The 144,179-nt window shown below is 44.9% G+C and overlaps 1 protein-coding gene across 2 annotated transcripts; it reads right to left on the bottom strand.

The window, feature by feature from the left end:
* Nucleotides 1–69,878: 69,878 nt before the first annotated feature.
* On the bottom strand, nucleotides 69,879–124,581 carry EDA2R (ectodysplasin A2 receptor). 2 transcript variants are annotated; one of them, XM_069747365.1, is made up of 10 exons: nucleotides 124,461–124,576; nucleotides 106,338–106,457; nucleotides 103,805–103,915; nucleotides 102,580–102,752; nucleotides 96,761–96,846; nucleotides 96,506–96,673; nucleotides 93,133–93,270; nucleotides 90,506–90,939; nucleotides 89,158–89,200; nucleotides 69,879–74,821 (listed from the first exon to the last, which is right to left on the bottom strand). In XM_069747365.1, exons 2-10 carry the CDS (start codon nucleotides 106,380–106,382, stop codon nucleotides 74,553–74,555), a joined length of 1,467 nt encoding a protein of 488 aa, XP_069603466.1. In that variant the 5' UTR covers nucleotides 106,383–106,457; nucleotides 124,461–124,576; the 3' UTR covers nucleotides 69,879–74,552. The 2 variants fall into 2 exon arrangements, with proteins under 2 accessions (XP_069603466.1, XP_069603465.1); XM_069747364.1 differs by having other exon boundaries at nucleotides 73,863–74,821; nucleotides 90,506–90,942; nucleotides 124,461–124,581.
* Nucleotides 124,582–144,179: the final 19,598 nt, after the last annotated feature.

Genomic DNA, 144,179 nt, shown 5'->3' with positions numbered 1-144,179 from the left:
CAGTCAAAATTTCTTCTGTCCGTTACCTTGATCTGCTCTTTGTCATCGTATTCTGTCATGGCATTTGTGGATTCAGGCGCTGCCCTGAATTTGATGGACTTGGAGTATGCTAAGCATTGTGGGTTTTTCTTGGAGCCCTTGCAGTGTCCTATTCCATTGAGAGGAATTGATGCTACGCCTTTGGCCAAGAATAAGCCTCAGTACTGAACCCAGCTGACCATGTGCATGGCTCCTGCACATCAGGAGGTTATTCGCTTTCTGGTGTTGCATAATCTGCATGATGTGGTCGTGTTGGGGTTGCCATGGCAACAAGTCCATAATCCAGTATTAGATTGGAAATCCATGTCGGTGTCCAGCTGGGGTTGTCAGGGGGTACATGGTGATGTTCCATTTCTGTCAATTTCGTCATCCACCCCTTCTGAGGTTCCAGAGTTCTTGTCTGATTACCGGGATGTATTTGATGAGCCCAAGTCCGATGCCCTACCTCCGCATAGGGATTATGATTGTGCTATCAATTTGATTCCTGGTAGTAAGTTCCCAAAAGGCCGATTGTTTAATTTATCTGTGCCTGAGCACGCCGCTATGCGCAGTTATGTGAAGAAGTCCCTGGAGAAGGGGCATATTCGCCCGTCATCGTCGCCATTAGGAGCAGGGTTCTTTTTTGTAGCCAAGAAGGATGGTTTGCTGAGACCTTGTATAGATTACCGCCTTCTAAATAAGATCACGGTTAAATTTCAGTACCCCTTGCCGTTGTTATCTGATTTGTTTGCTCGGATTAAGGAGGCTAGTTGGTTCACCAAGATAGATCTTCGTGCTGCGTATAATCTTGTGCGAATTAAGCGAGGCGATGAATGGAAAATTGCATTTAATACGCCCCAGGGTCATTTTGAGTATCTAGTAATGCCATTCGGACTTGCCAATGCTCCATCAGTGTTTCAGTCCTTTATGCATGACATCTTCCGAGAGTACCTGAATAAATTCCTGATTGTGTACTTGGATGACATTTTGATCTTCTCGGATGATTGGGAGTCTCATGTGAAGCAGGTCAGAACGGTTTTTCAGGTCCTGCGTGCTAATTCTTTGTTTGTGAAGGGATCAAAGTGTCTCTTTGGTGTGCAGAAGGTTTCATTTTTGGGGTTCATCTTTTCCCCTTCTACTATCGAGATGGATCCTGTTAAGGTCCAAACCATCCATGATTGGACTCAGCCGACATCTCTGAAAAGTCTGCAAATGTTCCTGGGCTTTGCTAATTTTTATCGTCGCTTCATCTGCAATTTTTCTAGTATTGCTAAACCATTGACCGATTTGACCAAGAAGGGTGCTGATGTGGTCAATTGGTCTTCTGCTGCTGTGGAAGCTTTTCAAGAGTTGAAGCGTCGTTTTTCTTCTGCCCCTGTGTTGTGTCAACCAGATGTTTCTCTTCCGTTCCAGGTCGAGGTTGATGCTTCTGAGATTGGAGCAGGGGCTGTTTTGTCGCAGAGAGGTTCTGATTGCTCAGTGATGAAACCATGCGCCTTCTTTTCCAGGAAGTTTTCGCCTGCTGAGTGAAATTATGATGTGGGCAACCGAGAGTTGCTGGCCATGAAGTGGGCATTCGAGGAGTGGCGTCATTGGTTTGAAGGAGCTAAGCATCGCGTGGTGGTCTTGACTGATTATAAGAACTTGACTTATCTCGAGTCCGCCAAGCGGTTGAATCCTAGACAAGCTCGTTGGTCGTTGTTTTTTGCCCGTTTTGACTTTGTGATTTCATACCTTCCGGGCTCTAAAAATGTGAAGGCGGATGCTCTTTCTAGGAGTTTTGTGCCCGACTCTCCGGGTGTATCTGAGCCGGCGGGTATCCTCAAAGAGGGAGTAATTGTGTCTGCCATCTCCCCTGATTTGCGGCGAGTGCTGCAAAAATTTCAGGCTAATAAACCTGATCGTTGTCCAGCGGAGAAACTGTTTGTCCCTGATAGGTGGACGAATAAAGTTATCTCTGAGGTTCATTGTTCGGTCTTGGCTGGTCATCCTGGAATCTTTGGTACCAGAGAGTTAGTGGCTAGATCCTTTTGGTGGCCATCTCTGTCACGGGATGTGCGTACTTTTGTGCAGTCCTGTGGGATTTGTGCTCGGGCTAAGCCCTGCTGTTCTCGTGCCAGTGGGTTGCTTTTGCCCTTGCCAGTCCCGAAGAGGCCTTGGACACATATCTCTATGGATTTTATTTCAGATCTTCCCATTTCTCAAAAGATGTCAGTCATTTGGGTGGTCTGTGATCGCTTTTCTAAGATGGTCCATTTGGTACCCTTGTCTAAATTGCCTTCCTCCTCTGATTTGGTGCCATTGTTCTTCCAGCATGTGGTTTGTTTACATGGCATTCCAGAGAATATCGTTTCTGACAGAGGTTCCCAGTTTGTTTCGAGGTTTTGGCGAGCTTTTTGTGGTAGGATGGGCATTGACTTGTCTTTTTCCTCGGCTTTCCATCCTCAGACTAATGGCCAGACCGAACGAACCAATCAGACCTTGGAAACATATCTGAGATGTTTTGTTTCTGCTGATCAGGATGATTGGGTGTCCTTTTTGCCTTTGGCTGAGTTCGCCCTTAATAATTGGGCTAGCTCGGCTACCTTGGTTTCGCCATTTTTCTGCAACTCTGGGTTCCATCCTCGTTTCTCGTCAAGACAGGTTGAGTCTTCGGACTGTCCTGGTGTGGATACTGTGGTGGACAGGTTGCAGCAGATTTGGACTCAGGTAGTGGACAATTTGACCTTGTCCCAGGAGAAGGCTCAACGTTTTGCTAATCGCAGACGCTGTGTGGGTCCCCGACTTCGTGTTGGGGATCTGGTTTGGTTATCTTCTCGTCATATTCCTATGAAGGTTTCCTCTCCTAAGTTTAAACCTCGTTTCATTGGTCCGTATAGGATTTCTGAGGTTCTTAATCCTGTGTCTTTTCGTCTGACCCTTCCAGATTCTTTTTCCATACATAACGTATTCCATAGGTCATTGTTGCGGAGATACGTGGCACCTATGGTTCCTTCTGTTGACCCTCCTGCCCCGGTTTTGGTGGAGGGGGAGTTGGAGTATATTGTGGAGAAGATTTTGGATTCTCGTGTTTCAAGACGGAAACTCCAGTATCTGGTTAAGTGGAAGGGTTATGCTCAGGAAGATAATTCCTGGGTCTTTGCCTCTGATGTCCATGCTCCCGATCTTGTTCGTGCCTTTCATGTGGCTCATCCTGGTCGGCCTGGGGGCTCTGGTGAGGGTTCGGTGACCCCTCCTCAAGGGGGGGGGTACTGTTGTGAATTCTGTGGCAGAGCTCCCTCCTGTGGTCACAAGTGGTACTTCGGCTGATTCTCTCTGTAAGCTTCCGTTGGTGGAGGGAAGTGGTACTGCGGCTTCTGAGTTTCCTCCCTCAGGTGATGTGGTGAGGTCGTTAGGTGCTGCTCTACTTAACTCCACCTAGTGCTTTGATCCTGGCTTCCTGTCAATGTTCCAGTATTGGACTTGTTTTCCTCCTGGATCATTCCTGTGGCCTGCTGCTCTGCATAGCTAAGTTTTCCTTTGCTATTTTGTTTGCTTTTCTTCTGTCCAGCTTTTCTATTTGTTTGCTGGAAGCTCTGGGACGCAGAGGGTGTACTGTTGTGAATTCTGTGGCACAGCTCCCTCCTGTGGTCACAAGTGGTACTTCGGCTGATTCTCTCTGTGAGCTTCTGTTGGTGGAGGGAAGTGGTACTGCGGCTTCTGAGTTTCCTCCTTCAGGTGATCTGGTGAGGTCGTTAGGTGCTTCTCTACTTAACTCCACCTAATGCTTTGATCCTGGCTTCCTGTCAATGTTCCAGTGTTGGACTTGCTTTTCCCTGGATCATTCCTGTGGCCTGCTGCTCTGCATAGCTAAGTTCTTCTTTGCTATTTGTTTGCTATTTTTTCTGTCCAGCTTGTCTAATTTGTTGCTGGAAGCTCTGGGACGCAAAGGGTGTACCTCCGTGCCGTTAGTTCGGTACGGAGGGTCTTTTTGCCCCCTTTGCGTGGTTTTCTTTAGGGTTTTGTGTAGACCGCAAAGTTACCTTTTCTATCCTCGATCTGTTAAGAAAGTCGGGCCTCACTTTGCTGAATCTATTTCATCTCTACGTTTGTCTTTTCATCTTAACTCACAGTCATTATATGTGGGGGGCTGCCTTTTCCTTTGGGGTATTTCTCTGAGGCAAGGTAGGCTTATTTTCTATCTTCAGGCTAGTTAGTTTCTCAGGCTGTGCCGAGTTGCATAGGCAGAGTTAGGCGCAATCCACGGCTGCCTCTACTGTTGTTTGGAGAGGATTAGGGATTGCGGTCTGCAGAGTTCCCACGTCTCAGAGCTCGTTCTATGATTTTGGGTTATTGTCAGATCACTGTATGTGCTCTGACCGCTATGTCCATTGTAGTACTGAATTGCCTTTCATAACAGTACAGGAAGCCAAAAGTACTAATGATTCTCAATAGAGGGAAAAAAGAAGTTCTGAGACCATTTTTTTTTCTTTGCACTGTGTTTTGCCTTTTTTTCCCCTAGACATTTGGGTGGTTCAGTACACAGGTGTAGCGATGGACATTAGAAGTCTGTCTTCATTTGTGGATCAGCTCTCGGCAAGAGTACAAAAGATTCAAGACACTATTGATCAGAAAGCTATGTTGGAACCAAGAATTCCTATTCTTGATTTGTTTTTTGGAGATAGAACTAAGTTTCTGAGTTTCAAAAATAATTGTAAATTATTTCTGGCCTTGAAACCTCGCTCCTCTGGTGATCCAGTTCAACAGGTTTTGATTGTTATTTCTTTTTTGCGCGGAGACCCTCAGGACTGGGCATTTTCTCTTGCGCCAGGAGATCCTGCATTGAGTAATATCGATGCGTTTTTCCTGGCGCTCGGATTGCTGTACGATGAACCTAATTCAGTGGATCAGGCAGAGAAAAATTTGCTGGCTCTTTGTCAGGGTCAGGATGAGATAGAGGTATATTGTCAGAAATTTAGAAAGTGGTCCGTGCTCACTCAATGGAATGAATCTGCGCTGGCAGCTATGTTCAGAAAGGGTCTCTCTGAAGCCCTTAAGGATGTCATGGTGGGATTTCCTATGCCTGCTGGTTTGAATGAGTCTATGTCTTTGGCCATTCAGATCGGTCGACGCTTGCGTGAGCGTAAATCTGTGCACCATTTGGCGGTATTACCTGAGCTTAAACCTGAGCCTATGCAGTGCGATAGGACTTTGACCAGAGTTAAACGGCAAGAACACAGACGTCTGAATGGGCTGTGTTTCTACTGTGGTGATTCCACTCATGCTATCTCTGATTGTCCTAAGCGCACTAAGCGGTTCGCTAGGTCTGCCACCATTGGTACGGTACAGTCAAAATTTCTTCTGTCCGTTACCTTGATCTGCTCTTTGTCATCGTATTCTGTCATGGCATTTGTGGATTCAGGCGCTGCCCTGAATTTGATGGACTTGGAGTATGCTAAGCGTTGTGGGTTTCTCTTAGAGCCCTTGCAGTGTCCTATTCCATTGAGAGGAATTGATGCCATGCCTTTGGCCAAGAACAAGGCAAACAGGATCATGGGGTGCATTAAAAGAGGTCTGGATACACATGATGAGAGTATTATACTGCCTCTGTACAAATCCCTAGTTAGACCGCACATGGAGTACTGTGTCCAGTTTTGGGCACCGATGCTCAGGAAGGATATAATGGAACTAGAGAGAGTACAAAGGATGGCAACAAAATTAATAAAGGGGATGGGAGAACTACAATACCCAGATAGATTAGCGAAATTAGGATTATTTAGTCTAGAAAAAAGACGACTGAGGGGCGATCTAATAACCATGTATAAGTATATAAGGGGACAATACAAATATCTCGCTGAGGATCTGTTTATACCAAGGAAGGTGACGGGCACAAGGGGGCATTCTTTGCGTCTGGAGGAGAGAAGGTTTTTCCACCAACATAGAAGAGGATTCTTTACTGTTAGGGCAGTGAGAATCTGGAATTGCTTGCCTGAGGAGGTGGTGATGGCGAACTCAGTCGAGGGGTTCAAGAGAGGCCTGGATGTCTTCCTGGAGCAGAACAATATTGTATCATACAATTAGGTTCTGTAGAAGGACGTAGATCTGGGGATTTATTATGATGGAATATAGGCTGAACTGGATGGACAAATGTCTTTTTTCGGCCTTACTAACTATGTTACTATGTTATTATGTTACTAATAAGCCTCAATACTGGACCCAGCTGACCATGTGCATGGCTCCTGCACATCAGGAGGTTATTCGCTTTCTGGTGTTGCATAATCTGCATGATGTGGTCGTGTTGGGGTTGCCATGGCTACAAGCCCATAATCCAGTATTAGATTGGAAATCCATGTCGGTGTCCAGCTGGGGTTGTCAGGGGGTACATGGTGATGTTCCATTTCTGTCAATTTCGTCATCCACCCCTTCTGAGGTTCCAGAGTTCTTGTCTGATTACCGGGATGTATTTGATGAGCCCAAGTCCGATGCCCTACCTCCGCATAGGGATTGTGATTGTGCTATCAATTTGATTCCTGGTAGTAAATTCCCAAAAGGTCGACTGTTTAATTTATCCGTGCCTGAGCACGCCGCTATGCGCAGTTATGTGAAGGAATCCCTGGAGAAGGGGCATATTCGCCCGTCATCGTCACCATTAGGAGCAGGGTTCTTTTTTGTAGCCAAGAAGGATGGTTCGCTGAGACCTTGTATAGATTACCGCCTTCTAAATAAGATCACGGTTAAATTTCAGTACCCCTTGCCATTGTTATCTGATTTGTTTGCTCGGATTAAGGGGGCTAGTTGGTTCACCAAGATAGATCTTCGTGCTGCGTATAATCTGGTGCGAATCAGGCGAGGAGATGAATGGAAAACTGCATTTAATACGCCCGAGGGTCATTTTGAGTATCTAGTGATGCCATTCGGACTTGCCAATGCTCCATCAGTGTTTCAGTCCTTTATGCATGACATCTTCCGAGAGTACCTGGATAAATTCCTGATTGTGTACTTGGATGACATTTTGATCTTCTCGGATGATTGGGAGTCTCATGTGAAGCAGGTCAGAACAGTTTTTCAGGTCCTGCGTGCTAATTCTTTGTTTGTGAAGGGATCAAAGTGTCTCTTTGGTGTGCAGAAGGTTTCATTTTTGGGGTTCATCTTTTCCCCTTCTACTATCGATATGGATCCTGTTAAGGTCCAAGCCATCCATGATTGGACTCAGCCGACATCTCTGAAAAGTCTGCAAAAGTTCCTGGGCTTTGCTAATTTTTATCGTCGCTTCATCTGCAATTTTTCTAGTATTGCCAAACCATTGACCGATTTGACCAAGAAGGGTGCTGATTTGGTCAATTGGTCTTCTGCTGCTGTGGAAGCTTTTCAAGACTTGAAGCGTCGTTTTTCTTCTGCCCCTGTGTTGTGTCAACCAGATGTTTCTCTTCTGTTCCAGGTCGAGGTTGATGCTTCTGAGATTGGAGCAGGGGCTGTTTTGTCGCAGAGAGGTTCTGATTGCTCAGTGATGAAACCATGCGCTTTTTTTTCCAGGAAGTTTTCGCCTGCTGAGCGAAATTATGATGTGGGCAACCGAGAGTTGCTGGCCATGAAGTGGGCATTCGAGGAGTGGCGTCATTGGCTTGAAGGAGCTAAGCATCGCGTGGTGGTATTGACTGATCATAAGAACTTGACTTATCTTGAGTCTGCTAAGCGGTTGAATCCTAGACAGGCTCGTTGGTCGCTGTTTTTTGCCCGTTTTGACTTTGTGATTTCGTACCTTCCGGGCTCTAAAAATGTGAAGGCGGATGCTCTGTCTAGGAGTTTTGTGCCCGACTCTCCGGGTTTGTCTGAGCCGGCGGGTATCCTCAAGGAAGGAGTAATTGTGTCTGCCATCTCCCCTGATTTACAGCGGGTGCTGCAAAAATTTCAGGCTAATAAACCTGATCGTTGTCCAGCGGAGAGACTGTTTGTCCCTGATAGGTGGACCAATAAAGTTATCTCTGAGGTTCATTGTTCGGTGTTGGCTGGTAATCCTGGAATCTTTGGTACCAGAGAGTTGGTGGCTAGATCCTTTTGGTGGCTGTCTCTGTCGCGGGATGTGCGTGTTTTTGTGCAGTCCTGTGGGATTTGTGCTCGGGCTATGCCATGCTGTTTTCGTGCCAGTGGGTTGCTTTTGCCCTTGCCGGTCCCGAAGAGGCCTTGGACACATATCTCTATGGATTTTATTTCTAATCTTCCCGTTTCTCAAAAGATGTCAGTCATTTGGGTGGTCTGTGATCGCTTTTCTAAGATGGTCCATCTGGTACCCTTGTCTACATTGCCTTCCTCCTCTGATTTGGTGCCATTGTTCTTCCAGCATGTGGTTCGTTTACATGGCATTCCAGAGAATATCGTTTCTGACAGAGGTTCCCAGTTTGTTTCAAGGTTTTGGCGAGCCTTTTTTGGTAGGATGGGCATTGACTTGTCTTTTTCCTCGGCTTTCCATCCTCAGACTAATTGCCAGACCGAACGAACCAATCAGACCTTGGAAACATATCTGAGATGCTTTGTTTCTGCCGATCAGGATGACTGGGTGTCCTTTTTGCCTTTGGCTGAGTTCGCCCTTAATAATAGGGCCAGCTCGGCTACCTTGGTTTCGCCATTTTTCTGCAATTCTGGGTTCCATCCTCGTTTCTCTTCAGGACAGGTTGAGTCTTCGGACTGTCCTGGTGTGGATACTGTGGTGGACAGGTTGCAGCAGATTTGGACTCATGTAGTGGACAATTTGACCTTGTCCCAGGAGAAGGCTCAACGTTTCGCTAATCGCAGACGCCGTGTGGGTCCCCGACTTCGTGTTGGGGATCTGGTTTGGTTATCTTCTCGTCATATTCCTATGAAGGTTTCCTCTTCTAAGTTTAAACCTCGTTTCATTGGTCCGTATAGGATTTCTGAGGTTCTTAATCCTGTGTCTTTTCGTCTGACCCTTCCAGATTCTTTTTCCATACATAACGTATTCCATAGGTCATTGTTGCGGAGATACGTGGCACCTATGGTTCCATCTGTTGATCCTCCTGCCCCGGTTTTGGTGGAGGGGGAATTGGAGTATATTGTGGAGAAGATTTTGGATTCTCGTGTTTCTAGACGGAAACTCCAGTATCTGGTTAAATGGAAGGGTTATGCTCAGGAAGATAATTCCTGGGTTTTTGCCTCTGATGTCCATGCTCCCAATCTTGTTCGTGCCTTTCATGTGGCTCATCCTGGTCGCCCTGGGGGCTCTGGTGAGGGTTCGGTGACCCCTCCTCAAGGGGGGGGGGTACTGTTGTGAATTCTGTGGCAGAGCTCCCTCCTGTGGTCACAAGTGGTACTTCGGCTGATTCTCTCTGTGAGCTTCTGTTGGTGGAGGGAAGTGGTACTGCGGCTTTTGAGTTTCCTCCCTCAGGTGATCTGGTGAGGTCGTTAGGTGCTTCTCTACTTAACTCCACCTAATGCTTTGATCCTGGCTTCCTGTCAATGTTCCAGTGTTGGACTTGCTTTTCCCTGGATCATTCCTGTGGCCTGCTGCTCTGCATAGCTAAGTTCTTCTTTGCTATTTGTTTGCTATTTTTTCTGTCCAGCTTGTCTAATTTGTTGCTGGAAGCTCTGGGACGCAAAGGGTGTACCTCCGTGCCGTTAGTTCGGTACGGAGGGTCTTTTTGCCCCCTTTGCATGGTTTTCTTTAGGGTTTTGTGTAGACCGCAAAGTTACCTTTTCTATCCTCGATCTGTTAAGAAAGTCGGGCCTCACTTTGCTGAATCTATTTCATCTCTACGTTTGTCTTTTCATCTTAACTCACAGTCATTATATGTGGGGGGCTGCCTTTTCCTTTGGGATATTTCTCTGAGGCAAGGTAGGCTTATTTTCTATCTTCAGGCTAGTTAGTTTCTCAGGCTGTGCCGAGTTGCATAGGCAGAGTTAGGCGCAATCCACGGCTGCCTCTAGTGTTGTTTGGAGAGGATTAGGGATTGCGGTCTGCAGAGTTCCCACGTCTCAGAGCTCGTTCTATGATTTTGGGTTATTGTCAGATCACTGTATGTGCTCTGACCGCTATGTCCATTGTAGTACTGAATTGCCTTTCATAACAGTGTACCTCCGTGCCGTTAGTTCGGTACGGAGGGTCTTTTTGCCCCCTTTGCGTGGTTTTTAGGGTTTTGTGTTGACCGCAAAGTTACCTTTCCTATCCTCGCTCTGTTCAGAAAGTCGGGCCTCACTTTGCTAAATCTATTTCATCTCTACGTTTGTCTTTTCATCTTACTCACAGTCATTATATGTGGGGGGCTGCCTTTTCCTTTGGGGTATTTCTCTGAGGCAAGGTAGGCTTATTTTCTATCTTCAGGCTAGCTAGTTTCTCAGGCTGTGCCGAGTTGCATAGGTAGCGTTAGGCGCAATCCACGGCTGCCTCTAGTGTTGTTGGATAGGATTAGGGATTGCGGTCAACAGAGTTCCAACGTCTCAGAGCTCGTTCTATGTTTTTGGATTATTGTCAGATCACTGTATGTGCTCTGACCTCTATGTTCACTGTGGTACTGAATTGCCTAATCATAACATATCACTAATCATGTGACTTGTTGCTCCTGAGTCAATTAACCAGCCTGACGATGACTTTTTATCAGTTACTTTAAATGTAACATTCCAGTGATCTGCATGTGGGTTAGAAATTGTGCTTTTTATTTTTTTTATTTTTTTATTTTTTTTTTTGGTGTAATTTCTGTTGTATTGCTTTCCATATAGTACAGTCTTTCTTTAATTGACCCTTACATCTGAAACATTCTCTTGTCTCTGTATTATGGGGCTTCTTGACTATTGTTTTAAGAGCATTTTCCCTATATATTTCAATGGAATCATTTGTTTGCTCTTTCCTTCTATGATATTCATCTATAAGTCTGGTCTTTACAAACTCTAGTGTAATGTCTGCTTCAGGTCTTGTCTTTAGTTCATTTATCAGAGCAGTGTATGAATCTGGAAAACTGCACAATAATATTGCTGCTATATGGCTTTCCTTAATGTCTTCACCGACTGATCTCAGCTGTGTTACCACCTCCATCATGGAGTTTATATGCTCCTGCATGTCTTTCTTTGCACTTAAAGGGAACCTGTCACCCCCCTCAGGCGTTAGTATCTAAAAGAGCCACCTTGTGCAGCACAAATGCTGCATTCTGACAAGGTGGCTCTTTTAGTTATGATGCCTGCAGACGCTGAAATAAACGTTTATAGAATGTGCCCCCTCATACCCTGAAATCGCCAGGGAGGCGGGACTTTCCTTCCTAATCAAATGCAGCACGGCCGTCACTCCTGGCCTGTGCGCGCCGGGCGATGCCTCCTCTTGCTGCATTATCGTTCCCAGCGCTGTAAGTACAAAGGGCAGCGCAACTGCGCATGCCCCCCCAAAAACTTAATGCGCAGGCATCGGGGGCGATAATGTTGCAAGAGGAGGCGGTGCCCGGCGTGCACAGGCCCGGAGTGACGGCTGTGCTGCATCTGATTAGGAAGGAAAGACCAGCATCCCTGGCGATTTCTGGGCATGAGGGGGCACATTTTATAAACGTTTATTTCAGTGTGTGCAGGCATCATAACTAAAATAGCCACCTTGTCAGAATGCAGCATTTGTGCTGCACAAGGTGGCTCTTTTAGTTACAAACGCCTGAGGGGGGTGACAGGTTCCCTTTAATCTCATCTTGTAACGATTTCTTAAAAGGAATAGCTTGTAATTTAATCTGGATCTTTCATGTAGCTTTCTCAATGCTTCCCAAATTCCCTTTGCTGTACTGTATTCTCATTCCTTATGTGGGTTAACTGATCATCCTCCACTAATAAGCTGGTAGTAGCTCTTGCTCATCTGTTTTTCTTATGCCATGTCTGCTTATTATCATTGGGTCTGTCTGTAGTGATTACCTCCCATAAATCATCTTTAGACAATAACATCTCCACTTTGAACTTCCATAACTGATAGTTCTCATTGTTCAGCTTAGCTACTGTGAGTCTCAGCTCTGAACTGCTGCTCATCTTTCACATATTTGTCTTACTTATTTGGAGAGAATTACTCTGAAGTATTCTTTTGCATTCACCAAGTCCTTTTTGTCTTCTATGCTGGGCCCATAACCTGTTGCATAGTTTGGTCGCAGAAGAAACTTGTGAGAGTAGATTATATGGGGTAATTCAACTTTTATCTTCACAGAACATGAGGTACATGCATCAGCTTCTTAATACAGCATAACAGGAAGTCTCAAAGGACCTATAACCAGCGAGAAAATGAAACCAATTCACAAGTTTATGCATTACATTCAACTAAGCATATAACAGTAACAACATCGCCATCTACTGTCAGAAAAGTGTAAACTCCTCCTGCACACAAATAAGTCTGTATCTGTTGCATATCTGCCAACAAAAATACATTGATGAATCAGACCCTATATCTTCCAGTGTATTGAAGTTAAGAAATTAAGACAAGCCTAGTAGGCACACAACAGAATTGAGGGCCTCCTACTAGAGCTAATAACATTCTGTGTGTACCACATGCAGCAACATCACATGTCTCCACCACACTTTCCAACTGACTGACTTTGATTTGACATGTTTACATTGTCTCGATTGGGACTGGAGTTGTCAGTGGTTGTTTGATTTATGGGATGCAGAATCTGGGGCAGAGCTTCTCTATGGTTTAGCTAACTAGCATTGCTTTTAACAACAAGTTTGACCAAATGATAGTCACATTGTACCCTTCTAACCCTTCCAGGGTCCAGATACTTGATTTTGAGAAGGCTGACTTTATTTTCCTCAAAGCAGTCCTCAATCCTGATATATTGTTAGAATCTTTTTATTTTGTGACTATCCACCATTTTCTTGTGGAGTTCTTGCTGCTGGTCTTTTTCCTCTGGTGTTGGGTTTGTCTTTGGTCAGGTGTTTGTATCACTCTTTATTAACCAGCACCTGCCTCCCAGTCCTTGCTGGACAACAGTGTTAATCTGCTTGAGCTCTAGCTTCGTGCTTTGCTTTGTGTTCTGTGTGTGTTATTTGTGCACTGCTGGTACCTCTGGTTCTGCTAGCCTTAGTTTGTTTTCTATTGGCTTCTGCAACCTTCTCTGTGATTTCTATTAGGAGGTGACCTGTTTTTGTACCCAGTCCTTAGTTCTTTTAGGGAACCCCTTCCCCTTATCTATAGGTCTTCGCTTGAGATTAACCTAGGATCGTCGGTGGGTCTATTCGCAAGGAATGGGTCGCCCACTCCATCATTGGGTTTCAGCCTAGTTATAGTGAGGGGCAGCTTGACAGGTGACCTTCTATTGAATACTAAGTACTCAATACAGTATATGAGGCACAACTCTCCTTCTAGGCAGGCCCATATTACAATAATATTGATGACCTACCATGGAGCCAAGAATGAGTTTAGCAAGTAGGCATTTTAAACTTTTCTGTGATTTTACAGCAATTCTGAGGCTGTTTAACATAATTTTAAATAAATTATGTTTAAATTACTTCACTAATTTTCAAAATCACTTCTTCCAGTGCCTTGTAAAATAACTGTGGAAATGTAATCTTCACTGAAGTAGGCTGGATGAGCGGCAAGACAAAGACAATCTCTCTGTTCCCAGTAGGAAATATCTATTTGATTATGATTATAAAATAACTCTAGGAAAATTGGACAGTATGGAAGTCATGACTAACTTGATTGCTGCAATTTTTCAAGAAAGATATTTTATAGATTTTGCTTCTGGCTAAAGCTCAGTGGATATTGGGAGTTCAGACATTAACGATTCTGAAAAAAATAAAAGTAATATGAGATGCTAAATGAATAGCTTCCACATGTCCTGGATTCAGCGGGACTGCTCCAATTTGAGGGGATTTGTTCCCCTGTCAATACAGGTCAGGTATTTGTCCTGACTTCCTGGGATTCTCTCTTTTATTTAATGTCTTCATCGCTCCATAGTTCCTCTTCCTAGGTGGTCGGGGTCGGCATCTTTGCAAGCATTTTACAATTAAACAGTTCTCTTCTCTTGTGTTCTGGTTTTCCCGAGAATCAAACCCACAGCCTCTCTCTTTGCAAGCAATAGTTAAAGCTAAGAGCCACTGCAAACATTACCAAGCATGGGAGGATTTTGTATACAACAGTGCAGGTAGTGAAGCTAGAGGCAGATGTTACTTGTACAGTCACACTGTGACAGTCTTAAGTAAGGAAGAAGGGCCTCAAATTGTCCCTGGAGCTGGGACCCTAACTATCCCTGTCCTGGAGGTACTTTTAAAGATAGAGAGGCCCGACTCTCAGACCCTATTATGTTCCTTAAGAACTCTAATCTGTCCCCTCCCCTACCTCATGAGGCATCGGACAGAAATGAAAGGTAAACCAGACACAAAGACAAAACACGAATAACAGAAAACCTCTATCATACAAAAGCACTAACCAACAATAAGGAGGAGGATAGGGACAGGGACAAATAAAGTAAATTGGGAAAAGGAACAGGAGATAAACACACACATACTACAGCAAACCACAGAACAACACAACTCCAATTACTTAGCTGTACACACAGCAAAGGATGGCGAATCTCCAATAGCAACAATGAACTCCTACTTAGCACAACTAGGGTTGAGCGAAACGGGTCGTTCATTTTCAAAAGTCGCCGACTTTTCGCAAAGTCGGGTTTCATGAAACCCGATCCGACCCCTGTGCGGGGTCGGCCATGCGGTACGCGACTTTCGAGCCAAAGTCGCGTTTCAATGACGCGAAAAGCGCCATTTCTCAGCCAATTAAGGTAAACGCAGAGTGTGGGCAGCGTGATGACATAGGTCCTGGTCCCCACCATCTTAGAGAAGGGCATTGCAGTGATTGGCTTGCTGTCTGCGGTGTCACAGGGGCTATAAAGGGGCGTTCCCGCCGACCGCCATGTTACTGCTGCTGATCTGAGCTTAGGGAGAGGTTGCTGCCGCTTCGTCAGAAGCAGGGATAGCGTTAGGCAGGGTCCATTAACCACCAAACCGCTTGTGCTGTAGCGATTTCCACTGCCCAACACCACCTTCAGTGTGCAGGGACAGTGGAAGCTACATTTTTTTTTTTTCCCCCTCAGCGCTGTAGCTCATTGGGCTGCCCTAGAAGGCTCCCTGATAGCTGCATTGCTGTGTGTACGCCGCTGTGCAAACCAACTGCTTTTTTCAAAGCACAAATCCTCTTGTTCCTTCCTTTCTGCTCAGCTATCTTTTTTGTTTGTCCACACTTTTTATTTAATTTGTGCATCAGTCCACTCCTTATTGCTGCCTGCCATACCTGGCTGAGATTACTGCAGGGAGATAGTAATTGAAGGACACTCCCTGTTTTTTTTTTTTTTTTTTTTGTGGGAGATTAAGATTGACATTTCTGCTAGAGTGCCATCCCTGTGTGTGCCATCTCTCACTCAGTGGGCCATAGAAAGCCTATTTATTTTTTTGCTTGATTTGGGTTATAAAATCTACCTGAAAAAATCACTACATCAATCAGTGGGAGAAAAATATTGGCCTCAGGGCTTGTGTGCCACTCTTGACTCCTGTGTGTGCCATCTCTCAGTCAGTGGGCCATAGAAAGCCTATTTATTTTTTTGCTTGATTTGGGTTCTAAAATCTACCTGAAAAGATCACTACATCAATCAGTGGGAGAAAAATATTGGCCTCAGGGCTTGTGTGCCACTCCTGACTCCTGTGTGCATCATCACTAACTCAGTGGGCCATAGAAAGCCCTTTTTTTTTTTTTTTGCTTTATTTGGGTTCTAAATTCAACCTGAAAAAATCACTACATCAATCAGTGGGAGATAAATATTGGCCTCTGGGCTTGTGTGCCACTCCTGACTCCTGTGTGCGTCATCTCTCACTCAGTGGGCCATAGAAAGCCTTTTTTTGTTTTATTTGTTTTCTAAATTCTCCCTGAAAAAATCATTTTATTTTATTTGGTTTCTAAATTCTTCCTGAAAAAATCATTTTATTCTATTATTTTTTTTTTCCTAAAGTCTCCCTGAAAAAAAAAAACAACAAATCAGTGGGAGATTAATATTGCCCTTTCTGCTTGTGTGCCAGTCTTGACTCCTGGGTGTGCCATCTCTCTCTCTCTCTCCAATTGTGGGCCATAGAAAGCCTATTATTTTTTTAGCTTGATTTGGGTTCCAAAATCTACCTGAAAAAATCACTACATCAATCAGTGGGAGATAAATATTGGCCTCTGGGCTTGTGTGCCACTCCTGACTCCTGTGTGCGTCATCTCTCACTCAGTGGGCCATAGAAAGCCTTTTTTTGTTTTATTTGTTTTCTAAATTCTCCCTGAAAAAATCATTTTATTTTATTTGGTTTCTAAATTCTTCCTGAAAAAATCATTTTATTCTATTATTTTTTTTTTCTAAAGTCTCCCTGAAAAAAAAAAAAAAAAAAAATCAGTGGGAGATTAATATTGCCCTTTCTGCTTGTGTGCCAGTCTTGACTCCTGGGTGTGCCATCTCTCTCTCTCTCTCCAATTGTGGGCCATAGAAAGCCTATTATTTTTTTAGCTTGATTTGGGTTCCAAAATCTACCTGAAAAAATCACTACATCAATCAGTGGGAGATAAATATTGGCCTCTGGGCTTGTGTGCCACTCCTGACTCCTGTGTGCGTCATCTCTCACTCAGTGGGCCATAGAAAGCCTTTTTTTGTTTTATTTGTTTTCTAAATTCTCCCTGAAAAAATCATTTTATTTTATTTGGTTTCTTAATTCTTCCTGAAAAAATCATTTTATTCTATTATTTTTTTTTCCTAAAGTCTCCCTGAAAAAAAAAACAAAAAACAAATCAGTGGGAGATTAATATTGCCCTTTCTGCTTGTGTGCCAGTCTTGACTCCTGGGTGTGCCATCTCTCTCTCTCCAATTGTGGGCCATAGAAAGCCTATTATTTTTTTAGCTTGATTTGGGTTCCAAAATCTACCTGAAAAAATCACTACATCAATCAGTGGGAGATAAATATTGGCCTCTGGGCTTGTGTGCCACTCCTGACTCCTGTGTGCGTCATCTCTCACTCAGTGGGCCATAGAAAGCCTTTTTTTGTTTTATTTGTTTTCTAAATTCTCCCTGAAAAAATCATTTTATTTTATTTGGTTTCTAAATTCTTCCTGAAAAAATCATTTTATTCTATTATTTTTTTTCCTAAAGTCTCCCTGAAAAAAAAAAAAAAAAAAAAATCAGTGGGAGATTAATATTGCCCTTTCTGCTTGTGTGCCAGTCTTGACTCCTGGGTGTGCCATCTCTCTCTCTCTCTCTCCAATTGTGGGCCATAGAAAGCCTATTATTTTTTTAGCTTGATTTGGGTTCCAAAATCTACCTGAAAAAATCACTACATCAATCAGTGGGAGATAAATATTGGCCTCTGGGCTTGTGTGCCACTCCTGACTCCTGTGTGCGTCATCTCTCACTCAGTGGGCCATAGAAAGCCTTTTTTTGTTTTATTTGTTTTCTAAATTCTCCCTGAAAAAAATCATTTTATTTTATTTGGTTTCTAAATTCTTCCTGAAAAAATCATTTTATTCTATTATTTTTTTTTCCTAAAGTCTCCCTGAAAAAAAAAAAAAAAATCAAATCAGTGGGAGATTAATATTTACATTTGTGCTTCAGTGACAGTCCTGCGTGTGTGGCATCTCTCTCATTTGTTGCCACCAACAACAGAGTGTGTAACATTGTGCCTGATTTTCGTTGTGGTCTCACTCACCTGTAAAGGGGTAGCTAAATCATACTGAAGTTATAGCTCACCGTGTAAGTTGTGTGACAGCAACAAATACCGTTAGTTTGTTTACGTTTTTAAAACAATGAGGAAGTCTGGTGGAAGAGGTCGTGGCCGGGGGCGTTCATTGTCAGCTGGTAATGAGGGTAGTGGTAGTGGTGGAGCATCAGCTGGTCGTGGGAAAAAAAATATTGCACCTAAGTCTGGAGCTGTGGAGCCAGGTTCGTCGTCTGGCTACACAAGGCCTCGAACGCTCCCTTTTCTGGGAGTAGGAAAACCGCTTTTAAAGCCGGAGCAGCAAGAGCAAGTTTTGGCTTATCTTGCTGACTCAGCCTCTAGCTCTTTTGCCTCCTCTCATGAAACTGGTAAATGTCAAAGCAGCGCGTCGTTAGTGGATGTTCACGGTCAGGGACAAGTCGCTTCCTTGTCCTCTTCAGCAAAAACAACAACAGAGAAGAATGCAGCAGGCGACACAACGGGTTACTCCATGGAGCTCTTTACACATACCGTCCCTGGCTTAGAAAGTGAAGCAGTTAACAGTCCATGCCCATTACAAGTTGAATCTGACATGGAGTGCACTGATGCACAGCCACAGCCAGACTACTATGCTGGTCCTTTGACTCAGACCACAACATTGCCCTCGCAGGGTAATGATCAAGAATCAGACCCTGATGAGACTATGTTGCCCCATCACGAACGCTATACCACCGACCGACACGGTGACACAGACGAAGTTGCACACGAGCTACAAGAAGAGGTAATAGATGACCCAGTTCTTGACCCCGATTGGCAGCCATTGGGGGAACAGGGTGCAGGCGGCAGCAGTTCTGAAGCGGAGGAGGAGGGGCCGCAGCAGGCATCAACATCGCAACAGGTTCCATCTGCCGGGCCCGTATCTTGCCCAAAACGCGTGGCAAAGCCAAAACCTGTTGGAGGACAGCGTGGCCATCCGGTTAAAGCTCAGTCTGCAATGCCTGAAAAGGTATCCGATGCTAGAAAGAGTGCAGTCTGGCATTTTTTTAAACAACATCCAATTGATCATCGCAAAGTCATCTGTCAAAAATGTTCAACTACCTTAAGCAGAGGACAGAATCTGAAAAGTCTCAATACAAGTTGCATGCATAGACATTTAACCACCATGCATTTGCAAGCCTGGACTAACTACCAAACGTCCCTTAAGGTTGTAGCACCCTCGGCCAATGAAGCTAGTCAGCAACGCAACATCCCTTCCGGCAGTGTAGGGCCACCATTTTCCGCACCACCTGCAGTATCTGTGCAGGTTTCTTTGCCAGGCCAAAGCAGTCAGGGTCAGGGAATCACCAGTTTCGTAGTAGGAAACACTGCATCTAGGGCACCGGCGGCAACAATACCATCTCCCACCGTCTCTCAGTCTGCCATGTCCACCGGCACCCCCGCTAGTTCCACGATCTCCAGCTCTCCAGTCCAGCTCACCCTACATGAGACTATGGTTAGAAAAAGGAAGTACTTAGCCTCGCATCCGCGTACACAGGGTTTGAACGCCCACATAGCTAGACTAATCTCGTTAGAGATGATGCCCTACCGGTTAGTTGAAAGCGAAGCTTTCAAAGCCCTGATGGACTACGCTGTATCACGCTACGAGCTACCCAGTCGACACTTTTTTTCCAGAAAAGCCATCCCAGCCCTCCACCAGCATGTTAAAGAGCGCATCGTCCATGCACTCAGGCAATCTGTGAGCACAAAGGTGCACCTGACAACAGATGCATGGACCAGTAGGCATGGCCAGGGACGTTACGTGTCCATCACGGCACACTGGGTGAATGTTGTGGATGCAGGGTCCACAGGGGACAGCAAGTTTGGGACAGTTCTGCCTAGCCCACGGTCGAGGAAACAGTTGGCTGTAGCCGTTCGCACCCCCTCCTCCTCCTCTTCGTCCTCCTGCAGAAGCGAGAGCTCGTCCACAGACCGCAGTCGCACAACCACTCCATCCGCAGCTGCCACTATTGCACACCAGGTCTCCCATTATGGGGCAGCTACTGGCAAACGTCAGCAGGCTGTATTGGCTATGAAGTGTTTGGGCGACAACAGACACACCGCGGAAGTTCTGTCCGAGTTCTTGCAGAAAGAAACGCAGTCGTGGCTGGGCACTGTAGATCTTGAGGCAGGCAAGGTAGTGAGTGATAACGGAAGGAATTTCATGGCTGCCATCTCCCTTTCCCAACTGAAACACATTCCTTGCCTGGCTCACACCTTAAACCTGGTGGTGCAGTGCTTCCTGAAAAGTTATCCGGGGTTATCCGACCTGCTCCTCAAAGTGCGTGGACTTTGCTCACATATCCGCCGTTCGCCCGTACACTCCAGCCGTATGCAGACCTATCAGCGTTCTTTGAACCTTCCCCAGCATCGCCTAATCATAGACGTTGCAACAAGGTGGAACTCAACACTGCACATGCTTCAGAGACTGTGCGAACAGAGGCGGGCTGTTATGTTTTTGTGGGAGGATACACATACACGGGCAGGCAGTAGGTTGGCAGACATGGAGTTGTCAGGTGTGCAGTGGTCGAAGATTCAAGACATGTGTCAAGTCCTTCAGTGTTTTGAGGAATGCACACGGCTGGTTAGTGCAGACAACACCATAATAAGCATGAGCATCCCCCTAATGCGTCTGCTGATGCAAAGTTTGACGCACATAAAGGATCAGGCGTCTGCAGCTGAGGAAGAGGAAAGCCTTGATGACAGTCAGCCATTGTCTGGCCAGGGCAGTGTACAGGACGAGTTAGCGGGCGAAGAGGAGGAGGAGGACGAGGAGGATGATGGGGATGATTATATTTTTAATGAGGAAGCTTTTCCGGGGCCACTGGAAATTGGTGGCGCGGCAAGGCCGGGTTCTGGTTTTTTGAGGGACACAAGTGACGTGGATTTGCCTGAAACTGCCCCTCAACCAAGCACAACCGCAGATTTGAGAACTGGAACTTTGGCCCACATGGCGGATTATGCCTTACGTATCCTCAAAAGGGACACACGCATAACTAAAATGATGAACGATGACGATTACTGGTTGGCCTGCCTCCTTGATCCTCGCTATAAAGGCAAATTGCAAAATATAATGCCACATGAGAACTTGGAACTAATATTAGCAACCAAACAATCAACTCTTGTTGACCGTTTGCTTCTGGCATTCCCTGCACACAGCGCCCGTGATCGTTTTCACACGAGCTGCAGGGGCCAGCAGACCAGAGGAGTTAGAGGGGCAGAAATCAGAAGTGGCGTTGGCCAGAGGGGTTTTCTGACCAGGTTGTGGAGTGATTTTGCTATGACCGCAGACAGGACAGGTACTGCAGCATCAATTCAAAGTGACAGGAGACAACATTCGTCCAGTATGGTTACAAACTATTTTTCATCCCTTATCGATGTTCTCCCTCAACCGTCATTCCCATTTGATTACTGGGCATCAAAATTAGACACCTGGCCAGAATTGGCAGAATATGCATTGCAGGAGCTTGCTTGCCCGGCAGCTAGTGTCCTATCAGAAAGAGTATTCAGTGCTGCAGGTTCAATACTAACAGAAAAAAGGACTCGTCTGGCTACCCAAAATGTAGATGATCTAACCTTCATTAAAATGAACCACAACTGGATTTCGAAATCTTTTGCCCCACGTTGCCCGGCTGACACCTAGCTTTCCTATGAAAAGGTCTTGCCTGTGGACTATTCTGAATGCCTTTTCCAATCTCGTAATTTTCTGCACCTGATTGTCCAGCATACGACATGTTTACACCTCACTAAATGGCCAAACTCCCCACACGGGGCCGTGGTATCGACACTTGGCGACAGCACCCGTGAGAGTGCTATTTGTCAGAAGAGGTGGGTGTGCCCGCTTTTGGTCGACGGCACTGCCACTGGGTCCCTCCTAGTACAATAAAGTGTCTCTGGCGGTGGTGGTGCGCACCCAACGTCAGACACACCGTTGTAATATGAGGGGCCCTGGGCCTGTACCGCCGGCCACAAGACAGTTCCCCCCCCCCAGCTCAAACAGTGCTCTACCACTTGCAAAATTATCTCACAGCTCCACCAATGTTTAGTCTATGCGCTGACATCCTTCAATGCCTGCCACTGACAATACCATTGTATTGACATTTTTGTTATGTTAGGCCTTCGAAGCCTGTCTGCGGTCACTCCTTCCACTATGCCTCCACTGACCACACCACTGCTGCCCGTGTACCCCTGGAACCAATTTAAAATTGCCTACAGCCAGCCCAATTTTTTTATTTTAGGCCTTCGATGCCTGTCTGCGGTCCATTCTTTCTACTACTACTACACTGACCAGGCCACTGCTGCCCGTGTACCCCTGGAACCAATTTAAAATTGCCTACAGCCATGTGTTATTATTTTAGGCCTTCGATGCCTGTCTGCGGTCACTCCTTCCACTAGGCCTCCACTGACCACACCACTGCTGCCCGTGTACCCCTGGAACCAATTTAAAATTGCCAACAGCAATGTGTTATTATGTTAGGCCTTCGATGCCTGTTTGCGGTCACTCCTTCCAATAGTTCTCCACTGACCAGACCAATGCTGGCCATGTACCCCTGGAACCCAGCTGAAAGTGCATGTAGCCTCCTTTTTTTCTTTGTTTTATATTTAGAAAGCCCAGATGAACTACGCTGTGCAACGGTTCAAGCTACCCAGTCGACATTTCTTTTGCGAGAAAAGCCATCCCAGACCTCCACCGGCATGAAAAAGTCTGCATTGTCATAGCACTCAGGCAATCAAACAGTAGAAAGGTGCACCTGACAAGAGACGCATGGACCAGTAGGCATGTCCACAAAAAGTTACGTGTCCATTACGGCGCACTGGGTTAATGTGTTGGATGCATGGTCCACAGGGGACAGCCTACAAAGTCTGTCTGCAGTCCCTAATTCCAATTTTCCTCCGCTGACCACACCACTGCTGCCCGTGTACCCCTGGAACCAATTTTACAGTGTCTACAGCCTAATTTTGTTATGTTAGGCCTACTACGCCTGTCTGCGGTCCCTCCTTCCAATACTCGTCCACTGACCACACCACTGCTGCCCGTGGACCCCTGGAACCTATTTTTAATTGCATAGAGCATCCTTTTTTTAATAGTAGGCGTACAAAGTCTGTCTGCGGTCCACTATTGAAATTGTCCTCCACTGCCCAGAGCACTGCTGCTTGTGTACCCCTGTAACTTTTTTAAGCTGCAGTGAGCCACATTTTTGGGTTAAGTCCTACTACCTGTGTCTGTCTGCGCCACTCAATTCAGCTGTGTTCCTTTGAAAAAAGCTGAGCGTCAATAGTCTTGTTTTCAGCCTCTAGGAATTTTAAAACTGCATTGGGGGTACAACTTTGGTAGGGCCTACTAACGGTGTCTGCCTCCCCAAGGTGTGCCCCAGGTTTCCTCGCCATTGCTTCGATCTTAATGCTCTCGTTTAGTAGTTGTTGGAAACTACACTGCATTAGGCCTACAAATTGGGTATGGGGTGTAGAGAGATGGTGTCTTCCACTCCAAGGTGTTCTCCAGGTTACCTTTCCTGAGCTCCGATCTTCCGGCTCTCGTTTAGTAGTTCTTGGAAACTACACTTCATTAGGCCTACAAATTGGGTATGGGGTGTAGAGAGATGGTGTGTTCCACTCCAAGGTGTTCTCCAGGTTGCCTTTCCTGAGCTTCGATCTTCCGGCTCTTGTTTAGTAGTTCTTGGAAACTTCACTGCATTAGGCCTACAAATAGGGTATGGGGTGTAGAGAGATGGTGTGTTCCACTCCAAGGTGTTCTCCAGGTTGCCTTTCCTGAGCTTCGATCTTCATGCTCTCGTTTAGTAGTTCTTGGAAACTACACTGCATTAGGCCTACAAATTGGGTATGGGGTGTAGAGAGATGGTGTGTTCCACTCCAAGGTGTTCTCCAGGTTGCCTTTCCTGAGCTTCGATCTTCCGGCTCTCGTTTAGTAGTTCTTGGAAACTACACTGCATTAGGCCTACAAATTGGGTATGGGGTGTAGAGAGATGGTGTGTTCCACTCCAAGGTGTTCTCCAGGTTGCCTTTCCTGAGCTTCGATCTTCCGGCTCTCGTTTAGTAGTTGTTGGAAACTACGCTGCATTAGGCCTACAAATTGGGTATCGGGTGTAGAGAGATGGTGTGTTCCACTCCAAGGTGTTCTCCAGGTTACCTTTCCTGAGCTCCGATCTTCCGGCTCTCGTTTAGTAGTTCTTGGAAACTACACTGCATTAGGCCTACAAATTGGGTATGGGGTGTAGAGAGATGGTGTGTTCCACTCCAAGGTGTTCTCCAGGTTGCCTTTCCTGAGCTTCGATCTTCCGGCTCTCGTTTAGTAGTTCTTGGAAACTACACTGCATTAGGCCTACAAATTGGGTATGGGGTGTAGAGAGATGGTGTGTTCCACTCCAAGGTGTTCTCCAGGTTGCCTTTCCTGAGCTTCGATCTTCATGCTCTCGTTTAGTAGTTGTTGGAAACTACACTGCATTAGGCCTACAAATTGGGTATGGGGTGTAGAGAGATGGTGTGTTCCACTCCAAGGTGTTCTCCAGGTTGCCTTTCCTGAGCTTCGATCTTCCGGCTCTCGTTTAGTAGTTCTTGGAAACTACACTGCATTAGGCCTACAAATTGGGTATGGGGTGTAGAGAGATGGTGTGTTCCACTCCAAGGTGTTCTCCAGGTTGCCTTTCCTGAGCTTCGATCTTCCGGCTCTCGTTTAGTAGTTCTTGGAAACTACACTGCATTAGGCCTACAAATTGGGTATGGGGTGTAGAGAGATGGTGTGTTCCACTCCAAGGTATTCTCCAGGTTGCCTTTCCTGAGCTTCGATCTTCCGGCTCTCGTTTAGTAGTTGTTGGAAACTACGCTGCATTAGGCCTACAAATTGGGTATGGGGTGTAGAGAGATGGTGTGTTCCACTCCAAGGTGTTACCCAGGTTTCCTCGCCAATGCTTCGATCTTCATGCTCTCGTTTAGTAGTTGTTGGAAACTACACTGCATTAGGCCTACAAATTGGGTATGGGGTGTAGAGAGATGGTGTGTTCCACTCCAAGGTGTTCTCCAGGTTGCCTTTCCTGAGCTTCGATCTTCCGGCTCTCGTTTAGTAGTTGTTGGAAACTACGCTGCATTAGGCCTACAAATTGGGTATGGGGTGTAGAGAGATGGTGTGTTACACTCCAAGGTGTTCTCCAGGTTGCCTTTCCTGAACTTCTATCTTCAGGCTCTCATTAAATTGTGGTTAAACGGAACAACTGCATTTGGCGTACTAGTTGGTTTGGGGCCTACTATCGGTGTCTGCCACTCCTTGCTGTTCTCCTGGTTTCCTGTCCTGAAATTCCATTTTCAGGCTCTCGTTAAGTAGTTGTTAATGTTAGACTGCATTTGGCCTACTAGTTGGGTTGGGGCCTACTATCGGTGTCTGCCACTCCTTGCTGTTCTCCTCCACTGAACAAAGCTGTGCCGCCTGTTTACTACGGTTGCCAATTTTGAACTGCATTTCGACTACTTACTGATTTGGGCCTACTCTCTGTGTCAGCCTCTCATTCCAGTTGTCCTCCACTGCAATGCCCCCTGGTTAGTCCTGTGTTACCAATTTTGAACTGCATTTAGCCAACTTTATTCTTTGGGCCTATATCTGTGTTTCCTCCTCATCCTGCCCATTGCCCAGCCAGTGATAGATGAGTCTGCTGGTACATTGACCCATAACGCAAAATTCCCCGTGCACACTACACAGCAAGATTGTGACCCTGCTGAAAGTCAGGTTCCTCTTCCCGCATACCATACCACCTTACACGGGGACAAAGAGGAAGGTGCAGATGAAAGTGCAGGTTCCTTCATCAGGTGGGGGGAGGAATACCAGTTGGCGACGTCACTGGCACAGGGCCTCTCATAGTACGCAAAAGTGTAACACGCCGCTGTACTTTGAGGGGCCCTGTGCCAGTGCCAATGCCAACGAGTGGGCCCCCCCTGCTTGCTCAGAATCACAGCACTTGCAAAGTTGAAATAGTTACCTCTCCCTGCTCCACTGCCGTGACGTGGTCCAGATTTACTGGGCCCACTAATTACTTGAACCAGCCCTACCCCCCACAACTTTAGCCAAATGACCCCCAATTTCAAATGCCTTCCAATTATTATAAGGTAAATTACGATTGACAAGCTTCTTTAACAAGAATGGATGTTTTTGCCATTAAAATGGGCAGTGTAGGTGTTTTCCTGGCCTCCACTCACTGCCGACTATGCTCCCCCATTGACTTGCATTGGGTTTCGTGTTTCGGGTGATACCCGACTTTTCGCGATAATCGGCCGATTCCCCTCGACTCGACTTCTAAGATAGTCAGGTTTCGCGAAACACGGCTCGACTCTAAAAAGGTCAAGGTCGCTCAACCCTAAGCACAACGCCTCCCAAGAGCAAGGAAGCAGAGATTTCACCGTCAGGACAGAGACGGTCTGGCCAGGTTTTATAGGTTGAGCTAACTATCGGAAGCAACTGAAATGGAGCTGCATGCTTCTCACAAGCATAGAAAGGGTTGTTAACCTCGTAAGCACCAACGGAAACCAAATTCATTTAATATGGGATCAAAATCAGGCTTGGAATCGCCCATAAGGGAACAGGGAAATCCCCCGGTGGACCCCTGTGCAGACACGGGCCCCCAATCCCGATATATGGGTAGTACATGGCAGAATTCACATGATTTACTCTGTACAGAAAAAAGCAGCATCTCATCATTCATTAACCAATTTGCCTAGTTTATTATTATTATATAGAGATATAGGTAAATTTGTGAACAAAGGTAGTGTAATATTTGTATGTAGGTGAAAAGTGGGCCACCAAAGTCATTGTTACTGGTGGCCCCTTGGCACCCCAGTCCGACACTGATAAAAATACACAGGCTAAATGGAAGATCTACAATTCCCAATATGCAGTGATCCTCTGTTAGGGCTGGCGGAACGCACCAAATATTATAAGTGTGGTAATAAAGTGCGTTCGCAGCCTGGGGACCACCGTGCAGAGAAGTAAACTGCTGCCCCAAGGACACTACATGGCGGTATAGTAAAGAACACACAAGGGTTCACATTACCCGGTATGTACTGAGACGGACTCTGATGCCTCTCAGAGCCGCAGTACCGTGGAATATGATTGCCGTACCCTGTTAAGCCTCACAGGGCAAATCAGAATGAGCGCTAGTGTACAGTCACAGGACTCAGCCCCAAGGACGCGGGGTTAGAGTCCCTCTAGACTCACTAAGCGCCAGTGGACCAATCAGAACCGCTTGAGGACCTGGGCATGTGACCTCCGACCACCAATGAGTGGTCGTCTCACGGGCATGCTCAGTAGGCAAAAAGCAGGACTTAGTCCCTGGAGCATCTGCTCGCTGCTGACTAATGCTGGTTACAATAGCTGGACCTGGAACAGCAGCAGTAACCAGTCACACAGCATCAGCCTGAGCCAGACGCTGGGACCGATGTCTCTGCTGAACAGGCTCCTCTCTGGCTGAGGAAGAATGGGAGACCACAGAGGGCATGGTTTGAGATTCCCCATGTGCAGTGGTGGGAACTTGACACCTAACATCTTCTACCCCCAGATTTCTCAGGTTGGTGTGACACACTCTTGACAAGTACATGGAAATAATCTGTACATAGCAGTGTCTTTCTATGTACCTGTATTCTAGAGGTGAAGAAAAAATTTTTTTTTGGGGTTCCTATAAAACTACAAAAAAAAAAAAAGAAAAACAATTACAACAAATTCATATTATTTATGGAGATCGCTAAATGGTGTAAAAAATGATGAATGTATTTTTTCTGTATTAAACCCATAAAAATGCAATACAAATTTAACACTGAGGTTGTGTTAACACGTAGTGTAAATGCTGTGTTTTTTCTACTTTTTTTTTCTGCACATTTTCTATATATGTCAGCACCACATGATGCAATAACAATCTTCTCTAATTATTACTTGTTTGTGAATTTTTTATGATTTTTTTCCCCTTTACGCATTTTTGGTGAATATATGAAGTAGTATTTCTAATGCTTTTTAATAATCCAAAAAAGCTTTGATTCTATGAAACTTATTAGGCACCAGTCTCATTTTAGCGGTGTATATACCATGCCATGTGCCACATTATATAGATGGTGCTCACATTAGATTTGTAAATAATGCATCCAAGAAAATTGAAGAAAAGTAGCTCTCACCAAGCATGCGATTCTTGAGTCAACGAGTTGAGCCTGTTGAAGCGCAGCTGTGCAAAACAGCCATCATTCTCTGTCCTTCCCCTGTACGCTCCCTGCTCTCTGCTCAGTCAGATCCTTATCCAATGTACTGGAAATAAAGGACTCTTGAATCACATACCCAGGGCCGCCATCAGGGCATTACAGCCGTTACTGCTGTATAGGGGCCCAGTCAGCAGCAGTACACAGAGGGGCCCACACATCCGGGGCCCCACTGTTGTGCTTCTACTGATCGGGCCCCATCATGCAGTAAAATACTGTGCACTGCGGCGCACATGTCGGTGCTGGGGCCCGGGAGCCTTCTAGTCGGCTGCGCAGCTCCTGCTCGGCTGTAGCTAGAATGTATGGGCTCCCTGCAGGTCCTGACTACAGCTCATACATTCTAGCCGTCTCAGTAGTGAATGTGCTAGAATGTAGGGGCTCCTGTCAGGTCCTCTCAGCAGCCTATACATTCTAGCTGCTGCTTCACTGCTGACAACACTAGACGCCCCGGGAACGACAAAGGTAAGTATAAAAAACATTTTTGTTTTTTTAAATAGGTGAGGTGGGGGGAGTGAGACTGCAGATGATGGAGTGTGTTTTAGGGAGTACTGCACATGAAATGATAGGGGGGTGATGGGGACTGCAAATGATGTGGGGGTGATGGGGACTGCAAATGATGTGGGGGTGATGGGGACTGCAAATGATGTGGGGGTGATGGGGACAGGAAATGATGTGGGGGTGATGGGGACTGCAAATGATGTGGGGGTGATGGGGACTGCAAATGATGATGTGGGGACTGCAAATGATGATGTGGGGGTGATGGGGACTGCAAATGATGATGTGGGGGTGATGGGGACTGCAAATGATGTCGGGGTGATGGGGACTGCAAATGATGATGTGGGGGTGATGGGGACTGCAAATGATGTGGGGGGACTGCAAATGATGATGTGGGGGTGATGGGGACTGCAAATGATGTGGGGGTGATGGGGACTGCAAATGATGATGTGGGGGTGATGGGGACTGCAAATGATGTGGGGGTGATGGGGACTGCAAATGATGTGGGGGTGATGGGGACTGCAAATGATGTGGGGGTGATGGGGACTGCAAATGATGATGTGGGGGTGATGAGGACTGCAAATGATGTGGGGGTGATGGGGACTGCAAATGATGTGGGGGTGATGGGGACTGCAAATGATGTGGGGGGACTGCAAATGATGATGTGGGGGTGATGGGGACTGCAAATGATGTGGGGGTGATGGGGACTGCAAATGATGTGGGGGTGATGGGGACTGCAAATGATGATGTGGGGGTGATGGGGACTGCAAATGATGTGGGGGTGATGAGGACTGCAAATGATGTGGGGGTGATGGGGACTGCAAATGATGTGGGGGTGATGGGGACTGCAAATGATGATGTGGGGGTGATGGGGACTGCAAATGATGTGGGGGTGATGGGGACTGCAAATGATGTGGGGGTGATGGGGACTGCAAATGATGATGTGGGGGTGATGGGGACTGCAAATGATGATGTGGGGGTGATGGGGACTGCAAATGATGTGGGGGGACTGCAAATGATGATGTGGGGTGATGGGGACTGCAAATGATGTGGGGGTGATGGGGACTGCAAATGATGTGGGGGTGATGGGGACTGCAAATGATGTGGGGGTGATGGAGACTGCAAATGATGATGTGGGGGTGATGGGGACTGCAAATGATGATGTGGGGGTGATGGGGACAGGAAATGATGTGGGAGTGATAGGGACTGCAGATGTTGAAGTGTGTTTGAGGGCGTTCTGCACATGATGAAATGATAGGGGGCTGCAAATGATGAAGTAAGGGGGACTGCAGATGAAGTGACGGGGGGGATAGGGGACTAAATGATGATAGGGGACTAAATGATGAAGTGGGGTGATGGGGACTGCACATGAAGTGAGTGTGAGGGACGTGGACAGCAATTGAATTGAAGGTGGAGGTGGGAAGAGCAAATGGTGTATTGAAGGTGGGGAGAGCAAATAATGAATTTTGAGGGTGGGGAAGAGCAATTGATAATGAATAGAGGGAGGGAGAGAGAGAAGACATGGCAATGAATTGAGGCAGAAGGGGCATGTAACTATAATGAATTGGGGTAAGGGTTAGAGCAGGAGGTAAATAGTGGGGGTCGTTGAGGATAAAGTGACTGGTAATAAATTGGGAGAAAGAATACAGGTGCTAATTAATTTATATATTAAATGGGGAAAGTGGCTATATACAGATAGTGGGGGCACAGTGGCGGATTATAATTTATATTTGGAATGGTGGGTTGCATAATAACCAATTATATATTAATGGTGGGTGAACGTCTGTAGACAGATGTGTAGTGTAGAAGAAAGGGAAAAAATGGGAAATGTGCTCTGGAAGCGGTGCTCTAGATAACTGTGTTATTTTATGCAGAGACGAGTCCTGGCAGAAAGAAGTGATGGCGGTCTGTGCTGGATTAAAAAGAAACGCAAAGATGAAGGACTTTAGCTAGAGACGTCACTGGTGAGTATGTTACCTGTACACTGACACCATACACTGTATACTGTATACAGAGCTCCTGTGTATAATGTCACTGGTGATCACTATATTATCTATACACTATACACTTTATACAGAGCTCCTTTGTATAATGTCACTAGTGATTGCTGTATTACATGTACACTGTACCCTATATACAGAGCTCCTGTGTATAATGTAACTGGTGATCCCTGTATTACCTGTACACTGACACTATATAAAGAGCTCCTGTGTATAATGGCATCGGTGACCACTGTATTACCTGTACACACACTGCATACTAAGTACAGATCTCCTGTGTATAATGACACTTAGGGTGATAGTATCTTTTTTAAATTAATGATTAGTATTGTACTATTCAGTCACAATGTGGTGGTAATATGTTTTCCGGCCATGGTGTAGCAGTATTTGTTCCTTGTATGTGCTATTATTTGTTCACTGTGTGGTGGTAATATGTGGTCTGTTCATGTTGTGTTGGTATTTGTTCCTTGTATTTAGTTGGTCACCATGTGATGGTAATATGTGGTCTGGACATGCTGCGGTGGTATTTGTCCCTTGTATGTGATATTGTTCAGTCACTGTGGTGGTAATATGTGGTCTGCACATGGTGTGGCGGTATTTGTTCCTTGTAGATAGTATTATAGGTCACTATGTGGTGATAATATGGTGTCTGGTCATGGTGTTGTGGTATTTGTCCCTTGTATGTGGTATTATTGGCCATTTGAAAAATTGAAAAATAAATAAAAATACACCTAAATTGTATTGCATATTTCAACAAATGTTTAATAGGTTAGAGTAGAGTAGGGCCCAGCCAAAAGAGTCTACCTTGTTGTTGTCTCAGATTAAAAAAACCTTTTGGCCAAAACAAAAGCTGCTGGCTATGTGTTTGATCTGGTGATGGGAACTGTTAATGTGTGATTTGTGAGAAGTGGAGTTTTGCCAAGAGACAGCGGTGGGGCTGTGGACAGTTCGAGGGGTGGAGGCGGGGCTGGGGTGGAGCCTGGGCGGAGTCTTAAGGGGGCCCTGAAAATGTTGCCAGTATGGGGCCCTGAAATTCCTAGTGGCAGCCCTGCACATACCTGGTGAGTGTTACTGTTCTTCAATCTTCTTGGATGCAATATTTGATTCTGCATTTAAAAATGCAACGTTTTTCTTTATAAATGTTTTTTCAGGCCCCACAGAGAAGCCTGGGGAGAAAAAATTTACTTAGGGCATAGTTTTCATGAAATCACTTTCACTTTGATTAAACAGTAAGGCCGTGTTCACATGTAGCATAAATGCTGCATTTTTTCTGCTGCTTTTTTGTACAGAAGTTCTGTGTTTATCTGTCCAAGCAAAGTGGATCAGATTTCTTGAAATCTGCACCCACTGTGGTTTATAAAGATGCTATTGAACTGTGTTCTTTTGGTGCTTTTTTCTCTAGAGGTTTCTATGTGGAGCCTAAAAAAACTTAATGTTAAAGGGAACCTGTCACCCCCCCTGGCGTTTTTAACTAAAAGAGCCACCTTGTGCAGCACTAATGCTGCATTTTGTGAAGGTGGCTCTTTTTTGGGGGGTCCCTTCCAACCCTGCAATCTTACTTTTTATAATTTGCCCGCCATACCTGTATTCTGTGTGGGGGGCATGTCTTTCCCCCCCAGAAACAAATGCCTCCCAGCCATCTTTCAGCCCCTCCGTGCGCCGGGCGCCGCCTCCACTTCCTTCATTAACGCCCCCGGCGTCTGCGCTGTAAGTTCCCATCATGTAATATGAGTCGAAGGGCAGCGCAAACAGCGCATGCCTGAAAAAGGAACTTACAGCGCAGGCGCCGGGGACATTAATGAAGGAAGTGGAGGCAGCGCACGGAGGGCCTGAGTGATGGCTGGGAGGCGTTTGTGTCCGGGGGGAAAAGACATGCCTCCCCGAACAGAATACAGGTATGGCGGGCAAATTATAAAAAGTAAGATTTCAGCGTTGGAAGGGACCCGCAAAAAAAGAGCCACCTTCACAGAATGCAGCATTAGTGCTGCATAAGATGGCTCTTTTAGTTAAAAACGCCAGGGGGGGGGGGGGGTGACAGGTTCCCTTTAAAAAAACTGCAGTTGCTTTAAGTGCAGAATCAAATCTATTCTGTACTATACAAAAAACCCTTAAAAACGCTGCTTCACATCTGCCCAAAAATCATGAAATATTGTGGAAAAGACATAAAAATTCAGTATAAAGGCAATAATCATATAATCAGTGGTGCGGACACCTGCAGAAACCAAAAATAGAAAAAACAGTATTTATGAACACAACCTTACAGACACCAAAAGGCAAGACCTCGTATTGTGAAACTCACATAAAATGAAAAAGATCTGGCTGCTGCTACTATGACTGAATAAACAAAAATTAAATCCATAGGTCAAAACAAGAGATGAGCATGACACACGGATGATGTCCAGCCAGCACAAGAGCTGTGCCAGCGATGCCGGAAGGTAGATTTGCAGGCCTCCCACCCAGCCGCCAAGTAGCACTGACCTGGATGCTTGATCGGAGTCCCATGAATTGATCCGTTCATCTTTAGTCTCAACTGTTCTGGATACAGTGGTACAATCCCGAATTTAGGTCTATGCCCCATAGCATCAGGCGTCTGCTGAATGTCCCTCACTGCCACTGTCCCCTCTAACATCTCCTCCTGCCAGGGGAGAAAGAAATGGTAAATGCGTTTAGCTAGGGAATATATATGGGAGCGGTCAAAGTTTGCTCTATGCACGCCGCATTATTTGTCCGTCATTCTGTTCTTCTGTTCTTCAAAAGTTGGGAGGTAGGTAAATGGAATCTGTCAATAGGATCAACCCTCCTAAGGCCCTTTTCACACATCATTTTTTTGCCATCAGTCGCCATCCGTCGAATTTTGAAAAAATTGATGCCACTGGATCCGTTTTTTCTCAGCGACGGATTGCAACAGATGGCCTCACGTTTCATCCATCGTTCTCCGGATCCATTGAAAATTGTTTGTCCAGCGGCCGGAGGCAACGCACAAAGTAGTGTTTTTCGTGTACGGTCGAAAAAACGGACAGCAACAGATCCGTTGCCATTCGTCATTTGCTAAAATGGAAGCCTATGGCGCTGAATCCATCAAATGACGCAATCTAGCGACGGATTCTGTTTTTTTAACTGAGCATGCTCCGATCCAATTAGCCAGATCCGCTAGTCGGATCCCACCAAAAAAACGGATCGGTCGCATCAGTTTACACAATCTGCGACGGATCCGTCGAGCTAACGGATTGTGACTGACGGCAAAAAAACGATGTGTGAAAGGGGCCTAAGCCACCTATATGGGCACGCAGGTCATAGGAAATGATACATTGATATCTGGGATCCGATGTCTGATTCCAGACTAATCAACATTTTTATTGTATGTAAATGAGATGTTCCAGGCTATGGGCCAGGCATGAATCTGCATATTACAATATTACATGTATCACAGTATGGGGCCAGGATGCAGGGCATTATTACAGAACGGGGGACATTATAGCAATATGGAACCAGGACTTTGTTACTGCATGGGGTGGCATTATTACAAGATGAGATCAGGATGAGCGCCATTTTTCCAGGATGGGAGACATTATTACAAGATGGATGACATTATTACAGAATGGGTGAGAGGTCGGAGGACATTATTATAGGATGGAGGCCATTATTACAGGATAAAGGCAAGGAAAGGGGTGATTTCCAACAGTCTTAAAGTATAAGTGGGACTTTTATTTATGCATTCATGAACAAAGGCATTGCATGCATAAATTTAGACATTTCTAAAATTGTAACCAAATTTTGGTGCCATTTTTATCTATTTCACCCTGTGAAAATGTCAAATCTGGGGTTAAAACAAAGTTTTTGCAGTACAAATGTAATTATTTCTTCTTCTCTGTCCAATGGTATAACATTCTGTGACACACCTGTGATGTCAATATACTCACTTTACCCCTAGATGAATTCATTGATAGGTGTAGTTTGCAAAGGGGGGTTACTGTCTTTCACTAGGGGGACTTGTCAGGGAGTCACAAAAACATTGAACTTTAGGAAGGCAAAGTTTAAACAGCTTAGAGATGCCCTTAATCTGGTAGACTGGGACAATATCCTCAGAAATGAGAATACAGATAATAAATGGGAAATGTTTAAGAACATCCTAAATAGGCAGTGTAAGCGGTTTATACCTTGTGGGAATAAAAGGACTAGAAATAGGAAAAACCCAATGTGGCTAAACAAAGAAGTAAGACAGGCAATTAACAGTAAAAAGAAAGCATTTGCACTACTAAAGCAGGATGGCACCATTGAAGCTCTAAAAAACTATAGGGAGAAAAATACTTTATCTAAAAAACTAATTAAAGCTGCCAAAAAGGAAACAGAGAAGCACATTGCTAAGGAGAGTAAAACTAATCCCAAACTGTTCTTCAACTATATCAATAGTAAAAGAATAAAAACTGAAAATGTAGGCCCCTTAAAAAATAGTGAGGAAAGAATGGTTGTAGATGACGAGGAAAAAGCTAACATATTAAACACCTTCTTCTCCACGGTATTCACGGTGGAAAATGAAATGCTAGGTGAAATCCCAAGAAACAATGAAAACCCTATATTAAGGGTCACCAATCTAACCCAAGAAGAGGTGCGAAACCGGCTAAATAAGATTAAAATAGATAAATCTCCGGGTCCGGATGGCATACACCCACGAGTACTAAGAGAACTAAGTAATGTAATAGATAAACCATTATTTCTTATTTTTAGTGACTCTATAGCGACAGGGTCTGTTCCGCAGGACTGGCGCATAGCAAATGTGGTGCCAATATTCAAAAAGGGCTCTAAAAGTGAACCTGGAAATTATAGGCCAGTAAGTCTAACCTCTATTGTTGGTAAAATATTTGAAGGGTTTCTGAGGGATGTTATTCTGGATTATCTCAATGAGAATAACTGTTTAACTCCATATCAGCATGGGTTTATGAGAAATCGCTCCTGTCAAACCAATCTAATCAGTTTTTATGAAGAGGTAAGCTATAGACTGGACCACGGTGAGTCATTGGACGTGGTATATCTCGATTTTTCCAAAGCGTTTGATACCGTGCCGCACAAGAGGTTGGTACACAAAATGAGAATGCTTGGTCTGGGGGAAAATGTGTGTAAATGGGTTAGTAACTGGCTTAGTGATAGAAAGCAGAGGGTGGTTATAAATAGTATAGTCTCTAACTGGGTCGCTGTGACGAGTGGGGTACCGCAGGGGTCAGTATTGGGACCTGTTCTCTTCAACATATTCATTAATGATCTGGTAGAAGGTTTACACAGTAAAATATCGATATTTGCAGATGATACAAAACTATGTAAAGCAGTTAATACAAGAGAAGATAGTATTCTGCTACAGATGGATCTGGATAAGTTGGAAACTTGGGCTGAAAGGTGGCAGATGAGGTTTAACAATGATAAATGTAAGGTTATACACATGGGAAGAGGGAATCAATATCACCATTACACACTGAACGGGAAACCACTGGGTAAATCTGACAGGGAGAAGGACTTGGGGATCCTAGTTAATGATAAACTTACCTGGAGCAGCCAGTGCCAGGCAGCAGCTGCCAAGGCAAACAGGATCATGGGGTGCATTAAAAGAGGTCTGGATACACATGATGAGAGCATTATACTGCCTCTGTACAAATCCCTAGTTAGACCGCACATGGAGTACTGTGTCCAGTTTTGGGCACCGGTGCTCAGGAAGGATATAATGGAACTAGAGAGAGTACAAAGGAGGGCAACAAAATTAATAAAGGGGATGGGAGAACTACAATACCCAGATAGATTAGCGAAATTAGGATTATTTAGTCTAGAAAAAAGACGACTGAGGGGCGATCTAATAACCATGTATAAGTATATAAGGGGACAATACAAATATCTCGCTGAGGATCTGTTTATACCAAGGAAGGTGACGGGCACAAGGGGGCATTCTTTGCGTCTGGAGGAGAGAAGGTTTTTCCACCAACATAGAAGAGGATTCTTTACTGTTAGGGCAGTGAGAATCTGGAATTGCTTGCCTGAGGAGGTGGTGATGGCGAACTCAGTCGAGGGGTTCAAGAGAGGCCTGGATGTCTTCCTGGAGCAGAACAATATTGTATCATACAATTATTAGGTTCTGTAGAAGGACGTAGATCTGGGTATTTATTATGATGGAATATATAGGCTGAACTGGATGGACAAATGTCTTTTTTCGGCCTTACTAACTATGTTACTATGTTACTATGTTACTTATGGGGGTCTGCTTTTCTGGCATGCAAAGGGGTCTGCCAATGTGACATGGCACTATCCAACTATTCCAGCAAAATTTGCACTCCAATATGGCACTCCTTCCCTTCTGAGCTTTGCATTGTGTCTCAAAAGCAGTTTTTGACCACATATGACATAATGGTGTCCTCAGGAGAAATTCCGGAACGAATTGTGCTGTTCCTTTTCTCCAATAATCATTTATGAAAATTACAAACTATGGGTCACAGCAACATTTGAGTGGTAAAAATGGTAATTTTCCATCTACTCAGCCCGATTTCATACAATTCATAAATGCTTGCTCACTACACCCTAGATGAATTCTTCGAGAGGTGTAGTTTCCAAATTGAGGTCACGTGTGGGGGTTTCGTCTGTTTTGGAATGTCAGAGACTCTTCAAATGTGACATTTATTTAGCAATCTATTCCAGCCAAAGTGGCATCTTTTCTATTCTACGTCATGCTGTGAACCCACATATGGGGTATCGGTGAACTCAAGTGAAATTGTACAACAAATTATATGATCCATTTTATTATGCTGCTCTTGTGAAAATACAAAATTGGCAGCTAAACCTACATTTTCTAGGTTCTAAAATTTTGTGAAGCAACTGTGGGTTCAAGGTGCTCAACACACCTCTAGATACAGGTGATTCTCCCAAAATTAGAATATCATCAAAAAGTTAATTTATTTCAGTTCTTCAATACAAAAAGTGAAACTCATATTATATAGAGTCATTACAGACAGAGTGATCTATTTCAAGTGTTTATTTCTGTTAATGTTGATGATTATGGCTTACAGCCAATGAAAACCCAAAAGTCATTATCTCAGTAAATTAGAATACTTTATAACACCAGCATGAAAAGTGATTTTAAAATGCAAAATGTTGGCCTACTGAAATATATGTTTAGTAAATGCACTCAATACTTGGTCGGGGCTTTGTTTGCATCAATTACTGCATCAATGTGGCTTGGCATGAAGGTGATCAAGAAAAGCAGCACAGGGACAAGTTATCCCCCAAAAAATCTCTCTAATTCCAAGTAGCTAATAGCACAGAGAAAACAACATTTAAAAGATAACTTTTATTTCAACTTATTAAAAACTACCCATTAAAAACTATGTTCAAGTGCACAATCCACAAGCGCTTGACTACACATGTCCAATCGGACCAGACACTATAGGAATCCCGGATACAAATATACCGGACCCTATCTAATATGATAATAACCAGTTCCAATTTTTGAACCACACTAGGATTGGATATCAAATCATATGCATAACTAGACTATGTAATAAAAATCTTTTTGTCATGTGCGACATTTGAGCTTCAAAAATCACAGTCTATATGTGGACTAGCTTATTTGGGCAATTTATACATATACCCACAATTATCACATGCAGAGTACGTAAACTGGAAAGATCTCACCCATCAACAACTCTGGTGACGATTAATGATTCTTCCCTTCCAGATAGCCGCTCTGCAAGCTGGGAGAGATGAGGTCCTCTGGCCCTGTTGTGCCCTGTATAGGCTATTGCGGCCCTGACCCCAAATTGCTCCTGCCCTTACAAGGGCAGTCCACAGCTGACCCTTTTGTCAGATAGCCCTAACCATCCCTGTATGTCCCGACGCGTTTCGTCAATATGTAGACTCTTCAGGGGACCTCACACTGCGTTAGGGTACATAGCTAGCTCAGAGAAAAAAATAACAACCGTTCCTCCTCTCTAGCTCACGGGCTCTAGTGGTCATTGAAGGTGATCAGCCTGTGGCACTGCTGAGGTGTTATGGAAGCCCAGGTTGCCTTGATATCAGCCTTCAGCTCATCTGCATTGTTGGGTCTGGTGTCTCATCTTCCTCTTGACAATACTCTATAGATTCTCTATGGGATAAGGTAAGGTGAGTTTGCTGCCAATCAAGCACAGTGATACTGTTGTTTTTAAACCAAGTATTGGTACTTTTGGCAGTGTGGACAGGTGCCTAGTCCTGCTGGAGAATGAAACTTCCATCTTCCAAAAAGCTTGTCGGCAGCGAGAAGCATGAAGTGCTCTAAAATATCCTGGTAGACGGCTGCGCTGACTTTGGTTTTGATAAAACACAGTGGACCTACACCAGCAGATGACATGGCTCCCCAAACCATCACTGATTGTGGGAACTTCACACTAGACCTCAAGCAGCTTGGATTGTGGCCTCTCCACTCTTCCACCAGTCACTGGGACCTTTATTTCCAAATGAAATGCAAAATTTACTTTCATCTGAAAACAACACCTTGGACCACTGAGCAACAGTCCAGTTCTTTTTCTCCTTGGCCCAGGTAACATGCTTCTGGCATTATCTATTTGTCATGAGTGGCTGACACAAGGAATGTGACACTTGTAGCCCATGTCCTGGATACGTCTGTGTGTGGTGGCTCTTGAAGCAATGACTCCGGCAGCAGTCCACTCCTTGTAAATCATTCCCAAATTTTTGAATGGACTTTTCTTAACTATCCTTTCAAGGCTGCGGTTATCCCGATTGCTTGTGCGCCGTTTTCTACCACACTTTTCCTTCCACTCAACTTTCCATTAATATGCTTGGATACCGCACTCTGTGAACAGCCAGCTTCATTAGCAATGACCTTTTGTGGCTTTCCCTCCTTGTGGAGTGTGTCAATGACTGCCTTCTGGACATCTGTCAAGTGAGCAGTCTTCCCCATAAATGTGAAGCCTACTGAGAGAGAGTAAGGGACCTTTTTAAACTATTAGGAAGCCTTGTAATGACTCTATATAATATGAGTTTCACTTTTTTTTTTTATTGAAGAACTGAAATAAATTAACTTTTTGATGATATTCTAATTTTGTGAAAAGCACCTGTAAATACCTTGAGGAGTATCGTTTCTAAAATGAGGTCACTTGTGTGGGGTTTCCACTGTTTAAGCACATTTGGGGCTTTGCAAACGCAACATGGTGTCCACTATCTATTGCAGACAATTTTGTGCTCCAAAAGTCAAATATTTTTTTTATATTTCAGCCTCAGACCATGGGAAACAATACCTTACAGAATAGTTTAAGAAATTTCAGCCTCAGAGCATGGGGAACAATATCCCTAGAGAGGATTTTAAGAAATTTCAGCCTCAGAGCATGGGGAACAATACAGTTACATACGCTGATTCAAATTTCACTCCAAGAGGCAAAGGGTGCCTAAAAGTTTGTGCTGTAAAAAGGTGGTAGTAAGGTAGGATGCTGCAAAATGTTGGTAAGATAAGGACAATTGCCTTGCAATCAAATGTAGATAAGGAAATATACTTAAAGGGGTTCTGTTGTGAGGGAGTGGATGATAGGGCACTGACTTTTTTAATAAAAGAAAAAAAATCTTGAACCAGAGGCAGAGGTCCCAGAGACTGAGGTCTAAGCGGAGGTGGGTGTTTTGATGTGAGTGTAAGGCTGGGTTCACATTAGCGTTTCTGTATGCAGCGTATGATCTGCATAGATCTGCATGCATCATGCGCACATATCTTTAACCTGGTGTACACAGGGACATGCTTTTGCATGCGGATGCGTACGCATGTGTCGTTTCGCGGTGTGCCGCGGTGTCCAGCGACCACAACATGTTGCATTTTTTGAGACATCAAATATTGCGCAATCATGCACATGCGGATGATTGCAGATGAGTGCATCAAAAAACGCATTGGTACGCAAGGACATGCGTACACATGCGTTCGATACACATGCATACTTCACACTAATCATGTCCAGGAAATGATGTCAGCACCTGCAAAATCCCTGATGTATAAAAGAGGGGCTGGTGCTGCCGTCTTCCTGGTGCTGCCGTCTTCCTGGTGCTGCCGTCTTCCTGGTGCTGCAGTCTTCCTGGTGCTGCTGCCATCCTGGTGCTGCTGCCGTCCTGGTGCTGCTGCTTTCCTGGTGCTGCCGTCTTCCTGGTGCTGCTGCCTTCCTGGTGCTGCTGCCATCTTGGTGTTGCTGCTGTCCTGGTTCTGCTGCTGTCCTGTTGCTGCTGCCATCCTGGTGCTGCCGCCTTCATGGAGCTGCTGCCATCCTGGTGCTGCTACCGTCCTGGTGCAGCTGCTGTCCTGGTGCTGCCATCTTCTTAGTGCTGCCGTCTTCTTGGTGCTGCTGTCCTGGTGCTGCCATCCTGGTGCTGCTGTCCTGGTGCTGCCTGACTGCTGTGCTGTTGGACTATTGCCTGAAATGTAAGAATTGGTTTCCATTGTTCTTTTTTTGGGGGGAGCTACATTGTGTTTGGCACATTTGACTTATTTACAGCTTAAACCATTTAATCTTGCCATGCCACACATCCAATATCTGAAACAAAGTAGGCAGCCAATTTATCCCTCATTTGGGCAACTTCCAGTGTAGTCCTCAGAGGGTGAGCATGGTAATCCTGCAATGTGGTATTAACAGGTTCCTCAAGTTTGAAGTGGGGTTGCTCTTTTGACAGGATGTAATTATACAGACAACGCATGCTTTCACAACCTCATCAATTGCCTCTTTTTTAAAATTGATTGGTGTTCCCAAAATGCGCCATTTAGCTGCCAGCAAACCAAAGGCACACTCCACAGTTCTTCGTGCCCTTGTCAGACTGTAGTTGAAAATCCTTTTGTGTGAATCAAGTCCCGACTCGAGTATGGTTTTTTGAGGTTGGCACACATTTGAAACGCCTCATCCCCAACAGCAACAAATGGCATTGGCGGCCCTTCAGTGTTCGAAAGAGGTTGTGGCGGTGGAAAATTAAAATTATTGCCATACAAACGTTGTCCCATGTCAGAGTTTTTGAAAGTTTGTGAGTCATTTCCTCTTCCAAATGAGCCAACATTAATGGCGACAAATCGACAGTCCACATCTGCAACTGCCATGAGAACAATGGAAAAGTATTTTTTTATAATTGAAGTACTCGGATCCACTGCCACCAGATTTCAGAATCCGAATGTGTTTGCCGTCCACATCCCCTACACAGTTTGGAAAATTACAAATTTCCTTGAATTTTTCTGCATTTTTCAGCCAGAGTTCAGTTCTGGGTTGGGGAGGAGTTCTGCATGCTGTAGTGCAGCGGTGACCTTGCTGTGCAGTGAGATGGCAGTGACCCAGGATAAGGTTCAAAATAAAGTCTTGTTAATTGTTCAGCGTACTTACAAACAGAAAGTAAACAAGTCCTCCGGTATGCAGCCGGGAAAAATGAAGACAGTCCACGACTAGTTGCCGTGAACGAACTACACCACTGTGTACGCTGGGATGTCAAGCTTTAGACTCTGCCTGGCCCTGTGTTGCTCCACGCAGAAAGAGTTCTGGACAAGTCTTCTGCTCGGTCTGCTTCCAAGACCAACACTGACACACCCCTCTCTATACTACAGGGCTTTTAATCAGTCACTGCTTCACCATTGTAATCACAGCCACACCTGCGACTGAAATACCCCCTCATGGCTTCACTATGCCTCTGTGCGCATTTTGGGGAGCACAAACAGCGCCCCCTAGCTGTAACAGGGGTCACGGCTTTACAACGCAGAACGTCATACAATGCACGGAAGTTGTCGCCAACAATCCCGGAAAGGGTGGACAGTCCAATTCGAAACTGAAAATGTAGAGATCTTAAGGTCTCTCCAGTAGCCAGGAATCTGTGGAAAAGAAAAAGGGAAAAAAATCAATACATGGCTTTTAGAACATGAATAGGTGTTTCTTTTTCAAAATTTCGTACATAAGCCACGCCCATTGGGAAATACCATACGCATTCGCATAAACAACACAAACGCATGCAAAAACGCATACAAATGCATGCACACGCAGCGTTTTTTTGCCGTCATGCGTAAGATCATGCTGATAAAAAACGCTGCGTAAACATGCGTTTGCATGCATTTTGGCATGCATTTGCCATGCAGATGATATGTTGCACACAGAAACGCTAATGTGAACGTAGCGTAAGAGGCAAAGTAGGAGGTAACAGACCCAGTTGTTTGTGTTTTTTTAATTTATTTTTAAGGGGCACTAATGAAAATAACCAAAATAAAATACAAAAACAAAGTATTATCTTAAATCAGGAGGCCAAGGTCCAAATGGAGGATGAGATAGACGTTGTCATGTTGGATTGGATTTTTTTTTTTTTTTCATGTTGGATTAACAGTCAAAGTAGGAGTTATCCATCACTGTTTTTTTATTTTTTATTTTTTAGATATTTTTTAATTTTTAAGGGAAACTAATGCAATTAACACATAAATTAAGTGCAAAAACAAAGTATTATTTTGAACCAGGAGACCAAGGTCCAAGTGGAGGATGAGTAGGAGGTGGACGTCGCAGAGGAGGAGGTAGGCATCACATTTTTTGTTGTTGAGGCAACCACAAATTTAAACAAGTGGTAAATAGTGTCTATCCATGGCTGGGTGCAGCTGGTATAGTTGTCTAATCAACCTAAGGTATGGACAAGTCCTTTATGATCCATGCCTAATTAATTTTAATGAATATGAGCTTGCCCACCTTAGCTGTTGATGGGCAGATGCACCTGTCTGTGATGACGCCCTAAACCATGCTAATCACATGATCTGACAGAACACTTACTGCAGGACAAGTGTTCAGATTGGCCTACCGCCTCAACACATTAACCTAACGATCCCTGTGTGGCCTATTATAAAAAAAAAACAAAAAACAATCAGGTTCCTCGTATCATGTTCTCATATACTTCATGCAGTTAATAGCCCTCTGTGTCTGTACTGCTACATACTTAGGCAGTTAACTGGTTCATGCAGCTTTACATGAACACCCGATCCTTACACTGTGGCTGGTCCGAATAACTAAAGCAATTGTTACCATCCACTTCTCGTGTCTGCCCTTTTCCTCATAGTTTGTAAGCTTGCGAGCAGGTCTCTCATTCCTCTTGGTATCTATTTTGAACTGTGACTTCTGTTATGCTGTAATGTCTATTGTCTGTACAAGTCCCCTCTATAATTTGTAAAGCGCTGCGGAATATGTTGGCGCTATATAAATAAAATTATTATTATTATTATTATTATTATTATTAGGGCAGGCCAGCACATCCAAGGCGTAAAGGGCAAACTCAGGCCATGTGTCCAATTTGGAGACCCAAACATTAAATGTGGCAGACCCATTAAGCCACCTCCTGCTAATATGGACCGTATCAGATGGTGGTGCCAGTTGTTGTGGCCTGTGGAGGAAGTGTTTCCATATTTCATCCATGTTAACCCTGTCTTCCGAGGTGCTGGCGGTTCCCTAGCTGAGTTGGTGACTTCCTCCTCCACTTCTGCCTTGTTCGTCCACTGAGCGCCCACTGTCAGGTGGGAATGCCATCAGTAGTTTCTAAACCAGTATGTGCTTGTATCCACACATTTCCCTGTCCAAGGACGGAAGTAAGGATGGAACCTTGTGCTTGTAGTGGGCATCCAGCAGGGCGGCAAACCAGCAATCAGAATTGGTAAAAATACTGGCAACTCGATGGTCGTTATGTAGTGTAGCATGGCTAAAGGGTGTGTAGTCGATGGGAGGTATGTGCCACATAAGTGCCTTGTTGCTGTAATGTAGCCCGGAATATTGCGTTGTTTTATATAACCATATGTTTGTGTTTCAGGACCTGTGGTGATGTCAGACCACATGGCTAATCATGTGATAGATTACTGGGTGTGGTTAGTCCTATATAAGACTGGCTAATCCTTTACACAGGAGATATGTGTGGAGGTGAAACCCACCTGAGTGTGTTCGGCTTCAGGACTGAGCCGGATGAACTGGACACTTGTTTTCCTTTGCCTGAACCAAAGGCTATTTTGCTTTCTGTTGTTTTGCCACATGGTTTATGGAGCAATAAACCCAGTGAACTTTAAAGGAACACGTCTCCTGAGTGTCAGCCGTCGCAGCTGAGTGAGTGAAATCGCTACAATTGGTGGAGACCTGCGAGCAGCGTTCCCAGCGGAGACGAGACGTGAGTTTATTTTTGAATGTCCTGGGTCAAGGCTGTTGCAAGCCAGCAAGCATTGCCGGAGAAAATGGAGGACCTGCTGAAACACTTGGTCCAGCAGGAGCAAAGGCAGCAAGAGACCAACAGGCTGTTGATGCAGCAGATACAACAGAGCCAGCAGCAGATACAACAGAGCCAGCAGGAGCAACGGCAGCAGATGCAGCAAAGCCAGCAGGAGCAACGGCAGCAGTTACAACAGAGCCAGCAGGAGCATCAGCAGCAGATGCAGCTTCTGGCAACCGCCATCCAGGGCAAGGCGAGCGCCCCAACCCCAGGTTTGGCTGATGACACCCACGTCCGGAAGACGGTAAGACGTGCATTGCAGAAAATGACTCCCGGGGATGATGTTGAGGCCTTCCTGACGGTGTTTGAGAGGGTCGCTGAGAGGGAAAAACTTCCGCCAGAGCAGTGGGCAGAGGTACTTGCGCCATACCTGACGGGAGAACCCCAGAAGGCGTACTATGATTTGACCTTGCAGGATGCCAAAGAGTATCACAAATTGAAAGCCGAGATTCTCGCACGTCTGGGGGTGACACTGACTGTCAGGGCACAGCGAGTTCACTCCTGGGGCTATCACCGGGACAAACCACCTCGTTCCCAAATGTTTGATCTGTTGCACCTGGTCCAGAAATGGCTGCAGCCAGAGACCTCTGCGCCTGCACAGATGGTAGAACGGGTGATGATGGATCGGTTTGTCCATTCCCTCCCGAGGCCTATACAGTCTTGGGTTGCCCAGGGTGATCCCCAGAATGCCGACGAGCTGATCGGACTGGTTGAGAGATACCAAGGGTTGGAAGGCTCCTTCGGGAGGCAGCCCATGCCGTACTGGGGGTCCCAGAGGGCAGCTGAGTCCCAAAAAGTGGTGGTGCGTCCAAGGTCACAAAGGGCGGGGGAGGTGGTGCCCAAGGTCCCCACGGGTGATGTTATTTGTTGGAGGTGCCACAAGCCAGGACATATAGCTGCCCGTTGTTCCCAAGCCACTGAGCAGATGGACTGCAGCATGGGACGCCGTTGTTCATACTATGCGTATCCAGTCTGTAGTGTGAACTCTCCATCCAACGAGGGACCTCAAGCGTGTCCCGTAAAGGTGAACGGTCGAGCAGTAACGGCACTGTTAGACTCGGGGAGCCTAGTGACCCTGGTGAGGGCCACTTTTCCTCTCCACCTGCTCCCAGGAAAGAAGGTCGGAGTGCGGTGCATACATGGTGATGCAAAGGACTACCCTATGGCCAGGGTGGACATTGAAACGGCATGTGGCACTGAATCCCACATAGTCGGCGTAGTTCAGGACTTGTTGCACCCTATAATTATTGGCCGGGATTTCTGTTTGTTTTGGGATTTGTGGGGAAAGGGTTCTGAGCTCCCTGGCAGGGAACCAGTGAACCCTGGAACGGTGTCGCCACACCCAGAGGCAGACAGCTTTCCTTTTTGTGTTCTGGTTGGGGATGAGGAGGAAGTATCCCCTACATCTGACATTCTGGAGTTAGAGGTTACCGGTGAAAATTTTGGGACTGCCCAACATAGGGACCCCACTCTGAGGGAAGCCTTTAATAATGTTACAGTTATTGACGGGGTGGTACAGGAGCCGGGGGCAGACAAAAGATTTCCCCATTTTCTGTTGAGGGGGGAATTGTTGTACCGGGTCACGAAAATAAGGGAGGAGTTGGTAGAGCAGTTGATAGTGCCGGGTCCGTATAGACGGAAAGTGTTGGACATGGCCCATTCACACATCTTGGGTGGACACCTAGGGGTGGAAAAAACGCAGGAACGGGTTGTGCAGAGGTTCTATTGGCCTGGGTGTCACCGGGAAATAGTGAACTATTGCAGGTCCTGCCCTACATGTCAGCTAACTGCTCCTACTCCTCATTTCCGGAACCCCCTTGTGCCACTGCCCATTATTGAGGTACCGTTCGAGAGAATTGCCATGGACTTGGTCGGTCCCTTAGTTAAATCAGCTCGGGGCCATCAGTATATATTAGTCATCCTGGACTATGCCACACGCTATCCTGAGGCAATTCCCTTGAGGAATTCTTCCTCAAAGAGCATAGCCCGCGAGTTGGTCCATGTCTTTTCCCGGACAGGTCTGCCAAAGGAGATCCTGACTGACCAGGGTACACCTTTCATGAGCAAGGTGATGAGGGAGTTATGCAAAGCCCTGAAGATCTCCCAGTTGAGGACCTCGGTGTACCATCCCCAGTCAGATGGTCTTGTTGAGAGGTTTAACAAGACTCTAAAGAGCATGCTGAGAAAAGCTATAGAGAAAGACGGTAGAGACTGGGATTGTCTCTTACCGTATCTGATGTTTTCCATTCGTGAAGTTCCACAGGCCTCCACAGGGTTCTCACCGTTTGAGCTTCTATATGGCCGACATCCACGAGGACTCCTGGATATAGCCAAGGAAACCTGGGAAGCCGAAGTCACGCCCCACAGAAGCGTCATTGAGCATGTGGCCCTGATGCAGCAGAGGATTGCAAAGGTGATGCCTATCGTGAAAGAACACCTTCTCCAAGCACAAGAAGCTCAAGCCAGGGTCTACAACCGGTCTGCAAGAGTGAGGCAGTTCAATTCGGGAGACCGAGTTCTGGTGTTAGTTCCAACGGTGGAAAGCAAGTTCTTGGCCAAATGGCAAGGGCCATATGAGGTTGTCGAGAAACTTGGTGAGGTAAATTATAAAATTCACCAACCAGGAAGACGGAAACCATTCCAAGTTTACCATGTCAACCTCATCAAGCCATGGCAAGATAGAGAGCCGACAGTTACTCCGTCATTGTTAAGCAACCCAGAAGGTGAGGTTGGAGCGGTTACTATAGCAGAGACGCTATCGAAAACCCAGAAGCAGCAGTGCCGGGAGTTACTCCAGAAAAACAGGGACCTGTTTTCAGAATTGCCAGGATACACGAAGGTCATAGAGCACGAGGTCCTAACAGAGCCCCATGTGCGGGTGAATGTGAAACCTTATCGTATTCCTGAGGCTCGTCGAGAAGTTATCTCCAAGGAAGTGGAGCGTATGTTGAGGCTTGGAGTCATTGAGGAATCCAAGAGCGGTTGGTCAAGCCCAATTGTCCTGGTCCCAAAACCTGATGGAGAGTGGAGGTTTTGCAACGACTATCGGAAGTTGAATGAGGTCTCCAAGTTCGACGCTTATCCCATGCCCCGTATTGATGAGCTCATTGAAAGGCTTGGGCACGCCAGATATATATCCACCTTGGATCTGACAAAGGGGTATTGGCAGATTCCCATGGCGCAGGAAGCCAAGGAGAAGACAGCCTTTTCGACACCTGATGGATGCTTCCAGTATGCCCGGATGCCGTTTGGCCTACAGGGAGCTCCGGCGACCTTCCAGAGGGCTATGGATAGAGTTCTTGCACCCCATAAGGCCTACGCTGCTGCGTACCTAGATGATATCATCATCTTTAGCCCGGACTGGGAGAGTCATCTGGAGAAAGTCCAAGCGGTGTTGGATGCTATAAGAGAGGCCGGATTTACTATAAACCCAAAGAAGTGTGCCTTGGGTAAAGAAGAAGCTAAGTACCTTGGATACATAGTGGGTCACGGAGAAATAAAACCCCAAATCAGTAAAGTGGAGGCAATTCAAACGTGGCCAAAACCAGTTTCCAAGAAGCAAGTTAAAGCCTTCCTGGGAATCGTGGGATATTACAGGAGGTTCATCCCAAACTTCGCCACGATGGCTGCGCCTCTGACTGACCTGCTAAAAGGGACAAAACCAGTAATGGTTAAGTGGTCCGAAGAAACAGAGTCAGCCTTCCAAGAAATGAAAAACGCTTTGTGTAAGCAACCCGTTCTGATGGCCCCAAACTTCAAGAAAGAGTTTATTCTTCAGACAGATGCCTCAGATGTTGGGGTGGGAGCAGTCCTTTCCCAAGAACTACATGGGGAGGAGCATCCTGTTCTCTATCTGAGTAGGAAGCTGTCCTCATCTGAAAAGAACTACTCAGTCGTTGAGAAGGAGTGCTTGGCCATAAAATGGGCAGTGGACACATTACGGTACTATCTGCTGGGACGTAAATTTAGACTGATATCCGACCATGCCCCACTTAGGTGGATGAGGGAAACGAAGGGTAGAAATGCTAGAGTCACCCGTTGGTTCTTATCCCTGCAGGACTTCAGTTTCCATGTGGAACATCGGGCCGGAAAGCTGCACGGTAATGCGGATGCCCTATCAAGAATCCCTTGTTTAGTGGGAGAAAGTGCCAAGCCCCACGGCTTTAGGCAGAGGGGGGAGGTATGTAGCATGGCTAAAGGGTGTGTAGTCGATGGGAGGTATGTGCCACATAAGTGCCTTGTTGCTGTAATGTAGCCCGGAATATTGCGTTGTTTTATATAACCATATGTTTGTGTTTCAGGACCTGTGGTGATGTCAGACCACATGGCTAATCATGTGATAGATTACTGGGTGTGGTTAGTCCTATATAAGACTGGCTAATCCTTTACACAGGAGATATGTGTGGAGGTGAAACCCACCTGAGTGTGTTCGGCTTCAGGACTGAGCCGGATGAACTGGACACTTGTTTTCCTTTGCCTGAACCAAAGGCTATTTTGCTTTCTGTTGTTTTGCCACATGGTTTATGGAGCAATAAACCCAGTGAACTTTAAAGGAACACGTCTCCTGAGTGTCAGCCGTCGCAGCTGAGTGAGTGAAATCGCTACAGTAGGCACAGCAGCATGTATTGGTTCATATATGCCAGGCAGCCCAGAGTCAGCGACAAGCTGTCCTCAGAGGGAGGTGAATGGTCTGGGTCCTCTGTATCCCCCAGCCTTGCTTGAGTGATGGCCGTAAGCAGCTTGGAGTACCACCCTGCTGGAAACACGGTTCCTAAACATCCTCCTCATCCTCCAAAACTGTCTCTTCGCTTGACCCTTGCGTACCAGGCTGCTGTGGGTACAGAAACCCACCCTTCGAGCCATGTATGGATGACAGGTCTGATGAAGTTGTGAATGTTGCCTGGTCCTCCCACTCCTCTTCTTCCTGTGCCACCACCCCATCCATCATGGCCTGAAGGGTTTAAAGCAGACATAGAAGTGGGAGAGTAATGCTGATGATGGTGTCATCAGCGCTGGCCATGTCGGTGGAATAATCAAAGTAGTGCAACACGGCACTCATGTCCAGCCTGGAGGCTAACTTGTAGGTGGTGAAGGGGTGTTCTCTGAGCGACTTGTGCATGTGTGCTGCAGCTGAAACTCCACTATTGCCTGCTGCTGCTCGCACAGTCTCACCAACATATGCAAGGTGGAGTTCCCCCTTGTTGGTACGTCCCATATGAGATGGTGAAGCAGCAGGGTGAGAATGCTGAAAATGCTCACACACTGCATGCACTTTCAGCAGCAAATCAGACATATGTGAGTAGTTCTTCAGGAAGCTCTGCACCACCAAGTTCAGCACATGAACCAGGCAAGGGATGTGAGTCAAACGCTGCTGGCAAATTTCTTTCATTATCTCAAACCACCAGTCTGGGCTTGAGGATCACGGGCACCAACCACTCAGCTGTCTGCTGTTTGATCCGTATCCACAGCTCTTTTGCAGTGTGGAATCTGTCCCCCAAACAAACAAGTAGCAGAACAGTTTGCTGGTATTTCCTGCTGGCTATGCTGAAATTGGTGGTGTAGGGGTTTACTGTGACCAGATGAGGAGGTGGTGGAGGAAGCGGAGTAGAGGAGGAGGTAACATGAGCTGAGAAACGTCCAGCAATCCTCGGTGGTGGCAGGACATTTGTTGGTACGTCCTCCATCTCTGTCCCAGCCGCTGCCACAGAAATTCAATTGATAACAAAGATGCCAAAAGTAGTGCCAGATTCAATGTTTGATCAGTGATATGGTACAGCTGGCATCTGTTCTACCGTATCTGAATTATTGAATTAGAGACATTAAATTCAAATCCCCCATGAGAGCATTCAAACTTTGTCAGATTCACTATTCTCTATTGCTCATCCTTGCTTGCTGTCCAAGGTTATAGTTTTGTTTGACTGGCTTGGTTTAAAACAATGATTTTTGTTTTAACGCATTAATGGACTCATTTATGCAATGTGATACTGTACCAATAACTCTGGTGGTGGTAAATAAAGGGTTAGAAAAAAAACAGGAAACAAAAATATAAAAAATGTAGCCTAAAATAATTAGCATTTAGCAGCATTCATAATGTATTTAATTGGTTAGGTAATTTACAGAATAGTTATCTGCTGGTTCTTTTTACAGTTTATACTGCTATATCATTGCAAAATGACTATGTGGGTGGTGGCAACTTTGCTTTCATAGAATTGTATTGAAATGCCCTTTACAACTGAATAGATGTGATTATTCATTTTTCCTTGACTAACATAGCCTGCATTTAATGCCAAAAGCATAATGTCATGCCTCGCAGGAATAATAATTAATATATACATATATATTACAGACAGCTCCAGAATGATAAAACACGTCTTAGTATATGCATATTACTCATGTACGGGCTGCAGATGCACATTGGGTTGTTATTTACTAAGTGTGAAGGGAAAGCAACGGGAAGGAAGGCATTTAGTAATTTCCAAACAGAACATGCTAAAAAAGATTGTTAGTAATTATCACACATACAGGAAAGAAAGGTCAGACATTCGATATAGTTTGAAAAGTTTCAGTTAATCCTATATAATTAAAATAAAAAAATAGTGGAATAAATGACAAATTTAGTAATATACCGAAGGACAGCTTAAGGCCTGTTTCACACTTCCGTCTTTGAGCTCCCGTCGAGAAATCTCGAGATTTGTTTAGAAAACAGGATCCTGCAAAAAAATTTGCAGGATCCTACATTTTCTCATAGACTTGTATTAGCGACGTATCGCAACGTATGGCCACACGTTTTGTCCGTCATGAACTGGATCCTGTGGAATTTGACGGCGCGTCGTTTGGAAAAAAAATGTTCAAAGAAACGTTTTTTGTCTGCAGTGGAAAAACGTGCTAGGACGCCTCCTGTGTCATACGTCGTTCCACAGAATGGGAGCCTATGGACGCAGGATACTGCGGTCACTGTGAAACGCAGGAATCCAGTGATGGATCCTGTTTTTACATTTGAGCATGCCTGGAAGCATTTTCCAACCCGGGGAAAAATGTATATTCTCCCTCTCTAGAAATTTCTCCATTGAAATTTAGGCAATTTAACACAAACGACGCATCCGTCAAAACACTGGATGCGTCACACACGTTTTTCACTATTTTCAAAACGCCCGTCAATACGTCGCAGCAACGCATTACGCCACCCGCCAGAAGACAGAAGTGTGAAACAAGCCTAACAAGTAAAGTAATACCCCATACAGTAAAATTGCACTATTATCACTGAGATCACTGAGCTGCTAGGTGTTAAATATATTCTATTAACTCCTTCACGACCTTTGAAGATATGGGCATGTCCAGGCTTAGACTGGCCCACAGGGGAATTGGAGAATCCTCAGGTAGGCCCTGGTGTAGGAATGGACACAATGAATCTTTTACAACACTCTGGAGGTATTTTGGCCCACTCATCTTTGCAGAATTATTGTAATTCAGCCACATTGGAGGGTTTCCGAGCAGTTATCCTCAGAAATTGGCCAACTGGGATGGCCCAAATCGTTGTCTCTGCGTAAGTTGATAAGACAGTTGACTGAAATCTCATCCCTAAATATGTCTGTATTTGACCATCATTATGTACTTCTAGTCTAAAAGGTTAATACAGTAGTATTCAAAATAATAGCAGTCCAATATGACTAACCAGATTAATCACCATTTTTGGCATGAATCATATTACCACATGTCACACAATTTACCAGTTGGTGCAGTAGATTCTACGACAACCACCAGACTCCGCATTCATGATCTGCAGGTTTTTGAGCCTGTGTTAGAAGTGAAAGGTGGTATTCATAATAATAGCATTGTGGAGTTCAATTAGTGAGGTCAGTCATTCTGTGAAGAAACTGGTGGGAGTCACGTGGCCATTAGTTAAGGGTGAAGCCAGGACAATGTACATGCATTTCTCCTTGAAAGCCTGAAAAATATGGGTAGTTTGAGAAATTGTTGAGAAGAATAGCGTACATTGATTAAAAAGTTGATTGGAGAGGGTAAAACTTATAAAGAAAATGATAGGCTCTTCAGCTAAAATGGTATCCAATGCCTTAGAATGGAAAGCCAAACCAGAGAGACGTGCAAGAAAACGGAATACTACCATTCTAATGGATGGAAGAATAGCCAGAATGGCAAAGGCTCAGCTGATGATCAATTCCAGGATGATCAAAGACAGTCTCAAGTTACCTGTGAGGACTGTGAGTTAGAAGATGCCTGCGTGAAGCTAATCTCTTAGCAAGAAGTCCCTGCAAGGTCCCACTATTAAAAAAGAAAAAAAAAAAGACGTGTACTGAAGCAGATACAATTTGCCAAAGAGAACATCAACTGCCCTAAAGAGAAATGGACAAACATTTTTTGTACTGGTGAAAGTAAAATTGTTCTTTTTGAGTCCAAGAACCGCAGACAGTTCATCAGATGACCTCCAAACTCTGCATCTAAGCCACAGTACACTCTGAAGACAGTGAAGCATGGTGGTGCAAGCATCATGATATGGGCATGTTTCTCTTATTATGGTGCCGAACCGATTTACCGCATACCAGGGTCATGGAACAGTTTGTATACCGTATATACTCGAGTATAAGCTGAGGCATCTAAATTTGCCACAAAAAACTGGGAAAACTTATTGACTTGAGTATAAGCCGGGTATGCATAGCTCCTTATCCCCGTCCTTGTATGTATGGCTCCCCAGCCCTGTCCTTGTATGCATGGCTCCATATCCCCTAATCCTGCATGCATGGTTCCTATTTAAAAAAAACAAAAACACATCCTTCTTACCTTCCCTGTGTGCCCTTACTGCATCTCATTTCGCCACCAGCAGCTCTTCCTGCCGAGCGATCACGTGTCCCTGCTCATTAAGGTAATGAATATTCACTCCACGCCTATGGAAGTGGAGACGTGAATATTCATTACCTTAATGAGCAGGGGACATGTGATCGCTTGGCCGGAAGAGCTGCTGGCATTAGCCGGAACGAGATGCATCGAGGGTGCATAGGGAAGGTAAGTAGGATGTGTGTTGGAAGCCGATTATTTTTTGTTATTTTCTATAAAGTAGTTAAAAAAACCTACATTTCTCTTCATGTTTTGAATTAGAAAACTGTGTGCAATGTGCCCAAAGCATGGAAATAAAAACTTGTCTAAAGATTTTGTGATTAACTCATGTTTTTGAACACACTGCTATTTTGAACACTACTATATGTGATCTGTGGTACTTATATGTGAATCTGTTGATACAGTTACTGGCAGATAATTTGGCATGGCACTGAACATGGAAACAATGGAAGCGGCATTGGAGCTGCTGCAAAATACCACCCACTCCTCAGCGTCCATACTACTTCCCTTTTGCAGTGATGCTGCAGGTATATTGACGACCTTTTGATTATTCGGCATTGTCACTGCATGATTATAATAATTGCATTTTTTATAAACAGCCTGTTTTTTTACTGTGTCCACAAGTTATTAGAGTGTTGATCTAGAGCAGAAATAACATCCTGGCTCACGCTGAGAGATATTCAAATGCCCTATTGTATAAATTTACAACAAACAATTGTAATATTTGGTTGTGCAATTTTTTTCAAGAAAAAGGGATTTTGTTGGTACAAGTTCACATCACTAATCTTACTGCAGCAAGCAGGATATTACATCTATCTGACGCCTTTTTCCTCTGGAAGATCAATGTTTCCTGTCATCTGCAATTGGATGTAATCTTATAATTAAAACCTATGTTAGGGTAAGGCCACACACGGCGGCCGAGTAGCATCTGAAAACCACAGCAGCACATTTTTTTTAAAAAAATCTTAAATTAAAATCTTTAATTAAATAGAAAAATAAAAATAACCGAACAAAATGTAATTTTAAATTCCTAAACTACAGTAAACGCAGTCAATTAATTTTTCCCTCCTCTCCTTCGAGGAACCACCATTTTCTGTATTTTTATGTCAACATAACCATAGGGTAAAATTTAAAAAAATGCAATTATGTTATTATATGCTGGGTTTCATTTTACAGAAAAAAATAACTTGGTATCATGAATTTTATAGGTCTCTATGATTATTGTGATACTAAAATTCAAAATTTTTAGCGTTGTTGCATTATGTTAGAGACTTAAAAAAATTCATAAAAAAAAACGTCTGGAGCTGCATAAGTGGAAAATTTAACTGTGAGCACTACTAGAGAAGCGGTGCTAAGGACAGGTTCCCAAACCATATAGATTAATAGTAAGAGACCTAGCACTCAACTTTAGGTAAGATGCAACAGGAAAAATTTATTGTAGTAAATACATGAAAACGGACTAGACTTTCCTATACTCCTTGGCACCTACATATGTAGTCCACTTACTTCACTCTTATCTGTATACAGGATCGTGCAGCGATTATAATTCCCGTTACCGGCTTTCATTTAATAACCTCCTGGTATGTCCCTTTTTGACCTATCCGGGCACTTCTTCACTTTTTCTTGATTATAGATTTAATAATAGAGATTGGAATTGATATTGTGCTTGATTCCTAGCCCTGCCAATATATTGTTATGTGATATTATGACCTTATATTGTTTGCTATGTTCTTTGTACATACCTTTGTTATTGTTATTATTATTTTGTTTGTCATTGTTTTCTTATACTGACACAGATGTCTGTGTTTTTGTAGTAACTGATGAAGGTCACAATTGACCGTAACGTTTTCCTGGATTTACTACAATAAATTTTTCCTGCTGCATCTTACCTAAAGTTGAGTGCTAGGTCTCTTGCTATGGAGCTGCATTAGGGCACTGCCGTATTTGCTGCTGTAAGGGGGGTAATTTGGCAAATCACACTCATTTTTCATTTGGAGTTAATCACAATAGAATTAAAATGTTAGCTGTCTTGTTACACTGGCAGAATCCTGTCCTAAAATGGTGATATGACAGGCGCCTGTGAGCATGTGCAGTAGACAGCCGTCTACTGTGACCTGGAGATATTGGGACATTATTACAAAATGGGGGGCCAGGATTGGAAACATTATTATAGAATGGAGACCAGGATGGGAGACATAATTATAAGCTGAAGGATATTACTAGAAGAGAAGGACCAGGACATTGGACAGTATTACATGAAGGGAACTTGGATGGGGGCATTATTACAGTATGGGGACGATGATGAGGGACATTACTGGATGAGGGTCATTGTTACAGGATGGGTGCAAGGACGGGGACATTACTACAGTATGTCTGACATTATTAATGGATGAAGAACATCTTCACAAGGTGGGGTCATTAAGAACGACATTATTACAGGATGGGGGAAACAATTATTTAAAGGGAGGGTGCCGTGATTTTAGTTTTTGTATTAATAATTATTGATTATATAATCAATTATTTTTAATACAAAAGTAAATGTAGTACTTTAATACTTTTTTATTTATTCATTTTTACTTTTGCCACTGGAGGCCGCCATTTTCATTAGTGTGGGTGTAAGTGTCTGGACACGACACTTGCACACCTCACTTACGGCAGCCATGGGCATAGGAGCCAACAGTCGGGCTCCGACCGCTTCTCCTGCCTCTCAGCTGTGACTTGGGCACGCCCCCTGGGCTGCTACGTCACAGCTGTGAGAGGAGATCGCGGCCATTTTGTTTTTTTCCTCTGTCATCGCACACACAGCTCAGTGATCATAGCAGGAGCTGCCAGGGAGAAGCTGCTGCTGGGAGCGAGGTCCGGGGTGAGTATCTGCAGCCAGGAGCTGTGATTGCAGCCTGTACTTAGTATTACAGTACAGGCTGCAATCACTGCTCACTGCCGACCTGTTCAGAGCAGGGAGATCGTCACACTGCTCTGCCCTGAACATGACTCAGCACTTCCTGGGAGAGGACTGAAGGTAAGTACAGAGTTTTTATTTTCTTATGCATCTACCACTGCTACCTGTCCCTATATACCACTGCTACCTACCCCTATATACAACTGCTACCTGCCCCTATATACCACTGCTACCTGCTCCTATATACCACTGCTACCAGCCCCTATATACCACTGCTACCAGTCCCTATATACCACTGCTACCTGTCCCTATATACCACTGCTACTATCCCCTATATACCACTGCTACCTGCCCCTATATACCACTGCTACCTGCTCCTATATACCACTGCTACCAGCCCCTATATACCACTGCTACCAGCCCCTATATACTACTGCTACCTGCTCCTATATACCACTGCTACTAGCCCCTATATACCACTGCTACCTGCCCCTATATACCACTGCTACCTGCTCCTATATACCACTGCTACCAGCCCCTATATACCACTGCTACCAGCCCCTATATACCACTGCTACCTGTCCCTATATACCACTGCTACTAGCCCCTATATACCACTGCTACCTGCCCCTATATACCACTGCTACCTGCCCCTATATACCACTGCTACCAGCCCCTATATACCACTGCTACCAGCCCCTATATACCAATGCTACCAGCCCCTATATACCACTGCTACCTGCTCCTATATACCACTGCTACCAGCCCCTATATACCACTGCTACCAGCCCCTATATACCACTGCTACCTGCCCCTATATACCACTGCTACTAGCCCCTATATACCACTGCTACTAGCCCCTATATACCACTGCTACTAGCCCCTATATACCACTGCTACTAGCCCCTATATACCACTGCTACTAGCCCCTATATACCACTGCTACCAGCCCCTATATACCACTGCTACCAGCCCCTATATACCACTGCTACCAGCCCCTATATACCACTGCTACCAGTCCCTATATACCACTGCTACCAGCCCCTATATACCACTGCTACCTGCTCCTATATACCACTGCTACCAGCCCCTATATACCACTGCTACCAGCCCCTATATACCACTGCTACTAGCCCCTATATACCACTGCTACCAGCCCCTATATACCACTGCTACCAGCCCCTATATACCACTGCTACCAGCCCCTATATACCACTGCTACTAGCCCCTATATACCACTGCTACTAGCCCCTATATACCACTGCTACCTGCTCCTATATACCACTGCTACTAGCCCCTATATACCACTGCTACCTGCTCCTATATACCACTGCTACTAGCCCCTATATACCACTGCTACTAGCCCCTATATACCACTGCTACTAGCCCCTATATACCACTGCTGCCTGCCTCTATATACCATCTACCACTGCTGCCTGCCTCTATATACCATCTACCACTGCTACCTCTGTCCTGTGTAGCTAATCTAGTCTTGTGTAGCTAATCCTGTCCTGTGTACAGTATCACACAAGATAGGATTAGATACACGGCGCAGCACAGTATCACACAGGACAGGATTAGATACACGGCTCAGAAGTCAGTATCTAATCCTCTCCTATGCAGTCCTCTCCCCCCTGCGTGTCTTTCCCCATTGTGGTTTATTATTTTTGTTGTGGGAGATGAGGGAGTCGAGGATTATGCGTTCGGTATGGTATAAAAAAGATTAATAAAGGACTTTATTCTGGCCGAGTCTTTATTTACAATACATGTGAGATCTATGTGGCGGCATTATGGGTGATCTATATGGCGGTATTATGTGAGAAGCATATGGTGGTATGTGAGAACACTGGCGGTATTATGTGTGATCTATATGGTGGTATGTGAGAACACTGGCGGTATTATGTGTGATCTATATGGCGGTATGTGAGAACACTGGCGGTATTATGTGTGATCTATATGGCGGTATGTGAGAACACTGGCGGTATTATGTGTGATCTATATGGTGGTATTATGTGAGAACTGTATGACAGTATTGTGTGATCTATTTGATAGTATTGTGTGTGATCTATATGGCGGTATTATGTGAGAACACTATGGCAGTATTATCTTCAGAAAGCGGACCCATTCTATGGTGGTTCTGGCTGAGCACCTGCACGCGGGTCTGGGGTAATAGAGGGGCAGCATGAGCTCCAGTTAGGTGCAGTCAGGACTGGTGAGGCAGCTGAAGAGAGGGGGTCTCATTTTTATCGTTACTATATGGCTACATTTCCTTCCCAGCGTCACCCCGGACTGCGCCTGTCGCCTCGCTTTCACACATTGCCAGGACAGGATGGAGAAGACAGGATCTGAGGAGGGGAATGGGGTCTGCATGCAAAGTCTGGATCAGACCAGGCCATCAATCCGCAGAAATGTTTCCTGGATTTCTGTGGAGCAGACGGTCCATCCATGTGTATAAAAGACAGCGCTCTATGTACAATCCCTGGCTGCTCCGCACACCAAACAGGGGGCCCCTATAGACCAGCACACTGCTCTCCTGAAATACTCTGTGCTGCTGTCACCCTGCTCCCTCCACCACATATCTCCCAGAATCCTTGCTGCCTGCCATCCTTGGTGACTGTCTACTTGTCAGTATAAGGCTGCCTTCACACTATCATTATTTGGTCAGTATTTTACCTCAGTATTTGTAGCCAAAACCAGGAGTGGGTGATAAATGCAGAAGTGGTGCATATGTTTCTATTAGACTTTTCCTCTATTTGTTCCACTCCTGGTTTTGGCTACAAATACTGATGTAAAATACTGACCAAATACTGATAGTGTGACGGCAGCCATACTCTGCAGTCCCCAACAAAATGGCTGCTCACTGGGTTCCTGAATATCATCCTCTCTAATCCCTTAGCAAACACCCATAAGGAGAGGAGAGGAGACATCATACAGGTCAGCAGACTCCGCCCATAATTACTGCAGTGCAGTAATGTGAGCTATTTGTACACTAGGTTTTTCTGAAATTTCAGCAGCTGCTCCCCCTAGTGTTGAAAAGTGGAAATTCCAAAACTTTTCAAATTATTTTTCATATTTTACTAAATTATAAACAAATGATAATATTTTTTAAGAAAATGTAATCATTAATTCATTACATTTTTACAATTTCTGAAAAAAAAAATTTTTTTGATGGCACCTTCCCTTTAACCCCTTCCCGACCTGTGACACAGCGTATGCGTCATGAAAGTCGGTGCCAATCCGACCTGTGACGCATATGCTGTGTCACAGAAAGATCGCGTCCCTGCAGATCGGGTGAAAGGGTTAACTCCCATTTCACCCGATCTGCAGGGACAGGGGGAGTGGTAGTTTAGCCCAGGGGGGGTGGCTTCACCCCCTCGTGGCTACGATCGCTCTCATTGGCTGTTGAAAGTGAAACTGCCAATCAGAGCGATTTGTAATATTTCACCTATTATAACGGGTGAAATATTACAATCCAGCCATGGCCGATGCTGCAATATCATCGGCCATGGCTGGAAATACTAGTGTGCCCCCACCCCACTCCACCGATCGCCCCCCCAGCCCTCCGATCTGTCCGGTACACTGCTCCGGCTCCCCTCCGTCCTGTGCTCCGCTCCCCCCCGTGCTCTTGTCCGCTCCCCCCGTGCTCCAATCACCCCCCCGTGCTCCAATCACCCCCCCGTGCTCCAATCACCCCCCCTGCATTCAGATCCACCCCCCCGTGCTCCGTTCCACCCCCCCGTGCTCCGTTCCAGCCCCCCGTGCTCCGTTCCATGCCTGCCGCGCTCCGATTCCCCCCCCCGTGCTCCGATCCCCCCCCCCCGTGGTCCCCCCCCACCCCATCATACTTACCGATCCAGCCGGGGTCCCGTCCGTCTTCTCCCTGGGCGCCGCCATCTTCCAAAATGGCGGGCGCATGCGCAGTGCGCCCGCCGAATCTGCCGGCCGGCAGATTCGTTCCAAAGTGCATTTTGATCACTGAGATAGATTATATCTCAGTGATCAAAATAAAAAAAATAATACATGACCCCCCCCTTTGTCACCCCCATAGGTAGGGACAATAAAAAAATAAAGAAATTTTTTTTTTCCACTAATGTTAGAATAGGGTTAGGGTTAGGGGTAGGGTTAGGGTTAGGGGTAGGGTTAGGGTTAGGGTTAGGAGTAGGGCTAGGGTTAGGGCTAGGGTTAGGGCTAGGGTTAGGGGTAGGGTTAGGGGTAGGGTTAGGGTTAGGGCTAGGGTTAGGGTTTCGGTATGTGCACACGTATTCTGGTCCTCTGCGGATTTTTCCGCTGCGGATTTGATAAATCCGCAGTGCTAAACCGCTGCGGATTTATGGCGGATTTACCGCGTTTTTTTCTGCGCATTTCACTGCGGTTTTACAATTGCGATTTTCTATTTGAACAGTTGTAAAACCGCTGCGGAATCCGCACAAAGAAGTGACATGCTGCGGAATGTAAACCGCTGCGTTTCCGTGCAGTTTTTCCGCAGCATGTGTGCAGCGATTTTTGTTTCCCATAGGTCTACATTGAACTGTAAACTCATGGGAAACTGCTGCGGATCCGCAGCGTTTTCCGCAGCGTGTGCACATACCTTTAGAATTAGACTATGTGCACACGGTGCGGATTTGGCTGCGGATTGGCCGCTGCGGATTCGCAGCAGTATTCCATCAGGTTTACAGTACCATGTAAACATATGAAAAACCAAATCCGCTGTGCTCATGGTGCAGAAAATACCGCGCGGAAACGCTGCGCTGTATTTTCCGCAGCATGTCAATTCTTTGTGCGGATTCCGCGGCATTTTACACCTGTTCCTCAATAGGAATCCGCAGGTGAAATCCGCACAAAAAACACTGGAAATCCGCGGAAAATCCGCAGGTAAAACGCAGTGCCTTTTACCCGCGGATTTTTTAAAAATGGAGCGGAAATATCTCACACGAATCCGCAACGTGGGCACATAGCCTTAGGGTTAGGGTTGGAATTAGGGTTGTGGTTAGGGTTGTGATTAGGGTTATGGCTACAGTTGGGATTAGGGTTAGGGGTGTGGGGGGGTTAGTGTTGGAGGTAGAATTGAGGGGTTACCACTGTTTAGGCACATCAGGGGGTCTCCAAACGCAACATGGCGCCACCATTGATTCCAGCCAATCTCGTATTCAAAAAGTCAAATGGTGCTCCCTCACTTCCGAGCCCTGACGTGTGCCCAAACAGTGGTTTACCCCCACATATGGGGTATCAGTGTACTCAGGATAAACTGCGCAACAATTACTGGGGTCCAATTTCTCCTGTTACCCTCGTGAATCTAAAAAAATGTTTGCTAAAACATCATTTTTGAGGAAAGAAAAATGATTTTTTATTTTCACGGCTCTGCGTTGTAAACGTCTGTGAAGCACTTGGGGGTTCAAAGTGCTCACCACATATCTAGATAAGTTCCTTGGGGGGTCTAGTTTCTAAAATGTGGTCACTTGTGGGGGGTTTCTACTGTTTAGGCACACCAGGGGCTCTGCAAACGCAATGTGACGCCCGCAGACCATTCCATCAAAGTCTGCATTTCAAAAGTCACTACTTGCCTTCTGAGCCCCGACGTGTGCCCAAACAGTGGTTTACCCCCACATATGGGGTATCAGCGTACTCAGGAGAAACTCGACAACAACTATTGGGGTCCAATTTCTCCTGTTACCCTTGGGAAAATAAAAAATTCTGGGCTAAATAATTATTTTTGAGGAAAGAAAACGTATTTATTATTTTCACGGCTCTGCATTATAAACTTCTATGAAGCACTTGGGGGTTCAAAGTGCTCACCACACATCTAGATAAGTTCCTTTCGGGGTCTAGTTTCCAAAATGGGGTCACTTGTGGGGGGTTTCTACTGTTTAGGCACATCAGGGGCTCTGCAAACGCAACGTGACGCCCGCAGAGCATTCCATCAAAGTCTGCATTTCAAAACGTCACTACTTCACTTCCGAGCCCCAACGTGTGCCCAAACAGTGGTTTACCCCCACATATGGGGTATCACCGTACTCCGGAGAAACTGGACAACAAATATTGGGGTCAAATCTCTCCTGTTACCCTTGGGAAAATTAAAAAATTCTGGGCTAAATAATTATTTTTGAGGAAAGAAAACGTATTTATTATTTTCACGGCTCTGCATTATAAACTTCTATGAAGCACTTGGGGGTTCAAAGTGCTCACCACACATCTAGATAAGTTCCTTTGGGGGTCTAGTTTCCAAAATGGGGTCACTTGTGGGGGGTTTCTACTGTTAAGCCACATCAGGGGCTCTGCAAACGCAACGTGACGCCCACAGAGCATTCCATCAAAGTCTGCATTTCAAAACGTCACTACTTCACTTCCGAGCCCCGGCATGTGCCCAAACAGTGATTTACCCCCACATATGGGGTATCAGCGTACTCAGGAGAAACTGGAAAACAACTTTTGGGGTGAAATTTCTCCTGTTACCCTTGGGAAAATAAAAAATTGCAGGCTAAAAGATCATTTTTGAGAAAATAATTTTTTTTTTTTTCATGGCTCTGCGTTATAAACTTCTGTGAAGCACTTGGGGGTTCAAAGTCCTCACCACACATCTAGATTAGTTCCTTTGGGGGTCTAGTTTCCAAAATTGGGTCATTTCTGGGGGATCACCAATGTTTAGGCACACAGGGGCTCTCCAAACGTGACATGGTGTCCGCTAATGATTGGAGCTAATTTTCCATTAAAAAGCCAAATGGCATGCCATCCCTTCCGAGCCCTGCCGTGCGCCCAAACAGTGGTTTACCCCCACATATGGGGTATCAGCGTACTCAGGACAAACTGGACAACAATATTTGGGGTCCAATTTCTCCTATTATCCTTGGCAAAATAGGAAATTCCAGGCTAAAAAATCATTTTTGAAGAAAGAAAATTATTTTTTATTTTCATGGCTCTGCGTTATAAACTTCTGTGAAGCACCTGGGGGTTTAAAGTGCTCAATGTGCATCTAGATAAGTTCCTTGGGGGGTCTAGTTTCCAAAATGGGGTCACTTGTGGGGGAGCTCCAATGTTTAGGCACACAGGGGCTCTCCAAACGCGACATGGTGTCCGCTAACAATTGGAGCTAATTTTCCATTCAAAAAGTCAAATGGCGCTCCTTCCCTTCCGAGTGCCCAAACAGTGGTTTACCCCCACATATGAGGTATCGGCGTACTCGGGAGAAATTGCCCAACAAATTTTATGATCCATTTTATCCTACTGCCCATGTGAAAATGAAAAAATTGAGGCAAAAAGAATTTTTTTGTGAAAAAAAAGTACTTTTTCATTTTTACAGATCAATTTGTGAAGCACCTGAGGGTTTAAAGTGCTCACTAGGCATCTAAATAAGTTCCTTGGGGGGTCTAGTTTCCAAAATGGGGTCACTTGTGGGGGAGCGCCAATGTTTAGGCACACAGGAGCTATCCAAACGCGACATGGTGTCCGCTAACGATGGAAATAATTTTTCATTCAAAAAGTCAAATGGCGCTCCTTCCCTTCCAAGCCTTACCATGTGCCCAAACAGTGGTTTACCCCCACATGTGAGGTATTGGTGTACTCAGGAGAAATTGCCCAACACATTTTAGGATCCATTTTATCCTGTTGCCCATGTGAAAATGAAAAAATTGAGGCTAAAAGAATTTTTTTGTGAAAAAAAAGTACTTTTTCATTTTTACGGATCAATTTGTGAAGAACCTGGGGGTTCAAAGTGCTCACTATGCATCTAGATAAGTTCCTTGGGGCGTCTAGTTTCCAAAATGGGGTCACTTGTGGGGGAGCTCCAATTTTTAGGCACACGGGTGCTCTCCAAACGTGACATGGTGTCCGCTAAAGAGTGGAGCCAATTTTTGATTCAAAAAGTCAAATGGCGCGCCTTCCCTTCCAAGCCCTGCCGTGCGCCCAAACAGTGGTTTACCCCCACATATGAGGTATCAGCGTACTCAGGACAAATTGGACAACAACTTTCGTGGTTCAGTTTCTCCTTTTACCATTGGGAAAATAAAAAAATTGTTGCTAAAAGATAATTTTTGTGACTAAAAAGTTAAATGTTCATTTTTTCCTTCCTTGTTGCTTCTGCTGCTGTGAAGCACCTGAAGGGTTAATAAACTTCTTGAATGTGGTTTTGAGTACCTTGAGGGGTGCAGTTTTTAGAATGGTGTCACTTTTGGGTATTTTCAGCCATATAGACCCCTCAAACTGACTTCAAATGTGAGGTGGTCCCTAAAAAAAATGGTTTTGTAAATTTCGTTGTAAAAATGACAAATCGCTGGTCAAATTTTAACCCTTATAACTTCCTAACAAAAAAAAATTTTGTTTGCAAAATTGTGCTGATGTAAAACATGTGGGAAATGTTATTTATTAACTATTTTGTGTCACATATCTCTCTGGTTTAACAGAATAAAAATTCAAAATGTGAAAATTGCGAAATTTTCAAAATTTTCGCCAAATTTCCGTTTTTATCACAAATAAACGCAGAATTTATTGACCTAAATTTACCACTAACATGAAGCCCAATATGTCACGAAAAAACAATCTCAGAACCGCTAGGATCCGTTGAAGCGTTCCTGAGTTATTACCTCATAAAGGGACACTGGTCAGAATTGCAAAAAACGGCAAGGTCTTTAAGGTCAAAATAGGCTGGGTCATGAAGGGGTTAATGGGAACCAGGATAGTAGACATTGTTACAGGATGTTGGATATCATTACAGGATGTAGCTTAGGAGAGAGGACATTATTACAGGATGGGGCATCATTACAGGATGTAGCTTAGGAGAGAGGACATTATTACAGGATGGGGGCATCATTACAGGATGTAGCTTAGGAGAGAGGACATTATTACAGGATGGGGGCATCATTACAGGATGTAGCTTAGGAGAGAGGACATTATTACAGGATGTTGGATATCATTACAGGATGTAGTTTAGGACAGAGGACATTACTACAGGATGGGGGCATCATTACAGGATGTAGCTTGGGAGAGAGGACATTATTACAGGATGGGGGCATCATTACAGGATGTAGCTTAGGAGAGAGGACATTATTACAGGATGTTGGATATCAATACAGGATGTAGTTTAGGACAGAGGACATTATTACAGGATAAGGGCATCATTACAGGATGTAGCTTGGGAGAGAGGACATTATTACAGGATGGGGCATCATTACAGGATGTCGTTTAGGAGAGAGGACATTATTACAGGATGGGGGCATCATTACAGGATGTAGCTTGGGAGAGAGGACATTATTACAGGATGGGGGCATCATTACAGGATGTCGCTTAGGAGAGAGGACATTATTACAGGATGGGGGCATCATTACAGGATGTAGCTTAGGAGAGAGGACATTATTACAGGATGTTGGATATCAATACAGGATGTAGTTTAGGACAGAGGACATTATTACAGGATGGGGGAATCATTACAGGATGTAGCTTAGGAGAGAGGACATTATTACAGGATGGGGGCATCATTACAGGATGTAGCTTAGGAGAGAGGACATTATTACAGGATGTTGGATATCAATACAGGATATAGTTTAGGACAGAGGACATTATTACAGGATGGGGGCATCATTACAGGATGTAGCTTGGGAGAGAGGACATTATTACAGGATGGGGGCATTATTACAGGATGTAGCTTAGGAGAGAGGACATTATTACAGGATGGGGGAATCATTACAGGATGTAGCTTAGGAGAGAGGACATTATTACAGGATGGGGGCATCATTACAGGATGTAGCTTAGGAGAGAGGACATTATTACAGGATGGGGGCATCATTACAGGATGTAGCTTAGGAGAGAGGACATTATTACAGGATGGGGGCATCATTACAGGATGTAGTTTAGGAGAGAGGACATTATTACAGGATGGGGGCATCATTACAGGATGTAGCTTAGGAGAGAGGACATTATTACAGGATGGGGGCATCATTACAGGATGTAGCTTAGGAGAGAGGACATTATTAAAGTATAGGAGACATTATTACAAGATAAGGGCCGACATAGTAGACATTACAGGATAGAGGACATTATTAAAAGATGGGGGCCAGAACGGAGGACATTAGTGCAGAATAGGTGATACTATTAGAATATGTTTGACATTACAGGATGGGGGACATTATTACAAGATAGGGGACATTATTATGGCACAGACAGCTGTTCTCTGCACTGCAATAGCCATGCATACCTCTAGCCAGAGACCAGCAACTGACATCCATGTTCCTGACGAGGGGGTGGGTGATGTCACTGCCAAGCGCCAGCCATTTCCCTCCCCCTTGCGCTTGCTATGGACAAGAGGAAGGAGGCTTTTCATCATGAGAGAGGACAGGTGAGAAGAATTTTTTATTTTTTTATTTTAAATGTGCATGTGAAGAGTGCCAGTATGGGACTAGGATAAGGGACATTATTACAGGATAGGAAACATCATTTCACGATGGGGGTCATTAGTACAGAATGGGTAACATAATTATAGGATGATGGCGAGGGGTGGGACATTATTACAGGATAGGGGTCAGGATGAGGGTCACGATTACAGGATTGGTGCCGAGATGGGGGACATTATTACAGGTTGGGGCCCATGATGGGGGACATAATTTCAGGATGGAGGACATTATTAGAGGATGAGGACCAGGATAGAGGATACTATTACAGGATGGGGACATTATTACTGGATGGGGGGATATTATTGCAGGGTGAAAAGCTGGATGCTAGGCATTACTAAAGGATGGTGGCCAGATCAGAGGACATTATTACAGGATGGGGAATATTGGAGACATTATTACTGGATTATAGCCGACGGGAGACATTATTAGAATAATACAGTCCCATATGAGGGACATTATTTCAGGGTGGGAGCAAGGATTCGGGACATTATTACAGGATGGGAGCAAGGATGGGGGACATTATTACAGAATAGGTCCCAGAAAGGGGAATGTTATTACAGGATGGGGGCCAGGACAGACAACATTATTATATAACTAGATGGCAGCCCGATTCTAAAGAATCGGGAGTCTAGAATCCATATATACTTTATTTATTCAAATGTAAGAATAACACAATTAATAAATAATAGTAAGAAAGAACAAAAAATGGCTGCACTTACCAGCTCTTGACAATTCTTGTTATTTAAGAAATTGCTGGGCAATAATGGACAATGTCCTTATGTGGCAAATAATAGAGCAATATACCCAATGTGGCAAAGAAGAGGTTAATAAACGGCAGTCTCCCAGTATAACAGTCAGTGAATAATAGGCAGTATATGGAGAAAACACCAAACAAAAGTTCAAAATTGGTGTGAAAATGTCACTGAACCACTTCACAACTAAATACATATAGTTTTGGTAAATGGTATTATCATTTTTTTGACGAAATTCGGCAGGAGCTTGAAGAGCAACGTCACTGGGCCCGCCTCCACGCAGTAGAAACTTGCTGTGAGGTAAAAATTCAAAAATCACACCAAAATGGCGGGCGGAGTGTGTCACAGTACGGCACGTTTCTGATTGGTCGCTCGCAGCAGGCGGCAACCAATCAGACACTGTTGACGTCACTTATCTCCGGACATTAGCTCCGGACAGGAAGTTGGCACAAATTGCAGGAAGTAGTATTCTAGGCAATTATATATTAGATTGGTGCCAGGCTATGGAACATTATTAGAGGATGCAGAACGTAATAGTCATAGTGGATTTTGTTCAGTAACCGCATGATGGTTTAAGACGCTATGTTGTAATAGTATATATTCCTTGCATGGAAGCATTTATCCCCTTATGCAGTTTATTATTGGTATATTACTTTTGTGATAGCGGACTTGTTCAGTAACTATATTGTTTTTGTTAATTGGTAACTGTATGACTATTAATTTGAAGTATTGTAAAGAAAATTATCTCATTGTACGAAGAGGATAGTATGGATGACATTTTTACAGGAAGGTGACAAGATAAGGGGCATTATAATAGTAAGGTGTGGAAGATCGTTGACAATATTAATGGAAGGGGCCAGGATGGGGGGACATTATTACAGGAAGGGGCCAGAATGGTGGACATTATTAAGAGAAGGTGCCCAAGACAAGGAATGTTATTACAGAAAGGAGGCCTTGATGGGGGACATTATTAGAGGATATGGGCCATTACTGCAGGAAGGGTGCCAGGATAAGGGACATTATTACATGATAGGGAACATTACTACAGGATGGGAGTCTGGGCAGGGGACATTATTACAAGACAGAGGACAGGACGAGAACATTAAGAACAAAAAGACAGCGCCACAATGGATGGTGAAAAAATAAGAGCTTACATTTATTCTGCCTCCTGTAGCGACGTTTCGGTCAACAGACGTCGCTACAGGAGGCAGAATAAATGTAAGCTCTTATTTTTTCACCATCCATTGTGGCGCTGTCTTTTTGTTCTTTGTGGTCTTGGTAATGTCCGGGATGGGCTCCCTGGTTTTGGACGTGCGCCCTTGTGTCCGCTGAGACCTTCAATCTATAAAGAAAAGGGTGCGGTTTTGACTTTCTTTTGTTTTGACTCTGAAGGACGAGAACATTGTTACATGGTCGGGGCTAGGATGGGGGACATTATTACAGGGTGGGGCCAGAATGGAGAACATTATTACAGGATAGATGGCAGGATAGGGGACTGTATTACTAGAATGGGGCATACTAGTGGACATTATTACAGAAAGAGGCAAAGACGGAGGAAATATTACAGGATGGGGCCAGGCTTGGGAACAATATTACAGGATAGTGGTCAGGACAGAAAACATTATTACAGGATGAAGGACATTATTACAGGATGGAGGCCACGATGGTAGATATTATTAGAAGATGTGTGCCATTATTACAGGATGGAAGCCAGGACAGTGGACATTATTACAGGATGTGGGACATTGTTTCAGGATGAGGGCTAAGACAAAGGACATTATTACTGTTGGGGACATTATTACAGGATGGATGAGCTGTGTTTTTAGACAATTTTCAGCTGTCATCAACTGTATTGTATTCCAGTACATGTCACAGGTATGGCACATAGATGCCATCCGTGTGCTGTACGTGTTTACATGGACCCATAGACATTTATTAACCCTTGCATCTCTTTGTGTGAAAACGAGGACATGTGCATGGCCCCATAGATTATAATAGGTGTGTACGTGTCTCCGGTATGTGTGAACACAGACCTAAGCTGTACACTGCATTAGTTGTACAGTAACTATTACCCACCATTTGTAAAGTTTCGTACATCAATACAAAACTGCACAATCTCATCCCAATTTATGGCTCCTGAGGCCCACTCTCACGAGACGCCAGTGACGAGATGGTGGTGAGTGGTTTCTATAAATTAGGACACACTGATCTTCTGGTACCCGAATACAGCATAGACTCAAAAGCAATAATCACATTCTTTCAAAGGTGAAACGTTGTTTTATATCATTAGTTGAAGTAAAAATCCAGCACATTAAAAAGAACATTTTATTAAATTAAAGACCATATAAAATAAAAGTAACAAATGTGTCTCATAAGAACACAAACATTACTACAAATTACATCAGAAAACGAATGATCACATAGGAAGCAAGTCCTAAGGCCTCTTTCACACTTCCGTCTTTTCAGATCCGTTGCAATGCGTCGTTTTGGGGGAAAAAAATGTGCCCGCAGGATCCGTTTTTTTTTTCCATAGACTTGTATTAGTGACAGATCGCGATGGATGGCCACACGTCGCATCCATCGTGCGACGGATCCGTCGTGTTTTGGCGGACTGTCGTCTGGAAAAAAGGTTCAATGTAACGTTTTTTGTCTGCGATGGGAAAACGTGTCGCCACAGACCCTGCGGCATACGTCGTTGACTAGAATGGAAGCCTATGGACGCAGGATCTGTCGTGACACGTCGTATGACGGAATCCAGCGCTGGAATCCGTTTTTTTACACTGAGCATGCTCAGAATCAGGAATTTGTAGCCAATTGGCAGCCAGACAGGCCCCAAATCTATATAAACCTGGCCTGGGGCGTCACCCCCAATTGTGCCAGCAAGACTCCTGCCAGCCTGGAGACAGCCAGCCAGTCAATATATTGGTTTCCCTATTTTCCAGTAGCCAATCATATTTGGGAGACTCTCATTTTTAGGCATGGAAAACGGATCCGTCAAAAAAACGGATGGTAAAAACGGATGCAACGGATCCAGTTTTTCGATGGAACCGTCCAGCAGATCCGTTGAAATACTGAATGCGTTGCATACATTTTTCACTATTTTTGACGCATCTGTCGATACGTCGCGCCGACGCATTGTGACAGATTCAAAAAAACGGAAGTGTGAAAGTAGCCTAACATTCAAGTATAACACAGCTATCAACAAGCAGGTGATCACGTGCCTAAAGGTCCTGCTTTCTACATCTGGCACATATTTTCACTGAGCTTTGTTTTTTTTGTAATGTCATGTACAGAATACAAACCCCCAGTAATAAATGATTGCCCCCTACTAAGGCTCTACAGCGAGTCCTGAGCATCCCCTAGACGCTCACTACTGCAGAGCCAAATCTCTAATCTGTACAGTGAAATACTCAGTGGCAGACAATGGCGGCTAATAGCCAGGGATCCTCTATACAATAGGTTGTGTTCCTACATCAGATTCAGAGAAGAAAGATTTTGATTTCCTTTCTAGTTTTAGACGGAGCAGACACGTCGGTTCTCTCTTTTCAGGCTTCAGCTTTTTGTATAGTAAAATCCCACATCATTTTCTAGTTTTATGGTGTAAAAACAAGAGGTGGATTATCTGTGCTTTCACACATCAGTTTATTGCCATCAGTCACAATCCGTCGAATGTTGAAAAAAATCGCATCCGTTGCAGATTGTGAAAAACTCATGCGACGGATCCGTTTTTTCGCCGGATCCGACTAGTTGATCCAGCTAATTGGATCCTAAAAAAATCGGAGCATGCTCAGTTAAAAAAAAAAATCGGAAACCGTCGCCGACGCCATAAGCTTCCATTCTAGCAAACAATGGACGGCGATGGACACAAAAAACCTTATGTCCTTTTTCTCCGTCCGCCTGATAAACAATTTTCAAAGGATCCGGCGAACGACGGATGAAACGTGAGGCCATCCGTCGCTAATACATGTCTATGAGGAAAAAAACGGATCCGGAGGCAACATTCGCTGGATCGTTTTTTTTCAAAATTCGCCGGATTGCGAATTGGCAAATGACTGATGTGTGAAAGCAGCCAAAGTAAAGAAATCTCACTGAATTTACAAATGCACTTAATATATTAATGTCTATGGAGCAGACAGATTCCCCCTTAAATTGTAATTTTCTCTATCATACGGGACACAATATTGTACATTTATGTCATTCAAAATAATTGGGGTACAATCCCACGGGACCATTCTGCAGTGGGAAATCTGCTGCAAAATTGCAGTGGTTAACACCCCTATGGATTTAGCAGATTTTCCACACATTTCACATTGCACTTGTCATGTTGCAGATTTGAAATTCACAGTATTGATCTTAGGCCTGATCACACGCTCAGTATATGGTCAGTATTTTACCTCAGTATGTGTAAGCCAAAACCAGGAGTGGAACAGTCAGAGGGAAAGTATAATAGAAACACATGCTTCGCTTATCCATTTTTTCCCGGCTCCTGATTTTGGCTTACAAATAATAATGTACAATACTGACCGTGTGAATGTGGCCTTACAATGGATATTTCCCCTTCATCACATTGGTGAGACTTAAGGGGACCTGTCACAATGAAAATCTGCAGGCACCATGATATAAACCAGGGCGAGAGGAGCAGACTGATATATAGTTTTGTGAGAAAAGATTTGGTATAAGCTGTGTTTTAATCATTTAAAGGGAACGTGCCACATGAAAAAAACGCAATTAACCTGCAGAGATGGGGTTAATATGAAACTTAATAGTGTTTTGAACCCGACCGGCACCCACACTTAGACCCCCACTGCCGGGAGTAAATTAACTTTATTCCTCCCGGCAGCATTCAGGTTTCAGTCGCCGCTCTGTGTATAGATAGTCTTGACTTACAGCAGGATCAGCATTACAGTCGGCTGTCAGTCAGTGCTAGGTGTGCGCGGCTACGGCTGTCTATGCACAGAGCGATGACTGAACCTGCACCCGTGCCGCCCCCGTGACTGAAACCCACACGCTACTGGGAGGAATACAGTTTATTTTCTGTCAGGATCAAAGCCCTATTAACCTACAGATTAACCCCATATCTGCAAGTTAATAGTGGTTTATTTCACCTGACAGGTTCTCTGTTCTTCCTAGGATCTCTCACTGGACCCAAAATCCTTTCAGTGACTGACAGCTTTCTTTGTATAAGTGTGCATGTAGAGGCAGCTGTCAGTCACTGATAGGACCACCCACTGGATCGAAAATTTCAGAAACAGCAGAAGTTCAACTGATTAAATCACAGGTTATACTAACACTTTATTCACTAAACTATATGTCAATCTACTACTTTCCCCCGCTCTATAACATGATGGCAGCAGATTGGACTGCATTTTCATGGTGACAGGTCCCCTTTAAGCCTCCATAACATTACATCGCTGTCAGTTCTGCTGAGCGCTCCTGTGTTCTCTATTAAAAAGGGGTAACCTTTCTTGTGGAGAGTGACATGCCAGGCCTGGCATGCCAATGTGAGGAGACTTTCCTTATTTAAACTCTGTAAGAAAGTGGCAGCCTGACTCATCGGTCGGTGGCTTATCTCCGGGAGAACAGCCAGATTGACATGCCAGCTCCTTATCTCCATACCATCAGACCGTCAGCTGAAGCCATCAATAACGGACGATGTTAGGGGCCCTTAGTGAAATCTTATCTGCTATAATAAGATTAGGACATACCTAAAAGCTAGGAAACCATCATAATCTCCACAGAAATAAAAAATATCAAAGGAACACAATCTAGACCCTCACAGCTTTCAGACACTGTCTTCTCCATTGCACGAATGCTGCCACGTGCCGTTTACCATTCTCTCACCACAAGGTAACAGCGGGTGATATCCGGGCACTGTGATGGCAATGGTACAAGCTGACAGAACATTACAGTAATAGGTAGATCTCAGGGTAAAGGTGACGACAGCTCCATCCAGCCCATAAGACACCACTACATGAATAGCGTGGACCACGAAGAGTACTAACACTGTTCTGTATTACTGGCACAGCGCAGAAGTGAAGAGGAGACGTAGAAAAATGTCAGAATATGTGATTCATTGTACGTTTCAGAAGACGATCTGAATGTAGTGGCTTATTTACATGTAGCAGAGCGGAGTCTGTCATCTGTTTTATTCACTTGGTTCAGACTTGTAATTCTATGGACAATCAGCAATAAAACTGGTGACCCACAACAAACTAAGCTCTGCTACACCACACCAGATGCACAGCTAAGCATATACGCCAGTCGCTGTTATATTCAGCTTAGTCAATCACTGACTGATTATAAATCAACATTTCATTGAAATCTCAAGTGTCAATTTATCATGTACCCAAATAATACCTTGTTACAGTGCAATCAACGCCACATTAAAGAATTGTCAATGAAAAGGAACGGCACATTCTAAGACCAAAGTTACGAAAGGTTATAAAATGCCACATGCCCGTTATATAATGTTTCTACAAGCTGCATTCGGCCTGGTGTGAATGAGAGTCATCCTGTCACCCAGCCGCCATAGGACACGGTGTGCCGTCAGCAGGCATGCACTGCCATCTGCTGGACGACGGGAGGCATTACAAAATACTAACCAGACATGATTACTGCAGAGACCAGCTGCCATTATTTATCTGGTCACCGTGGTTGTTCGATACTCAACAATATAAAGAATTGGACAATAATATTTAACAGTCAAATCACAGAAACAATTAAATACAAAATATTCTCAGCATTCTTCTGGACCCGGCTCAGGACCAGTCCATGGATTCTCCTTCTGAAACAGAAGTGAATGAAGGTCATCCAGGCAGTGGAGGCGTCTCCTCAGCGAGACCTATTCCCGCCACAGATCCAGTAAACCTCTGTCGTTCCAGCAAGGGCCGTTGTATAATACTTCTTGTAGGATGACTACGCAGGAGGAAGCTGCCTGTGTGATGGATCTGCACCCGATGACAGTAGTTCATTGTCAGGACAGCCATTACTGGTTGAAATGTGAGCAAATCAAGGCCAAGGCGTCTCTGCGCTGCAGCCTCTGAAGAGCGTGCACCAAGTGTAGCAGCGTACACGGGAGGTCAGAGGACAGATGATCGTGCAGTGCCTTAAATCCTACCATTCCTTCCACAAGATGTGGCTGGACCCCGAGAGCAATTCCAATGTCCCTGAAATCTTTCGCTCCAGGAGTCACGGTGTCCAGTTTTTGTGCAAGTAACAGAAGCAAAGACTCTGGAATTTGAGAGATGGAAAGACCTGGTAGAAAAGAAAATGAGAATTTCTTGTTAGAGCCAGACAATAACGTGTCACCACTAAGTGTTGGAACTACAGTTGTGATCATCACTTTATATACTGATCTAAAATGGTTGTGCCGATTCATTTCCTCCATAAGTTTCAGACTAAGTTCACACAGTCAGTATTTTCCATCAGTATTTGTAAGCCGAAACAAGGAGTGGAACAATCAGGGGAAAAGTATAATAGAAAAATGTGACCACTTCTGTATTTATCACCCACTCCTGGTCCTGGCTTACACATACTGATGGAAAATACTGACCAAATACTGATAGGGTGACCGTGGCCTTATTATTGCATTATATGAGCCCCGATTCATGAAGGTTATTTTGCATGCCATAAGAATTTGCTCAAAAACAAGAGAATGTGAATTCAAACAAATTAATAATAACTAAGTGACACAATGCAAGGCAACTGATCCAAGATACGACCACTAGTGATGAGCGAATATACTCGTGACTCGAGATTTCTCGAGCACGCTCGGGTGTCCTCCGAGTATTTTTTAGTGCTCGGAGATTTAGTTTTTCTTGCCGCAGCTGAATGATTTACATCTGTTAGCCAGCATAAGTACATGTGGGGATTCCCTAGAAACCAGGCAACCCCCACATGTACTTATGCTGGCTAACAGATGTAAATCATTCAGCTGCGGCAAGAAAAACTAAATCTCCGAGCACTAAAAAATACTCGGAGGACCCCCGAGCGTGCTCGAGAAATCTCGAGTAACGAGTATATTCGCTCATCACTAACGACCACCAGAAAACAACAGGTGACAGCAGAGTTTGGAAAGAAGTACACGTTTACAAAGGTTTCCACAAAAGTGCATGAAATAAACTGCATGGAGATTACGCTCTATATATAATAGCTCTGGCAAAATGAAGAGACCACTGCAAAATGTTCAGTTTGTCTGATTTTTCTCTTTATAGGTATATTTTTGAGTAAAATGTAAATTGTTCTTTTATTCTATAAACTACTGACAACATGTCTCCGAAGTTCCACGCAATAAATTTTGTATTTATTTTTTGAAAAGAGAAATGGTCAAAATAACAATGCATTGCTTGCAGACCTCAAATAATCATTTAGAAACAACCATACTAATGTTGTAACTCAGGAAGAGTTTAGAAATCAATATTTTGTGGAATAGCCATGATTGTTAATCACAGCTTTCATGCGTCTTGGCATGCTTTCCACCAGTCTTTCACACTGCTTTTGGGTGACCTTATGCCACTCCTGGTACAACAATGTAAGCAGTTCTTCTTTGTTTGATGGCTTGTGACTATCCATCTTCCTCATTACATTCCAGAGGTTTTCAATGGGGTTCAGGTCTGGAGATTGGGCTGCCCATGACAGGGATTTGATGTGGTGGTCCTTCATCCACACCTTGATTGACCTAGCTGTGTGGCATGGCGCATTGTCCTGCTGGAAAAAACAGTCCTCAGAATTGGGGAACATTGCCTGAGCAGAAGGAAGCAACTGTTTTTCCAGGATAACCTTGTATGCGGCTTGATTCATACACTACCATTCAAAAGTTTAGGGTCACCCAGACAATTTTGTGTTTTCCATGAAAACTCATACTTTTATTAATCAAACGAGTTGCCAAATGAATTGAAAATCTAGTCCAGACATTTACAAAGTTCAAAAAAAAGATTTTTATTTGTAATAATAATTTTCTCCTTCAAACTTTGCTTTTTCCAAAGAATGCCCCCTTTGCAGCAATTCCAGCATTGCAGACCTTTGGCATTCTAGCAGTTAATTTGCTGAGGCAATCTGGAGAAATTTCACCCCATGCTTCCAGAAGCCCCTCCCACAAGTGGGTTTTGCTTGATGGGCACTTTTTGCGTACTATACTGTCAAGCTGCTCCCACAAAGAGCTCAATGGGTTTGAGATCTGGTGACGGCACTGGCCACTCCATTACAGATAGAATACCAGCTGCCTGCTTCTTCCCTAAATAGTTCTTTCATAATTTGGAGGTGTGCTTTGGGTCATTGTCCCGTTGTAGGATGAAATTGGCTTTAATTAAGCGCTGTCCACAGGGTATGGCATGGCGTTGCAAGATGGAGTGACAGCCTTCTTTATACAAAATCCCTTTTACCTTGTACAAATCTCCCACTTTACCAGCACCAAAGCAACCCCAGACCATCACATTACCTCCACCATGCTTGACTGATGGCGTCAGGCACTCTTCCAGCATCTTTTCAGTTGTTCTGCATCTCACAAATGTTCTTCTGTGTGATCCAAACACCTCAAACTTAGATTTGTCCAGGGGTGTAACTACAACAGGTGCAGGGGTTGCAATCGCACCCGGGCCCTGGAGCCTAGGGGGCCCTAAAAGTCCCTTTGGACTACAGAAAAAGACTATTGTTATTAAAGATTTAAAATATTTGGGGACCCCGTTGGAGCTTTCGCATCGGGACCCATGAGTTTCAAGTTATGCCACTGGATTCGTCTGTCCATAACACTTTTTTCCAATCTTCTTCGGTCCAATGTCTGTTCTTTTGCCCATATTAACCGTTTCCTTTTATTAGCCAGTCTCAGATATGGCTTCTTCTTTGCCACTCTGCCCTGAAGGCCAGCATCCTGAAGTCACCTATTCACTGTAGACGTTGATACTGGTGTTTTGCATGTACTATTTAATGAAGCTGCCAGTTGAGGACCTGTGAGGCGTCGATTTCTCAAACTACAGACTCTAATGTACTTGTCTTGTTGCTCAGTTGTGCAGCGGAGCTTCCCACTTCTCTTTCTACTCTGGCTAGAGCCTGTTTGTGCTCTCCTCTGAAGGAAATAGTACACACCGTTGTAGGAAATCTTCAGTTTCTTGGCAATTTCTCGCATGGAATAGCCTTCATTTCTAAGAACAAGAATAGACTGTCGAGTTTCACACAAAAGTTCTTTTTTTCTGGCCATTTTGAGAGTTTAATGGAACCAACAATTGTAATGCTCCAGATTCTCAACTAGCTCAAAGGAAGGTCAGGTTTATAGGTTCCTGTTATGTTTGCTAATGACAGGTGTTATGAAGGCAATCCAGAAACACAGTGTGCTTAGCGATCAGAGCGCACACAGTGATCTGACAAATACCCAAAAATACAAGAACGAGCTCTGAGACGTGGAAACTCTGTAGACTGCACACTTGATCCTATCCTAAACACAACTAAAAGCGGCTGTGGATTGCGCCTAACAACTACCTAGGCAACTCGGCACAGCCTAAGAAACTAGCTAGCCTGAAGATAGAAAAATAGGCCTGACTTGCCCCAGAGAAATTCCCCAAAGGAAAAGGCAGCCCCCCACATATAATGACTGTGAGTAAGATGAAAAGACAAAACGTAGGGATGAAATAGATTCAGCAAAGTGGGGCCCGATATTCTAGGACAGAGCGAGGACAGTAAAGCGAACTTTGCAGTCTACAAAAAACCCTAAAGCAAAACCACGCAAAGGGGGCAAAAAAAAACCACCGTGCCGAACTAACGGCACGGCGGTACACCCTTTGCGTCTCAGAGCTTCCAGCAAAACAAAAGACAAGCTGGACAGAAAAAAAGCAACAAAAAAGCAAAAAGCACTTAGCTATACAGAGCAGCAGGTCACAGGAACAATCAGGAGAAGCTCAGATCCAACACTGAAACATTGACAAGGAGCAAGGATAGCAGCATCAGGCGGAGTTAAGTAATGAAGCAGTTAACGAGCTCACCAGAACACCTGAGGGAGGAAGCTCAGAAGCTGCAGTACCACTTGTGACCACAGGAGTGAATTCAGCCACAGAATTCACAACAGGTTCCCTAATCAGCCAAACTGTTTTCAGCTGTGCTAACATACTTTGCACAAGGGTTTTCAACGGTATTCTAACCATTCATTAGCCTTCTTACAGAGTTAGCAAACACAAAGTACCATAAGAACACTGGAGTGATGGTGTTAGGGCTAGCGGAACCCACCAAGTAATAGAGAGATTGATACGAGGTGCGTTCGTAGCCCGGGGTCCACCTTGCAGAGGTACCTGCTGCAAAGTAATGGCGAATGGACACTGAGCTCTGTTGCCTCACAGAGTCGCGCTGTACACAGAGAATAATACCCTAACTAGGGTTGTGCTTGCTCTGGAACTCTTCTGTGCTAACCTCACACATGAAGGAACCAGATGCTAAGCCAAGGCTAATTGCCCCTACTGACGCTAGCTGCCTGCCTGAGTGTACAGCCCCAAAGCTAAACAGACTCACACCACATATAAACTGAGTGGTAGAGTATCCACTGGCAACAGCCAAACACAAATGATACTAGCGCATGGCCGTGCGGCCATGCAAACCTTTTATAGCTGTAGCTCTCCAGGACCTTCCTAGTGGACCAATAGGAGCTGCTACAGGACCTGAGTGTGTGACCCCCGACCTCCAATGAGAGGTCTTCCCTTGGGCATGCTCAGAAGGAGAAAAGCATGACTTAGTCCCAGGAGCACCTGCTTGCCGCCGAACAGTACTGGTTATAATGGCTGAACCTGGAAGGGCAGCAGTAACCAAATGTGCAGTATCTGTCTGAGCCAGGCGCTGGGACTGACGTCTCCGCTGAGCAGGTTCCACTGTGGCCTGGAGAAGAATGGGAGACCGCAGCGGACATGGTTCGAGATTCCCCCTGTGCAGCGGCAGGAACTTGACACCTAACAGATGGTTGTTGGAAATGGGCCTCTATACACCTATGAAGATATTGCAAACCAGATGTTTGCAGCTAGAACAGTCATTTACCACATTAACAATGTATAGAGTGTATTTTTAAATCATTTAATGTTAGTTTCATTGGAAAAAAAACTGCTTATCTTTCAAAAATAAGGAAATTTCTAAGTGATCCTAAACTTTTGAATGGTACTGTACGTCCTTCGCAAAGATTAACCTGCCCAATTTCAGCCTTGCTGAAGCATCCTCAGATCATCACCGATCCTCCGCCAAATTTCACAGTGGGTGCAAGACACTGTGGATTGTACGCCTCTCCAGATCTCTGTCTAACCAGTAGACGACAGGTGCAGCGTAAAGTTGAAAACTAGACTCATCAGAGAAGATTATCTTACTCCAGTGTTCTATGGTCATCTATGGTCCAATCCTTATGGTCTTTGGCAAACTTCAGCCTGGCTCTCCTTTGCTTCTCATTGATGAAATGCTTTTTTTCTAGCTTTACATGACTTGTGTCCTGCCTCTAGGAGCCTGTTACGATCTGTTCTTGCCGTGCACTTCACCCCAGCTGCCATTTGCCATTCCTTTTGTAGGTCACTGAATGTCATCCTGTGGTTGCTGAGTGACATTCGAATAAAATGACGGTCATCCCGGTCAGTGGAGAGTCTTTTTCGCCCTCTGCCGGTCTGTAGCTTTGTTGTCCCCAATGTCTGCTGCTTGACCTTGTTGTAATGGACTGCCGTCTTAGACATTTTAAGGATGGAGGCAACATGATGCTCACTGTGTCCCTCTGCTAGAAAAGCCAGAATTGAGCCCTTCTTTTCCTCACTCAAGACTTTTCTTTTCAACTCCTTTGGCATGGTTAAAAGTTATTTTTTCATTCCTATTACTTTTGGGATATTACTTGTTTTGCCATCCAGCTTGTCCTATTGCAAAAGGATAGTGAACACCACAAAAATGTGCAGAGCTGTATATATATATATATATATAAAATATATGTCGATCATGTTTATACATCAATATTATAGAAGTAATGTAGAACAGAAGTGCACCGTGCTCTTATATCAGCATTTCAGGCGGCTTTACCCATAATGCGTTTCCCAATTCTCGCCTGCTGACGGTCGTATCCACAGTGCTGTGTTGTATGTTAATTGTTGGCAATCACAGTCACACTATTGTTTGTATGTTTTTTACTTTTTTTTTTTTTCACTCATTCTAAATTCATCCAAATGGGCGGCACATTGGTTAGCACTGCAGCCTTTCAGCGCTGAAGTCCTGAGTTCAAATCCCACCAAGGACAACATCTGCAAGGAGTTTATATGTTCTCCCCTTGTTTGTGTGGGTTTCCTCCGGGTACTCTGGTTTCCTCCCATATTCCAAAGACATACTGATAGGGAATCTAGATTTTGTGCCCCATCGGGGACAGTGCCAATAATGTCTGTAAAGCGGTGTGGAATTAATGGCGCTACATAATAATGAGTAAAATAAATAAATAAAATATTCTAATCCATTCGTGCCTTCAGGTCCACGTATACTAGCTTGTTGCTGACATATTATATATTCAACTGGTAGAGCTTTCATATTGATAGGATCATGGTCAACAATGTGATAATGGTGAGGCAGTTGTCTAAGATCTGATCATATGATCAAATTGGTGCACTACTTAAGATGGCACAGGAGTAATCCTACCTGCACCCTGAAGAAGCTACACATGCAAACGCATAATTGGACCCGTGATGGCATTTTTAGCATTATTTTTTGTGTTCTTTTTCCTGTTCAAAAATTCTCCAGCCTGATGTTACTTTAAAGTCTACAGTAAAATACTAAGTCATCTGCATGCACAGAAGATGTAAGGAGGTGGAGACATAAGCCAAAAGCAACTAACCAAATAATCTGTTAACACAACAGAAAGTGAGCAGATGCCATTAAAAGTCAGCAGCATGGACAGTATGGTCCAATCTGAAAAGTAATCACTTCACTAGAATGTGTGTAAGGGCTAGCTCACATGAACATATACACTGGAAGAGTGCTATCTGATGTTTTATCTGGTAGCACTATATTATACTCTGGGGCAGTGCTGACCACATTTTTTTTCTCATATCAATTTGGCATGATAAAAATATTGCAGCATACTGCAAGTTGCTGCCCAAATTGGATGCCACTCACCCATTCAAGTCTATGGGTGTGTGGAAAACATCAGACTGCACTCAGATGACATGTGCTACGATTCTCTTATCTGAGAGAATCAGATCACACTAAGCTGACACTCTGATCAAACTAAAATCAGAGTTTGATCAGAGCGTTAGTAACATAACTGATCCGATTCTCTTGCATGGGAGAATATATACTCGTGCAAGCCACAGCCACCGATTCCCATGGTAACCTCTGTGAAGAGCCACCAGCTGTGAACTGCGGTGAATTCTGTAAGGTCAGCACAGTTCACAGCTGGCCGGCTCACACGCTGTCCTCTGTGGCTCACATAGAGGTTACCGTGAGAACCGTTTGCCGAAACCTACCGTTACCTTAACGGCGTCACTGCTCATCACTGCCGTTGATGCTAACATTACTCTCAGTGTGTTCCAGCGGCCGTGGAGAGCGGTAACGTTACTGAGGTCACCATTCATCACAGCCTCCAGATGTAGCAGAGTTGGGGATCGTTGTGGGACATCCATTTTATGGATAAACCCGGACAGATAAGCTTAATGGCATCCCCACTTATCACTGCCGCTGGTTCTCACGCTACTCTCTGTGTTCCAGTGGCCGTGGAGAGCGGTAATGTTACTGAGGTCACCACTCATCACAGCCTCCAGATGTAGCAGAGTTGGGGATCGTCGTGAGACATCTATTTTATGGATAAACCCGGACAGATAACCTTAACCCCTTCATGACCTTGGGATTTTACGTTTTTCCGTGTTCGCTTTTCACTCCTCTCCTTCCCAGAGCCATAACTTTTTTATTTTTCAATCAATTTGGCCATGTGAGGGCTTATTTTTTGCGGGACGAGTTGTACTTTTGAACGACACCATTGGTTTTAGCATGTCGTGTACTAGAAAACGGGAAAAAAATTCCAAGTGCGGTGAAATTGCAAAAAAGTGCAATCCCACACTTGTTTTTTGTTTGGCTTTTTTGCTAGGTTCACTAAATGCTAAAACTGACCTGCCATTATGATTCTCCAGGTCAGTACGAGTTCATAGACACCTTAAATGACTAGGTTATTTTTTACCTAAGTGGTGAAAAAAAATTCCAAACTTTGCTTAAAAAAAAAAAAAAAAAAAATTGCGCCATTTTCCGATACTCGTAGCGTCTCCATTTTTCATGATCTGGGGTCGGTTGAGGGCTTATTTTTTGTGTGCCGAGATGACGTTTTTAATGATAGCATTTTGGTGCTGATACGCTCTTTTGATCGCCCGTTATTGCATTTTAATGCAATGTCGCGGCGACCAAAAAAATGTAATTCTGGCGTTTCGCATTTTTTTCTCGCTACACCGTTAGTCATCAGGTTAATGCTTTTTTTAATTGATAGATCGGGCGATTCTGAGCACGGCGATACCAAATATGTGTAGATTTGATTTTTTTTTTATTCATTTATCTTGATTGGGGCGAAAGGGGGGTGATTTAAACTTTTATATTTTTTTTATTTTTTTCACATTTTTTTTAAACTTTTTTTTTTACTTTTGCCATGCTTCAATAGCCTCCATGGGAGGCTAGAAGCAGGCACAGCACGATCGGCACTGCTACATAGCAGCGATCATCAGATCGCTGCTATGTAGCAGAATTGCAGGTGTGCTGTGAGCGCCGACCACAAGGTGGCGCTCACAGCTGCCGAGGATCAGTAACCATAGAGGTCTCAAGGACCTCTATGGTTACTATTCTGAAGCATCGCCGACCCCCGATCATGTGACGGGGGTCGGCGATTACGTCATTTCCGGCCGCCCGGCCGGATATGGTAGTTAAATGCCGCTGTCTGCGATTGACAGCGGCATTTAACTAGATAATAGGTGCGGGCAGATCGCGATTCTGCCCGCGCCTATTACGGGCACATGTCAGCTGTTCAAAACAGCTGACATGTCCCGGCTTTGATGCGGGCTCACCGCGGAGCCCTGCATCAAAGCAGGGGATCTGACCTCGGACGTACTATCCCGTCCGAGGTCAGAAAGGGGTTAATGGTGTCACAGCTTATCACTGCCGCTGGTTCTCACGCTACTCTCTGTGTTCCAGTGGCCGTGGAGAGCCGTAACGTTACTGATGTCACAACTCATCACAGTCTCCAGATGTAGCAGAGTTGGGGATCGTCATGGGACATCCATATTTTGGATAAACCTGTACAGGTATGGAGGTTTTTTTGTAATAAATGGGTAAAATAGGGTAATTGTCGGGGAGTGCGTTTTATAATTCAAGGACTTTTCTGTGTATGTGTTTCTTTCTTTCGACTACTGAGTTAGTAATGGGGGTGCCTGACAGACACCTCTCCATTACTAACACCTGGGCTTGATGTCAGCAGACATCACGCAACTGACATTAACCTCTGAACTATTACCCCAATTGCCACCACAACAGGGCAATCAGGAACAGCTGAGGCTAAGTGTAACAATCGGCATATCTAATGAATTCACAATTTCTTGGGTGGCTAATGGCTTGTGTTATTAGTCTGGGAAGGGTCAAATATCCATTGCCCTTCCTAACCTATTAATATCAGCCTGCAGCTGTCTGCTTAGCCTATGCTAGTTATTAAAGACCCCAAGTCATTTTTTTTACAGTTTCCCCTAGCTGAGACCGATATTAATATGCTGGAAAGGTCCATGGATATTGGTCCCTTCTCAGCATAATAAGACCAGCTCACAGCTGCCTGCTTTCCCTCAACTGGTTATTACAAAATAGGGGGGCTCACGTTTTTTTCCATTTATTAGTTAAATACATGTACCGTAAACTATATAGGAATGGCATCAATTATGTGTATCACGGGTATCTTTCTATCGTTCTATCTATACCTGTATATCAGATTTATTAATTAGTTTAAAAACTAGCTTTAAATTACATAGAGAATTACAGTTTGTAAAAGATGATGCTAAAAACGTATTGCAGTGAATTGAATACGAATGTCATATGGATGCCAGTTGAGAAAAATCAGTGTAATCGCATGCCACTTATCCTACTTTTCTGGATCAACATCAGACCAATTTTTTATAGGCTAGTGTGACTCCAGCCTTAAATAGCAGCTAGTGTCCCCTATTGTATACAACTCAATATATTGCTTTAGACTACAGCTGTAAATAGTTAAAATCAATAAAAATCAATCAGTGGCGCTACAAAATGGCAATGTGTAACCCAAGCCTTTTAAGAACTGTCACACTAATACAGTAATTGAGGAATAAACATATTGGGCTGTCACCTTTAACCCCTTTCTGCCATCAGACGTACTATTCCGTCCATGTGGGGTGGGCTTTACTTCCCACGGATGGAATAGTACGTCATAGGCGATCGGCCGCGCTCACGGGGGGAGCGCCGCCGATCGCGGCCGGGTGTCAGCTGCTTATCGCAGCTGACATCCGGCACTATGTGCCAGGAGCGGTCACGGACCGCCCCCGGCACATTAACCCCCGGCACACCACGATCAAACATGATCGCGATGTGCCGGCGGTGCAGGGAAGCTTCCCGCAGGGAGGGGGCTCCCTGCGGGCTTCCCTGAGACCCCCGCAGCAACGCGATGTGATCGCGTTGCTCCGGGGGTCTCTCACCTCCTCCCTGCAGAAAGTCCCGGATCCAAGATGGCCGCGGATCCGGGTCCTGCAGGGAGGGAGGTGGCTTACCAAGTGCCTGCTCAGAGCAGGCACTTGGTAACGCTGCAGTGCTGTTTGACAGATCGGTGATCTGTCAGAGTGCTATGCAAACTGGCAGATCACCGATCTGTATTGTCCCCCCCTGGGACAAAGTAAAAAAGTAAAAAAATTTTTTTACAAGTGTGTAAAAAAAAAAAAAAAAAAATCCTAAATAATGAAAAAAAAAAAAAATATTATTCCCATAAATACATTTCTTTATCTAAATAAAAAAAAAAAAAAACAATAAAAGTACACATATTTAGTATCGCCGCGTCCGTAACGACCCGACTTATAAAACTGGCCCACTAGTTAACCCCTTCAGTAAACACCGTAAGAAAAAAAAAAAAAAAAAACGAGGCAAAAAACAACGCTTTATTATCATACCGCCGAACAAAAAGTGGAATAACACGCGATCAAAAAGACAGATATAAATAACCATGGTACCTCTGAAAGCGTCATCTTGTCCCGCAAAAAATGAGCCGCCATACAGCATCATCAGCGAAAAAATTAAAAAGTTATAGTCCTCAGAATAAAGCGATGCAAAAATAATTATTTTTTCTATAAAATAGTTTTTATCGTATAAAAGCGCCAAAACATAAAAAAATGATATAAATGAGGTGTCGCTGTAATCGTACTGACCCGAAGAATAAAACTGCTTTATCAATTTTACCAAACGCGGAACGGTATAAACGCCTCCCCCAAAAGAAATTCATGAATAGCTGGTTTTTGCTAATTCTGCCTCACAAAAATCGGAATAAAAAGCGATCAAAAAATGTCACGTGCCCGAAAGTGTTACCAATAAAAACGTCAACTCGTCCCGCAAAAAACAAGACCTCACATGACTCTGTGGACTCAAATATGGAAAAATTATAGCTCTCAAAATGTGGTAACGCAAAAAATATTTTTTGCAATAAAAAGCGTCTTTCAGTGAGTGACGGCTGCCAATCATAAAAATCCGCTAAAAAACCCGCTATAAAAGTAAATCAAACCCCCCTTCATTACCCCCTTAGTTAGGGAAAAATAAAAAAAATTTAAAAAATGTATTTATTTCCATTTTCCCGTTAGGGCTAGGGTTAGGGGTAGGGTTAGGGCTAGGGTTAGGACTAGGGCTAGGGTTAGGGCTAGGGTTAGGGCTAGGGTTAGGGCTAGAGTTAGGGCTAGGGTTAGGGCTAGGGTTAAGGCTACAGTTAGGGTTAAGGCTACATTTAGGGTTAAGGCTACAGTTAGGGTTAAGGCTACAGTTAGGGTTGGGGCTACAGTTAGGGTTAGGATTACATTTGCGGTTGGGATTTGGATTATGGGTGTGTCTGGGTTAGAGGTGTGGTTAGGGTTACCATTGGAATTAGGGTTAGGGGTGTGTTTGGGTTAGGGTTTCAGTTATAATTGGGGGGTTTCCACTGTTTAGACACATCAGGGGCTCTCCAAACGCGACATGGCGTCCGAACTCAATTCCAGCCAATTCTGCGTTGAAAAAGTAAAACAGTGCTCCTTCCCTTCCGAGCTCTCCCGTGTGCCCAAACAGGAGTTCACCCCAACATATGGGGTATCAGCGTACTCAGGACAAATTGGACAACAACTTTTGGGGTCCAATTTCTCCTGTTACCCTTGGGAAAATACAAAACTGGGGACTAAAAAATAAGTTTTGTGGGAAAAAAAAGATTTTTTAATTTTCACGGCTCTGCGTTATAAACTGTAGTGAAACACTTGGGGGCTCAAAGTTCTCACAACACATCTAGATAAGTTCCTTTAGGGGTCTAGTTTCCAATATGGGGTCACTTGTGGGGGGTTTCTACTGTTTACGTACATTAGGGGCTCTGCAAACGCAATGTGATGCCTGCAGACCATTCCATCTAAGTCTGTATTTCAAATGGCGCTCCTTCCCTTCCGAGCCTTCCCATGCGCCCAAACGGTGGTTCCCCCCACATATGGGGTATCAGCGCACTCAGGACAAATTGGACAACAAATTTTGGGGTCCAATTTCTCCTGTTACCCTTGGGAAAATACAAAACTGGGGGCTAAAAAATAATATTTGTGGGAAAAAATTTTTGTTTTATTTTTACGGCTCTGCATTATAAACTTCTGTGAAGCTCTTGGTGGGTCAAAGTGCTCACCACACATCTAGATAAGTTCCTTAGGGGGTCTACTTTCCAAAATGGTGTCACTTGTGGGGGGTTTCAATATTAGGCACATCAGTGGCTCTCCAAACGCAACATGGCGTCTCATCTCAATTCCTGTGAATTTTGCATTGAAAAGTCAAACGGCGCTCCTTCCCTTCCGAGCTCTCCCATGCGCCCAAACAGTGGTTTACCCCCACATATGGGGTATCAGCGTACTCAGGACAAATTGTACAACAACTTTTTGGTTCCAATTTCTTCTCTTACCATTGGGAAAATAAAAAAATCGGGGGCGAAAAGATCATTTTTTTTCACAAAAATTATTTTTTATTTTTACGGTTCTGCATTATAAACTTCTGTGAAGCACTTGGTGGGTCAAAGTGCTCACCACACCTCTAGATAAGTTCCTTAGGGGGTCTACTTTCCAAAATGGTGTCACTTGTGGGGGGTTTCAATGTTTAGGCACATCAGTGGCTCTTCAAACGCAATATGGCGTACCATCTCAATTCCTATCAATTTTGCATTGAAAGGTCAAACGGCGCTCCTTCCCTTCCGAGGTCTCCCATGCGCCCAAACAGTGGTTTACCCCCACATATGGGGTATCAGAGTACTCAGGACAAATTGTGCAACAACTTTTTGGTTCCAATTTCTTCTCTTACCATTGGGAAAATAAAAAATTGGGGGCGAAAAGATAATTTTTGTGAAAAAAATTTTTTTTTTATTTTTACGGTTCTGCATTATAAACTTCTGTGAAGCACTTGGTGGGTCAAAGTGCTCACCACACCTCTAGATAAGTTCCTTAGGGGGTCTACTTTCCAAAATGGTGTCACTTGGGTTTCAATGTTTAGGCACATCAGTGGCTCTCCGAACGCAACATGGCGTCCCATCTCAATTCCAGTCAATTTTGCATTAAAAAGTCAAATGGCGCTCCTTCACTTCCAAGCTCTGTCATGCGCCCAAACAGTGGTTTACCTCCACTTATGGGGTATCGGCGTACTCAGGACAAATTGTACAACAAGGTTTGGGGTCCATTTTCTCCTGTAACTCTTGGCAAAATAAAACAAATTGGAGCTGAAGTAAATTTTTTGTGAAAAAAAGTTAAATGTTAATTTTTATTTAAACATTCCAAAAATTCCTGTGAAACACCTGAAGGGTTAATAAACTTCTTGAATGTGGTTTTGAGAACCTTGAGGGGTGCAGCTTTTAGAATGGTGTCACACTTGGGTATTTTCTATCATATAGACCCCTCAAAATGACTTCAAATGAGATGTGGTCCCTAAAATAAAATGGTGTTGTAAAAATGAGAAATTGCTGGTCAACTTTTAACCCTTACCTTTATAACTCCCTAACAAAAAAAATTTTGGTTCCAAAATTGTGCTGATGTAAAGTAGACATGTGGGAAATGTTATTTATTAAGTATTTTGTGTGACATATCTCTGTGATTTAATTGCATAAAAATTCAAAGTTGGAAAATTGCAAAATTTTCAAAATTTTCGCCATGTTTCCGTTTTTTTCACAAATAAACGCAGGTAATATCAAAGAAATTTTACCACTATCATGAAGTACAATATGTCACGAGAAAACAATGTCAGAATCACCGGGATCCGTTGAAGCGTTCCAGAGTTATAACCTCATAAAGGGATAGTGGTCAGAATTGTAAAAATTGGCCCGGTCCATAACGTGCAAACCACCCTTGGGGGTAAAGGGGTTAATTAACTAATTTGACACTTACCTAGAGTGGAAGGATTCAAGCAAGACACAAGATCATCACTTGCCTAGAAGAAATAAATATATTTAATAAGTTTTAAAAATTTTATTATTAGAAAATATTTTTAAAAATCTACATTTGAAGCATTAAATATTTATTGAAATATGCTAGTACTTAAAATTACAGGGGACTGTAGGGAGTAAGAAAGACACCATGAATTTATAACTTATACACTTAGGATGTCACCAGATTTTGGGCTGTACGGGCGACTTATCAACATTTGTACAAAGGGAAAGTAGAGCAGTTGCTCATTGCGTCCAAGTAGATTACATCCTTAGGCCTCATCAGTCATGTGAGTACCACGCATGTGTTCATGCCCATATTTTAGAGTTAAAACCCACTTTAGTCGGTGGTGCAGTTTCCATGTCTGTACTTTTACGGACCGTGGGTACAGAAAAAAACAAAAATCATGAAGGCATGTCTGTTTCTGATCTAAGTCTGACAGCAAAACCACCCACAAATCTGTGTATTAATGATACTCTCACACAGCAACTGGTGCAATCCGTGATCTGCCTTTATTTATTACTGTGTGACCATGATGAGGTTTGGGTGGGTTTCTGGAACGCAGAGTACTACAGTTGCAGTAGGGTGTGCTTTCTTTTTTAATCAGCATAAACTGACCTGCGGTGCGTGTTTCCAATCCACAACATGTCATCTTTCCTTGCGGAAACGCTGACTTTTTTGTGCAGAATTTACCCATAGACTTAATTAGATGCAGAAAATACGCAAGTAAAAACCCGCACATGTGTTTGTAATGCATTTTCGGGGTGGAAACGTTTCAAAAACTACTGTAATCCTTACATGACTATATCAATAACATTTTGTCAAAGCCAAATACCAGGAAATATCAAAAGAAAGCAGCTTTTTTTTTTTTAAAACATGACATCTCAAAAAGAGGCAAACATGCTGAATCAAAAACGCGATAAAAACGCATGTAAAAAATAACAACTTACTCAATCTGATCTAATACTGAAGATACCAAAAAGCAGAAAAAAAATTGCCTGGCCCTCAATGGGTTAATGGTACCTAGGAATTCATTTAAAATGACATTTCTCTCATTATATTCTCTTAGTTATCTATAGTAATACATTTTCAGGGATTCTCTGCGGCCACCATACAGATCTTAGGTGTTTTCCCCTATGCATTTCCATTGAAGCTTTGCACGTGTCACTCTTACAGGGTTGTATACTTGTGCCATACTGTCTTCTGGTTTATGCTATGACTGTACTCGTGTTCTGTTACCGGAAAATGTATTATATAGCTGTGACTAAGGATTAGATCAGTATAACCTCACACTAACTAAGTATCTTACCTCATCCTGGGCACCTGTGCCGGATGCGGCTGGCGTGGGGCAGGAACAGGTTTGATGGCTCTCGCTTATTCTTGAGTGAGCCTGACTGGGATCTTCTGAGGAGAAGTTCTCTAAATCCAGCTCGGTGCATTCAACTGGTGCATGAGACCAGTGCTGCTTCTCTGATGCACAGGAATGAGTCTGTGCTGGAGGTGGCTCCACCACACCTTGGTTGGACTCCGCAGAAGCTCCACAGCCGGAGAAGCAGTCACTACAACCTGAGTTTCGGATCAATGGCTGAGTCTCCGACACACTTCGGGAATAGTGAGACTTCACAGGTGGAGAAGGTATGGCATAAATCTCCATGGATGGCGGCAGGGAACATAACGCGGTGGCAACAGTGCAGGAATTTGAGGTATTAATCTTTGATATCACATTTACTTCTTCTAGTTGCCCTGCTATGAAACAAATGAAACATTTTGAATATATTTAGACTAATTTCTCATTTCCTCTCTGGTATTACTGCTAAAAGATCAATTTAATTTCATGCTCTTTATGGGGTCTTTACACATTTAAAGGAAACCTGTCATGTCTGATAATGCTATTAACCTGTAGATATAGTTTTAATCTATAGGTTAATAGCATTATGAAAGTGCCCGGCCACTGTACTGAAAGTGTGGCATCTGAAAATAAACTTTATTTCTCCCAGGAACCATCAGTTTCCTGTCTTACAGATGTGCCAGGAGCAATTACAGTTACTGCTTACAGCACTGACTGACTGACAGTCGGCTATCAAGGGCATCAGTGTAAAGCTGGCTGTCAGTCAGTGTTGGTATGTGCTCACAGCCACCACTCTCACTGCTGAGAGTGGTGACTGGAGTTCTCTGGGCATGCCTCCATGACTGAAAGCCAGCGGGTCACGGGTGAAATAAATTTAACTTTCTTCCCAGTGTCGCACTTTAACACTAGGACTACTGGTATAGTCATTTTGACTATTTACTTGCAGTAGTTCTAGTCGGGGTCACGAGTCCAGTAGTCTAGTGTTAAGTAATGCGGACGGGCACCTTCATTTCGCTATTAACTTGCAGATTAACCAACTTAAATTAAGCCAATTTTTTCTCCTATTACTGCTGCTCCAAAGTATTCCAATCTGTTGTTTTTTTAACTCACCAAGGATCTGGGCCTCTTAATTTGGTGCTAATATTTATCACGGGGGAGTTGCTCACGAATGCAGAGCAGCCTAAAGCCACCCCTGTTTGATAAAGACCATAAAATGTGGCACTAAATAAAAAAAATGCCCGTTTCTCTCAAACTGTATGGTGGATTTAGAAAAAAGGAAAAAAACTAAATACTTGAGGGAGCAGCAGGTATAAAATAAGAGTAAAAACTGACCGCTTGTGACCTGGTAACAGGTCGTCTTTAGAGGGATTTTATTTTTATTTGTATGCATTTTATTGCAGAAGGGGCCCAGCCACATAGGGTTTATCTGCAATAACAGGACAAATGTAACAATAGGTTTAGTAAAAAGAAAAAAATAACATTTTATTTTTAATTTCACAAAACCCTTTTTGTTGCAGAAAGACCATTCTAACTCACCTGCCTCCCAAAATGTAAAGAAGCCGTCTCATCTCACACATTTATGGCATATCCACAGGGCATTAAAAAAAAGACAAACTAAACCTAATTAGCAACATAATCTCGGATTTTACGTCCCCTTTTTTAACCGTAAACCAAAGTATCAAATCTGTGCGGGTAACATATCCTAATCCTACTCACACTGCTATTTCCTGGCAGATGAAAGCTGCACTCCCCGGAAACTATTTCCACCAAATAGACACTTTCTACTATATTCTGCTCCTGAACAATGCTTCATACTGTACTATGCATCCACAAGCACTGACAGATTGGCCATCATCTTGCGATAGTTAACACTGTTCTACAATATGACCACCACTATTAAAGTGGCTGCATCCAGCACACGTGGCCAGAGAGTAAGATGTTTCCAATATTTGGTAACAGCAGATCAAACTACTTGATACCAAAGCAATATATTTACGAAAATAAACTGGGGACCAATTTACGAACATAGCCATTCTCCATACAAAGAATGGAGCAACGACGCCAAGACATACATGTCCACTATAAGCAAGACTTACATGGATCAGCTTGTTCTAAAAGTGTTGTCCAGGGGATTCACATTATATCAAAGAGGTTCATGAGAAAATACCCTCACCAACCTTCTGCAGCTCTCGATCCGATGTTTACTTGGTCCTTGTAAATGTCTGCTCAGCCAATTACCGGCCGCAGAGGTAACTTGCCATAGTCAGAGATTATCTGAGGAGGGATAACCATCTAATTCCAGAGTGAGATGTCAGGACCGCGACATAGAGACCAACAAGGACCAGAAAAGTGGGAGGTGCGGGGGATCAATGGGGATAAGTCACTTATTTTACTACTTCTTTTACTGGACAACCCTTTTTACACAGATGTGATGGCTAACACCGAAGTGGACCAGAGAGTCGAAAAAACATTGTGGAGGGGAATAAAGATTTGTCACTTAGAAGTGGGGTTCTGCCTTTCTCATGTATTATATGATGTGTAGACCTCAGAAATGCTTGGGATGAGCAATATAAAAGTGAAAGCTTCACCTTGTACTTGGCCAGAAATGCCAGTTGTACCAAAACAGCATGGAGGGATTTGTTGTTCACTAGGGCAGTGCGCACACTCTCCTCGTCCTTCATCCAACTGACCAGGTTGCCCTACAAAATCCTGTGACCTACGGAAAACTGCAAGATAATATGTTGAACAGTGCAAGTTTACTCAATTCATGAAATCTTTTACAAAGTTAGAATCGCTCAATGCAAAAAAAAAGAATACCCAAAAGAAAGTACTGGCAAAGAAGAGGTCATTTTATGGAGATCAAGACCATAACTAGGAGCCACATTATTGCATTTAATTCAAATGTATAATGTGATCCCAGAAACTCACTCCGCTTTTCTGCGCACACACACTGATTACGAGCAAACAGGTCACAGGTGATGATGTTACCTTTAGTAGCCATTAAAACCCATTTGTGTCAACTTCTGTGCATGTTATCAGGCCAAAATCACCAGGGTATGTGAACTTTTGATCAGGGTCATTTGTATGTTTTTGTTGTCATTATGATTTAAAAAGAGAAAACACAGTAGTTTGACAGTAAATGGCTTCACCCAACCACTAACCATGAGTGGAGGAAAAGTTTTGGTGTTATCATTCATATTCTCTGAAAAAAGGCCAAGAAAGCAAAAATTCTGCCGGGGTATGTAAACTTTTGAACACAACTGTATAAATATATTCGCAGTTGAGCTCAGCTGGTGACAAGGTCACCTTCTGCTCAGTTGACAGACCTTGGTTTTGTGAGATTTCAAGGTTCAGCTAAGACAAATTGTATGGGTTTGTGTATGTATCTATATATATAAATGTACACACAGTCATGGCCAAAAGTGTTGGCACCCTTGACATTGTTCCAGGAAATGATTCCAATTGCACGTTTTGTTATACATGTTTATTTCCATTGTGTGAATTGGAAAGAAACAAAAAATAGAGAAAGGGTCTCAGACAGTTCTCGTCTCCTCTTTCTGTTCTCCATGCTTAGCGTGGCACACACAGACAAACAATGCAAACCATTAGTCAACTTCTCTACTTTTTATCTGGTTTTAGACCATGACTAAGACTCTCTAGTCTAAACGCGCCAGTCTTGTACCTCCCTGGACTTCACTTGTGCAACCAACATGTATTCTTTTTAATAATAATCTAATAAATTAGATTTTTTTTCCCCATTTCCGATTTTCAAATTGCCCGCACCTGCTACTTGCCACAGGTGAGTTAAACGAGCATAACATGCGTGAAACAAAGTTGTTGACCTATAATTTTGGAAAGGTGCCATCATTTTTGTCGGGCCTATTTTGGGGGTTTTGTGTAAAATGATGTCCAATTTGCATTTTTTTCTCAGTTGTTTTATGTTCTTCCAATGCACACAAAGGAAATAAACATGTGTACAACAAAACATGTGTCATTGAAAATAATTTTCTGGGAGAAATATTTCATTTTCTGAAACAATTTCAAGCGTGCCAACACTTTCGGCCATAACAGTGTATGTGTATATAGTCCTAGATGTACGTACTGTATACAGTGCCTTGCGAAAGTATTCGGCCCCTAGAACTTTTCAACCTTTTCCCACATATCATGCTTCAACATGAAGATACCAAATGTAAATTTTTGGTGAAGAATCAACATCAAGTGGAACACAATTGTGAAGTTGAGCGAAATTTATTGGTTATTTTCACTTTTTTTGGAAATTCAAAAACTGAAAAGTGGGGCGTGCAATATTATTTGGCCCGTTTACTTTCAGTGCAGCAAACTCACTCCAGAAGTTCATTCTGGATCTCTGAATGATCCAATGTTGTCCTAAATGCCTAATGATGATAAATATAATCCACCTGTGGGTAATCAAGTCTCCGTATAAATGCACCTGCTCTGTGATAGTCTCAGGGTTCTGTTTGAAGCACAGAGAGCATCCTGAAGACCAAGGAACACAACAGGCAGGTCTGTGATACTGTTGTGGAGAAGTTTAAAGCCGGATTTGGATACAAAATGATTTCCAAAACTTGAAATATCCCAAGGAGCATTGTGCAAGCGATCATATTGAAATGGAAGGAGTATCATACCACTGCAAATCTACCAAGACCCGGTCGTTCTTCTAAACTTTCATCTCAAACAAGAGATGTGGCAGCGCGGGGATGATCCATTTTTCTCCTATCTAAGTGTGTATCTCAAACAAGAAGGAGACTGATCAGGGATGCAGCCAAGATATCCATAAAGTGTTGTTTAAAGTTTGCAACAAGGCACCTGGGAAACACACCAAACATGTGGAAGAAGGTGCTCTGGTCAGATGAAACCAAAATCGAACTTTTTGGCAACAATGCTAAACGATATGTTTAGCGTAAAAGCAACACAGCTCATCACCCTGAACACACCATCCCCACTGTCAAACATGGTGGTGGCAGCATCATGGTTTGGGCCTGCTTTTCTTCAGCAGGGACAGGGAAGATGGTTAAAATTGATAGGAAGATGGATGGAGCCAAATACAGGACCATTCTTGAAGAAAACCTGTTGGAGTCTGCAAAAGACCTGAGACTGGGATGGAGATTTGTCTTCCAACAAGACAATGATCCCAAACAAAAGCAAAATGTACAATGGAATGATTCACAAATAAACGTATCCACGTGTTAGAATGGCCAAGTCAAAGTCCAGACTACAATTGAGAATCTGTGGAAAGAGCTGAAAACTGCTGTTCACAAACGATCTCCATCAAACCTCACTGAGCTCGAGCTGTTTGCCAAGGAAGAATGTGCAAGAATTTCAGTCTCTCGATGTACAAAACTGATGGAGACATACCCCAAGCGACTTGCAGCTGTAATCGCAGCAAAAGGTGGTGCAACAAAGTATTAAGTTAAAGGGGCCGATTAATATTGCACGCCCCACTTTTCGAATTGCCACAAAAATTTTAAATAACCAATAAATTTCGTTGAACTTCACAATTGTGTTCCACTTGTTATTGATTCTTCACCAAAAATTTATATTTGGTATCTTTATGTTTGAAGCATGATATGTGGGAAAAGGTTGAAAAGTTCCAGGAGGCCGAATACTTTCGCAAGGCACTGTATTTTCAGTGCTAACACAGGGGACTGGTCCCGGGATTAGGATAAGCACCATATGCCTATCGTGTCATTATTTGCTGTAATGACGTATGATTGTCTATGTAATATATTTACTTTTTACAGTACCCATGGGGCTTAGTGTGTATAACCATTGTGCCTATTTGCTAGATATAGAGTCTTATTACAGCATTTTATGTCCTACCACAGACTGACTGATAACCGGGATTAATACAGCTTAAATGTGAGCCGTTACTGGAGAGCAATATATTGGCACTGAGAAATACCATCACGAAAAGATTGAAAAAAACATAACACAACTTACCGCGGTGGAACTGACGTTTCAAGAAGCGTCCACAACAAATCACTGAGAAGGTCACCAATGTTACCAAAATTAATGACAGGGCCACCATTATAATAGCCACTAGAAGTACAGGATCCCGAGGAGAAGGGGTAGTACTGGTAGGCTGCCCCGGCCCAGACTTGGGGTAACCTGTAATATCAGAAATGATTCACACTTCAGTCTTGTAATATAAGCCCACTGTTAGAACATTATACAGTACATAGACAGAGAACTTACACTGGCTCTCTGTCCGCGGAGTGTGAGCCGTACATGGGAAGCACTCAAGCTCACGAAATCCACCTATCCGGGTTTTACTGTAAAACCTGAAAAAAAAATAATGAAATGATATTTACTGACGCTCCTACTCTCTGCAAAATGTGTAATCCATACTGGCATGTGATCTTTCCAAACATCACCACATTCCTGAGGCACATGCCACCGAGGCGGACCAACCAGCTGCTCTGGGCGGACGCTTGGTTAGGGGGATCCAGACCTTTCTTCCAGTTGGGTTGCCCGGTTTAAAAAAAAAATTTGTAAAAGCGAGAAGCTCTGGTCACCGGAAGGTCCTCTGTCTCTCTCTGACAAAGGACAGTGTTCCAAGTGTCGGCACTTAAAAAGAGCAGTGTATGGAGGGATCTGGCAAGACTTACTGATTAAAGGACATTATCATTTTCTCAGCAGGGCAATCCTTATAATAATATCTCAATTTCTATTAGGTGACAGTAACCCCTGTAAAGCCCTCCTCTCCAGGACAATTGCATTTTTAACACACAAGAGAAGAAAAAACTGTCTTTGGGTGGCAGCACCATAACTACTAAGGCTATTTAGAACTTTGCTTGATCCCTCCTGTGTGCATATTGTACTCATGCCTTATTGTGCCATATTCTACATTAAAAGCAACCTGACACCAGTTTTTTTGGCTATACAATATGTCCAACATCATTAACGTCATAAGAATGGTGTTTATTCAACCCCTTTATATCTTCAGATGTGTTCCTACATACCTACAGTGTCTCCACACTGCGATCACCTCTTCTAACTGCATGTAAGTACATGACGTCTCTCCATCATCCACACAATGCCTGAAGTCTCGCCCAGAGCAGTGGAATCACTGGCTGTTCAGTAGGGTACAGTGAGGTGCGTGGGCGCGAGACTTCGGGCACTGTGTGGAATGGGGAGAGACATTATCCACTTACATGCATTTAGAGGAGACGGCGTTTCAAGCGACCATGGTGGCATTTGATGGGACCGAAGTGGCGGTGATCACAATCTAGAAACACCCATCAGGCATGACCATGCAATTTACAAGAAGGGCGAGACAAGTATACAACACTTTTTCTGACGTTTGCAGGGGCCTCTTTCTTATGTTCTTAAAGTTAATGGCCAAGGTTTAAAGCTACAAGACTGGTGACAGGATCCTTCTGAAGATAATATCACTGAAGTACAGGCAGGCCCGTATTTACAACCAGGCACCGGAGGACCAGTGTATAGAGCAGCGAGTTGCTGGGGCGGGCGGCAGCACCAGGATCAAGATTTTTTTCTTCAAAAACTTCCCTCTTGTCCCCAGGACTCTATAAGAAAACAGGAATCTTTGCAGAGGAAGAGGGGTTTTAGGCGGGGGTCGGGTAGTGTCCCTATATTGATTTGTATTAGCATCTTTAAAGGGAATATGACAGATTATGCCGCTATAAGATGCGGCCACTGCCTTTCAGAGCTGATATACAGCATTCTATAATGCTGTAGATAAGCCCCAGGTCCGACCTGCAAGTGAAGAAAAATAAGTTATATTATACTCACCCAGGGGGCAGTCCAGTCTAATGGGCGTTGCAGATCTGGGTCTGGCGCCTCCCATCTTCTTGGGAAGCCGCCCTCCTGCTTCTTCATCGCTCCCTGGCATCGCGCTCCTGTGCAAGCACACTTATATGTCCTGTTGAGGGCAGAGTAAAGTACTGCAGTGCTCAGGCGCCGGGAAAGGTCAGAGAGGCGCTGCGCCTGCACACTGCAGTACTTTACTCTGCCCTCAACAGGGCAGAACAGTATGCCTGCGCAGGAGCGCTGATGCTAGGGAGCGATGAAGAAGCAGGAGGGCGGCGTCGCAAGACCTGCGACACCCATCGGACCGGACCGCCCTCCGGGTGAGTATAATATAACTTATTTTTCTTCTTTTGCAGTTCGGATCGGGGGCTTATCTACAGTATTCAAGAATGCTGTAGATAAGCCCTGAAAGGCAGTGGCCACATCTTATAGCGGCAAAATCTGCTGACAGGTTCCCTTTAAGGCCATAATATAAATAATTCTCCATGCGCCCCCTCACTTCTGGAGTCAGTGGAGCTCCAATCAGCTTGATGTGTGGCGTGAAAAGGGTCAGCTTCAGGTAGGATCACTATGGGAAACAGGTAAGAGTGGTGTGGGATCACTATGGAAAAGAAGACAGCATGGAGTGGGATTACTATGGAAAAAGAAGGCAGCATGGAGTGGGATTACTATGGAAAAAGAAGGCAGCATGGAGTGGGATTACTATGGAAAAAGGAGGCAGCAGGGGGTGGAATCACTTTGGAAAACAGGACAGCATGGAGTGAGATCACTATGGGAAATGGGTCAGCGTGAGGTTGGTTCACTACGGTAGATGGGTCAGTGTGAGATGGGATCACTATGAAAAAGAGGGTAGCGTGGGATGAAATCAATATGAAAAGGAGCAGCATGGTATGGAATCATTATGGAAAAAGGGGGCAGCATGGGGTGGGATCACTATAGGAAACTGGTCAGCATAGGGTGGGATTACCATGGGAAAAGGGTCAGCATAAAGGTGGGATCACTATGAAAAAGGGGGCAGCATGAGGTAGGATCATTATGGGAACAGAGGGCAGTGTGGGATGGGATCACTATGGGAAAGGGGTGAATGTGAGGTGGGATCACTATGAAAAACGAGTCAGGGTGGGAGCACCATGGAAAACATGTCAGCATAAGGCGTAATTACTATATCAAACTGAAAAGGGGTCAGAATGGCATCACTGTGGAAAATGGGGCAACGTGGGGTGGGATCTTTATAGAATATGGGGCGCGTGCAGGGACTCAATGTACAGATGGGGGAGCGGGTGGGTGAGTGTGGTGAGATCACTGGAAAATGGGTTGGCGTAGGCTGGGATCACTATGGAAAAGGGATCAGCGTGGGTTAAGCTCTGTATGGAAAAGAGGGCAGCATGGGGTGGCCTTGAAATAGAAAAGGGGGCAGTATGAGGTGGGCTCAGTATGAAAAAGGGAACAGCGTGGGTGGCTCAGTATAGAGAAAGGGCTACATGGGCCCACTATGCAGAAGGGTAACATGAGGGACACAGTTTGAGGAAGGGGCAGCATGGGGTGGGGACAGTGTTGAAATTGTAGTTCATAAGTGAGGCGGGTACGGTGAGAATAATTCATAAGGGGGATGAGGTGGTGGTCATAGCATGTAAGGGGACATTGTGGAGGTCATGTTATATAAGGGGGATGGTGTGGAGGTCATAGTACAAAAGGGGACGGTGTGGAGGTCATAGTATGTAAGGGGAGACGGTGTGGAGGCCATGTACCATAAGAGGGACAATGTGGGGCTACTTTTTGTGCTGGGATCAGAGTGAGCTGCAGTTATTTATTTTGGGCACAACGTAGGAATTATTTAAAGGGAATCTGACAGGTGATTTTTTTTTATATCATATTAATGGAATCCTGAAATTAGGGTTTGGGCAGGTCTTTCAGACTATGTAACATTGCTTAAAGGGAACCTGTCACCTGAATTTGGCGGGACTGGTTTTGGGTCATATGGGCGGAGTTTTTGGGTGTTTGATTCACCCTTTCCTTACCCGCTGTCTGCATGCTGGCTGCAATATTGGATTGAAGTTCATTCTCTGTCCTCCGTAGTACATGCCTGCACAAGGCAAGATTACCTTGCGCAGGCGTGTACTATGGAGGACAGAGAATGAACTTCAATCCAATATTGCAGCCAGCATGCAGACAGCGGGTAAGGAAAGGGTGAATCAAACACCCAAAAACTCCGCCCATATGACCCAAAACCAGTCCCGCCAATTTCAGGTGACAGAGTCCTTTTAAGCTTCGAACAATTCAAAATCATGCGATAATTAGACCGATATATGACTTGCATATTAAGTAAACTAGTGAGCAGCTTCCAAACTGAAGTTGCTTGAGGAATGGTCGGGTCACTTCATTTAAACACTTTGCATCTTTGGAGACCCGAAATCTGATCAGCAAGTAATATGTACCCTGCAGCGCATATGTTCAATCTTTTTAGAGTTTAACGCTTTTTGAGGTGGGTTATGGAGTGGATTGGCCCGGAAAAGATGTCGTGTGCACGTACCCTTAGGCTGTGTGCACACGTTGCGGTTTTTTGCTATAAAAACTAGATAAAAATGCATAAAAAATGCATACATATGCATGCCATCAATTATAATGCATTCTGCAATTTTTGTGCATACTGCACATGATGCGTTTTTTTCCACAAAAAAAACCTGCATCATGTTCATTAATTTTGCGGATTTTTCGCGTTTTCCCCGCTATTTAATGCATTGGGAAGCTCCGGAAAAAAGTGTGAAAAAAACGCACAAAAACCGCGTCAAAAACACGCATAAAACGCGTCAAAAATGCGAGAAAAACACATGCGGATTTCTTGTAGAAAATTGTCTGGTTTTCTTCAGGAATTTTCTGCAAGAAATCCTGACGCGTGCACATACACTTAGTCTGACTTAACAGTAGGGGGTGTGACAACTTAAAAGTCCCTAGGTCAGCATGAACACCAAATATGGCCCTGAATAAACGGAGGCATGTGGTATCCCACAAAGTGACCATTTCTACGGGATACCGGATATATAGTGGGTTTTCATGTAAATGCTGTGAATTTTTATGTGGACTGTGCATTTTAAATGTGAGACCTGCTAATCTCCTCACAGGCTTGATCAGGTGACCCAGCTCTGTTTTAATATGCAGAAGGTTCTAGAAAAACGCCTCAGGGCTATCAGCCAATGACTGCAGCTCTACAGTCACAAAGAAGGGGGAGGAGCCAAGTCCTGTGAGATAGTTTTAATTTGAAGGGGCAGTTGGTCGGACATCTTGAGTAGAGGAAGCCATTTTGTAGGTGAAGGTATTACCGACCTTCTTCCTTCCTGCTTTGCTTAAAAAGGGGACTGACACGATAAGGGGAGTTAATAGTCTTCATATGAGGAAGACTACCATTGCATCTCTAGGAGGAAGAATTGCCCCAGGGCAGAAACAGAGCACAGTGCTGAAGAAGAAATATTCAGACTTAATAAAACCAAAGGTTACTAAGATCTGCCTGTCTGCAGGTACACAGCAATCATCAACTGTGAGTGTAATCCTGTACCTCAGTTTCCTGCTGTTTGTAAATAATAATTTGCCCCATTACCTTCAGCAAAAAGACTTCTGTTTTAAATTCTTATGAATGCTTCATGACCGGGGCTCAAATGCACCAACTACTACCACCATCAGCATCTTCTGCCTAGAGGCAGTTGCTGTGCAAACCTTGTATTGTGGAGTTTCCAATGTGTGTATGTAATTTGAGAAGGAAAGACTCTTCTCCTGACAGAAAGCTTGGCCACCGTAAGATACATCATAGCCTGCCAGGAGCACAACCCTCAGCCGTACACCACATGAGAACGCTACAGGTATAAAATCTAAAAAATAGAATTTTAGTTGATATCACTTTGTTGAGTGTGAATTGTAAAAGTGGTGGCGGCAAGTTCCACAAGTAGCCAAGTTGTCCAAACTTATCTTCCTGTTTGTATATAACGACCTACTAAGTTGGGACAACCCATCTATGGAAGGGACTTGGAGCTCAGTAAAAAAAAACAAAAAACAACATACTACATATAAGCAAAAACCTTTAATGTGAATCGTGACTAATAAGAGTGATTCAGAGGTTGTCACTGAGCTGTTTCACAAGTTATCAATAATGTTTGCTGACTTCCAGGTATCTTACAATATGCCAGTCTGAGAGGACAAACTAAGACCCAAAAGCAGGACAATAATTAAAATGTTTCGAAATTGATGCTTACCCCGGCAGGCAATCCCCACAGATAGCGTTAGATACTAAAGAGCAGTTCACTTTTAGACTGCGGTTAATTACTGCACAATTGAGGCAGCGCAGGCAGTGGTGATGTCCTCGCTCTTCTTTGTATCTCCCTGGCCTACAAGGCAGACACTGACTTTCTCGCCCACTGCCGCAGTCCTACGAGAAGACAGGGAAACAGAAATACTTGTGAGAGTGTAGAAATACATGAGAGAGTGCAGCAATACATGTATTGTGCGAAAAGTGTCTAATCCTTTTTTAAATGCTGTTATAGCCTCTGTCATCACTAGTGCTTGAGGTTGGGCATTCCCCTGCTCTAACTATAAAGAATCCTTTCTTACTTAGATGACTTTCTTCCACAGGTAATGAATGTCCTCTAGTTCTTTGTAAGGTCTTTGGCCAGTCCTTTGTATTGACCACAAATGTATTTAGACATATAAAGGAGATCTCCTGAGACATCTTTTTTTGTAAGCTAAACAAGCCCGCCTTTTCCAATTTCTCATAATAGGAGAGAACTTATACCATACCATGTAATAATCTAGTTACCCACCTTTGAACTGACTCTAACTTCCCAAGATCAATTTTAAAATGTGTAGCCCAAAACTGGGTCCCATATTCTAGATGTGGCCTCACAAGGGATTTACAGAGAGGTAATAAAACACTTGGACCATGGGGCTTTATCTCTTTTTATACACCCTATAATCTTTTTGCTTTTGCGGCTGCTGCTTGGCATTGAGTACTGCTGCTCGGCTTACTTGTAACCAGAATACCCAAGTCCTTCTCCTGTTCTGTAGTCCCGAGTATACACCCATTTAATGTATAAGCAGCAATAGGATTACTCCGTCCTAGGTGCATTACTCTACATTTATTGACATTAAATCTCATCTGCCGTGTGTCGGCCCATGCAGATATCTTGTCCAGATTCCTGCGTTCCCCAAGGCTGACTTTATCCCATTTAGAGAATGTACCATTCACAACAACTCTTTTCCCTTAACCAGTTTTTACCACTATACAAATAGTGTCCCCTAGTCCTTGCTTCTGCAGCTTTAGTATACGGCTGTTATGTAGACATTTGATGTATGTACAGGACACTTTCCTGTTCAGATGCATACAACAAGAATCTCTGCAAACTCAGTCTGAAAAGAGACATAGCCTTTTTCAATAAGATACAAGTTTCTAGTGTACATGCACGCGGTCTACAGAATCCTTACCTCAGAAAGCTCGTAACCTGCTCCACATTGTTTGCATGGGATGCATTTTCCTTGTTCATTCTCAAATTCACCTTCCGCACAGTCTGCAGCCTCTGAACTGACCAAGTGTAGCTGTAATAAAGCAAGAAATAGGTTGTATCTTTAGCGTCTAATCTGCCAACTCAAGCAAGCCTGAATTTATCCTCAAGATGTAACCACCCCCTCCAGAGGGTCCACGGTAACTCAAATAGTGGGTTGATTGCTGGGACCCCATACTGTAAATGATTTAAAGGGACTGTCAGCACAGAATGACTGTTCAAACTATGTCCTGACGCTCGGTGCTTCATGGCGGGGCCAATCATTAATATACACCTTCCCACCTGTTTGTTTTCCCTCTATGTCCACTCCCCCTCTTCTTTGATTGACAGGTAAGCCTTCATAGAGCCAGAAAAAGGAGACAGATTAAAACCAACCAAGGTGTATGTGGAACCAGAAATGTACATGCACTATATAATAAGACATATGTGTATGTTTTTCTCAATATCTGACATGAAATCAGAATAAACCTTTCCTGTTTTAGGTCAATTAGGATTACCATAATTATTAATATTTGCCAAATGCCAGAATAATGAGAGAGAGAATGTTCTAAGGCATTTGTATTACTTATTGCAAAGTCAAAAGTTTACATACAGTATTACTATGCCTTTAAACAATTCTGGACTGCCCATATGATGAGGTCAATTGTTTGTAAGCCTCTTGTAGGTTTTTTGGCAACATCTGAGATAATTAGAGACACACCTGTGGATGTATTGTAATGCCCACCTGAAACACACTTTTTCTTTGTGTAGCATCATGGGAAAGTCTAAATAAATCAGCCAAGGTATCAGGAAAAGAATAGTGGACTTGCACAAGTCTGGCTCATCCTAGGGTACAATTTCAAGATACCTGAAGGTGCCTCTTTCATCTTTACAATTATACGCAAGTACAAACTAGATGGCAATGTCCAGCCATCATACCGCTCAGGAAGGAGAAGGGTTCTGTGTCCTAGAGATGAACGTGCTTTTTTCAGAAATGTGCATATCAACCCAAGGACAAAAGCAAAAGACCTTGTGAAGATGATGGCGGAAGCTGGTAAGATTGTGTCAATATCCACAGTGAATCGAGTACTGTATCAACATCAACATGGGCTGAAAGGCCAGGAAGAAGCCATTACTCCAAAAGAAACTTAAAAAGCCAGATCAATCTTTGCAAATGCACGCAGTAGAAAAGACCTTAATTTTTGGAGACAGGTCCTGTGGTCTGATGAAACTAAAATAAAACTTTTTGGGCATAATGACCAAAGTTACGTTTGGAGGAAAAAAGGAGCAGCTTGGAAGCTTAAGAACACCATCCCCACTGTGAAACACGGGGGCTGGAAGCATCATGTTGTGGGGTTTTTTTTTGCTGCAAAACAATGAAATGGATGTAAACTTTTGACTTTACAGTAATAAAAATGCCTTAAAACATTCTTTCGCTCTCTCATTATTCTGGCATTTGGCAAATATTAATAATTATGGTAATCCTAATTGACCTAAAACGGGAAAGATTTATTCTGATTTCATGTCAGTTATCGAGAAAAACATGAATATGTGTCTTTTTATATAGTGGATGGAAACTTCTGGTTTCAACTGTAAATGATTGGCCCCGCCATGAAGGACCGAGTGCCTGTTCTTGGTTTCGGCAATCATTCTTGCCTCGTAGAGTGACTATTTCTACATATTCTTAGATCTAGAGTGAAAACTTGACATTTTTTTTATTAAAAAAAAAAACTAGACCGATATTCAGCAGGGTGAAAAGTTTGTTAACAAATGTGTTGGAGCTTCTGACTCTTCCAGATTCCATCGGATTGGATGGGATAAATAGCTGTGCATGACATGTCATTTTTCCTGTAAAGGATAAACTGAAACTATATTAGAATTCGACATTCTCCATTCCAAGTCAATGGGGTCCATCGTGTGACGGTGGTGACTGACGGACACTGTGTTCTCATTTATACTAAAACCACAAGACAGACGAGATATCGCATCAGAAATCTCAAGTTCAGCCAGCACAGCCAATACTTTGGTAATGCTAGTAGCCACAATGTTCCCCCCATGTCACAAGCAGCTGCCTTATCAGTTTTCTCTGCCTATATGGGTATTACTTAAAGGGGTTGTCTCATTTTCATGAAAAGGTAAAAGTGAAAATGGCTTATACAAAAAAACAACGTTGAAATCCACGGCTTATTAAAATTTCTCTCCGTTTTCAAGAATGGGGAGGATTTTTAATTCTATATGTGTATAGCTTATTTAGATCCTTCTAAGTGCCACTCTATAGCTGGTCAGATCACTAGATCCGGCCAACATCAGCGTCATTGCACTTTGCTGCCAGGCTCCTGAAAAATAGAAGATGAGACAAACCATTTAAGCATGGGTGGGACGTAAGAGCCACATTTAAGACTCAGTTGTGTATCAGGGCTAGGTCTGACAGATATCTGACAGATGGGAGACTGTTCACATACTGAGGCCATCCATACCTTAAAGATGAGAAGAATACACATCAGCTGATAGAAATGAGCCATTTCCCCTGGGTATAAGGATTTGAAGAGTCAGGCGGGAGCTCAGCGAAGAAAATCCTTGTTGATTTCTGTCTAAATCTGTAAATATCAAAGAACACTGCATAGAAAAAAATCCACATATAAATCCAACCTCTTCACCGCTGACATAAAAGAGGTATTCCAATCTTGGAAAGTGATAACATTTCTCAATAATATGCCATCATTTAATGATCGCTGGGTGTCTTACCGCCGGGACTCCCATGGATAGTGAGTATAAAGGGGCTATACAGTAGTGTAGCTCCAGTGCAACTTCCCCTTCCAAATAATTACTCGGTGCAAGGGTGGTCCTGGCTACCTACTGCAATGTGGAATCACTCAAGCGAATGCCGGGAAAAGGCTGATGTTGTTCCCACTGAAATTGGTATACTTTAAAGGGAATATGTTATCAAGATTTACCCTTAGGGTGTTAGGATCATTTTCTCCCCTTCTTTAATGATGCCTTTATTAATCACTAAATGTATCTGCTCTCCCTGCCTGCAGTCACTAGACTAGTCCGGGACTGCGGTCACTCAATGCCACTACATGGGGGGAGCATGCCACTGTAGAGTGACTGACATCCCACTCATCCAGGCAGAGTTGGGGATGACCCTATCTCTCTTCTCATCCTCCCTCCCCGAAACAAGTGTTTGGAAAGGGAATGTCTGATTTGGGTTCTTACCATAAGTCATGTGGCAAGTCTTAGGGTACCGTCACACTATACGATTTACCTACGATCACGACCAGCGATATGACCTGGCCGTGATCGTAGGTAAATCGTAGTGTGGTCGCTGGGAGCTGTCACACAGACAGCTCTCCAGCGACCAAGATGCCGAGGTCCCTGGGTAACCAGGGTAAACATCGGGTAACTAAGCGCAGGACCGCGCTTAGTTACCCGATGTTTACCCTGGTTACAAGCGTTAAACTAAAAAAAAACAAACAGCACATACTTACATTCTGGTGTCCGTCAGGTCCCTTGCAGTCTGCTTCCCGCACTCAGTGACTGCCGGCCGTAAAGTGAAAGTGAAAGCACAGCCGCTGTGCTCTGCTTTCACTTTACGGCCGGCAGTCACAGTGCTGGAAGCAGACTGCAAGGGACCTGACGGACACCAGAATGTAAGTATGTGCTGTTTGTTTTTTTTTAGTTTAACGCTTGTAACCAGGGTAAACATCGGGTAACTAAGCGCGGTCCTGCGCTTAGTTACCCGATGTTTACCCTGGTTACAAGCGAACGCATCGCTGGATCGCATCGCTAGATCGCTAGATCGGTGTCACACACACCGATCTAGCGATGACAGCGGGAGATCCAGCGATGAAAGAAAGTTCTAAACGATCTGCTACGACGTACGATTCTCAGCAGGATCCCTGATCGCTGCTGCGTGTCAGACACAGCGATATCGTAACGATATCGCTGGAACGTCCCGAATCGTACCGTCGTAGCGATCGAAATGTTATAGTGTGACGGTACCCTTAGGGCCCTTAGGGTACCGTCACACTATAACATTTCGATCGCTACGACGGTACGATTCGTGACGTTCCAGCGATATCGTTACGATATCGCTGTGTCTGACACGCAGCAGCGATCAGGGATCCTGCTGAGAATCGTACGTCGTAGCAGATCGTTTAGAACTTTCTTTCATCGCTGGATCTCCCGCTGTCATCGCTAGATCGGTGTGTGTGACACCGATCTAGCGATCTAGCGATGCGATCCAGCGATGCGTTCGCTTGTAACCAGGGTAAACATCGGGTAACTAAGCGCAGGACCGCGCTTAGTTACCCGATGTTTACCCTGGTTACAAGCGTTAAACTAAAAAAAAACAAACAGCACATACTTACATTCTGGTGTCCGTCAGGTCCCTTGCAGTCTGCTTCCAGCACTGTGACTGCCGGCCGTAAAGTGAAAGCAGAGCACAGCGGCTGTGCTTTCACTTTCACTTTACGGCCGGCAGTCACTGAGTGCGGGAAGCAGAGACTGCAAGGGACCTGACGGACACCAGAATGTAAGTATGTACTGTTTTTTTTTTTTTAGTTTAACGCTTGTAACCAGGGTAAACATCGGGTAACTAAGCGCGGTCCTGCGCTTAGTTACCCGATGTTTACCCTGGTTACCCAGGGACCTCGGCATCTTGGTCGCTGGAGAGCTGTCTGTGTGACAGCTCCCAGCGACCACACTACGATTTACCTACGATCACGGCCAGGTCATATCGCTGGTCGTGATCATAGGTAAATCGTATAGTGTGACGGTACCCTTACTAAAGGGTCGATATTGACTTGTAGGATTACTGCATCCAATAGGTGGTGCTAGAGTACAAGCCATCCTCTCTGATTAGGCTATTTGCATATTTAAATTCCCTGAGAACCTTTGTATGGCCTATAAGTCTCCTTACGCCACGTTACCACTCTCCACTTAGAGAAATGTTCCCCCTTAGAATTTGCTGGTAATATATAACTCTGAACAACTATTGGTGGTGTATCAGTATAACAGTTCATACACAATGCTAGGCATTACTCTAGTTGGTATAAGAGTTGGCATACCATTGGGCAATAGTAGAATAGACAGACTCTCTCCGGAAACGCACAATATTGTATTAGTGAGAAATATTCATCAGGACAACATACACTTTTCCTTACACTTACGCCATTATTATTGGTGACCTGTTATTTCTCACCATACACACTGAAACGTTGCAGCCATTGTGAGAACAGGTGGTCTTATTCAATCTTAAAGTGACACAGGGATTGTGCCTGTAACGTATGCTAATCCACGGCCCTCTGGTTGCTGGGTCTCAATGTTCTGGCTTCACAAGATTACAAGAGTAGGCAGTGGAATGCCAAGAAAGGGGTAAAAGAATTGCAATGGATATGCTTTAAAAGTTTGTGTAGGCGACACAGGCTATGTACTAATTCTACACTGGGTATCTGCGGACATTTATAAACGGACTGGAAACAATCACCCAAAATGATGCTAAATACTAGTTTTAGGCACAATAGAAGTGTGCGAAGTAGCTAAATACTGCTGGTATACTGAAGTTACCATATAAAAAGCATTACTAGAGCACTAATGTAAAAAGGCGCGCTCTGCCTTCAGATGCTAAAAGGCTCCAATCCTATGCTCAAATACAGACGTTCCAGAGCTGAATACCGTCATAACCTTCCATAAATTAATAAAAAGATCTGCATTTCTAAATACTAATGACCGTACACTTACTTTCAAAGAAAAACGATAATAAAATCTATTAAAAACAAATGCCTCTATATCAAATTATCAGTCCTTTTTGTGTCCTCAACCAATACTTCACTCTCAAATATTGCTCATGTCTGTCTACAAATCTGTCTGCGGAGTAGGATCAAATAGCGCCAGCTGCTGTATATTATTATAAAGAGGGGAAGGGGAGGGAACTGGAAGGAAACAAAAGCAGTAAGGCACAAAAAGAAACTGCTGAGGCTTCTAGTGCACTGGGAAAATGCTAAAAATGCAAGCGGAGGTTGCTACAACACGTGTACAGGCAAGATTAGTCGCACGCGCAGGCTATTTTATTTCCAGCAATACATAAATGGCTACGAGCACCAGTGCCATAGCTACTGAAGTGTTGGCAGAGACATCTGCCCTGTGTTGTAGCGCTCCTTATGTGACTACACATGGCACTACTTCATTAGGGACACGGACAGCTCTACTAACAACATCGGGACCCTAAGGAAGTAGCGTCGCTTGTAATCAGATGATGAGCGGGGTGCACATATTTGTCCACACTCCAGGCTGGTATTAGCATGGTGATGTTTCCTTGCTGTTGTCCCTGCTAGGGTTAACGTGATTATGGCAAGTGTTGATGTCTAAGGTTCGGGTGCTGGGGTTGGATGGACCTGATGCTTTAATGACTCTCAGGGGCCATTGCCATGTCTGGGACTTGGGTGGCTGTGATGGGAGACATTACATTGGCTAGGGTTTGGGTGGTTCTGTCAGGTGCCATGAGCCTAGCATTAACCCCTTCATGACCCAGCCTATTTTGACCTTAAAGACCTTGCCGTTTTTTGCAATTCTGACCAGTGTCCCTTTATGAGGTAATAACTCAGGAACGCTTCAACGGATCCTAGCGGTTCTGAGATTGTTTTTTCGTGACATATTGGGCTTCATGTTAGTGGTAAATTAAGGTCAATAAATTCTGCGTTTATTTGTGATAAAAACGGAAATTTGGCGAAAATTTTGAAAATTTCGCAATTTTCACATTTTGAATTTTTATTCTGTTAAACCAGAGAGATATGTGACACAAAATAGTTAATAAATAACATTTCCCACATGTTTACTTTACATCAGCACAATTTTGGAAACAAAATTTTTTTTTGTTAGGAAGTTATAAGGGTTAAAATTTGACCAGCGATTTGTCATTTTTACAACGAAATTTACAAAACCATTTTTTTTAGGGACCACCTCACATTTGAAGTCAGTTTGAGGGGTCTATATGGCTGAAAATACCCAAAAGTGACACCATTCTAAGAACTGCACCCCTCAAGGTACTCAAAACCACATTCAAAAAGTTTATTAACCCTTCAGGTGCTTCACAGCAGCAGAAGCAACATGGAAGGAAAAAATGAACATTTAACTTTTTAGTCACAAAAATTATCTTTTAGCAACAATTTTTTTATTTTCCCAATGGTAAAAGGAGAAACTGAACCACGAAAGTTGTTGTCCAATTTGTCCTGAGTACGCTGATACCTCATATGTGGGGGTAAACCACTGTTTGGGCGCACAGCAGGGCTTGGAAGGGAAGGAGCGCCATTTGACTTTTTGAATCAAAAATTGGCTCCACTCTTTAGCGGACACCATGTCACGTTTGGAGAGCCCCCGTGTGCCTAAAAATTGGAGCTCCCCCACAAGTGACCCCATTTTGGAAACTAGACGCCCCAAGGAACTTATTTAGATGCCTAGTGAGCACTTTTAACCCTCAGGTGCTTCACAAATTGATCTGTAAAAATGAAAAAGTACTTTTTTTTCACAAAAAAATTCTTTTAGCCTCAATTTTTTCATTTTCACATGGGCAACAGGATAAAATGGATCCTAAAATGTGTTGGGCAATTTCTCCTGAGTACGCCGATACCTCATATGTGGGGGTATACCACTGTTTGGGCACATGGTAAGGCTCGGAAGGGAAGGAGCGCCATTTGACTTTTTGAATGAAAAATTATTTCCATCGTTAGCGGACACCATGTCGCGTTTGGAGAGCTCCTGTGTGCCTAAACATTGGCGCTCCCCCACAAGTGACCCCATTTTGGAAACTAGACCCCCCAAGGAACTTATTTAGATGCCTAGTGAGCACTTTTAACCCTCAGGTGCTTCACAAATTGATCTGTAAAAATGAAAAAGTACTTTTTTTTCACAAAAAAATTCTTTTCGCCTCAAATTTTTCATTTTCACATGGGCAGTAGGATAAAATGGATCATAAAATTTGTTGGGCAATTTCTCCCGAGTACGCCGATACCTCATATGTGGGGGTAAACCACTGTTTGGGCACATGGCAGGGCTCGGAAGGGAAGGCGCGCCATTTGACTTTTTGAATGGAAAATTAGCTCCAATTGTTAGCGGACACCATGTCGCGTTTGGAGAGCCCCTGTGTGCCTATGCATTGGAGCTCCCCCACAAGTGACCCCATTTTGGAAACTAGACCCCCCCAAGGAACTTATCTAGATGCATATTGAGCACTTTAAACCCCCAGGTGCTTCACAGAAGTTTATAACGCAGAGCCATGAAAATAAAAAATAATTTTTCTTTCCTCAAAAATGATTTTTTAGCCTGGAATTTCCTATTTTGCCAAGGATAATAGGAGAAATTGGACCCCAAATATTGTTGTCCAGTTTGTCCTGAGTACGCTGATACCCCATATGTGGGGGTAAACCACTGTTTGGGTGCACGGCAGGGCTCGGAAGGGATGGCACGCCATTTGGCTTTTTAAATGGAAAATTAGCTCCAATCATTAGCGGACACCATGTCACGTTTGGAGAGCCCCTGTGTGCCTAAACATTGGAGATCCCCAAAGGAACTAATCTAGATGTGTGGTGAGGACTTTGAACCCCCAAGTGCTTCACAGAAGTTTATAACGCAGAGCCATGAAAATAAAAAAAAAAAATTATTTTCTCAAAAATGATCTTTTAGCCTGCAATTTTTTATCTTACAAAGGGTAACAGGAGAAATTTGACCACAAAAGTTGTTGTCCAGTTTCTCCTGAGTACGCTGATACCCCATATGTGGGGGTAAACCACTGTTTGGGCACATGCCGGGGCTCGGAAGTGAAGTAGTGACGTTTTGAAATGCAGACTTTGATGGAATGCTCTGTGGGCGTCACGTTGCGTTTGCAGAGCCCCTGATGTGCCTAAACAGTAGAAACCCCCCACAAGTGACCCCATTTTAGAAACTAGACCCCCCAAGGAACTTATCTAGATATGTGGTGAGCACTTTGAACCCCCAAGTGCTTCACAGACGTTTACAACGCAGAGCCGTGAAAATAAAAAATCATTTTCTTTCCTCAAGAATGATGTTTTAGCAAGCATTTCTTTATTTTCACAAGGGTAACAGGAGAAATTGGACCCCAGTAATTGTTGCGCAGTTTGTCCTGAGTATGCTGGTACCCCATATGTGGGGGTAAACCACTGTTTGGGTGCACGTCGGGGCTCGGAAGTGAGGGAGCACCATTTGACTTTTTGAATACAAGATTGGCTGGAATCAATGGTGGCGCCATGTTGCGTTTGGAGACCCCCTGATGTGCCTAAACAGTGGAAACCCCTCAATTCTAACTCCAACACACCCCTAACCCTTATCCCAACTGTAGCCGTAACCCTAATCACAACCCTAACCCCAACACACCCGTAACCCCAACACACCCCTAACCCTAACCACAACCCTAATTCCAACCCAACCCTAGCCCTAAGGCTATGTGCCAACGTTGCGGATTCGTATGAGATTTTTCAGCACCATTTTTGAAAAATCCGCGGGTAAAAGGCACTGCGTTTTACCTGCGGATTTACCGCGGATTTCCAGTGTTTTTTGTCCGGATTTCACCTGCGGATTCCTATTGAGGAACAGGTGTAAAACGCTGCGGAATCCGCACAAAGAATTGACATGCTGCGGAAAATACAACGCAGCGTTCCCGCGCGGTATTTTCCGCACCATGGGCACAGCGGATTTGGCTTTCCATATGTTTACATGGTACTGTAAACCTGATGGAACTCTGCTGCGGATCCGCAGCGGCCAATCCGCACCGTGTGCACATAGCCTAATTCTAAAGGTATGTGCACACGCTGCGGAAAACGCTGCGGATCCGCAGCAGTTTCCCATGAGTTTACAGTTCAATGCAAACCTATGGAAAACAAAAATCGCTGTACATATGCTGCAGAAAAACTGCACGGAAACGCAGCGGTTTACATTCCGCAGCATGTCACTTCTTTCTGCGGATTCCGCAGCGGTTTTACAACTGCTGAAATAGAAAATCGCTGTTGTAAAACCGCATTGAAATGCGCAGAAAAAACATGGTAAATCCGCCATAAATCCGCAGCGGTTTAGCACTGCGGATTTATCAAATCCGCAGCGAAAAAATCCGCAGAGGACCAGAATACGTGTGCACATACCGAAACCCTAACCCTAACCCTACCCCTAACCCTACCCCTAACCCTACCCCTAACCCTAGTTCTTACCCCAACCTTAGTGGAAAAAAAAAAAAATATTTTTTTTATTGTCCCTACCTATGGGGGTGACAAAGGGGGGGGGGGGTCATTTACTTTTTTTTTTTATTTTGATCATTGAGATATAACCTATCTCAGTGATCAAAATTCACTCTGGAACGAATCTGCCGGCCGGCAGATTCGGCGGGCGCACTACACATGCGCCCGCCATTTTGGAAGATGGCGGCGCCCAGGAAAGAAGACGGACGGACCCCGGGAGGCCAGGTAAGTATAAGGGGGGGAAATTCAGGGCACGGGGGGGGGGCGTCGGAGCACGGGGGGGTGGATCGGAACACGGGGGGGGTGGATTGGAGCACGGAGTGGGGGATCGCTGTGCGGGCGGGTGGATTGGAGCACGGGGGGGGGAATCGCTGTGCAGGGGGGGATCGCTGTGCGGGGGGGGGATCGGAGTGCGGGGGGGTTTGATTGGAGCACGGGGGGTGTGATTGGAGCACGGGGGGAGCGGGCAGGAGGACGGGGGAGCGGAGCACAGGACCGAGGGGAGCGGACCACAGATCGGGGGGCTGGGGGGGCGATCGGAGGAGTGGGGTGGGTGCACATTAGTGTGTCCAGCCATGGCCGATGATATTGCAGCATCGGCCATGGCTGGATTGTAATATTTCACCATTTTTTTAGGTGAAATATTACAAATCGCTCTGATTGGCAGTTTCACTTTCAACAGCCAATCAGAGCGATCGTAGCCACGAGGGGGTGAAGCCACCCCCCCTGGGCTAAACTACCACTCCCCCTGTCCCTGCAGATCGGGTGAAATGGGAGTTAAGGCCCCGTCACACTAGACGATATCGCTAGCGATCCGTGACGTTGCAGCGTCCTCGCTAGCGATATCGTCCAGTGTGACAGGCAGCAGCGATCAGGCCCCTGCTGTGCTGTCGCTGGTCGGGGAAGAAAGTCCAGAACTTTATTTCGTCGCTGGACTCCCCGCAGACATCGCTGAATCGGTGTGTGTGACACCGATTCAGCGATGTCTTCACTGGTAACCAGGGTAAACATCGGGTAACTAAGCGCAGGGCCGCGCTTAGTAACCCGATGTTTACCCTGGTTACCATCGTAAAAAAACAAACACTACATACTTACATTCAGCTGTCTGTCCCTTGCCGTCTGCTTCCTGCACTGACTGCTGGCCGTAAAGTGAAAGTGAAAGCACAGCACAGCGGTGAGTCACACAGCGGTGACTCACCGCTGTGGCTGTGCTGTGCTTTCACTTTACGGCCAGCAGTCAGTGCAGGAAGCAGACGGCAAGGGACAGACAGCTGAATGTAAGTATGTACTGTTTGTTTTTTTACGATGGTAACCAGGGTAAACATCGGGTTACTAAGCGCGGCCCTGCGCTTAGTTACCCGATGTTTACCCTGGTTACCGGGGACCTCGGGATCGTTGGTCGCTGGAGAGCGGTCTGTGTGACAGCTCTCCAGCGACCAAACAGCGACGCTGCAGCGATCCGGATCGTTGTCGGTATCGCTGCAGCGTCGCTAAGTGTGACGGTACCTTTAACCCTTTCACCCGATCTGCAGGGACGCGATCTTTCCATGACGCATATGCTGCGTCATGGGTCGGAATGGCACCGACTTTCATGACACAGCGTATGCGTCAAAGGTCGGGAAGGGGTTAATGTTCTTGGCTGGGCAGATCGAGCTGTGGTTGCCCTTAAATTTCAAAGTTCAGTTGTTGTAGACCAGAATATATAATGCTCAGCATTAAAGAGGACACCATAAAAGACTTATCAGAAAACCTTTAGGCTATGTTCACACCTTGCGTCGGGTCCCTGCGTGTTCTCCCGCAGCGGATTTGATAAATCTGCAGGGCAAAACAACTGTGGTTCTCCCTGCAGATTTATCGCGGTTTGTTCCGCGTTTTCCGCTGCGGGTTTCCGCCTATACTATTGATGCTGCATATGCAGCAATATGCAGCATCAATAGTAATGTTAAAAATAATAAAAATTGGTTATACTCACCCTCTGATGTCCGGATCTCCTGGGCGCTGCACCCGGCGGTCCGGTTCCAAAGATGCTGTGGGAGAAGGACCCTTCGTGACGTCACGGTCATGTGACCGCGACGTCACCGCAGGTCCTGGTCGCACAGCAACTCTGACCGGACGGCCGCGTGCAGCGCCCAGGAGCTCCGGACATCAGAGGGCGAGTATAACCAGATTTTTTATTTTTTAACCCCAAATATGGTTCCCAGGGCCTGGAGGAGAGTCTCCTCCACCCCGGGTACCACCCGCACATTATCCGCTTATTTCCCGCAACGTGGGCACAGCCCCATGCGGGAAGTAAGCGGTTCAATGTATTCCTATGGGTGCAGAATCGCAGCGATTCTGCACAAAGAAGTGACATGCTGCGGGTTGTAAACCGCTGCGTTCCCGTGCGGTTTTTCCCGCAGCATGTGCACAGCGGTTTGCGGTTTCCATAGGGTTTACATGTTACTGTAAACGCTATGGAAACTGCTGCGGACCCGCAGCATCAAAATCGCGGCGGTTCCGCGGTAAAAACCGCTAAGTGTGAATATAGCCTTAGAGTTTCCTTTCAGAATCTACATTTTTCTATGGGATACCATACTACTAAACACCACCACCATTGATTGCAAACAAGATTTGTTATTTTGCACACCCAAAAACAGTAATTTTCCTAACAAGTTCATTCAAAAATTTGTAGACCCCAATGAAAGTCTTATGGGCAAACTAAAGTTTAGACTACAAAATTTTAATTAACAAAAATTCAACAACAGGTAAGCCTAAGGCTGTGTTCACACGTTCCGTTTTTTTTTGCGTTTTTTTTGCGGTTTTTCCCGATAAAAACGCTATAAAACCGCAAAAAAAACCGCATACAATAAGCATCCCATCATTTAGAATGAATTCCGCATGTTTTGTGCACATGATGCGTTTTTTTTCCGCAAAAAAAACGCATCAGGCACAAAATCCGGACATGCTCTATCTTTTTGTGGTTTTTTTACGGATTTCCCACTCCAAAATGCATTGGGAAGTGTCCGGAAAAAACCGCGGCAAAAACGCGTCAAAACCGCGGCAAAAACCGCATGCGGTTTTCTTGCGGATTTCATGCAGAAAATGTCCGGTTTTTCACAGGAATTTTCTGCATGAATTCCTGAACGTGTGCACATAGCCTAATTATTCACTAAACAGGTGTCCTGCAAAGAGGTGACTTATGTCACGTGGCAAAGTATCTCAGGAAGGGCATTACTTAACAATAAAAACCCCTTCCCATTTCATGCTGACAGTAATGGTACCATATGGAAGAGAAATGTCACAAGACCTGAGAAGAAAAATAATTTCATTACACAAGAAAGGTACAAGAAGATCAGCAGAGCTTTACGTATCAATCCGAATACTGTAGCAAAAGTGATACAAAAATTTGACAAAGATGGAACTGCAACCATCTCACAGAGACGTCCAGGCCGACCATGGAAGTAAACTCCAAAACTAGAGCGTCTTCTGATGAGAAGGGTTGAATAAAATCAACATGCACGTCCTTTAAAATTATAGAGGTAAAAGGAAATACTGATGTAGTAGTAGATTATGATGTGGGGAGCAGTTTTGAATCAATTAATTTGGTGCAAAATGAAGATTTCATAATGAAAGTTATATCATTAACCATACTTTCATGTTCAGAGTTAAAAAAAATGTTCTATGAAACTCAGTCTTGTCAAAATTTTGGTAATTGGTTCAGTGATATGTTGAATCTTACTTTCAAAGGGGTGTACTAACAGTCATGTGGCAAAGAACCTCAGGAAGTGCGAGAGAAGCAACCGCTGATTGGCTGCAGGGCTAACAGGACATAACGACATCACATGAGCGCTGGCGCTGCTGTCTCTGGAACAGCGCAGGCACCGGAGGTGAGTATGTGTGGATTTGATTTTAGATGGAGGAACACTGCAATTAGTAAGACGTTGTCTGAAAACTGGACAATCCCTTTAATTATGTTTGAATTGTATAAAATTACCTAAGACCCTTACCATCTATCAATACAAATAATATATGCGTAGAAGCCACATTCTGACATGGCTAAATTGTGTTCACATTTAAGATGCAAATTATTCAGCGCAAATCTACCAGAATTTACAGTGCAATACATGTGGCTAGGATTTCAACACCAGCACTAACATTTTAAAAGGAAATATTGGTATGCTAGTCTTCAGCTCATTAGGACATAAGTGTCAAACTTTGGCCCATGGGCCAATTGTCGCAGCGGGGTGATTATATTTGGCTCATGACGCCAACCCCACCCTTCCTACCCCCACCTGGCATTGCACTTTCAACTATATCAGCATCCTGCATAACAATACAGTTGAAAGAAATAATGAAAGAGGAAATATAGGGGGCTTCCAAGTTACTGGAATTACAAAGGCTCTGTAAAAGCGCTAGAGCTCCTCGCATCCCAAATGAAATTCAGCAAAATCCAAATGTGCCCTTCTCCTGAGCCCCACAGTGTGCCTAAACCACATTTAGTGTCCACGTTTGGCATTTATACAGCGATGACCGCTTGCCTAATTTACAGGTGCCTATCTCCAGAAGCATGGGCTAGGCACTACAACGTACTGGACACTACAACCTACTGGTGACTACAACATACTGGTCACTACAACGTACTGGTCACTACAATGGCAGTTTGCAATTTAATCAGCAACACCCACTGCTGTTTGTTTCTGGAAAACACCCAGAGTCAAAATTGTCACTACACCAGATAAACTCCAAAAGAGGTGTAGATTCCAAAATGGGGTCACATGAGGGGGGATTCTGCTTTTCTAGCACATAGGGGCTCTATATATGAAGTACTCACACTATTCTAGCAAAATCTGAGCTACAGGGGGCAAAAAGCGCTCTGGCCCTCCCGAGTCGCGCCGTGTGGGGTTCTGCTGTTCTGGCACTTCAGGGGCTCCATCAATGTGGACTCCAATATGGCGATTCTTCACTTCTGAGCTTTGCACTGTGCCTCAAAAGTAGTTTTTAACCATATATGGGGTATTGGTGTACTCAAGAACAATTGCACAACAAACTTGGGGGTCCACTTACTCCTGTTACCGGTGTGAAAATAAAAAAAACGGGGCTAAAAAAAACATTTTTGTTGGAAACATGTGTTTTTTTTTTTTATTTTCATGGCTCAACGTTATAAACTTTTATGAAGCACCTCGGAGTTCAAGGTGCTCACCACCCATATAGATAAGTTCCTTGAGAGGTCTAGTTTCTAAAATGGGGTCACTTTCCTTCTGAGCCTTGCCATGAGCCCAAACAGTAGTTTTCTTCCACATATTGGGTATCGTGTACTCAGGAAAAAGTGGACAACAAATAATATGGTGCATTTTCTCATGTTACCCCTTGTGAAAATAAAAAAACATTGGGTCTAAAAGAATATTTTTGTTGGAAAAATGTGATTTTTTTAACTTTTACAGCTCAAAGTTATAAACTTCCGTGAAGCACCCTAGGGGTTCAAGGTGCTCACCACACATCTACATAAGTTCCCTGAGAGGTCCAGTTTCCAAAATGGGGTCACTTGTGGGGAATCTCCACTCCTTAGGCACATCAAAGGCTCTAAAAATGTGACATGGGGTCCGTTAATGATTCCAGCAAATTTTGCATTCCGAAAATCAGATGGCGCTCCTTCCCTTCTGAGACCTGCGGTGCATCGAAACAGTAGTTTTTTTCCACAAATTGGGCATCAGCGTACTCAGGAGAAATTGCACAAAAAAATCTCTAGTGCATTTTCTCTTGTTATCGTTGCAAAAATAATAAAAATTGGGGCTAAAAAATAGGTTTGTGGGGAACAATGTGATTTTTATTTTAATGGCGCAACTATATAAACTTCTGTGACGCACTTAGGGGTTCAAGGTGCTCACCACACATCTAGATAAGTTCCCTGAGGGGTTTAGTTTCCAGAATGGGGTCACTTGTGTGGGGTTTCCAATCTTTAGGCACATCAGGGGCTTTCCAAATGTGACATGGTATCCACTAATGATTCCAGCAAATTTTGCATTCCCAAAGTCAAATGGTGCTCCTTCCCTTCCTGTGCCCCCACACATCAGTTTTCCCGTACATATGGGGTATCAGCATGCTCAGGAGAAATCGCACAACAAATTTTGGGGTCCATTTTTTCCTGTTATCCTTGCAAAAATTAAAAAAAATGGGTCTAAAGCAAAATTTTGGTGAAACAAAGTTACCGGAAATGTTCATTTTTTCCTTCCGCATTCCATTAATTCCTGTGAACCACCTGAAGGGTTAATAAACTTCATAAATGTGGTTTTGAACACCTAGAGGGGTGCAGTCTTTAGAGTGGCTTCACTTTTGGGTATTTTCTGTCATATAGGCCCCACAAAGTCACTTTATATGTGAGGTGGTCCCTAAAATAATGGTTTTGTAAATTTTGTTGGAAAAATGAAAAATAGCTGGTCAAGTTTTAACCCTTCTAACTTCCTAACAAAAAAAAACAAAATATGTTTAAAAGATGGTGCTGATGTAAAGTAGACTTATGGGAACTTTTACTTGTTAACTATTTTGTGTGCCATGACTCTCTGAGTTAAAAATTAAAAGTTAGAAATTTGCTACATTTTCCTTTCCAAATTTTTGCCAAATTTCCGATATTTTCACAAATAAACGCAAGTCATGTCGGACAAATTTTACCACCATCGTGAAGTACAATACAGTCTCAGAATCAGTGGGATCCCTTGAAGCGTTTCAAAGTTATTATCATATAAACTGACACTGGTCAGAATTGTAAAATTTGGCTTGGTCGGGAAGGTAAAAACAGGCTTCGGGTGAAGTGGTTAAAGGAGTACTCCAGGGAGATAAAAAATGACCCTACTGCTCATCCCTTCATAATCTATTAGAATACCATTATATTCACTCCGATATCAGGGGCCTTGGTGGGGGTCCTCTCCTCCACTTTTAAGCTGCTCACTTCATTTCTGGGTGTATCAAGTGGCGGCCAACTATGAGCCCCAATGGGGACAGTGGTAACAATACCTATAAAGTGTTGTGGAATATGATGGTACTATATAAGCATAATGAAATATATACTGCTTATTGGATTTTTAAATAGACTAAATTCCCCATATAACTGTTTAATCAGTTTAGTTTGTATTTCGGGAGTGACAGACTCCCTTTAAGGGCGCAGTCAGACAACACGGATGACGATGGCATCGCAATGCTCGGACTGCCGGACGCTCTCCTCACTCTGGTATGACACCATGTTTTTTTATGCAGCTGTCACGCTCGGGTCAGGAGAGCCGCTGGCCGGTCCGGGCAATGCAATGTTATCTATGTCCACGTTATACGGCCGCCTGACTGCGCCCTTAAAGGGATTTCCACTTTGCATTAATTCCTAATAAATATCTGAATGGTTCACAAGCTTCCTGATAGCAAGTCTGAATAATTTCAGGGGTGCTGTTTTGAAAGTGGTAGCACTTTGGGGGGTTTCCAATACATAGACCTCCCTTAAAGACACCTCAAAACTGGTCTCCAAAAATATAAGTTTTGTATATTTTGTTAAAAAAAAAAATTGTTGTTAAACTTTTAAAACTTCTAACATTGTAACAAAATAAGTGGAAATGTGACAAATGATGCTGATTAAGGCTACGTTCACATTTGCGCCGCTCCCGGCTGCGTCGGGCGCAGCCGCGGCAACGCTTGCGCCATGCGCCCCTATATTTAACATGGGGGCGCATGGACATGCGTTGCATTTGCGTTTTGCGACGCATGCGTCGCTGCAGCGCATGCGTTAGGGCACAGGGAACGCTGCATGATGCAGTTTTTCCTGCGCCCAAAACCATGCAAAAAGCGACGCATGTGTCGCAAAACGCAGCGTTTGTGCATGCGTTCATATTTGCGTTGTGCGTTGCATCGCCGACGCAGCGCCGCACAACGCAAATGTGAACGTAGCCTAAAATAGACACGTGGGAAATGTTGTCTATCAAAGCACCACTCCAGCATTTATTTTATCGCTGGAGTGGAGTTTCAAATCCAAGTCCCGGACCCCTGAGTTATAGTCACCTTCCGGGGTCTTCATCTGTTATCATTGCAGCTCCTTTTGGTCTCCGAGACTTTGTGAGCTGCCGGCTGCTCCAGTGTTTCATGGAGCTGCGCAGAGGTCACAGCTCAATACAAGTCTATAGGGGCCTCAACCTGGCCTCGCTCACGCTCTCATAGACTTGCACTGAGAGCGTGTGACGTAAATTCTGACTTTCGGCCAGTCAGAAGATGAGGTCACAAGATTGGGTCGCAAGACTGGTGCGGCACAGAAAAAAGGTAAAGATGCCGGACGGTGAGTATAAGAGTAGGGGCAGGGACCATAGGTTTAAAGCACTATGCCAGGGCTGAAAAAAAACAAAAACACAGCTGGAGTGGTGCATTAACTTTATCGTGTAGTATGACTCTCTGGTTTACAGGTGTAATGGATTATATACGGCACTCAAAGTCATTGGAATAGGTGCTCAAGTAGGGTATCCATCCCAAAATCAATACAAGTAAAACACTCGGCACTCAAAATGTATCATGTTGAAAAAAAAGTGGTTCCAATTTATTTCGCATACAGTGATCAATTAAACGTTTTTGGTCTGGGTATAGACCTTCATCAGAAACTGTATGCTGCTTGTTTATGGAACCACGTGTCCTGGCAGAGGGAAAATTACCAGTGCCGTGGGTCTGATAACCAGACCGGGTGAATGTAGTCCGGTGTAGCGGTCAGGGTAAATAGGATAACCCGGTGTATATTCTGTTTTCCGCTTGATAAATAAATCATGTGTCCTGGCGCAGGGCATACGGCGAGCTGCGTCAACTGTGATAAGCGCCGTTTATCAGACCCACGGCACTGTTTTACAGGTGTAGACATTCAAAGCTTGAAAAAGATAATATTTCAATGTTTTTGTCAAATTTCTAATATTTTCATCATCAGTGTTTGGTCCGTGTGTCTGCTTTTACCATTTACACGGACGTCTGAGTGCGGCCTTCCATAAAGTACAATGTGTCAGAAATCATTAGGCTCAGAATCGCTGAGATATGTGGAAGCTTCCCAGCGTTATTAACATACAGTAATACTGATCAGATTTGAAAGATTTGGTTTGGACACTAAGGGGTTAACAGGTGCTCTGCAACATTGTAATCAGAAATATATATATATATATATATATATATATATATATATATATATATATATATATATATATATAGGATACAACTGACCCACATAAAAAGACAACAAAAAATCCCAGCTTTTACTAAGGCATTGTTCACACTCAGGCCAGGTTTCCATGCTTTTCGCTGGTAGCACACTGACACGTTACTTTACTAGGGGGCTATTCACATGTTGCCTCCAAGGCTGGGAGACCGCACAAGGAACATTGGTCAGTATTTTTGTTGATGAGATAAAAAATACAAGCAGTGTGAACATGGCCCAAGGCTGTGCCCCAGGTAAGGCTGTGCCCCAGGTAAGGCTGTGTCCCCAGTAAGGCTGGGCCCCCACGTAAGGCTGTGCCTCCACGTAAGGCTGTGCACCAGGTGAGGCTGTGCCCCCGGTAAGGCTGTGCACCAGGTGAGGCTGTGCCCCCGGTAAGGCTGTGCCCCCAGGAAAGGCTGTGCCTCCGGTAAGGCTGTGCCCCCAGGTATGGCTGTACATCCTCAGATCCATGGCCAGCAATGTGCCCTGTGCCGAGGCTTCCTGGGGTCATCTATGAGAGCTGTACCCAGACAGGTGACATAGAAGCCCCTGGACGCCCCCCGCCTGTCTATATATATCTGGTGAGGAGCCCGCCGCCCCCACACAGGTCCCACATACTTCACATGTCTGCCCGCACGCCCACCACCTCCATGCCAGGCAGGCACATAGCTGAGCAGTGTCTCACAGCCGCCCCGTCCTGTGCACAGCGCTGCCACTCCGAGCGCCTACAAGCCCCGACTTGTCCACAGCACATGGCCCGTCCCCGCCGCCTCCTCAGCCTAAAAATACCGGCCCGCCGCCTGCAGGACGGAGCACGGGGCATCCCGGGGGCATAGAACATACGGTACACCGAGCAGCCTGGCACAGTAAGCACTGCACACTACTAGTCTATGCTGGCACATAGATGACTGGCACACATACAGAATGCAGGGCACACGCACAGTGACAGGCACCCAGGTGATATGCCCAATGCAGGGCACATAAAGCACACAGGTGACTGGCACACGTACATCATATAGAGGCAGGACAGACGTACAGTGACTGGCATACAGGCGACATGCACAATGCAGGGCACACAGGTGACTGGCACACATACATACAGGTGGTGCATGGTCCGGGCATGTTCCTCACTGCGCTGTCCCGTGGCATTTCTTAGCGACACTCCCGCGCACACTGTCACGTACCTGGGAGATTTGGCGGCGGAGCTCGGAGCCTCCGGTGATCCCGGTCACTGCTGGTTGATGAAATCGCAAGAAATCTTCATACCGTGAAGTCACTTGGATGGAGACAAGCCCCGCCCTCTGCGCGGGAGTGGGCGGGGCTATGTAGATAGGACTGGAGGCTGTGTGAAAGTAGTAAACAAAGAAGCGTGGCGCAGTGTGAGGAGGGCGGGGCCTGTGGTACTCTACAGCGACACACAGCGGACACAGCGACACACAACACATCATACACAGCCTCCATGCACAGCGACACACAAGACAGCGGACACAGCGACACACAGCCTCCATACACATCACACACAGCCACATCATACACAGCCTCCATACACAGCAATATCACAACACATCATACACAGCCTCCATACACATCACACACAGCCTCCATACACATCACACACAGCCTCCATACACATCACACACAGCCTCCATACACATCACACACAGCCTCCATACACAGCGACACACAGCCTCCATACACAGCGACACACAGCCTCCATACACATCACACACAGCCACATCATACACAGCCTCCATACACAGCGATATCACAACACATCATACACAGCCTCCATACACAGCGACACACAACCTCCATACACAGCGACACACAACACATCACATCATACACAGCCTCCATACACAGCGACACACAACACATCACATCATACACAGCCTCCATACACAGCGACACACAGCCTCCATACACAACACATCACATCACACACAGCCTCCATACACAGGGACACACAGCCTCCATACACAGCGACACACAGCCTCCATACACAACGACACACAGCCTCCATACACAGCGACACACAGCCTCCATACACAGCGACACACAGCCTCCATACACAGCGACACACAGCCTCCATACACAGCGACACACAGCCTCCATACACAGCGACACACAGCCTCCATACACAGCGACACACAGCCTCCATACACAGCGACACACAGCCTCCATACACAGCCTCCATACACAGCGACACACAGCCTCCATACACAGCGACACACAGCCTCCATACACAGCGACACACAGGCCTCCATACACAGCGACACACAGCCTCCATACACAGCGACACACAGCCTCCATACACAGCGACACACAGCCTCCATACACAGCAACACACAGCCTCCATACACAGCCTCCATACACAGCGACACACAGCCTCCATACACAGCCTCCATACACAGCGACACACAGCCTCCATACACAACGACACACAGCCTCCATACACAGCGACACACAGGCCTCCATACACAGCGACACACAGCCTCCATACACAACGACACACAGCCTCCATACACAGCCTCCATACACAGCGACACACAGCCTCCATACACAGCGACACACAGCCTCCATACACAGCGACACACAGGCCTCCATACACAGCGACACACAGCCTCCATACACAACGACACACAGCCTCCATACACAGCGACACACAGCCTCCATACACAGCGACACACAGCCTCCATACACAGCGACACACAGCCTCCATACACAGCGACACACAGCCTCCATACACAGCGACACACAGGCCTCCTGCCTTGACTATGCTCTCTGACAGTACACTGGAGGCTAGACAAGACAGTTTAACCTTGGCACACTTGGCCTCAGTAGGAAACAAGCGTGCCTCATCAGCTATCAATGTCTGATTCCAAAGTAACATAGTTCATTGAATAAATCCTAAATGTGTTTTCTAGGAACAAAATATTTACAGCCAATCCTAAGAGGTTGGAACATTGCTTTCATTTCATACTATTTTGGCTGTATCTAATGCCTTGGCTTTGTCCCACTCACTGGTTCTGCAATGCCAGACATCCTCTTATATGGACGAGTCTAGTTATCTGTGTAGACCAGTGTTCCCCAACTCCAGTCCTCAAGAGCCACCAACAGGTCATGTTTTCAGGATTTCCTTAGTATTACACAGGTGATTCTTGCATCAGCTGGACGAACAAGAATCCCATCACCTGTATAAGGCCGGGGACACACACAACGTATAAAAATACGGACCGTTTTTGACGAACGAGAATCGCACAAATGTTACCAAAACATTGATCCGTGTGCAGTGCGAGGATGCGATTTTCTCGCATCAAATGATCCGTGTGACATCCGTATGGCATCCGTACTGCGTGTTTTTATCACAGGCTTGCAAAACCGACATACGGCTATACAAGGGATCCATGTGACAAAAAAAAAACATATATACTGTCTATATATATATATATGTCAGTAGACACATATATGTATATATATTAATATTTCATCCAGCGCGATATAGCAAATAGCCGGTAATTCAATTACCGGCTTTTGCTTTCTCCTTCCTAAACCTGACATGATATGAGACCTGGTTTACATACAGTAAACCATCTCATATCACCATTTTTTTAGCATATTCCACACTACTAATGTCAGTAGTGTGTCTATGCAAAATTTGGCTGTTCTAGCTAGTAAATTAAGGGGTTAAATGGCGGAAAAAATTGGCGTGGGCCCCGCACAATTTTCTCCGCCAGAGTAGTAAAGCCAGTGACTGAGGGCAGATATTAATAGCCTAGAGAGGGTCCACGGTTATTGGCCCCCCCCTGGCTAAAAACACCTGCCCCCAGCCACCCCAGAAAAGGCACATCTGGAAGATGCGTCTATTCTGGCACTTGGCCACTCTCTTCCCATTCCCGTGTAGCGGTGGGATATGGGGTAATGAAGGGTTAATGCCACCTTGCTATTGTAAGGTGACATTAAGCCAAATTAATAATGGAGAGGCGTCAATTATAACACCTATCCATTATTAATCCAATAGAAGTAAAGGGTTAAAAAACACACACACACATTATTAAAAATTATTTTAATGAAATAAAAACAAAGGTTGTTGTAATATTTTATTGAACGCCCAATCCAATCACTGAAGACCCTCGTTCTGTAACAAAAAAAACATAATAAACCAACAATATCCTTACCTTCCGCAGATCTGTAAAGTCCAACGATGTAAATCCATCTGAAGGGGTTAAAATATTTTGCAGCCACCAGCTTTGCTAATGCAGCAGCTCATGTCTGCAAAACCCCGGGGAATGTAGGTAAAGTAGGTCATTGACCTATATTTACCTGCATTTGCGGTGAGGCGCCCTCTGCTGGCTGTTCATAGATGGTGGGAACTTTCCTAGAAAGCTCCCTGGCTCGAGTTCATAAGAGGCGCCCTCTGCTGGTTGTCCTCATATGAACTCGAGCCAGGGAGCTTTCTAGGAAAGTTCCCACGATCTAGGAACAGCCAGCAGAGGGCGCCTCACCACAAATGCAGGTAAATATAGGTCATTGACCTACTTTACCTACATTCCCCGGGGTTTTGCAGACATGAGCTGCTGCATTAGCAAAGCTCGTGGCTGCAAAATATTTTAACCCCTTCAGATGGATTTACATCGTTGGACTTTACAGATCTGCGGAAGGTAAGGATATTGTTGGTTTATTATGTTTTTTTTGTTACAGAACGAGGGTCTTCAGTGATTGGATTGGGCGTTCAATAAAATATTACAACAACCTTTGTTTTTATTTCATTAAAATAATTTTTAATAATGTGTGTGTGTTTTTTTTAACCCTTTACTTCTATTGGATTAATAATGGATAGGTGTTATAATTGACGCCTCTCCATTATTAATTTGGCTTAATGTCACCTTACAATAGCAAGGTGGCATTAACCCTTCATTACCCCATATCCCACAGCTACACGGGAATGGGAAGAGAGTGGCCAAGTGCCAGAATAGGCGCATCTTCCAGATGTGCCTTTTCTGGGGTGGCTGGGGGCAGATTTTTTTAGCCAGGGGGGGGGCCAATAACCGTGGACCCTCTCCAGGCTATTAATATCTGCCCTCAGTCACTGGCTTTACTACTCTGGCGGAGAAAATTGTGCGGGAGCCCACGACAATTTTTTCCGCCATTTAACCCCTTAATTTACTAGCTAGAACGGCCAAATTTTGCATATACACACTACTAACATTAGTAGTGTGGAATATGCAAAAAAAATGGGGATATGAGACGGTTTACTGTATGTAACCAGGTCTCAAATCATGTCGGGTTTAGGAAGGAGAAAGCAAAAGCCGGTAATTGAATTACCGGCTTTAAAGCTATCTCGCGCTGTATGAAGTAATAATATATAGGGGATTTAATGAAATCCCGTCTCCACTATGCAGTAAAAAACGCATGCAGCAGACCCGCGACAACCCACATGCGGCGCGTCTTTTAAGAACGCAGCATGTCCTTACATTGCAGAAACAACGCAAGGACAGCGCAGGTGACCTGCCAGTGACCTCAGGTGCAGATTTCGTCAGGATTTTACCTGTATAAAATCCTGACCAAATCCTGATGCAATCCTGAACGTGGACACATACCCTAAGGGCTCCTTTCCACTTGCGAGGAAAACGGACGAGTGCAATCCGATAAAAAATCGGATTGCACTCGGACCAATGTTAGTCAATAGGTGTCTTTTCATTTGCGATTTTTTTTGTCATCCGAAATCGGACTGAGAAAAAAATCGCAGCATGCTGCGTATTGCTGTGATTCTCGGACGAGACTCGCCAATGCAAGTCAATGGGTGCAACAAAAAAACGCACAGCACTCGCATGTCCGATTTTTACGCACCGGTGTCCATTGAAAAGCCTGCAATTCAGTGCGCTATACAGTAAAATCACACTGACCGGTTGGATTAGAGTAGATATGTACACATAGAATAGGTATATATATATATATATATATATATATATATATATATATATATATATGTCAGGGAGACACCTATATATATATATTTATATTTAATGCAGCGCTAGATAGCAGAAAATCAGGTAATTCAATTGCTGGTGTAACGGGGTCTACTGTGCTGTAGTACCTCTTTCAGCACCCCCCGTGTTTCAGGAGGTCCAGTCTGCTTTTGCTGGATTCTGAATGAAGGACGCTGGCTGGAATTTCTTGATTACATGGGAGCATATAAAAGCTGACTGCTACTCCAGGTATTTCCAGTCTAAAAGAACACACTTTATTTACAACACACAGAATATATAACACAGATACACAGGGCAGGCCAATAGAAAAAACAGGCCAGACATACATTACAATAGCCCCAGGGGGCCGTAGCCTGCTGGTATTTACTGTGGGAATTACAAAGGTGGGGGAGGTCAGAAGGGGGATATCTTGTCCTCTCTGCCCAGGGATGCAGCCTGTGGACTGATGCATTTCACATGGAACCTATTATACATAATATATATATATAGCATAACATATTCTTGGTGCTGGGGGTTCTGTAACACGGCTCCCCTTTTCAGCGACGCAATCGGCATACACAGTCTGATCCTTAACGGATCGGTTTGGGGATGACCGAAGTTTATGGGGTTGGTACAAGTTCCGTTTGTCGACTTAGTCCATCGGCATTACCGTTTTGTTTGCCAGGTCTGTAGTGGATGGTGAAGTCCAGAGGTTGTAGGGCTAAACTCCACCGCAGTAATCTGGCGTTGTCTCCGGAGACCCAATTAAGCCAGACTAGGGGATTATGGTCCGTTAGGAGGGAAAACTGTCGTCCATACAAATATGGTTGTAACTTTTTGAGTGCGCATACTATTGCCAGGCACTCCTTCTCGATGGCCGCATAGCTTACTTCACGGGCAGTAGTTTCCGACTCAGGTAAGCTACAGGGTGTTCTTGGCCGTCTGGCCCGACTTGGCTTAGTACTGCCCCCAATCCAAACATAGAAGTGTCTGTGTGAACAAGGAAACGTTTAGTTGGATCGGGTGCGGCCAATACAGGGGTATTGGTGAGGGCATCCTTTAGCTGGCGGAAGGCTTCCTCACACTCTGGGGTCCAGGTTACCTGGCGGGGTTGGTTCTTACGAGTCAGATCAGTGAGGGGCTTGGCCACGCTGCTGTAATTGGGAACAAATTTCCTGTAATACCCCGCTGTCCCTAGAAACGCCATGACCTGGGTTTTAGTGCATGGGGTGGGCCATTTGGCTATGGCCTCAATCTTGGCTGGTTCTGGTCTCTGTTTCCCACGTCCCACCCATTGCCCTAAATACTGAACCTCTGCTTTGCCCACGGGACACTTGTTTGGGTTCAGGGTGATTCCGGCCTTGTGGATCCTGTCTAATACTGCCTCTAGGTGATTTAGATGCTCTTCCCATGTCGGGCTGTAGATGGCGATGTCATCCAGGTAGGCACACGCATAGAGCCAGTCAGCCAGCCTCTGGAAGGTCGCCGGGGCAGTCTTCATCCCGAATGGCATAACTCGAAACTGGAATAAGCCAAACGGGGTGACAAATGCCGACTTGGGAATAGCATCAGGACTAAGGGGAATCTGCTAGTAGCCTTTGCATAGATCGATGGTGGTCAAATACTTTGCCCCCGCCAGCCGGTCTAACAACTCATCCACACGCGGCATGGGATACGCATCCGTCACTGTTTTCTCATTGAGCTTACGATAGTCTACACAAAACCGTGTAGTCCCATCCTTCTTGGGCACTAACACTACGGGGGATGCCCAGGGACTATCTGACTCTTCAATGACCCCTAAACGCAACATCTCTTGTATCTCTTGTTGCATCCCTTCTCATACAGACTCAGGGACGCGGAAGGGGGGTTGTCGCAGAGGGGTCTGATCCTGGGTCTCAACCTTGTGTTGTGCCAGGTGAGTGTACCTGGGTTTCCCCCAAAACATCCTCTGTTGCTGCCTCAACAACTCCTCCACCTGCTGTCTCTCCCGGGGACCTAAGTCTTCACCCCAGTGTACCTAGTCCCATGTTTTAGACTGAGTCCTCTCCCCTAAGACATCAGGCAAGGGAAGTCCGGCTAAATCCTCTGCTTCAGGTGCACAAATGGCCACTACCTCTTCAGGGCGCTCCCGATAGGGCTTCAGCATATTCACGTGGAACATGCGGATAACCCTGGGGTCGTCACAATCGGCGACGTTATAGGTGGTGTCGGCTATTTTCCCCACTACCTGGTAGGGACCCTGCCATGCAGCTTGGAACTTGTTCTGCCTAGTGGGCTCTAACACCAGGACCTTCTGCCCTATTTCCAAGGTGCGCTCTCTGGACCTCCGATCGTACCATACGCGCTGGCGCCGCTGGGCCACCTGCATGTTCCCACGTACAGCCTGGGTCAGCTCCTGTAGGCGGTCCCGGAATTCCAACACACAGGGTACAATAGGAACCCCTTCTATGATACCCTCCCCTTCCCAGTGTTCTAGCACTAAGTCTAGGGGTCCCCTTACCCGTCTCCCGTATACCAGTTCGAATGGGGAGAACCCTGTGGATTCTTGGGGCACTTCTCGATAGGCAAACAGGAGGTGAGGCAAGAATTTCTCCCAGTCCCTGTAGGTCCTGATAAAAGTCTCAATGAGTTGTTTTAACGTCCTGTTAAAGCGTTCACACAACCCATTGGTTTGTGGGTGGTACGGGGCGCTTCTAATGGACTTTACGCCGCACAGCTTCCACAGTTGGTTGGTCACCTCTGCTGTAAACTGGGTACCCTGGTCTGAGATAATCTCCCGGGGAAATCCAACCCGTGAGAAAACCTGGAGCAGGGCAGCCGCCACCGTCTCTGCCAGTATGTTAGGTAACGCAACCGCCTCTGGATACCGTGTGGCATAATCTACCACTGTCAATATATACCTTTTCCCTGACGGACTGGGTTTGGCTAACGGCCCTATCAGATCGACCGCTACTCGGCTAAATGGTTCCTCCACAATGGGGAGGGGGCGTAATTTGGCCTTGCATCGATCTCCCTCTTCCCAATGCGCTGGCAACTGTCACAGGTCTGGCAGTATTGATGAACATCATAGGTTACCTCCGGCCAAAAGAAGTTTTGTGTCAGACGATGCCTGGTGCGACTGACGCCGAAGTGCCCGGCCAAGGGTATGTCATGAGAGATTCGCAGTAACTCCTGCCTATACTTCTTGGGAACTACCAGCTGTCGTTTTATAGTGGGGCTCGTCCCTGTGTGGTGCTGCTCTGTGATCCGGTAGAGGAGTCCCTGCTTCCATATAAACTGTTCTCCTTCCAGTACCCCTCTCCCCTCCTGTGCCTTCCCACGATATCCCTCCAATGAAGGATCCTCAAGTAACTCCCTCTTAAATTCATCTGGGGTGGCCCAAGAAATGTGTCTGGCTATGGGAATACGTGTAGGGCTGGGATGTCTTACCTGGGCCTCCTCTGAGTGTGATTCCGCCTCCGCAGCTCGTGCTTGTCTCCGGGTGGTCACAGGATATGTCTCAGCCAGAGGGGCAACCGAGAAGGCAGACAACATGGGCCCCAAGTCATTTCCCAGCAAAACGTCTGCAGGCAAATCCTCCATCAAGCCGACCTCAACAAGGCCATCCCCAACTCCCCAGTTCAGGTGAATCCTGGCAGTGGGCAGTCGATGTATGGCTCCCCCTGCTACACGGACTGCCACTGTCCGGTCCGTCTTCTCTTGGTCCCGGGCGAGATGAGGCTTCACAAGGGTCAAAGTTGCTCCGGAATCTCTTAGTCACTGCATGCGTTTCCCATTAACCCACCCGACCTGTTGATGCTGTTGTCGATTATCTGCCCGGGCTGCCTGCACGGGGTCTACTTCATGCAGCACTTCCTCCATGTCTTCCACCCCTTGGTTAGTTGTAGCCCCCAATGCCGGGTCAGCTTCGCCTTCGTAGCAGTGTACAGCGGCCCGGCGGAAGGTAGCTGTTCCCGCCTTTGGCCATTGGGTATGCTGAGTCCAGTTGGGACATTGTCTTTGCAGGTGGCCCAGCTGCCGGCAGGTGTGGCATTGCGCCCCAGGGAAACTGTGGTAGGCCGGGTTTCTAGCTGGTCCCCCTACAATCTTCAGTGGTTTGGGGCCCTCCAGGTCCATGGGCGGACCCCTAGTGACCATCTTTGATCCGGACAACTGAGGCCTCCTGGCGTCATGATGTTCATCGGCCAGACGAGCGGCTTCCTCAAAAGTCATTGGCCGCCTGTCCTGAAGCCATTCCTGTGTCTCGGGGTTTAGTCCATTAAAGAATCGTTCTAACAAGAAGAGCTGGAGGACGTCCTCCTTAGTGGTTGCTTGGCTCCCTTGTACCCACTGTAGCAGTGACCGCCGTAATTTACAGGCCCATTCAGCGTGGGTATCTGTTACTTGTTTTATAAGTCTGCGGCTCTTTTGGCGGTATGCCTCTGGTGTCAGCGCATACCGGGCCAAGATCACTTCTTGGATCCGCTCATAGTCCATACAGTCCTCATCAGGTACCGTGCGATAGGCGTCCGCTGCCCGGCCTGTCAGCTTGCTGGCCAGAATTTGAACCCGTTCTTCCGGCTTCACTTGATGAAGGGCACACTGCCGCTCAAAGTCCTGCAGAAAGCCATCAATGTCTTCCTCTGCCTCCCCCAACTGTTGGAAGGCATTATACTGGATCTTTTTGTGGCTTACTGTTGAAGGTACCTGGGCGGAGGCCAGAGCTACCCTTGCTCGCTGACTCTCCTCTCTCCGCTCTGCCATCTCCATCTTGGCCAGCTCCACTTTGGTCCGCTCTGCCATCTCCATCTTGGTTAGCTCTATCCTGGTCCGCTCGGCCATCTCTTCCTTCAGATCAGTACGCACATCAGCCATCACCTCTCGTATGATCTCTACTGCAGGGTTTGGGCCATAGAACGCCAATGTGTTCTTTACCTCCCTCTGGAATTCAGTCTCCTCCACGTTCACATTGGGGGGCGCTGCACTGTCGTGTTCCATGATGGCTGCTATCAAATCCGCTTTTGTTTTGTTGCTGGCGATTAACCCTCGGGCTTCCACCAGATCTTTTAGTGTAGTCCTCTTTAACTTGTGGTAGTTCTCTTCCATTCATTCCTTTCCTCCTGTAGAAGGGATATCACATCCCGCTGTCTGCCACCAGTGTAACGGGGTCTACTGTGCTGTAGTACCTCTTTCAGCACCCCCCGTATTTCAGGAGGTCCAGTCTGCTTTTGCTGGATTCTGAATGAAGGACGCTGGCTAGAATTTCGTGATTACATGGGAGCATATAAAAGCTGACTGCTACTCTAGGTATTTCCAGTCTAAAAGAACACACTTTATTTACAACACACAGAATATATAACACAGATACAGAGGGCAGGCCAATAGAAAAAACAGGCCAGACATACATTACAATAGCCGCAGGGGGACGTAGCCTGCTGGTATTTACTGTGGGAATTACAAAGGTGGGGGAGGTCAGAAGGGGGATATCTTGTCCTCTCTGCCCAGGGATGCAGCCTGTGGACTGATGCATTTCACATGGAACCTATTATATATAATATATATATATAGCATAACATATTCTTGGTGCTGGGGGTTCTGTAACAGCCGGCTTTTGCTATCTCCTTCACAAACCCGACATGATATGAGACATGGTTTACATACAGTAAACCATCTCATATCCCTTTTTTTTTTTGCATATTCCACACTACTAATATTAGTAGTGTGTATGTGCAAAGTTTGGGCACTCTAGCTATTAAATTTAAGGGTTAAATCGCGGAAAAAAGTGGCGTGGGCTCCCCCCCGGCTAAAAACATCTGCCCCCAGCCACCCCAGAAAAGGCACATCTGGAAGATGCGCCTATTCTGGCACTTGGCCACTCTTCCCATTCATACTATTGGATTAATAATGATAAGGTGTCATAATTGACGCCTCTCCATTATTAATCTGGCTTAATGTCACCTTACAATAGCAAGGTGACATTAACCCTTCATTACCCCATATCCCACCGCTACACGGGAATGGGAAGAGAGTGGCCAAGTGCCAGAATAGGTGCATCTTCCAGATGTGCCTTTTTTGGGGTGGCTGGGGGCAGATGTTTTTAGCCAGGGGGGGCCAATAACCGTGGACCCTCTCCAGGCTATTAATATCTGCCCTCAGTCACTGGCTTTACCACTCTGGCGGAGAAAATTGCGCGGGAGCCCACGCCAATTTTTTCCGCGATTTAACCCTTAAATTTAATAGCTAGAGTGCCCAAATTTTGCACATACACACTACTAACATTAGTAGTGTGGAATATGCAAAAAAAAGGGGATATGAGATGGTTTACTGTATGTAAACCATGTCTCATATCATGTCGGGTTTGTGAAGGAGATAGCAAAAGCCGACAATTGAATTACCTGCTTTTCTGCTATCTAGCGCTGCATTAAATATCTAATATATAAAGCTGAATGTGTGTGTATATGTGTGTGTGTGTATGTCCGGCATTGGCATCTGAACCGTCGCAGCTACAGCCACAAAATTTTGCACAGTCACACGTCTGGACCCCGAGAGCGTCATAGGCTATGTTGTGAGGTGAAATTTTAACCCCGCGCTTTCCAATTCACCAAACAATTTTGCCCCTATCTACATAATGGGGAAAAAGTGAAAGGAAAAGTGTTGGAGGCAAATTGACAGCTGCCAGATGTGAACTGTTGTGAATTCTGTGGCAGAGCTCCCTCCTGTGGTCACAAGTGGTACTTCGGCTGATTCTCTCTGTGAGCTTCTGTTGGTGGAGGGAAGTGGTACTGCGGCTTCTGAGTTTCCTCCCTCAGGTGATCTGGTGAGGTCATTAGGTGCTTCTCTACTTAACTCCACCTAATGCTTTGATCCTGGCTTCCTGTCATTGTTCCAGTGTTGGACTTGCTTTTCCCTGGATCTTTCCTGTGGCCTGCTGCTCTGCATAGCTAAGTTCTTCTTTGCTATTTGTTTGCTATTTTTTCTGTCCAGCTTGTCTAATTTTTTGCTGGAAGCTCTGGGACGCAAAGGGTGTACCTCCGTGCCGTTAGTTCGGTACGGAGGGTCTTTTTGCCCCCTTTGCGTGGTTTTCTTTAGGGTTTTGTGTAGACCGCAAAGTTATCTTTTCTATCCTCGCTCTGTTAAGAAAGTCGGGCCTCACTTTGCTGAATCTATTTCATCCCTACGTTTGTCTTTTCATCTTACTCACAGTCATTATATGTGGGGGGCTGCCTTTTCCTTTGGGGTATTTCTCTGAGGCAAGGTAGGCTTATTTTCTATCTTCAGGCTAGTTAGTTTCTCAGGCTGTGCCGAGTTGCATAGGCAGAGTTAGGCGCAATCCACGGCTGCCTGTAGTGTTGTTTGGAGAGGATTAGGGATTGCGGTCTGCAGAGTTCCCACATCTCAGAGCTTGTTCTATGATTTTGGGTTATTGTCAGATCACTGTATGTGCTCTGACCGCTATGTCCATTGTGGTACTGAATTGCCTATCATAACAGTACAGGAAGCCAAAAGTACTAATGATTCTCAATGGAGGGAAAAAAGAAGTTCTGAGACCATTTTTTTTTCTTTGCACTGTGTTTTGCCTTTTTTTTCCCCTAGACATTTGGGTGGTTCAGTACACAGGTGTAGCGATGGACATTAGAAGTCTGTCTTCATCTGTGGATCAGCTCTCGGCAAGAGTACAAAAGATTCAAGACACTATTGATCAGAAATCTATGTTAGAACCAAGAATTCCTATTCCTGATTTGTTTTTTGGAGATAGAACTAGTTTCTGAGTTTCAAAAATAATTGTAAATTATTACTGGCCTTGAAACCTCGCTCCTCTGGTGATCCAGTTCAACAGGTTTTGATTGTTATTTCTTTTTTGCGCTGTGACCCTCAGGACTGGGCATTTCTCTTGCGCCAGGAGATCCTGCATTAAGTAATATCGATGCGTTTTTCCTGGCGCTCGGATTGCTGTACGATGAACCTAATTCAGTGGATCAGGCAGAGAAAAATTTGCTGGCTCTTTGTCAGGGTCAGGATGAGATAGAGGTATATTGTCAGAAATTTAGAAAGTGGTCCGTGCTCACTCAATGGAAAGAATCTGCGCTGGCAGCTATGTTCAGAAAGGGTCTCTCTGAAGCCCTTAAGGATGTCATGGTGGGATTTCCTATGCCTGCTGGTTTGAATGAGTCTATGTCTTTGGCCATTCAGATCGGTCGACGCTTGCGTGAGCGTAAATCTGTGCACCATTTGGCGGTATTACCTGAGCTTAAACCTGAGCCTATGCAGTGCGATAGGACTTTGACCAGAGTTGAACGGCAAGAGCACAGACGTCTGAATGGGCTGTGTTTCTACTGTGGTGATTCCATTCATGCTATCTCTGATTGTCCTAAGCGCACTAAGCGGTTCGCTAGGTCTGCCACCATTGGTACGGTACAGTCAAAATTTCTTCTGTCTGTTACCTTGATCTACTCTTTGTCATCGTATTCTGTCATGGCATTTGTGGATTCAGGCGCTGCCCTGAATTTGATGGACTTGGAGTATGCTAAGCATTGTGGGTTTCTCTTAGAGCCCTTGCAGTGTCCTATTCCATTGAGAGGAATTGATGCCACGCCTTTGGCCAAGAATAAGCCTCAATACTGGACCCAGCTGACCATGTGCATGGCTCCTGCACATCAGGAGGTTATTCGCTTTCTGGTGTTGCATAATCTGCATGATGTGGTCGTGTTGGGGTTGCCATGGCTACAAGCCCATAATCCAGTATTAGATTGGAAATCTATGTCGGTGTCCAGCTGGGGTTGTCAGGGGGTACATGGTGATGTTCCATTTCTGTCAATTTCGTCATCCACCCCTTCTGAGGTTCCAGAGTTCTTGTCTGATTACCGGGATGTATTTGATGAGCCCAAGTCCGATGCCCTACCTCCGCATAGGGATTGTGATTGTGCTATCAATTTGATTCCTGGTAGTAAATTCCCAAAAGGTCGACTATTTAATTTATCCGTGCCTGAGCATGCCGCTATGCGCAGTTATGTGAAGGAATCCCTGGAGAAGGGGCATATTCGCCCGTCATCATCACCATTAGGAGCAGGGTTCTTTTTTGTAGCCAAGAAGGATGGTTCGCTGAGACCTTGTATAGATTACCGCCTTCTAAATAAGATCACGGTTAAATTTCAGTACCCCTTGCCATTGTTATCTGATTTGTTTGCTCGGATTAAGGGGGCTAGTTGGTTCACCAAGATAGATCTTCGTGGTGCGTATAATCTGGTGCGTATCAGGCGAGGAGATGAATGGAAAACTGCATTTAATACGCCTGAGGGTCATTTTGAGTATCTAGTGATGCCATTCGGACTTGCCAATGCTCCATCAGTGTTTCAGTCCTTTATGCATGACATCTTCCGAGAGTACCTGGATAAATTCCTGATTGTGTACTTGGATGACATTTTGATCTTCTCGGATGATTGGGAGTCTCATGTGAAGCAGGTCAGAACAGTTTTTCAGGTCCTGCGTGCTAATTCTTTGTTTGTGAAGGGATCAAAGTGTCTCTTTGGTGTGCAGAAGGTTTCATTTTTGGGGTTCATCTTTTCCCCTTCTACTATCGAGATGGATCCTGTTAAGGTCCAAGCCATCCATGATTGGACTCAGCCGACATCTCTGAAAAGTCTGCAAAAGTTCCTGGGCTTTGCTAATTTTTATCGTCGCTTCATCTGCAATTTTTCTAGTATTGCCAAACCATTGACTGATTTGACCAAGAAGGGTGCTGATTTGGTCAATTGGTCTTCTGCTGCTGTGGAAGCTTTTCAAGAGTTGAAGCGTCGTTTTTCTTCTGCCCCTGTGTTGTGTCAACCAGATGTTTATCTTCCGTTCCAGGTCGAGGTTGATGCTTCTGAGATTGGAGCAGGGGCTGTTTTGTCGCAGAGAGGTTCTGATTGCTCAGTGATGAAACCATGCGCTTTTTTTTCCAGGAAGTTTTCGCCTGCTGAGCGAAATTATGATGTGGGCAACCGAGAGTTGCTGGCCATGAAGTGGGCATTCGAGGAGTGGCGTCATTGGCTTGAAGGAGCTAAGCATCGTGTGGTGGTATTGACTGATCATAAGAACTTGACTTATCTTGAGTCTGCTAAGCGGTTGAATCCTAGACAGGCTCGTTGGTCCCTGTTTTTTGCCCGTTTTGACTTTGTGATTTCGTACCTTCCGGGCTCTAAAAATGTGAAGGCGGATGCTCTGTCTAGGAGTTTTGTGCCCGACTCTCCGGGTTTGTCTGAGCCGGCGGGTATCCTCAAGGAAGGAGTAATTGTGTCTGCCATCTCCCCTGATTTGCGGCGGGTGCTGCAAAAATTTCAGGCTAATAAACCTGATCGTTGTCCAGTGGAGAGACTGTTTGTCCCTGATAAGTGGACCAATAAAGTTATCTCTGAGGTTCATTGTTCGGTGTTGGCTGGTCATCCTGGAATCTTTGGTACCAGAGAGTTAGTGGCTAGATCCTTTTGGTGGCCGTCTCTATCGCGGGATGTGCGTACTTTTGTGCAGTCCTGTGGGATTTGTGCTCGGGCTAAGAACTGCTGTTCTCGTGCCAGTGGGTTGCGTTTGCCCTTGCCGGTCCCGAAAAGGCCTTGGACACATATCTCTATGGATTTTATTTCTGATCTTCCCGTTTCTCAAAAGATGTCAGTCATTTGGGTGGTCTGTGATCGCTTTTCTAAGATGGTCCATTTGGTACCCTTGTCTAAATTGCCTTCCTCCTCTGATTTGGTGCCATTGTTCTTCCAGCATGTGGTTCGTTTACATGGCATTCCAGAGAATATCGTTTCTGACAGAGGTTCCCAGTTTGTTTCAAGGTTTTGGCGAGCCTTTTGTGGTAGGATGGGCATTGACTTGTCTTTTTCCTCGGCTTTTCATCCTCAGACTAATGGCCAGACCGAACGAACCAATCAGACCTTGGAAACATATCTGAGATGCTTTGTTTCTGCCGATCAGGATGACTGGGTGTCCTTTTTGCCTTTGGCTGAGTTCGCCCTTAATAATCGGGCCAGCTCGGCTACCTTGGTTTCGCCATTTTTCTGCAATTCTGGGTTCCATCCTCGTTTCTCTTCAGGACAGGTTGAGTCTTCGGACTGTCCTGGTGTGGATACTGTGGTGGACAGGTTGCAGCAGATTTGGACTCATGTAGTGGACAATTTGACCTTGTCCCAGGAGAAGGCTCAACATTTCGCTATTCGCAGACGCCGTGTGGGTCCCCGACTTCGTGTTGGGGATCTGGTTTGGTTATCTTCTCGTCATATTCCTATGAAGGTTTCCTCTCCTAAGTTTAAACCTCGTTTCATTGGTCCATATAGGATTTCTGAGGTTCTTAATCCTGTGTCTTTTCGTCTGACCCTTCCAGATTCTTTTTCCATACATAACGTATTCCATAGGTCATTGTTGCGGAGATACGTGGCACCTATGGTTCCATCTGTTGACCCTCCTGCCCCGGTTTTGGTGGAGGGGGAATTGGAGTATATTGTTGAGAAGATTTTGGATTCTCGTGTTTCTAGACGGAAACTCCAGTATCTGGTTAAATGGAAGGGTTATGCTCAGGAAGATAATTCCTGGGTTTTTGCCTCTGATGTCCATGCTCCCGATCTTGTTCGTGCCTTTCATGTGGCTCATCCTGGTCGGCCTGGGGGCTCTGGTGAGGGTTCGGTTACCCCTCCTCAAGGGGGGGGTACTGTTGTGAATTCTGTGGCAGAGCTCCCTCCTGTGGTCACAAGTGGTACTTCGGCTGATTCTCTCTGTGAGCTTCTGTTGGTGGAGGGAAGTGGTACTGCGGCTTCTGAGTTTCCTCCCTCAGGTGATCTGGTGAGGTCGTTAGGTGCTTCTCTACTTAACTCCACCTAATGCTTTGATCCTGGCTTCCTGTCAATGTTCCAGTGTTGGACTTGCTTTTCCCTGGATCTTTCCTGTGGCCTGCTGCTCTGCATAGCTAAGTTCTTCTTTGCTATTTGTTTGCTATTTTTTCTGTCTAGCTTGTCTAATTTTTTGCTGGAAGCTCTGGGACGCAAAGGGTGTACCTCCGTGCCGTTAGTTCGGTACGGAGGGTTTTTTTTCCCCCTTTGCGTGGTTTTCTTTAGGGTTTTGTGTAGACCGCAAAGTTATCTTTTCTATCCTCGCTCTGTTAAGAAAGTCGGGCCTCACTTTGCTGAATCTATTTCATCCCTACGTTTGTCTTTTCATCTTACTCACAGTCATTATATGTGGGGGGCTGCCTTTTCCTTTGGGGTATTTCTCTGAGGCAAGGTAGGCTTATTTTCTATCTTCAGGCTAGTTAGTTTCTCAGGCTGTGCCGAGTTGCATAGGCAGAGTTAGGCGCAATCCACGGCTGCCTCTAGTGTTGTTTGGAGAGGATTAGGGATTGCGGTCTGCAGAGTTCCCACGTCTCAGAGCTCGTTCTATGATTTTGGGTTATTGTCAGATCACTGTATGTGCTCTGACCGCTATGTCCATTGTGGTACTGAATTGCCTATCATAACCGTGAACAAGGGGGACTTAAAGGGAACCTGTCACCCCGTTTTTTCAGATTGAGATAAAAATACTGTTAAATAGGGCCTGCGCTGTGCGTTGAAATAGTGTATGTAGTGTACCCTGATTCCCCACCTATGCTGCGAAATACATTACCAAAGTCGCCGTTTTCGCCTGTCAATCAGGCTGGTCAGGTCAGGTGGGCGTGGTGACATCGCTCTTTTCTTCCCCAGCTTTCGGTTGGTGGCGTAGTGGTGTGCGCATGTCCAAGTGCCGAATCCACTGCGCGCACGTGAAGAAACAGCGCGCGATCTGCGCTATTACCCCTGTCATCGGTGGGGGCGGCCATCTTCCTGGGGCCGCGCGTGCGCAGATGGAGTGCTCTGCTGCACGGGGCTTCAGGAAAATGGCCGCGGGATGCCGCGCGTGCGCAGATGGAGATCGCGGCGGCCATTTTCCCAAAGCCGAGTTTGCATCTCGGCTTCAGGAAAATGGCCGCCGCGATCTCCATCTGTGCACGCGCGGCATCCCGTGGCCATTTTCCTGAAGCCCCGTGCAGCAGAGCACTCCATCTGCGCATGCGCGGCCCCAGGAAGATGGCTGCCCCCACCGATAACAGGGGTAATAGCGCAGATCGCGCGCTGTTTCTTCACGTGCGTGCAGTGGATTCGGCACTTGGACATGCGCACACCACTACGCCACCAACCGAAAGCTGGGGAAGAAAAGAGCGATGTCACCACGCCCACCTGACCTGACCAGCCTGATTGACAGGCGAAAACGGTGACTTTGGTAATGTATTTCGCAGCATAGGTGGGGAATCAGGGTACACTACATACACTATGGTAACGCACAGCGCAGGCCCTATTTAACAGTATTTTTATCTCAATCTGAAAAAACGGGGTGACAGGTTCCCTTTAAAGAATGAGAGCGATGGCGCCAAAGAGTATATACCGTACAGTTGCTAAGGTGGGGCCCCGACATGGGATACTCACCACACACTGGGATATGAACACACACACAAAATGCGCCACACGCTACCACGTGCTTGAACACATATACCACCCTCAGCACACATTTCACCACATATACACCAACCTCGCCACATAAAAGTCGAAACACAAAAGTCGCCGCTCAAAACTCGCCACGCGTAATACTCGCCACATGCTAAACTAGGCTCACGCAAAACTCGCCACACGTGCAAAACTCACCTCATGGGAAAACTCGCCACATGCAAAACTTGCACCCGCGGAAAAATTGCCACATGCACAAAAGTTGCAACACATGCAAAAGTTGCCTCACACAAAACTTGCACATACTCAAAAGGCACCACACATAAAACTCGCCACACGCAAAACTCGCCATGCGCAAAACTTGCTGCACACAACTTGCTACACTAACCTGTCACATGCAACTCGACACACAAAAAGTTGCTACACGCATGTCGCCACACAAAACTCATCTCACAAAAGTCGCTACATGCATGTCGCCACACGAAACTCAACACACACAACTTGACACACGAAACTCGCCCTAAAACACACACAAGTCTGGTATTATCCTTCAAAAATAAAAATCTGATTAATAAGCAGACAAACTACAAGAGCAACAAATGTACCATATAGGAAATATGCCAGCTGTCAGTCACATGACCTGTCTATTATGTGTATGTGTGAGCTAATATATACTGCCAGGGTGAGGGCTTCCTGTTGGCTGGGGATTTATCAGGCTGCCAATTTGGCTTACAAATACTGAGGTAAAAATACTGACCAAATAACGTGTGAACGAGGTCTAATACAGGAGGAGATGACATACAGATATATACCGTATTTTTCGGACTATAAGACGCACCGGACCATAAGACGCACCCCAAATTTGGGGTGAAAATTGCAGAAAAAAATATTTTTTATAAGATGGGGGTCCGTCTTATTGTCCGAATGTACAGTATCTTACCTGAGGGCTGGCGGTGGCACAGCAGGGTCACAGGAGGCATGGTGTCTGCAGAGGTGGGGTGATGCGGTGTGGCGTGCACCTGAGCAGGGTCCCTTCCTGCTTAGGTGGGCGATGCCACGGCCTGGTGTCCATGGGAGGGTTGCAGCAGTGATTACCGGCAGAGGTGCTGGGATGAGGAGGTGCTGGGATGAGGAGGCGCAGTGAGAGGTATGACGTGAGAGGGGTCCCTTTCCCCAGTATGGTGATGCAGCAGCCCGGTAAGCAGCAGAGCCGGTTGAATTCTGCGGTGGCAGAGGAGGCGCAGTAAGCGGGGTCCCTTTCTCCGGTGAGGTGATGCAGCAGCCCGGAAAGCAGCAGAGCCGGGTGAATCCTTTTGTTATCGGTAGGGGCGGCCATCTTCCTGAGGCCGCGCGTGTGCAGATGAAGCGCTCTGCTTCCCGGGGCTTCAGGAAAATGGCCGCGGGAGGCCGCGCGTGCGCAGATGGAGATCGCGGCGGCCATTTTCCTGAAGCCCCAGGAAGCAGAGCGCTC

Source organism: Ranitomeya imitator, chromosome 2 (assembly GCF_032444005.1).
Source record: "Ranitomeya imitator isolate aRanImi1 chromosome 2, aRanImi1.pri, whole genome shotgun sequence".
NCBI lineage: Eukaryota > Metazoa > Chordata > Amphibia > Anura > Dendrobatidae > Ranitomeya > Ranitomeya imitator.
Note: the sequence above shows the minus strand (reverse complement) of the source record. Positions and strands in the feature narration are given on the sequence as shown.

Coding starts and splice junctions, on each gene's coding strand:
- EDA2R (XM_069747364.1), bottom strand. CDS start 106,382: ATGGCTCATTTCTATCAGCTGATGTGTATTCTTCTCATCTTTAAG. Junction 103,916..106,337: donor GTATTCTTCTCATCTTTAAG/GTATGGATGGCC, acceptor GCTTTATTACAG/CTACACTTGGTCAGTTCAGA. Junction 90,943..93,132: donor CATTTCTGGCCAAGTACAAG/GTGAAGCTTTCA, acceptor TTTGTTTCATAG/CAGGGCAACTAGAAGAAGTA.